General features: G+C 45.6%; 2 protein-coding genes and 1 long non-coding RNA gene across 12 annotated transcripts in view; all 3 read left to right on the forward strand.

The window, feature by feature from the left end:
- Rfx4 (regulatory factor X4) overlaps positions 1-4578 on the forward strand; it is a 150134-nt gene extending 145556 nt beyond the window's left edge. For 2 of the 4 annotated variants that reach the window (XM_028883627.2, XM_028883630.2), the window contains one exon: positions 3003-4274. In XM_028883627.2, coding sequence (XP_028739460.1) covers positions 3003-3275 — 273 coding nt within the window. In that variant the 3' untranslated portion in view covers positions 3276-4274. Of the gene's footprint in view, positions 1-3002 lie in introns of all 4 variants that reach the window. The other 2 variants (XM_037196897.1, XM_028883629.2) reach the window with 1 other exon arrangement.
- Positions 4579-14235: 9657 nt separating this feature from the next.
- Ric8b (RIC8 guanine nucleotide exchange factor B) lies at positions 14236-119991 on the forward strand. Of its 7 annotated transcripts, XR_003736079.2 has the most exons (12): positions 14237-15557; positions 23267-23314; positions 46343-46951; positions 57794-57888; positions 71509-71737; positions 72422-72517; positions 81111-81255; positions 93278-93422; positions 104798-104917; positions 112056-112194; positions 112776-112951; positions 118618-119991. XR_003736079.2 is itself a non-coding variant. In XM_028883635.2 (11 exons), exons 1-10 carry the CDS (start codon positions 15474-15476, stop codon positions 107947-107949), a joined length of 1611 nt encoding a protein of 536 aa, XP_028739468.1. In that variant the 5' UTR covers positions 14236-15473; the 3' UTR covers positions 107950-107993; positions 118618-118715. The 7 variants fall into 7 exon arrangements, 6 of the variants coding, with proteins under 6 accessions (XP_028739468.1, XP_037052793.1, XP_028739466.1 ...); XM_028883635.2 differs by lacking the exons at positions 112056-112194; positions 112776-112951 and adding an exon at positions 107910-107993 and having other exon boundaries at positions 14236-15557; positions 118618-118715; XM_028883633.2 differs by lacking the exons at positions 112056-112194; positions 112776-112951 and having other exon boundaries at positions 14239-15557.
- A 7972-nt stretch (positions 119992-127963) lies between these two features.
- LOC119089273 lies at positions 127964-130399 on the forward strand. Its single transcript, XR_005093140.1, has 3 exons — positions 127964-128023; positions 128165-128258; positions 129786-130399. It is a non-coding gene; the product is annotated as an uncharacterized LOC119089273 (long non-coding RNA).
- Positions 130400-144179: the final 13780 nt, after the last annotated feature.

A 144179-nucleotide genomic window follows, 5' to 3' on the forward strand; every position in this document is an offset into this window, starting at 1 on the left:
CAGCATTCCAAGGCCTAGCTCCGTGGAGGAGGAGAGGTCTTGATGAAGAAAGATGAGGGAGGAAAGGGGTCTGGGAGTGGTAGGTAAGCCAAGTCTAGGTCAGTCAGATTGATATGGGGAAATTGTGCCACCCCGTTCTGGGTTTTTGTCATGCTCTGTGACACCCGGCTCGGCTCCAACTTTTCCCACTTCTACAGTGTGAGTCTAGATTTCATGACCCTGAAGGTCCTCTCTGCTGGGAATGTTCCAGTGTACATTTACCAAAAATGACTGGCACCTGTTAGGTGCCAAGCACTGTACCAAATTTGGGGGACACACTATGAACAAAACAAAGCCCCACAGGGAGCCTCTGAATGTAAGCCAGTGGAGAAACCGCTGCCAGGCAGGGTAGAGGTGGTGGGGCATTTGGTTTCTTGAGATCGGATGTCCAGAAAAGTCACTCCAAGGAGTTGATGTTTGAGCTGAGAGCTAAAAAGTGGGGAAAGGGGCGGGTGTGACAGGCACTGGGGGAAGAGTAGTCTGGGAAGGGCCTGAGGGAGGACCAGCTCAGTGTACCTCTAGATGAAAAGGGAGACCTCTGTGCCAGCACCGTCCCAAAGAGGGGCCAGGATGACATGTGCCCAGCTGTTTCACTTAGGAGAGCATCACTGATATTTCTTCATATTATCTTTCGAGTGCGGCTGGGATCTTAATTCTTTTTTCTGAGAATCTCCATTCACAGGCCTGAGGGCCCACCATGACTCCACCCAGTGTCCTGGGGCCTCATTCTGCACGGCACATGGGTCTGTGCCAGTGTTGGAGATCTGATTTGGGATTATGAAAACCTTGGCATGCTGTCTGCAGTCTCCTTGGCAACAGCACTTGGTCCTTCTCCCTGGAGTTCCCAGACACCTCCTACACCCTCTCTCTTAACTGTTCTTTTCTTGTGCAGCGGCTGCCCTTTGCTGTGTAAGCACGAGGTCCTACCTGAGGGAAACTCTCAGCCCTCCACCTGAGACCCCTCTTCTCGGGCCCTGAGTAACCAGCTCTCTTCACACATGCCAAGCTCCTCTCTGTCGCCTGCTTCCCCTGGGACGCAGCTCCGAGAGGCAGAGGGGCTCCCTTGCCCATCTAGACTCGGGGGACAGCCATTGTTGTCTGCAGCTTCTGCTGTCTAGGCTTCAGCCTGTCTGTCTCCCTCAGGAGGCACCTCCCACCTAATCCCCGGGGCTCCACTCTCCAACTGTCAGGGTAGACAGATGGGGGGCAGAAGGATCCACACACCCTCTCCTCCATGGTGCCCTTGTCACTCTTGTTCACTGGCTCCTGTCCTTGTTGGCCATAAGCACAGCGAGGACATCTTTGTGCTGACGGCCTGGAAACATGAACTCCAAAGGGAGCCTCAGCTCCTCCCACCCCTCCCTCGCCATCGCCATCGCCATCGCTCGAAAGAGGCCTTGTTTCCATAGCGTTCCTTCTGACAGGGAAGAATGTAAAAGGAGGACCCTCTCACTCCTGACTCTCTCTAGAGTCTTCCCGCCACTTGTCTCCGCCAACACCTGCTCCTGGGCCTGACTCGCCCCAGAGTCCCCTTTCCTGCTGCGTCCCCGTCTCTCTACTCCGTCCTCCCCGTCTCTTGACTCTGTCCTCCCCGTCTCTCTACTCCGTCCTCCCCGTCTCTTGACTCTGTCCTCCCCATCTCTCTACTCCGTCCTCCCCGTCTCTTGACTCTGTCCTCCCCGTCTCTCTACTCCGTTCTCCCCGTCTCTTGACTCCGTCCTCCCCGTCTCTTGACTCTGTCCTCCCCGTCTCTCTACTCCGTCCTCCCCATCTCTTGACTCTGTCCTCCCTGTCTCTTGACTCTGTCCTCCCTGTCTCTTGACTCTGTCCTCCCTGTCTCTTGACTCCGTCCTCCCTGTCTCTTGACTCTGTCCTCCCCGTCTCTTGACTCTGTCCTCTGCATTCACACAGAGCCCAGTCATTTACCATTTCCTCCTTGCATATCTTCCAGGACTCCAGGAATGTGAACCTAACAGAGAGATGTTCTTTAAATGACAGGCACTAATAATAACCTTTGAAGCTGTTGGCTTTGCTTTCTCTTCCAAAGCCTGCTCAGGGATGTGGTTCATGACTGAATTCGGCTGTAAAATGCTATTTTTAATGTCTTGTGTTTTACCTGGTAGTGCTGTTCTCTTGGATTGATGGAATAGGACTTACCACATCTCCATGGGTAACGATAAAACTCACATCCATCCAGCAATCACACTTAACTGGACATACTTGCTAGTGTGTATACACAAAGGCACACCCAGCACCAGCATCCACCACCACCACCAGCACAATCTCCACCCCCACCAACCCAACCACCACCACTAGCACCCCCAGCACCACCACCCTACCACTCCCACCACCACCAGCAACATCTCCACCATCCACTACCACCTCCACCACCACCAGTACCACTACCACCACCAGCAGTACCTCCATCCACCATCCACTACCACCTCCACCACCACCAGTACCACCACCACCACCAGCAGTACCTCCATCCACCATCCACTACCACCTCCACCACCACCAGTACCACTACCACCACCAGCAGCACCTCCATCCACCATTCACCACCACCTCCATCCACCATCCACCACCACCTCCATCCACCATCCACCACCACCAGTGCCACCACCACTACCATCACCAGCATCACCAACACCTAGTATTCCCAGCTGGGAATAGTTCTCTCTTTGAATTTGACTGCTCAGAATGTTGCAGACTCTGAGCTCACAGATAGTCATTCTGTGTAAGCAGAACACCAGCCAGCCTCTAGTCATGAGAACTTCTGTGACTCTCCCACTCATTGCTTCCTTGGACCAAAGTTGGACAGAAGCTCCCTGATTCCTTTCCATCAACTCCTGTGAATAAGTATCTTGCATTTTTTTTTTTTAGCTTAAATAAGTTTGCTTTTGGGTGCAGGCAACTTCAAGCTAACCTTAATTTTGTGGACTTTCTTTCTCCTCCACAAGTACCCTTTTAATAGCCCCACTTCCAGGATGGAACCTTGTTTGATGAGCAGTACTCCCAGGCTGCATCCTACCCCAGTCACTCCCCGCTGGCCAGAGGTGCCAACAGCCAACACATGCTACACAAGCCCGTCCGTGCATTCCACGAGGTATGGAAACTCTAGTGACATGTACACACCCTTGACCACGCGCAGGAATTCTGAGTACGAGCACATGCAACACTTTCCTGGCTTTGCTTACATCAACGGAGAGGCCTCCACTGGATGGGCTAAGTGACTGCTTTCATAGGAATCCATATTTAATATTAATAATTAATAATAATAATAAACCCAATACCCACCCTCCAGAAGACTTTATCTCTATACATCGTAACTCGCGGGCTGTCCCTAAGCATCCATTTTCCTAATGAACAAGAGGATGTTCAACATGGGATGAATAGACTTTAGTTCAGAAACAGGACTTACTAAAAGTCACTGGGATTGGGTTCCTGTAGCCAAGCCAGACCTGACTGCTTCTATAGAGCACTATTGTGGGCAGGCAATCTGTGCCTTTCCCCTCTGTTCCATGACCTTGCATGGCAACCACTCCCTGAAGGGTACTTACTTTCCTGTTGACAAAGCTCTTTAGTCTTGAAGGATGGATACTGGAGCCAGACTCTGGTTTGTGCTCTTGGATGGGCACATAATTTACCAAGAGCATTTGCCTTGCCACGAGTGTCATCTCACGGTCCAGTTAGCAGCCCTCAGCCATGTTCTCCACCTCCTACTTCCTGGTGGTGTCATCACTACTTCCTGGAGCCCTAGGGCCAAATGGAAGTTCCTGAAAATGCTAAGCAACCTGTTCCACTCATACCTGCATAGCACCTGCATTGTTTTGGAATGTAAGCACTGTTCTGAGGACCGAAGAGGCCTGTTGCATTTGCCTTTAGTTGATTGATGTCTGTAGGGACCAGTTCTTCTACGTTCAAGGATTTGTCCTACATTTGCACAATGGCTAGCATCAGCAAAAGGCAGGAGAGGGGTTTCTTAAGTTCTGTGGGAAATGTGGATTTATGGCACTAAGCATCATTCTTTGCTGTGTTGCTTTGTGAAGCTGGATGGATCAAACTTTCACTTAGCAAGCGCCAAGTATGAAAACAGCTGTCGTGGTTCCTTCATAAGACTAGAATACTTTCCGACACTTTGCTAGAAAAAAAAAAAATCAAAGCTGTGCCTTTGAGTCTATACTATACTGTGTATGTGTGGAAATAAAAGTGTATTGTACTTTGGGAAAATTTTTTCGTAGGTATTTTTTTTGTCAGATTTGTAGCTATTTGTGAGGTTTGTTAGAGATTAACATAGGTTTTCTTTCTGTATTATAAGATGCACCAAGCAATTATGGTGGACCTATTACCCTATGGGTAAGAAATAAATGGAAATATGACATCGGATGTTTTAGCAAATGTTCTGTAAATAAAATGTTTGATCACACCACCCAGTGTGATAATCATGTCTACAGCTAAAATGGAAATAGTTTCACTATCTGTACAGTTGTGCAAGATATGAATGGTTTCACACTCAAATAAAAAGTATTGAAGTGACCAGCTTCCGTTTGTTTTTCATTTGCATTGATGTGCCAGGGGTGTGTCCACAATATAAATAACATTCGTAAATTCTTGGGGCATGAGTAAGCAGAGCAAAACTAAAGCTGGGCGGTGGTGGTGCACGCCTTTAATCCCAGCACTCGGGAGGCAGATGCAGGTGGATCTCTGTGAGTTCGAGGCCAGCCTGGCCTCCAAAGCGAGTTCCAGGTCTTGCTGGGTGTGGTGGGAAAGCCGAGGGTAGAGAATAGTGAGTTCAAAGCCAGCCTAGGTCTGGTCTTAAAAATAAATAAATTAATTAATTAATTAATTAATTAAAGCAACTGAACAAACAACAAAAGCCTTGTATGACTGTGTGGTTTTGTTTATTCAGTTCCCTTTCAACTTGTCATAAAATAATCATACAGTTCAGGTAGGCCCACACATCTCGTCCTGACAAATGACCGAGGGAGTGTAGTACCTATAGCCCATTGAAGGTTTGTAGATCTGCTCTACAAACTGGGATCTGTCCTACGTTTGCCTTGCAGCTCTTGCAGGGAGCATCTTCTTCAGCAGCAGCAGCATTAAGCATTCCCCTGGCACTAAATTCGTCATGCTTCGGTGATCATTGGGTGTAAAGATATTCAGGTGCCTTGCTTTAAATGAGAATAAACAGAGCAGTAACGTCCCTGAATACTTAACAAGAATGAAATTCTTCTCCAGCACGGCGTTTTGATTCTGTGACGAAGGAAGGGGCGTAGGGTACAAAAGAAGTGGTTTCATTTTGCCCGAATGTTAAGGATGCAGGAGCTGAGAGAGTCCGAGCCGTGAACTTCTGGAAGCCTGTGCAGGAGAGACTGTGTTAACCCTGAGGTATGAGGAGGTGACAACTTCATTTGCATCTTGAAAGCTTTATTTTAAAGCCAAGCCCTTGTGCTGTTACATAACATGTTTGTACCTGAAAGATGATTTTAAGATGGAAATTATTGATGTTACACATAGCCTCCCCTTATTCTAAAAAAAAGAACACAGACGCTGGATCTCATTCTCTCACGGTAAATTAGTTTGACCTTTTGTTCACAATCTATTAGCTTTATATGATGAAAGCAAGAGAGAGGATGAATGAAAATTTGAATTTAGCCACTGTTAAGAATAAACCTCAGGATGCCGGGCCCTATTGGTCTCTCAGACTTGAAAGTGAGTGCTGTATAAACAAAGGTGTGGTATGTCTGAACTTTGACTTAATGAGCACAAAAACAAAACACAACAAAACAAAAAACCCAAACAACAACAAACCACAGTCATTGTCAAATTCTCTAACCAGGTAACAGGTTAAGCAGCACCCACTTACAAACAACAGCCACTAGTTCATGAGCTGCAAGGGCTCTAGGTGAAAACTTGTCAGCTTTGACGAGAACCTGAGGTGAGAGAGAGAGAAGCAAGCAGTTCCATGACTTTCCAAGTAAGTGCATGGTCCTCACAGCATAACCAGGAATGAGTGATACTAACAAAGAAAGCAGCTTAAGATGAGTGCCATCGGGCACAGGGCATCCTCCCCAGGAGCTAAGGGCACGATCTGTGTTCCCAAACATGCTAAAGCCTTCACCTTAAGTCATGGAAAGGTTCTAACCAGGAAAGGCAACAGCGGCTGGGGGCCAGACTCAAGGTATCTTCTCTTTCTGGTGGTTCCTCTCCAGTCGGCAGAGCGGGGATGGGCCAGGCTGGCAGCTGGGAGTGGGTCCAGTCACTTGTCAAGAAAAGCAGAGAGTCCTGGCAATAGGACATTTTCTTGAAAGGGCCTCTGACAGCATGAGGCTGGCTGAAGTCATGAACATTAGCCAGGACGTCACCCACGCTGCAGGTCCATGGCGTCCTCAGCTTTTGTCCTGCTGTGTCCTTTGCCAGGGCTCGAGTTATCCCAGATCTAGACAGAAAGGGGACATGTGGCCTCTCAGAGAAGGCAATCCATGCAAATCAGGAATGTTTAACCATGGGGTTAAAGGCCCAAATCATTAGGGTAGCCAGTGGCTCCTTGTCATTTGACCTTGGATGTATTACTTCCATATTTTGGACCTGAAGCAGGCAAGTTAACTGGCACTGAGATTTCAGATCATGGTGTGTATGCTCAAAGACCAAGGCTAGCAGATTTGGGTAAGAAGAGGGACAGGCAAATTAGATTGTATGATTCAGGGAGGCATCTCCAGCTGGTGCCAACACTCAGACTGAGGTCCGTCCCTGCAAGCTCAGCTGGTACACTTGCCTATTACCTCCAAAAACCCCACCACTGTTACCAACCCTGTTACCCGCCTTCCCCCACCAGGAGTCTTTTGCAATTTTCCCTCCATTCAGAACTGGCTTTGATCCATCTGCCTTGAGATCCATCAAAATGTCTGCCCTCAAGCTGGAGATGTACAGGGAGCTTTGGGACTCTGTTTCTCTCTCTGATATATGGCAAAACTTTAAAATATTAAACCTGGGGAAAGGGCATGACATAAAGATGCTATTCTAGGCAGATGGAGAAAGGAAGAGTCGCCATGGGTCTCCAGGAGCCTAGGAGGAAGGCTCTCTGAAGTGAGAATAAAGATTTTGAAATGAGACTGGAACAAATGCCTCGAATATGTAAATCGCCAGAAGCTTAAAAACACAAGTGACGGATATTTTTATTCGTTTATTCTTATTAAAGTGAAGCAGTGGTGAATGAGGCCGAATCCTGGTCCCACCAAGGACGAGCTATAGCAGGGACATTCCTATTCTAGAAGGGATGTGACTTAGAGCCAACAGTCCATGTGGTACTGTAGCCTAGGCACCAGCATTTTAAAGCTCTCATATGTATTTAAGGTTGAGAAACATGACCTTTCCACCTTGAAGCTCCAAGATTCAGGGACCTACTACACCTGAAGTTCTGTTTTTGTTTGGTTGTTTGTCTGTTTTTCCTACAGGGTTCCAGGGTATCCAGAGAGGAGAGCCATTGACTATGAACGATTGGCCCTTCTCTGCAGCCTACACTGTTCTGTGTCCTCAGCAGCCAACCCTTCCCCTCTCCGTGCTGTGGACAGCCCTCCATCCACACCAGTCCCTGCCACTTTGCGCTACTCTCCTAACCTGAAACTTCACAGCTTTGGTTCCTTGGCCACCTCTCAGGCTCAGCCAGCCTGGACGCTGTCCTCGGGGACTCCGCTTCTTCCTGGGAAGTCAGGGCCTTCTGTGCTCTACCAGCCTCCTTCCTGGGCTCTTGTCCCACTCTCTTCCTGAACCTCAGACCCGCCCCCAACACACACACACATTTTGCTGCTGCTGCTGTAGGTGGGGCAGAAGACGTGGGCCACGGAATTAAGAGCTGTTGCTAGGAGTGTGGGTGATGAGAGGTGGTGGGCGAGAACCAGGACTCCCCATCCTCTGCCTCCCTTTCTCATTAGAAACGCTTCAAGAGCTAACACCAGTTCTTTGAGATCCTTTATGAAAAAGAATCAGGTCTGACCATGACAGCAGGGGTGAGAGAAATCAGCTTCAGAAACAGCTGCCGGGCCGATGTACGGTATTTATAACAGTATAATAGAAAAGTCGGAGGAAAGTTTGAAATAAGTTCGTTCTCAAGAAACTGCCAACCTGTGCCCCTTTGAAGGTCGGTGTCCATAAGGTCCTGGCACAAGACTAACCTCTAAAAGGGCAGGAATAGATGGTGTCTTAGGGGCTGAGATGCAGTCAAGGCAAGACAATCGTTAGGGGAGGCTTCTGCCTCACTCTTAGCTCACACTCAGTGGTCTATGAGAGCTCTGAAACCTACCTAGGCTATCACTTGGGGTCTGCCAGGTACCAGGCACATTAAAGACACCACATTTACACCTAATCAACTCCCTGCCTGGTCAGCGGTTACTCATTTCAGTTTACACCCTTGTTCAAGGGCACACAGCTTAAAGAACAGAACTGGGATTTGAACACCCACCCGCCAGGTCCATCTGAGCTTTCTATGACAGCACACGGCCTTCTTCCTTCCTCCCTTTGTCCCCATACTACCCTACCCTGTTCCTCCCTAAGCAGCTTTGCAGCTTTTAAATCAAGCTTGACCGGAGTAATACAACCTACTGGTGTCCAAGAGACGCTCAGAAGTTCTGGGAAACTGTGCTCATTAAACCAAGGCAGTTCCTAAGCAAGGCTCCAGATCTTCGCCTCCACCCAAGGTGGCATTCCACACACTGTACAAGAATGACAGCTTTTCCTCTGTCATTTTCCAAGGAATGCATGGCCAATACATGATCAAGGACCAAGATTTGGTTATTCTATGAAGAAACAGGAACAAAGGAAATCAATAGTAATGTTTTTTCTTTTCTTTTCCTTTTTTTTTTTTTTTAAATCAGGTCTCAAGGGGATTTTTATTACCAGGTTGGGGGGAAAAAAGCACCACAGGGAAGGAGGAGCGCAGAGCCAAGCATTCTCTAGAATGAAGTCATTGGGGTGTGGGGGAAGTAGGAGAGGGCTTGGCTACCTCTTGCTGTTAAGGTCACTACCCTTTGACAGAGGTGGCCTCTGACCTCCGCAACCCTACAGTTCTATTTTGACTGATCCTGAAACCCATGAAATTCAGATGTAGGCCCTGCCCAAAAGTTGAGCTAAAGCTGACTAATATGGGAAAAGCTCCCGGTATGTGCCCCCAGCTGAAAGGAGCTGCCAGCTCTTTGGCCAGGGATGCAATTTATTCCATCCTGCTCCTTTCAGAGAAATGCTAATCCTTCATAGGCAACTGGAGGGGAAGACTTAAATGTGTTGATGATGAATGACAATAATCCTTTGTCCAGTGCCGCCTCCTCCTAGGGTTGAACCTTAAGAGTTTAATCAAATGTTGGTAAGTAAATTAATGCTTTACTGCAAAAGGAGGTGCTGGGAGGAAGGGTTGTGAGAATATATTTCCTCTGACATGTGAACTTCAATACACTTAATTGCAAAGGCATTGGTTTGAGGAGGTGCTGAAAGAGTGCTTTAGATTCTTTATTTACACACACACACACACACACACACACACACACACACACACACACACACACAGAGTCACTTTAGCGCCATACAAATCATGCATCACTTTGGAGTTTCCTTTCGCTAACAAATGCAGCAGGACAGTTGGTCAGGCAGTGTGGCCTGTCCCAGCAGCAGCAGCAGCAGGCAGTTCACAACCACCTGTAACTTAGCTCGGGTGGACCTGACACTCTCCTGGGATCCTTGGGCACCTGCATTTACATGTGCACATATATAATGTGTACCTATGCATACAAACACACATAATTAAAAATAAATCTTTAAAAAGGAGTAACAACAGCAGTAGCAGAAAAAGAAAACAAAAGTAAAACAATAACCCAGGAGAAACTACCTTAATCCTGAAGATTCAGAATGTTATTTTAGGACGCCGACTCCCCCTGCCCTCATTTCAGTCCAGCTAACACTGGGCATGGCCACTCCATGCCAAATCCCATATGCTGGCCACACTGACAACCATCTGCTTTTAACCCTATGACATCTCACAAAGTAAGTTCATTGCCGCTGAGAAAATTAACATCCCAGGAGTGCAAGTGATGTGCCCTTAACACCCCAAACAGAGTGAACATCCATGAAAGGTTTTTTGTTTTTTGTTTTTTTTCTCTGTTGGTTTTGAGAAGGGTTTCAAGATATTTGACAAACCATAGGCTTTTGAAACTCACAGTGAGTTGGGACTGAAGACTAGGTGTTTCCATCCCCTAGGCGAGGATATATGTCCACAGTTCTGCACTGCCACCCAAAGGGCTGGATTCCCAAGAGGAATGTGAATGGGATTCCAAGTCAATAAGCTGCAAATAGAGCTGACAAACATTCCAGAACTTGGATAAATAAAAACTCCTGAAGGGCAGGGCCCATTTCCTGTGCTAAATATGAAAACTTATTGTATCTAGCCAATGTAGATCAATTATCTGTATGTTTGCCAATGGCTAGTGGTATAGGCTCTGAACACCGAAAAGATTATTGAGGCTGGGCATCACACATTCTAAAGTGCATGCCACCACATGCTTGTGGAGGTCAGAGGGCAGCCTGCAAGAGCTGCTGCTTCCTTCCTTCCCCAAGGGAGGGTCCAGCCATCAAACTCGGGGCACTGGACTTGGCAGCAAGTGCTTTCCCTGGCTGAGCGTCCCAGCAGCATACATGCCAAGCTTTTCTTCCAGCATTTTCTGTCTCTCCAGCAGTCCCTACAGCATACCTCCTCTGAGAAAGCTCTTCTGATTCCCGGATTTCCCCATTACTTGTTTTGATTTGTGTGATAATTATGTCCAATTTCCCTCTTATCACTAAAAAGAATTCATTTCCATCTGGTTGTTTCTTAGATCCACAAAGGATGGGATCAATTGTTTCTACTTGATTTTATTTATTTTGTATGGAGTCTAACACAATGTGATGTTTCCAAAAAAAAAAAAAAAAAAAAAAAGGAAAATATTTGTTAAAGGAACAAACTACACTACATTAATTAGTTTGCTATGAAAGGGGGACATCATTCTTCATTAAAAAATGAAATAAAGATAATTCATTTTGTCATTTTATTCAATTTCTCAAAAACCTTTATATTGGAGGTCACCCAAAAACTAGTTCACTGAGTGATCTTCTTTCAAAAATATTCACTTGCTGGTTTTTAAATCCCAACTCTGGCTTAAATCCACTGGAAAGCTTCTGAAATGACCAATACCCAGGCCTCAGGACAGACAGACTGAGTCAGAATTCCTCATCTCCGCACATTGGTAAGCACAGAATCGACAGGTCATTTTCACAGCCCGTCTCGTGAATGTGCTTTTCTGCCGGATGCATGCAAATACGGTTTTGTTGTATGCAGATGTAGTTTTGCTGGTTTAGAAGCATGGTCCTTTCGAACTAAGCACTAGAATAAGACAAGTCAGTCCTGGTGCCCACACTGAAACCACTGGGTGAAGAGAGGCTGAGTGGCTGTCTCCAACAGGAGTGGTTGCCGAGTGACAGGTCCTGTCTTTGAACAACTGGAGTTTTCTGAACTCCTGTTCTGGAACTACAGTTACCAGGCTGAGCTGTCTAATTTCTAAATTTCTGCCTCTAAGGGAAATGGCCGAAGAAGTATGGCACCTGGAGTGGAGGGTTGGTTGTAAGGGTTGTCGTGCCAGGAGCCCCTTAAAGGCTTTCAGTGGCACATTCCAAATACCCTGTTGTTGTGGCAAGAGGAAATTCTACAGCAGACTATATAAAGTCCCGAGTAAAAATAAATAAATAAATAAATGACTAGTATCTGTTTTTAGGCCTTTTCATTGGTCCCAACTCAAAAGGCCACGAATCTTGATATCAGAATACAGAGCACATCCATCCCTTAGCTTAACCAGCAGATTTGTTCATCTATGAGCAAGATAATCAACACCCAAACTTCTCTTTTCTTTATAACAAAAGATGGTGCCTGTCCTATTGACCTTACATTTTCCTGCTATTGTAAAGGTTAAGTCAGATGATTTATGTGGAAATATTTTGAGAATAGCAAAGCTCTATATATGTATTTGCACGGAAGCATTGTGTTAGTATCTCTCAAAAGTAATGGCTTTTAAGTGTTTGTCGCTTTGATACCAAAGTTCTACATCCTAATAATTCCTTGGTATCATACCACCTATACAATCAGACAAACTAGATTACGTGCTAGACTAGAGTTTCCAGTCACTGAAAGTATCACATGACCAGTATTTAGGGAGGTGAAGTGATGTAGTAGTCTAGTCTAGGCTCTGTCCCAGAGTCTGCTTTAACTATTGACTTTGGACAAGTCACATCATTTTTTCTGGGACTAGAGTCTCATCAGTGGTTAAAGAACAACTTGAGTTAGAGTCAAAGATAATTTGATTCATAAAATTAGAATATAAATGCTTAATTAAAGTTACTAAAATATAATTTCTCAAGCTACTAATTCATGTAAGTCCACATTTTTCTATTTACTCTAAGAAACACAGAATTGGAGCCTAAAAAAATAGCCTATTTCTGCCAAACCAACATTTCAAAGATGTGTAGGAGCCCCATTTTTTTTCTAGACAGGGTTTCTCTGTGTAGTTTTGGTGCCTGTCCTAAGTCTTACTCTGTAGACCAGGCTGGCCTCGAACTCACAGAGATCCACCTGGCTCTGCCTCCCGAGTGCTGGGACTAAAGGTGTGTGCCACCACAGCCCGGCAAAACCCCCTCCCCCCCCTTTTTTTTTGAAAGAAAAAAATCTTTAGTAGGATACTTTCTACTTGTTAATATTCTCTTCTGGAGACCTTTGGCTCCTCTACTGGCTAGTTTTATGTCAACTTGACACAAGTTAGAGTCATCAGAGAAGCAGCAGCCTCAACTGAGAAAATGCCGCCATAAGATCCAGCTGTAAGGCATTTCTGAATTAGTGATTCTTGGGGGAGTGCCCGGCCCATGGTGGGTAGTGCCATCCATGGGCAGGTGTTCCCGGGTTCTATAAGAAAGCAGGCTGAGCAAGCCACGGAAAGCAAGCCAATAAGCAACATCCTCCATGGCCTCTACATCGGTTCCTGCCTCCAGATTCCTGCCCTGACTTCCTTTGGTGATGAACAGTGATGTGGAAGTTTAAGCCAAATTAAATTTTTTTCTCCCCAAATAGCTTTTTGGTCATGGTATTTCATTGCATCAATAGAAACCCTAACTAAGCCATTCCCAAATAAATAATTACCCAAATAGGACTTCATGAAGTACTGGACAGCTTTCATTTGGATTTCCAGTTTGTTACTTAATTTACCTGGACCTGTTCTCTATTAAATAGGAACAATCCTTTGTTAATGATCCAGTAAGTGCCGTTTCAATGACCCATTTAAATCATGGGTAGTAAATGTCTGTAGACGTAAAAAATGGCTACCTATTTTAATCTTAGAGCTGTAGTTTACAAGACCTTTCTTATAAGTATTCTCCTTTGAGAGTCAGATTAAAATTTTTCTGACCTAATTTATTACAGATACATACTTTGGATCTGAACTATCTGGGCCTATTTGTTAAAGGCTTGGCCCCCAATCCATGGCACTGTTGGGAGGTGGTGAGACATTAAAATCTAAACAAAAGGAGTCAGGTCTACAGCAGCTGTTGGGGGAATATTGAACCCTAGCTCCCTTCTGGATCTTTGCTTTACAGCTGCTATGAGGTGAGCAGCTTCCTCTGCCATGCCCTGCCAGGGAGCCATGATGCACCACCTGGCCACAGGCAACGGCACAAAGGAACCACAGACACAAACTACATCTATGTCCTTCCCTTCACTGATTGGCTTCAACATTTGTCTCAATAACAAAAGGTCAGCAATTTCCTGCTCTTTAATGATTGGTTCAACTGTATGCTCAATAAAATGCTGGCTCCATTTGAAGTATAAACTGCAGGAAATCTTGGGCTCCGTGGGCCCAGCTTCCGTGTTGTTTAAGTCTAAATTCCCAATGTCTACCACAGTATAACAGAAACCCAAGAAAACGAATCACCATTGCTGAAGAGGCAAACAGGGAAGACACCCAAGATGATTACTTGGCGGTAAAACGCTTGAAATTTTCTTGCAGAATTCATCTATTTTCTATGAAAAAGACTGGGATCACAGAACAGGCTCCAACTCCAAACTTAATTTTAAAACTATGCATTTTAATTTTTCAAGACTGATCATTTTAAAATAAGAACAGCAGGGCCGTTGATGGCGATGTTCAGGAGAACGGACCTCTCGGTGAGGTTGAAACTTGTTTTGAGGGTCGCTGTATTGGATAATGCCCAGAAATGCACAGGTTCTCAAATATTGGTTGAATTTTTGAGGAATTAAGCAAATACAGGTGAAGTGTGAGTGCCTGGCAAAGAACTAACACTCGGCAAACATGCCCCTCGGTCGTTACCACTGCCCTCATTCCTACTCTGTATGACATTGACGGGTGGGTGGAGAGTGGCCACCTTTGGGAAAGACCTGGATTTAAATCTCTACTTTCTCATTTACTAACGCCTGGGACTTAGGCCAAATTGCTTTATCAGTTTGGGTTCCACAAAGAACTATGTGCAATTTCCCACGTTGCTGCAGCCTAGTGTAAAACACAGCCGCAGCCAGACGAGAATTCCATTCACTGAAACCGCTAACTGAGCATAGAGGGAACTCAACCGGGGTTGACAGCTCCCACCAGGGGCCGGCAGTTTCGCCAGCGCTAGTCGGTCCAACCAGCCACGTCTGGTGCAGGTCAGCAAAGGAAAAAAAAAACAAAAAAACAGCCAGAACACGGCTTTGACCCTCCCACTAACGGTCCCTCCTCCTCTGGCCCCAGGCGGTCGCAGGACTCTGGTTTCCGGCCTTCAGAGGACTACAATTTCCAGTATGCCCTTGGTGGGAAGTCTTTCTCGATGGATGACTACCGATCCCGGCATGACATTCGGCTCACTAATAACTCCGAGGACAGTGTGGGATGACCCCGTTGTACGCCGGGAATTGTAGTTTAGTAGCCGTGGGCTCGCAGATGGGCGGGGAACAGCCCGCCAGTTCTTGTCCGCTAAGGGGAATGATTCATAGAGTGTCAGGAGGGACAGTTCTGCTTGTGAAAGGCCAACACGAAGCTGAACTCTTCTCCAAGGCTGGTAGACCGATGAGAGTTGGCAGGGGCTGGGCCTGACCCGGTCCCTGGCGGCTCGTCAGGCCTCCGCCGAGCCCTGGGCCTTGCAGGGGGAGGCCTCGAGGCGCCGGTTGCTGGGGGAGCGGTGACGTCTCGGGGTGAAAGTTGAGGGGCGGTGACGTACGGCCTGCCCGGGCGGAGGCTGGCGGGTTGGAGACTGGAGGGAGGGAGGGAAGGAGGGAAGGAAGGAAGCTGGGAAGGAGCGAGGTAGCGGGGGCGCGAGGCGTTTACCTGGGAGGCAGCGGCTGGGGCGCGCACAGCGGCCGCGGCTCCCCCGCACCTGCGGCCATGGATGAAGAGCGCGCCCTCTACATCGTCCGGGCCGGCGAGGCGGGGGCTATCGAGCGGGTCCTGAGGGATTACAGCGACAAGGTAAAGAGCTCTGGCCCCGGGCGTTCGCTGTCTCGCCCCGGGCCGCCCTCAGGGCTTGCACTTCGCATCCTCCCCACCCCCCCACCCCCTCATTCCGGGGATGCGCATTGCTCTCCCCCGAAAACGTTTCCGGCTTGGGCATGCGTGTTTGTGCCCCCAGCCTTTCCCACCCGTGCATCCTGCATCTCTGCCCCCTCCCGCACCCTCCCACCCACCCAACTGTAGTGCCCACTCCTCCGATTCCTGGCCCAGCAGCCTGTGCTGTGGTCTTCTTCCTAAGCGTGCAAGTCACACCCCCAGGATCCGTAGATGCGCATCTGCCCTGTGCCCCACTCCTGGACGCATAAAATGCATGCGAGGCTTTCTCACCTGTATACTGTAAAAGTACATGCTTCTCTGCATAAATATGGCCCTTGACGTGCATAAAACATACCAGCAACGATGGCAGTTCTTTATGTACCAATACTATTGTATGGTTTTCCAGGCGTTGATGTCTTATATGTGATCTCCTTTGATCCTCAGATTATTTATAGGGTAGATGGTATCATCCTTCCCATTTTATAGATGAGGAAATCGAGGTGCAAAGAACTGAAATCACGCCCAAGGTCATGGACATATGTTGTAAGTGGGTGGAAAATCCTACTCCTAATAATACCTATTACTTGTATCGCATTAACAGCTTTCTATTCATTATCTCATTTAATCTTGACAGCAGTCCTGTGAGGTATTACCTGTGTTTTGCAATGGAGACTCTAGATGGGCTACATGACTAGCCCAAGGTCATTCTCGGGAGCCAGTCTTCCCACCTAGGTCTTCAAACTGTCCATTCATTGTTCTTTGACTTTACAGTGAAATGGTGTCTTGTTGTAAATGCCACTTCCTTCTCTGGAGAATCTTTCTCCAGAACCGTTAGCTCCCCCTTTCTTTTCCAGCGGCTTACCATGCTCACCTGAGTAAGTGGCCTGCCTGGCACCTCTAGCCTTTAGGAGACTAGGCTTGTCTGAGGATGATTGATGATGATTTGTGAAAACACACCCTAGATATGACAGATACCTTAGTCCTCACAGTTCCCTTCCTGTTGATCAGCCCCCTCTCCTCCTGGTCAGTGTCCACTACTACACTTTCATACAACTGCCAGGATGCCATTTCTGCCCTTAGTAGAAAACACCCCCAAAGGAGACATACTTCTAAAAGAACCTTCATTCTCTCTTAATCTGCCCAACAACCTCGTGAGCAAAGTGAGGACATTCCTCGTTTCACAAATAGTGAAATTTAGGATGATAATGGAGTCCCAAACTCACCCAGCCAATGAAGATGGAACTGGGATTTGAGTCTGGCTGTCTAGTGCCTCTTTTGCTGTGCTGCTTTCTTTGGGAGCACACATGGGCTGTATTCCAGTCATGTCTTAGCCCCTTCACCTGACATGCTTCAGGGCTGAGCATGCCTGCCTGACTTAGGAGAAACTCATTTCATGTGTAGGTGTACATATTTCATAGATTGTATTATTTTAACTTGATTTATTATTGCTTTCCAGAGAAGATATGGGGGAGCCACAGACTGGTTTTCAAAAGGAAGTATAATAATTTGGCTATTGTGTTGAATTAACTAATGTTTATTTAGCACTTACTATATGTCAGATACCCAGCAATAATGGGAACTTTCTTCTACAGGGAAGGGAGGAAGAAAAACCTACACTGAGATCTTAGTCCACTAGTCACTGTTTTGTGGCAAAACCGATTAGGTCCTCTATTTATTGGCTTCCTCCATTTTATCCCTTCCTCTCCTTGATCTCCCTTCAGGGGGATCTCCTTGATGTTCCTGTCACTCATGGCCACGTCTTGTCTGAGCTTAGCTTCCCCTTTCATACTGTGAATATTTTCACTGTTGTCAGGGTCATCATCTGTTGTTTAAGGTGCTGTCCTGAGGTGCTTCAGAGGATTCCCAGACGCACTCTGTGGTCAAGCCTGAGAATGTTCTTATCTGGCGTCAAGGGGACCAGTTAGCTCTTTTAGGAGAAAGCACTCAGTTTACTATCAGTTATAGTAGAAACAGTAGAGTAGGGCTGACTGGAGCATGAAGGAAACAGGCGAGCTTCACGTTGCATCCAGCACTGCCCCTCAAAGGGAGGAACTGTGTGACATGAATAGGAAGGTGATCTGTGCTGTGAGTAGTCGGGCAAGAATAGGAATAAACCCATTTATGTGTATGAGTCGGAAACCCCGAGAAAATAGATGGACGGCATGCCCTTCAGTTTTCTTGTCTGGAGAAATGGATTTGAAAAATGTTCTGATGTAAGAAGTGATTGTGGAGCATTGAGTCCACAGGAGAGGAATGGATGATGCTGAGAGAAACTAGTTCATTGTCTGGAAGAAGAGGAGGAGGGCTCTTTATGTTATCTTTTCTCATAAGCTGGTTGTTGCAAGTAGACAGAAAGAAGACAGGGTCTGGCATCAGATAAACCTTGGTTCTGGTCTCAGTTCTGCTGTTAATAGCTTCATGACTGTGGATAAGTTATTTCAAGCCTCTAAGTCCCAGTTGCCTTGTCTGAAAAGGAGGGATTAAAACATTCTTTTTATTTATTGTATGGATTAGATTCATTGAAATGCAATGCCAAGCACTGAGCATAGTGTCTATGAGGTCTTCCCTGTTAAGTTATGAGGAGTTAATAGTCTGGGTCTTTGATGAGGTGGTGTGGCCAGAGGACAGGCTCTAGAGCCAGACTCCCTGGATGCTGATCTTCAGTTTACAATCTATGTGGCCAAGTCCGTGTTGCTTAACTTTGCTGCGCTCTCTCTTCCTCTGTCAAATGAGAAGAGTAGCCTCACATCCTAGGGCTTTGGTCAGGATTGAATGGGTTCTGTGTCTAAAGCACTTAGAACAGGGCTGCTGCGGAAGGAACCCAGGGCTGTTGGCCTTCAGCAAGGCATGTGGCACTGAATTGATGTAACACAGTTAAGACATTTGGGGACCTTTCCCACTCCTCATCTTAACCTTTGCACCTCCAGTGGCATCATCACCATGGTGTATCTCCTGCCGCTTTCAGAGCAGCCAATAGCTTTGTGACTCCAGAATACACCCAATTTCGGGTTGGGGATTTAGCTCAGTGGCAGAGTGCTTGCCTAGCAAGCGCAAGGCCCTGGGTTCGATCCTTAGCTCAAAAAAAAAAAAAAAAAAAAGAAGCAGCAGAATACACCCAATTTCTACTGTAGTGCAGAAATTCATTTCCAAGCATTTTTGCTTCATTCACTGGCCCTTATTATCCTAGAGAGAGAAATCTCTATCCCAGAAAGAAAAAAACTTGTCTGTTTGTTAAGGGTAAGTTGCTTCAGAAAAGGAAAATAATTCTTTAAATTAAGAGTAGCTGTTTCTTGTGTGGTGATATTGCATGCCTTTAATCCCAGCACTTGGGTGGCAGAGGCAGGTGGATCTCCACTTTGGAGGCCAGCCTGGTCTACAGAGCAAGGTCCAGGATAACACCAGGGCTACACAGAGAAACCCTGTCTCAAAAAAGAAAAGAAAAGAACAACAAAATCACAATGTTACAATGAACCAGAGCCCATGCCAGTGAAGCTAATGATGGTAAAGAGCCTCTCTACTAACCCTGGTGTCAGAAAAGACGTGAAGGAAGACCGAGAGCTTTGGTAGTCTAAGCTATAGCAACACATCTCAAAATAAACAGTTCACTCTGTAACTAAAGGAAGAGGACTTGGGGCTCAGCAGTTGCAAAGGAAGTAGTCCAGTGCTCCTAAAAATAAAACCAAACCTGTCACTTAACAGCTGAAGAAGCTGACTTGATCAACTGTGACTGATAAATCCAGAGATGACATGCAAGCCACAGAGGCCACCTGGCCATGTCACTGTCCCACCATCTCCAACAGGATTCCATTTGGGAAGTATGGCACACTGATGGTCAGATGAATGATGAAAAAGTTACTTAAGAGCCGGGCGGTGGTGGCGCACGCCTTTAATCCCAGCACTCGGGAGGCAGAGCCAGGCGGATCTCTGTGAGTTCGAGGCCAGCCTGGGCTACCAAGTGAGTTCCAGGAAAGGCGCAAAGCTACACAGAGAAACCCTGTCTCGAAAAACCAAAAAAAAAAAAAAAAAAAAAAAAAAAAAAAAAAAGTTACTTAAGATACTGTCACTTAAGTAGGTCTCCAAGAGTTAGTTACGGGACAGGAAGACTGTTGGTAGTCTTGAGCTCATCATTATATGCTTGAAGAATGTGACTAGGGGAAAACTAACAAGGATACAGTTCTGGAAATGCAGCCTCTGCATTTGAATGGGGATTTAAATATCCTGGACCATGTAGAAGGATGTTTTGCTTTCCATTTTTGAGGCTGAGCCTTTACTTTGAGCTTGCCCTAGGTTTTTGCATAGAGATATCCTTGTTACACATTGTACTTATTTCCAAATTGTTTTACAGTCTGTTTTGACTCCTAAGAAGTAGTCTTTGAGTGTACTTGTAGACATCACCGAATTCTCTAGTAGGTCATCATTTAGCCAGATACTAGAGCAGAGACCATGCAGTAACAACAGTAGTGGCCATTTAATGCCTACCTACCATGTGCAAGGTGCCAGCTGTACCATGTAAAAGAGTAAGGAAAACCTTATGGATTGTCAAGTGCAGTCTGACCAGGATTGCCCTTAATGAGCAGTATCTGATGGCTGAGTTTTGGGGGGGGGGGGAGGGGCTCTCATAGGTAATAAAACCTGCAGACATGAGTCTGGTGTGTCACCGAGAGGTTCTTGTTTGCCTGCCTGGTCTTTAAGTTGAACAGTGATTTTACTCTTTGATTTATATTCAACTTGCTCCTGTTCTGGAAATGAATGTTAGTTGGCTAACAGCTCTAGAGAGGCACGTGTTCCCATCATTTGAGCTTTAGAAAGGGGAGTAAGGCGACAAGATTGAAAAGCTCAAGGCCAGCCTGGGACATTCAGAAAGCCCTGTCTCAAAACATTACAAGTATTTAAGAAGCATTGGAAGGAGAGGTAGGAGAGTATGTTAGGTCTGATCTAGCTTGGGTAAGTGAAGCCACCTTCACTTCAGCATCTGCTGGGTACAGTGGTCTCTGGGGTTGAGTTTCTAAATAGCTTGATCCATTGAGAGTTTAATGGATCATTAATTGGAAAATATACTAGTATATTTTCCAGTTAAATTAAGCTTTCATGCTGGCTATATGGGGCCTTTGAAAACTTCTGTTATTTTTTAAAATACTGTTTTTATTATTACTTTAAATTTATTATTTGAAATTATTATTTTTCGATCAAACTTGCTATGAAAAAGCAACAGAAAAGTGAAAAATTAGCCTTTGGTACTATTCTAAATTCTCACCTAAAAAAATAATTCTATGTAGGAAACACTTAGAAGATATTTTTGTAACTTACTGAGTATCTTTCCAAATAAGAATTACTTTTTTTTCCTGTCCTCTGCTTATAAATGCCAAAAAAACATTTAGGAGAAGTATTAAGTTTGAACAACTAGACACATTTATTCCAAATAATTTACAGAACTAATATTTTATGTAGAGTGGCAAAAGCTGAGCCTTTTTGGTTTCTAAGTATAAATATTTTCCTTTATAGGGAGCCTCTACTGAGCAGCCCTGAGAACATTAGCCTGCTGCCTCCTCATCTTTAATGTAGGCTTCCGTGACCCCGGCTCTGTAAATTCCTAAGTCTGGCCTCAGATTCATGACCTCTTCTACTCCCCCCTCTTCCCTCCCCCGTTCACTTACTCTATCCTTTATTCTTAAGATTTTTATTATAAAATAACCCCAGTGCGTCACCTTTCTTTTAGTTGGTACACAGTATTTTATCGGATGGATAGGATATATTCAGTAGGATATTTTGACATACACGTTTTTCAGTGTTGTATGTTCAGCTCGCCTCTTACTCTATTAGAAAACACTGTCGTGAATGTGCTTACATAGGTGATTTTTCTCTCACTCTACATGGCTTCATTAAAATAAACTCACAGGAGTAGGAGTTCTGGGTCAGATGGGGTCAGTATGTTTGTGGCTTCTCATGTGTGCTGCCAGTCTCTTCCCTTCAGAGGTTTGTGTCCAGTGGCATTGCACTGCACCAGCTTGTGATGCTGCTCCCCACACGGCCCTCTGCCTCGTCTTGCTCCGCTTGGGCTGGCCTGTGAGCTGCCCAAAATACTCTTCCAGAAGGTTGTTCCTGTTCTGTCCTGGACTTCCCCCGGTCATCTGTAGCCTATGCCATTTCCGATGTAAAGTTTTACATCTCGTCCTCGTCTCTCACATACCTGTTTCAGTTGGTCTCATCCATTTGTGAGTCGCCTCTTTGAGATTTCCTTAGATGACCCTTATCTCTTAGCCTCCTGTCTTCCCTTTGGCCATTTCTCACATTCAGACTACCTCCCTCCAACACTTTTGTAGCTCATTCTGTTTCAAAAACTGTTTCTGCAAAGCTACAAAACAGAACTACCCAAACAATGTCTTTCACACATACTGTTCTTAACTGTGGTGGGTTGCCAGTTGTGTTGGGCGGATGGACAGTGAGAAAAACAGGAAAAGCGGTAGAGAGCTCGGAGGAGTGGCTTGTTGGTTTGCCTTGGGAAGAAGAATTCAGGTGGGCTTCAGGAGAGCGTTCCTGGTTAAATTGTGAGAGTCCGAATTCTGTGCTCTTGTCTTGTGACCACCACTCCATATGCAAACAAGCGGCTTATTCTGTCCATTCTCCTTTGCTTCTGCTACAAAGTGGAGAGTACACTATGGCCAGTCATTTCAGGGGAACCATGACACTCTCTTCCCTTCCAGTTAATTTTTTGTTAATATCATTAGCAGCAGCAGCAGCAGCAGCAGCAACAGCAGCAACAACAGTACCCTAATATACACTGCTTACTACTTGCCAGGCAGTGAGACGGTGTCTTAATGTACCATAGCTATCACAGCCCTCACAATTACCCTCTTAGCTAAGCACTATTTTCACGAGAGAGCCCAGGTACAGTTTACTTGAAGTCACAACTAGTTAGAGTGAGGGAGCCTCTTTTCCAAAGTGTTGTCTTCTCTGCAGTTCTCTGATGATTTCCTCCTCCTCCTGTCTCTCTCTCTCTCTGTCTCTCTCTTTTTTTTTCCCCACTGAGACAGGGTTTCCCTGTGTAGCCCTGGCTGTCCTGGAACTCGCTCTGTAGACCAGGCTGACTTCGAACTCAGAGATCACCTGCCTCCCGAGTGCTGGGATTAGAGGTGTGCAGCACCACCGCTGCCCTCTGATGATTTCTCATGGAACACAGCATAGAAAAAGCTAGTGCACTGACGGGTGTTTCCAGTTCCTGTCCATCTGTGTTTGCATTCCCGTCTCCCTCTGTGTGCCATCCCCTAATGGGTCCCATTTCTCTCTCGGAGCTGCTAGTTTCCTGAATGTGTGGTTCACATCTCTACAGCTGACACCTATTTATCCCCCCAAGTCCGGCTCAGTTATCCAGGGCTGTGTGCTGCGTCCACCTCCTCTTGGGTGGCCGCTGCCTTCATTCCCTCTTCTCACCTGTATTTCCGCCATGGTCTTTTCATGCAGCTCTACACTTATTTTTTTATATTATTGCGTCAGTCTTACTTGAATAAGAATATTGAGATGAGTATTGAGATGAGAAAGCACTATTTCATAAGAAAATTAGTATATATATATTTGTTTGAAAATCTTTAAAATGTATTATTAAAATGACAATGTCTCCTTTCTCTCCCCCTCAGCATAGGGCTACTTTCAAATTTGAATCAACAGATGAAGATAAAAGAAAGGTAAGGTTTGGTGTGTGTGTGTGTGTGTGTGTGTGTGTGTGTGAGAGAGAGAGAGAGAGAGAGAGAGAGAGAGAGAGAGAGAGAGAGAGAGAGAGAGAGAGAGAGAGACTGACTCCTGGGTGTTTTAAGTGGTGGACTTGTTTTCATCTGATGGTTGTTGATTAGTTTTTGGTTTCACTTCAATTTCTCAGGAATCCTGAGAAGACAGAGGTAGCAGGTTTAGGATGGGTTACACATAACCCCTCCTGTTTGTCCCCACAGAATCCCTGGGCTTAAGTGGGGAAAGGTTCAGGTGGGACTGGCAGTAGATTTTCTGACTGCTGAAAGGCTGCCTTCTCTTGGTGGCAGAGTTCCAGGTTGGACAAAACGGCAGGCTCATGTAAAGCTTGACTCTGATGGCTGAGTTTGGGGAGCACCTTTTCCTGCTGCTGTCCCCCAACCATGTCTCAGCACTGTACCTACTTAGAGTGTTACAGTTGTCTAGGTTACCAGCACATTGTCACTGAGGAGAATGGAGTCAAGAGACTCACACATAAAGGACTTACTACAAGAGAGGGTGCAGCAGACGTGACTATTCAGTGTGTGGTTGCCTTACTTGGTGGGTGAAGGCATGGTGCTAATTGAGGATAAACCTGCCCTGCCCTCTTGTTTTTCTGGGCACCATACCTCTCTCCCAGCCTCACAGATTCCAGTGTCAGACAAGACTATGGCTGAGTCCGTATGCATCTCTTGCTGATGGAAGGAGTGGATTAGATGCTGGAGTGGATTGATTACCTTACATGTATCCATTTTGTTCTCTACATTCCATATCTCATATCAATGCCTGCCTCTCCACCTCCTAAGATTGATTCTCCTAATTCAAACTTTCATCTGGATCACCACATTAGTTTTGGTTTGTTTTTTTTTTTTTTTTTTTTTTTGTTATTGTTTGTTTTTGTTTTTGGTGTTGTTTTTGGGACAGGTTTCCCTGTGTAGCCCTGACTGTCCTGGAACTCACTCTGTAGACCAGACTGGCCTAGAACTCAGAGATTCACCTGCCTCTGCCTCGAGTGCTGCAGTAAAAGGTGTGCCTGCCTAGCACTCCATTAGTTCTTGCTCTGTCCTTTCGCTCTCTGGTGACCTGTGGGTCTAGCTGCTTGTCCATAAATCTCAGACAGCAATCTGGCCATGTCATTTTCAGCCTTAAGATCTTGCAGTGACTGCCTATGCTGACAGAATGACATAATAGTATCAGTGATCTGATCTTTGCCTACTTTTGCAACCTGATTTTTCTGTTTCCCTTGTATTTGTATTCTAGTATTAAATGTTCATAGCTACACACACAGACACATTATTTCTTCCCTTCTACATTGCTAGTTTTCCTCTTCTTCTTATCTGTTAACTCCTCCATGATAGACTCTGAGGACCCATCACAGCTGCAGTTGTGAATGCACTCGGAACACTCAGGAAGTCGTCTAAATGAGCGCCTTGGGTGCAAAGAGGACTGCTTGTGGATTTGGACAGAGTTAATAAGACAAACGATATCTTTTGCAGTAGAGATTTATGGAATGAATATGCTTTTTGGATAGCTTTAGAATTGGCCTTCTTAGGAACAGTCAGAAGCTGGGAAGTGGGCAGCAAGCGTGTGTGTATCTGTAGACAATCTTCAGGAAATAAGTCTTCCTACAGAGTGGCACAGTGTCTGTGGAGGAGAAACTGGTAGGTGGTTATTTAATTAAGATGCTTTTTGCCCTTTGACCAAAAAATACATCACTTTTGGAGACCTGTCTTATGTTCAGATTGAACCCAAGTGAGCAAAATTTTTTCATTAAAACATACATAAACAGAAAAGATTGGAACCAGCCAGTTAAAGGATACTGGGAAGAAACAATGGCCATTGACAGAATGCTATGAAGTAGTAACAAGAAAAACTGAAAAAGAACAAAGTAAGATATTTAAACAGAGCATATTGGATGTTAGACTCAAGATAGAATTTCAAGTTAGGAAGGCAGCTACTGTTTTTTGATTGGGAGAACCCATCTTGCATTTGCTTTTACTCATCATAATAAGTACATTAAGAGCAGAGAGATCACCTCGTCAATAAAGTGTTTGCCTCACAATCAGGACTCAAGTTCAGTCCATAGACCCGATGGACGAGTGCCAGGAGCAGTGATACATGCTGTAATCTCCACGCTGGAAAGAGAGAGATGAAAGGATCCCTGTAATACACACACACACACACACACACACACACACACACACACACACACACACCCCTAGAAACCATACGTAGATGGAAGGATCCCTGGAATACACACACACACCTGCACATACATACATGCGTATACACATATGCTTAAAAGTCTAAATACAGTTGCTTTACCCCATAGAAATATTAGTTGAGAAGGGAATTTTCCTAAATTAATTATACATGTTGTTTGTTTTCTGTAGAATAGTAGAAAACCTGACATTTTCTAACTGTTCTTTCCATTTGCTGTCTACATGAGTTTGATTCCAGATACTCAAGTTCCTCACCTTTCTAGTATTTGCATATAAGTATACATCATACCATATACTTAAATCATCGCTAGATGCGTGTTAGGATGTGAATGCTTTGTAAAGTTGTAGTGTGTTGTGAGTAATGATGAAAGTCCCTATATGTTCCGTGCAGAGACAGTTTTTTTCCTAAGAGTTTTGGTCCAGAGGTTGTTTGAATCTACTGGTATGGAGATTGCGCTCTGCTACTTTTAGATCTCTGGAGAGTGACTTGTGCACTGGTGTTGACTGCAGTTTGTGTGGAGGTTTCTGCTTCCTGGGAGGTCTGTTATAAACAAGTGTCATTAGGGACCTAGCTAGGTGATCTTCATTAATGGAAAACATTGGCAAACAAATCCATCTCAGTCTCCAATGGTTCGAACCATTAGTGACTCTGATGCCTACGGTGCCTTGTAGACACTGGCAGGCAAACTGTGGGACAGCTCTAGTGCCAGCAGCATTAGAAGGTCTCTGTGGAAACGGTAGTAGGACTTCACTACACTGAGCCCAATGTGAAAACACAAGGAATCGAATTACTGTGGAGTCTCTGTCCTTGTACTGTCCTAAGTGTGCGTCTAGAGCAGTGGTTCTCAACCTGGGGGTCTTGACCCCTTGGGGATCGCATATCAGATATTTACATTATGATTCATAACAGCAGCAAAATTTCAGTAATGAAGTAGCAATGAAATAGTTTGATGTTTGGGAGTCACCATAGCATGAGGAACTGTGTTAAAGGGTTGCGGCATTAGGAAGGGTGGGAAGCCCCGCTCTAGAGCCTTCCGTCAGTACCTCCTTGGTCACAAAATTCAAGACCTCCCCTCCTTTCATAAAGTACAGTGCTGTGCCAAAAACATCAGCTGAAAATGCATCCACAGTGATACCTTCCTTATACTAAACAGGAAATTTGGTGACAACCTAGAATAGTGTAAGGGGCAGTATCCTTCAAACAAAACAAAGCACCTTCATTGTACTGACTCTGCGTGTGATGACAAATGAGTGCACTCTAGATCTGGTTCCCGACACACTGTCATGGTGTTCAGTTTTACAGAGATTTGCTTCCCCAACCAGTGTGTGAAGTATGGAGATGGTTGCAGTGAGAGCCTGAGGTTTATGCTCACACTGCTGGAGTGTGGTGAAGCCTCATGTAGAAGGGCTTCTCCAGCATGTGGAGTTCTCAGTGCCCACTGCTCTGTGGCTCTGTCCCATTCTTTACCTTTGGAAGTCTAGTTGGGAGGACTTGTAATTATGATCTGATACCTTGTCTTGTCTCCTGTCTCATCACTGTTGAGCATCAGGCTGCAGTGGGGAGCCACACAGGACACCAGCAGATGGAAATGAGTGTGTTTGTCTTAAGGAATAGTCAGATGTGGTTCTCCTGCCTGTGCATCCGATGCACACTGTGACAGGTGCGTGTGAATCGTTGTGGGTTTGGATAGAAGCACCTGCACTTGCTTTACATCCTCACCTGAAATGACAGCTGTGGTTACCTGTCACACATAAACAAATGTGTCACGCAAATATGTGAGATGGGGAAGGGAAATGAGGAATAATCTAGAAACCCACGCCAGGACAGTGAAAACTCTTCCCTTGGTTTTAACACAAAACGTCCCTCACACACCAGTAAAGAGTATTGCAATAACAGTTGAAAAAGGTATGTCACAAGATGAATAGGGCTGGGTGACAGCTCGGGCACACAGTTCAGTCCTCAGTACCGGGGGTGAGAGGGGAGTAAAGCGTTTGCAGCTCCTTAACTAAGAACATAGGTTATCAACTGTGGGGCAGCTTCGGTTGTCTGAGGTAACTGTGTAGAAGGAGTGTTGCCACCTAAACCTCAAGCGTATTCACCTTTTCTCCTAAGCCGTCGGCGAGTTGTAAATTAAAATTGTGAGCTCTAGGACACAAGAGCCTGAGTTACTTTGTTCTCAGCTCCCACCACCGTAGGTGGGAGCTGCAGTGATGGGTGTGGTGGTGCACGCCTTTGATCCCAGCAGTGAGTTCGAGGCCAGCCTGGTCTACAGAGCAAGTTCCAGGACAGCCAGGGCTCCACAGAAAAACTCTGTCTCAAAAAACAAACAAACAAAAACGACAACAAAAAGATGAGGGGAAGGAGCTTGGAGGCTGAGTGGAGGCCAGAGCTGCTGTGATTAGGGCATGCGGTGTGGTTTTGTTCTCTCCGTTCTCTTAGTTACACGTCGGAGTTGCAAACACGGCTCCCGATGTTGTTCACTGAGGGAGCAAGATAATATGTCTGAAGAGTGGTCAGAGCTGTAACTGTGATAAAAACTACACAGAAAAATGCAACAAGGAAGTTCGCTAACATTGCTGCTTCAACATTACTGCTGTGAAATAGCTTCTTTTGTAAACTTTTGGATTATAATAGATTGCATTTATTTAAGAACATAATTATATAATGACACAGTATAATACAAAATAGTATTTCAGAATAATACGATTGGATCATGAACATAAAGCAATGCTTTCTTTTTTCTTTTTTTTTAATATTTTCTTTTTTTTTTTTTTTCTTTTTTGGTTTTTGTGTCCTGGAACACTCTTTGTAGACCAGGCTGGCCTTGAACTCATAGAGACCCACCTGCCTCTGCCTCCTGAGTGCTGGGATTAAAGACATATGCCACCACCACCTGGCTTACTTTTTTCTTAATTGTATATTTTTTCTAAAATTGAACTTTCTTAATTACCTTATTAAATTAGAGTAGTATTATTTACAAAGCCAGTTTATATATGAAATAAATGTATATGAATATAAAAGTCCATTTTGTTATTTCAGATCTTTTTGTTTGTATGTTTTTACTAGACTAGGATCCCCCCACACACACACCAACATATTAGAGCTCCGGTAACCACACACATCTCAGTAACCCTGTGCACTGGGCCTGTGTAGGCTTAGGTTCCTGAGGTGGCCTGTGGGTTTGCCTTGCCTCATCCGCAGTTGTGTAGATGCTGGCGTCACCATGAGCTATAGGAAACAAATGGCAAATGTTTGTGTTACCTTCCTCCAAGGAAAATGTGCCAAGACAGTTAATCCTCAACTTGGAATCCACTCTTAGGAATAGCCCCAGGCATGGGTGCTTGTTCTGAAAGTCTTTGTCAAACTTAAAGAGCTTAATGTGGCTTATAAATCTGAATCAAATTTACTTGATGACTTTAGGTACATAGTACAGATATAGTGCTCACTCGGAAACTAGTCTCTTGACAGAAATTTTCAGGCTGGGGACAGAGTTCAGCTGTAGAATGCTTTTCAGCATCGTCAAGGCTCTCAGAGTCTTCCTTCCTCTCCCTCTCTCCCTCCCTCCTTCCTCTCCCCCCCTCTCTCTCTCCCTCCTTTCTTGTCTCCCTATCTCTCTGTCTGTCTCATAGTTGAGCTGTAAAATGCTTTCTAGCATATCCAAGGTTTTGGGTGCGCCCCTAGATGGTAACTTTAAATATTTTTTATCCCATTAAAACGTGCACACAATACCAAATTCACACCTCAAGTTTTTGTTTTTAAAGCTCCTGCCTAGCAGCAATCTATTACAGGTCTTGACTGTTAGGCAGAATGAACACCTAGTAGCAGTTCAAACCAAACAATTTGAGTTTTATTCCAAACTATATCTTTCACTGTAGACATTTTGCCAGAGAATCGAAGGGATAAATCTAGGGGAGATGGACAGAAAAGTACTTCTGATTTAGGGTCTTTATGTGATCTTTAAAAAAAAGCATTGTGTATGTGCAGGCTCATCCCCGTGTGCCTGTGTGTGCACATGGGGATGGGCATGACACTGTACATGTGGAGAGCAGTCTCTTCCCGGAGTGGCGGCTGTACTCCCCACCGCGTTAAGAAACAAGGTCTCTCTGGTTTCTGTTGTGGGCTGCCAGCTTTTGCGGTTCCTCCTGTGTCTACCTCTCCTCTCTCCAGAGCAGCTCGGACTCACGATGAATGCATTCTAGCACGTCCAGCTTTTCCAGGTTCCAGCCTGGAGCTCAGATTGTCAGGCTTGCCAGCCGTCTCCCTGGCCCACCCTGTGTGATCTTTATGTTTCTTTTTGAGACTTCTGGGTGAGGTGATAAGAATAGTGTCTTTAATCTACATTGTAGAGTTCGGGATATATTTTCTCATCTAAACATGCCAGTGAGTTCGTCTTTCAGCCATAGTAGTGTATGGAGCTCTATAAACCCTCACCCCAGTGAAACCTATGAAAATTATTGTTAAAATAAACACAAGGTTCACAAGGTTTTTGTTGTTGTTTTTTTAAAAAACTAATCCAAGAGTATATAATGAGGAAAACATACTGAAAAACTTCTGGAACTCAATAAGAAAAGTGAATTGGTGGTCTGTGTACTGAGCCCTCCAATAAACAGGTGCAGTAAAGAACACTCCAGCTGCTAGTTGGAAGGCTGTCTTCTCAGGAGGGATACAAATTATAGTTCTTCCGTCAAGATTTTCTCCTTAGCTTTAGCTTTCAGTGGTTGGCTTTCTCCTTCCACATGGGCTCTGGGGATCTGATTCAAGCTGACAGGCTTGTTTTCCACGTGCTTTGACCAGCTGGACCATCATGTGGTCCCCAAAAGCATCTGTAAAACAGTATGTCTGTAATGTGATGGTGTGCAGAGAGCATATATAAATACAGTGTTTTTGTCCAGCTACCACAAAGGTGAATGGTAGCCAAGCTGTATTGTACTAAAGTGATTCCAGATGGTAACTGGAATCCACAAGAACAAATTGGAAGAAGCAGAAGTGATAATAAACAAGGGCAATAAAACAAATATTGTGCCAGGAGGTGGTGGTACATTGTTGCACAAATCCTAATTGATAATAAAAACTCTGAGCCAGATATTGGGGCAAATACTGAAAGATCAGGGACAAAGAAACAAGACAGTAGAGAAACTTCTCACCACTACCGAATCCTCAGGCCGAAAGGGAGGCAAGATCCTGTCTCCATGAGTCCTCAGACTGAAGGCCTCTGAGTCCTCAGCCAAAAGGGCACCGAACTCCTGTCTCCTTCTACCTTATATTCCTTTCTCTGCCCAGACATATCACTTCCTGTCTCAAGCTTCCTAGTGATGGGATTAAAGGCACATGACTCCCAAGCACTGGGATTAAAGATGTGTGCCACCACTGCCGGGCTCTGTTTCTCTTTTAGACTGGATTAATCTCATGTAGTCCAGGGTGGCTTTGAACTCAGAGATCCAGATCATCTTTGCCTTCCAAGTGCTAGGACTAAAGGTGTGTGCCACCACTGCCTGGCCTCTATGTTTAATCGAGTGGCTGACTCTGTCCTTTGATCTTCAGGCAAATTTTATTTGTTAGAGTACAAACAAAATGTCACCACAGTGCATGCCTTTAATTCCAGCACTTGGGAAGCACTGAAACATTGTCTTGAAACCCCCCCCCCAATTATTCATTTTAATTATTGTTGTATTTGTGACATTTGCAGATATAATGTATATAAAAGTATTTCAAAAGAAAAAAAGGAAGATTACTATATAGGAATGATATTTTTATAACTTCCAAAAATGAATATTAATCTGGAGCAGATCCATAAGGTGCATATAGTAAGCCTTATAGCAGTGGTTCTCAACCTTCCTGATGCCGTTACCCCTAAATACAGTTCTTCATGGTGTGGACCTTCAATTATAAAATTATTTTTGTTGCTACTTCATAACTGTAATTTTGCTACTGTTATAAAATATAATGTAAATATCAGTGTTTTCTGATGGTCTTAAGTGACCCCTGTGAAAGGGTCATTCAACCTCCAAAGGGGTTGTGACCCCCAGGATGAGAAACACTGCCTTAAAGTGACAACTTAAGTACATATCTCAGAATTAGATATTAAAGACTATGAGACTTCATTGAGAGTAGTTGAAGATCTAAATAAATGAAAAAACCCCATGTTTATGAATTAGAAGACATATCAGTATTCTTCCCACTGATCCACCAATTTAGCGTAATCACGTCTAGAATTCTGGGTAGCTTCTTGTTAGAAGTTGACAGGCCAGTTCTGAAATTAAATCAGGCACAGAACAGCCAAAGGAATCATGGAGAAAAATGTGGTGATATATTGTGTACCCTAATAAACTTGCCTGAGGATCAGAGGACAGAGTCAGCCACTAGGTTAAACACAGAGGCCAGGCAGTGGTGGCACACACCTTAAATCCTAGCACTGGGAGGCAGAGATCCATCTGGATCTCTGTGAGTTCAAGGCCACACTGGAAACACACCTTTAATCACAGGAAGCGATATCTGGGCAGAGAAAGGTATGTAAGGTGTGAGGAAACAGGAACTCACTCTCTTTAGACTGAGGATTTCATAGAGGTGAGAACTAGTGGCTGGCTGTTCTGCGTCACTGATCTTTCAGCTTTCACCCTGATGTCTGGCTCTGTTTTTGTTGTTGTTGTTGTTGTTTGTTTGTTTGTTTTTTTAATTAAAAGATTTGAACAACAGAAAAATAAAAATGGTGGTGTGTATGGTAGGGTGTGCTTGTAATCCTGAGGATAAGGTATCCAAGGCTAGCCTTGACTACTTTGAAAGTTTGAGTGCATCCTGAACTACATGTCTCAAAGAGGGGTGGGGGCAGACTCAACAGTTTCAAAATGGACAGAGTGAGCCATGGTGGCCAAGACTGACAACTGGCAGGAAAGTCAGTGTGGCTGTTAACCAAAGATAACTGTGTGTAAATGATGTGGTTGGTCCTTACCTTACCCCACATCTCATTCAGCATGACTATGGGGGCTGCAGAGATAGCCCAGCTCTTAAGAGCACTAGCTGTTCTTCCTGAGGATTCAGGTTCAATTCCCAACACTCACATGACAGCTCACAGCTGTCTGTAACTCCAATTCCAGGGGATAGACACCTGCACACAGACATACCTGTAGGCACAACACCAATGCACATAAAATAAAAATGAATAAAATGTTTTTTTTTTTTTTTAATGAAAATTTAATCAAAGATCTGAACCCAGGAGGTAAAGACTTAAAACTCACTGCGGACCAGAAATCTCCATGTTTTCAGATGATATCAAAAACATAAACAAAAAAACAGACAAACTGAACATTGTCAAAGTTAAAAACATTTGTGCTTTAAAAGATACTATGAGGAAGAAAAAAAAGATAATCTGCAGAATTAGTGAAAATATTTGAAAATCATGTATCTGCTAAAAATTTTACCTAAATATATAAGGAACTCTTTAAATTTTTTTTGAAGTTTTATTTATTCTTTTTATGTGTGTGAGTGTTTTGCCTGCATGTGTGTTTGTTTACCAGGTGCATGCCTGGTGCTGATAGAGATCAGAAGAGGGCACTGGATCCTCTGAAACTAGTTACAGATAGGTATAAGCATGTAGATGCTGGGAACCGAACCTTGGTCTCTCTGCAAGAGCAACAAATACTTTTAGCTGCTGAGCCATCTCTCCAGCCCTAGGAACCCTTAATCAGAAAACAACTGAATAAAATGAACAGAGAACTGAAGAGCTAGGTTTACAAAATAAAAAGTTGGCATCATTAGTTATCAGGTAAAGGTAAATCAAAACCACCATAAAACCCAGCTCACCCCTACTGGGCTAGAACAAGAGGTAATAACAAACACTGACAAGAATGCCCAGATCGCCAAGCCTTCACACACTGCTTGTAGGATGTGGTACAGCCAGTCTGGAAAATAACCTGGCAGTTAAACCTGTTACCATCTAACATGCCACTTGCAGCCCTAGGTATCTAGAGTGGCTGTCTTGAGTGTGTTACAAAAAAAAATGTGGGTATAGTCCACATAAAACTGTACACACACAGGTTTGCTGCATAATAATCGAAAAATAGAAACTACGCAGATGTCCAACAGCATGTAAATGATGAGGAAAATATTCCTACAACAGAATATTATTCAGTTAAAAAAGAAATAAGTAACTGGTGTGTGCTACCAATGAATGGACCTTGAAAGTGTGCTAAGTGAAGGAAGCCAGACAGATGTGTGATTTCTGTTAGTGTGAAACATCTTAGATAACAGATCCTTAGTGACAGAAAATAGTGTTGCCAGGGACCTAGGACTAGGGAAAGAGAGGAGCCAAGATTTACTGCTAATGGGGATTGAGTTTGTTTTGGGAATGATGAAAATATTCTAAAATTAGGTAGAGATGATAGCTGCACAAGCGTGAATACATACTCTCAAAACAAACAGGCTGTGTACTTTAACAGTTGGGCTTTTTGTGAATCTATCTCAACAAAGTGGTATAAAAAGAAGTGTTAGGAGATAAAGTATACTATACACCTTTCCTCTTACGAGCCCTGTATGTCTGTGTGCACCTTTAACCGTCACGCAAAAGCTTCACAGGCTGTACTGTGGTTCTTCTTGATTTACAGGAGAGGGAGCAGCTAGAGAGACGGTAGGTCAGGATTCAGACCTCGGCAGCCTAGTCCCATGGCCCTGGGTTACACCACATCAGGCTGCACTGGCCCGCTATGTGCCGTACAGCTCTGCTGTTTGACTTAGGTGTCTAGGACTCGAGGGTTGTGGAGAGCGCAGACTTGGGCACTGAACTGATTACCAGCATTGAAGGGTATCAGAGCATGCTTTCCACCAGGGGCTGGATGGGTAGCTAGAGCTCTTGGCCTCTAGAGTTTTGTTGTGTGGCAGATTTTTTCAGAGACATCAGAATTTTGTTGTTGTTGCTAAAAGTGTAAGGTTCCCTTATTCAGTACTTTATTCATTTCTTAGAAATTTTGCTTATATGTCAAGGAAAGTGGAATATTTATATGTCTGTGATTGATAGAACTCATAGGGACTAGACATTGCCAGTGATCCTAATTATTCCACTTATCGATGAAAAATTGAGATAATTTTTTCCCAAGGTCACAGCTTGTGGGAGAGCTGGGGCCAGAACAAGTCTCCAGTTCTTCTTCTTATCTTTAATGGTCATCACTGTGTAGCCCATCCTCAGAGAACCTACGTTGTAGTAAGGGGCCCCGAATATCTTCCTGTACAGGGACACTCTGAGGTATCCTGCACCAGAGACGTCACATTCTGAATACTTCTTCTGAGGCCAGTTTCCCAGCAGCCACTCTGCATGTTGATGACAGTGTCAAGAAAGCCTTTACCAGTCTGCTCTGGTCGATTCTCTTAGTTTCTCCACGGTCCTCTCTATTTCTGTTAATGTTTCACCATTCTTTTGTTACCCACATCCAGCTCCTCGGCAGCCTTCTTCTCCTGCCCTCATACCACACTCACCAAGAGGCTTCTCAGACTCAAGTCTCTGGGTTATTTATTCAGTATTTTAACACCTAGCTAAGTTGTTGTATATTGAAAGACACTTAGCACTTACTAATTTTACATATGTTAAATCTCTCTAATACTTTAATTTAATTTGAGTCATGTTCTGTTATTGCTTACTAACCCTAAAGAGATGTTTCTTAATATTTCTCTTAAAACTTTTTTCTTATTTGGGGAATCCTGGCATGCAAGAAATGAAGCTATTTCTGTAACTGCCAGTATTAACTTAAAAACCTCAATTTTCTTAAAAGACTAAAGTTTTTCATCTACATTAGAGAACAGGACTTTTTAGAAAATAAAGACACTTAAACAGTAAGAGAAACATAGTGGACTGGTTTTAATGTTTGAAGAGAAAGCATTTTTACATGCGCTTTTCTGCCCTCCATCAAGAAAGGAGGGGCAGCTGAGAGGTTTCTAAGTTTTCATTGACACCCAAGCTGTCTTTCCTATCTGTTAATAAATGTTCAGCATCTCATTCTCAGGATTGCTGATTAGCAAAGAAACTTGAGCCAAACCAGTTTAACTTAAGATTGTTACTCACAACACTTTTCAGTCTTTCCAGTAGATAGAGAATCTCACCAGTGGGTTTGTGCTACTGAAAATGCACACATCCAAGAAGGGAAGGTGGAGATGGAATTTTTTTTTTTTTTTTTTTTTGGTTTTTCAAGACAGGGTTTCTCCGTGTAGTTTTGGTGCCTGTCCTGGGTTTTGCTGTAGACCAGGCTGGCCTCGAACTCACAGAGATCCGCCTGGTTCTGCCTCCGAGTGCTGGGATTAAAGGCGTGAGCCACTGTTAGGAAAAGCCCCCAAATGTATAGATGCAATATTGATGTAAATAAACGTGGACTAAGATGAGTGAGTATTCATTTAGAAAATCCGTTTAGCTTGGTCTTTTTATATAAAAAAAATATTCAAATTTGATCCCCAGAATTTTTTTCTATGACCTTTATTAAAAGCGTGTTTTACTATTCTAGTAGTAATTCATGAACTGTTTAGTATTTTTTAAATACAATTTTTGAATAGTTCTCTTACAAAATGGACAACCAATTTACTAAGTTATTTCCCACTACAGATGCGGTAACTTTCCTTGTCTCCCCTCTCTCCCTCCCTCCTCCCTCCTCCCCATTTCCTTCCATTACTCTGTCCCTCCTCCTTTCTTGCTTTTGCTCACTTGCTATATACAGAGGGCAAAAGTTTAGAACTATCAGATTCAGGTGGCTGACCTTCGGTTCCGGTTAAGAACTAAAATTAGATCCCTGTGGAATATATATCCACTGACATCTGGTGGAGAGCATAACCTTGAGTGGCCAGAAAAACATCATCCAAGGGACTTTGCTTTGACTATAAAAATTCCTTGGACATCTCTCTTCTTAAAAAATTTAAAAATTCCTATGACTTTTGTATTGTAATTTGTAACACACGTTTTACATACACATCCCACATCCCAGTATTTTAGTATCATTGTGGTCCAGAAGATGCACTAGGACCCTGATGTGGGGCCACATCCCCAAATGAATGTATAGAGTCTATTTAAGATTAGAATCCTATCCTGTCACTCTAGAGGGACTGGTTGATTCCAGTGAGTCCAGATAAAGTAGCACTGTAGTCAGGATGGGGAAATAGCAAGGGGAAGTCCATGGTCATTGATGAGAAAGTAGCAGACGAAGTAGAGCAGTACCACTGCAATAGAAGAGAAAAATGTTTAAAAAAAAAAAAAAAAGGAAGAGCGGAAGCTTGCAAGACAATGTTCAAGGACTCAGGTCTGTTTAAGGAGGAAAATCATAGTCACCATCTCCCTTCACTGGCCTAATTTAATACATAGTAATGGTTAATGTTAAGAACACCCATTTTGACTTCATTTCTTGTATATGGCAAGTATCATATTTAATTCTCCTTTAATTCTCCCAACAACCCACAAAATAGGTACTCTTGGCAGATGAGGATGTTAAAGGAGTGTGCCATTTTATCTGAAGTCATGAAGCTGGGAATGAGACCCCGAGCTTTAGCAGAACCTGTTAAATACTGGGAACGTACTATTCTGTAGCTCGCACTGTGTGAGTAGTAGCGTGCTTGGTACGTGTATTTGCTGACATTCAGTGTGTTGGACATACCGAGGGAAGAGCAGAAATACATCGCAGGGCCTGCCTTGCTCCAAGCTGATAAGAGAGATGAGTCGCCACAGATACAGTTCAAGGTCACAGCGTTCAGTTCTGCAGCAGTGGAGATTAAGTTCTCCGGACTTAAAGCTGTAAGAGATTACTTCCTGCTTTGGGATGGAGAAAAAGATGGCATTATTTGAAGATAGGAGTAATTTAGCAAGCTGGGCAGTTGAGAAGACACGAAATATGGGAAATAAAATGAGAAGGCAGAGAGGTTCATACAGCTCTTGACAAGTTACTGTGGCTGCACTAAGGGTATTGCAACACTGGTAGTTGAATATAAGTTTATACAGGTCACTTGTAGGGACTCTGAGCTCTGCTAGCTATTGAGCTTGCTCATGTTTTGTTTGATGTGACCACTGTGGGACTATGACAGCAAAGTCTGCTAATAGCACTGATACCTTCTTGCTGGCAACTTTAGGAAAAAGTCACCTCATTGGGTAGTACTAGCCAGGTTAGCCAGCTGGACACCAGGGGAGTTCTTGGGCTTCATTTTCTTTTTCATCCTTTTCAAATCATCCAGTTCAACTTTCTGGGGAAAGTACAGTGAATACTTTCCCCAGGTCACCTCCACTGTCTTAATTCAGACCTCTGTCCTTTCTCACTGGGCTCCTGTACAGCCTTAGCTGCGTGCTGTGCCTCTGGTCCTGCCTCCTTTTCTTTCTTTTTCTTACCCATTTTCCACATTAAGTCAGAGTGCTGTTCCTTCCCAAGGTCCACGTCTCACATTCTCCAGCTTAGCACCCTCCCGTAAGTTCTCATTTCCCTTTGGAGGGATCCGACTCCATCCCTCCCATCACACAGTCTAGTCTGTCTCATCTTTACAGAAAAAAAGGAAGACAGCGTCTCTCCAGCAGATGGTCCCTTTGCATCCCTCCAGTGTCTCTTGCGTGTCTTGAGAGTTCTACTATCTACTTCCCCGCTTCCAGGTGTACTTTAGAAAGGTCTTTATCAAGGGCCTTGTGGTCCGGCACTGCCAGAGCCTTAAGCTGTTTGATCTTTTGTCTGCATTTGAAGCCACTGAGCATTCCATCCATAAAACGCCCTCTTCAGTCTCCCAGAACACCCACACTTCTAAGTTTCCTCTTCAAGAGCAGTCGTGGTCGTGGTCTTGGCGTTTTCTAGGACTCCTGTACCGTTCCTTTCTGTTTTTCTCTATGCACTCCAATCCAGTCATAAGTGAAATGTTCCTACTCATACAGAAAGCATAGTTTTGACAGCTGCTTACAGCTCCAGCACATACATTCAACTTCCTCTTTGTCATTTTTATGAGCATTTTAAGTGTATTGGGACCTTCCAGAGTTCCCTAAGCCTGTCCTCTCCCCCTCATCCCTCTCTTGTAAGTGTGTTGATGGAGCCAGAAGTTTTCTCACACACAGTGAGCCCATCAGTCCCCTGCTCCCACTACACCTGAAGCCGCGGCTGCTCTTCCCCAGTCTCTTCTCTGTAGGTAGCCAGGTTGGTTTGGTTTGGTTTTTAAATTTTAGCTGGGCTTAGCTCTTCTTTGCATAAACTCTTTAGTGACTCTTCATAGCAGTTGAGCTTAGTCTGTGAGACGCCACATGGCCGATCCTGCTTACCTTCAGTTTCGTCTCACGGCAGCCTGCCTCAGACTCAGTGCGTGGGCTTTCGACACCGCAGACATACCTGGCTCTGCCTGTACTGCTGTCCTCTGCTCTCTGCGGTTAGCAGTTTCTCACGCTCAGAACTTGCCGAAGCATCACCCAACTCACGTTTCTCCAGCTGCTTAGCAAAGCATCTTGCCTCCTTCTGTTATAATGCTTCATAGTATTTTAGCTGTTTATACTTATTTTCTGCTTTCTCCATTAGTCTGTGATCTGCTTAGCATCACAATTATGCCTTTGTCCACCCCCCATCCCCTCCGGCCACACACACACACACACACACACACACACACACACACACACACACACACACACACAGTACCATGAAAATCCTACATACTCAAGGTATGTGCTAGGTGGCTGGCTGATCAGTGAGTGTTTCTCAATGAGGGGAGAGGATTGTGTCTCTTGGGAGACTTTTGATACCGTCCATAGACGTTTTCTGTTGTGATGACTTGGTGGCAGTGCTGGTATGTTATTAACACCCTCTAGAAACTGAAAATTCCCATAAATGTCATAAAACACAAAACAACCTTCCAAACAACGAATTTTCTAATCTAACTTGTCAATAATACAAGAAACTTCTGGCGAAGATCTGTGAGAAGCTTCGATTTCCTTGTACCTCTTCACTTGAATCTAAATCCTTAGACCTTTGCCATTGTCTCTTCTCCTCACCTGGACTTATAAAATAGACACTTAGGGGATTCTTGACTGTGGCGAAAGAGAGGAACAAATGAATGTACAAACCAGCCATGGTAAAACCAGCTTGTCTTTTGGTTAATATCAAAATTTCTATTTTTGGTTAATAACAAAATTTCTTTTTAATAATAGAAAAAGTCGCTGTTAGACTCTGCAGTAGACCATACTAACTTCTGTTACATACAAATTGCTGGCATAGAAAATTGTGGAAAGATCATGCAGGAGACCCATGCTTCAACCAGTGCATTCTGTTCAGATGATAACTAAACTGTAACAAAAGCATCAACACATTTAAAAAGACAAAGAGCAAGATAGAAGTGGTTTTAGGAATTAAGGTGTTACCTTTGACTCTTTTTGCACTTAACAGTTTTGAGGTAACCATATGCAGATTGCTCTGCTCTGTGAATTGCTTGGGGGTGGGGCTCATTTCCTTCCAAGTTGTCAAGTCAAACTTCACTGTCTAAGCAAAGTCCTAGCCTGGACTGGGCTGCCATTTCTAAGTTGTGCTGTGGACAGGAAGAGAAAATGAAAAAGCCGAAGCCACGGTCTTAGAATGTAACAGCCCTGAATTGGCAGGACCTCAGTGGCATTGTCTCTGACTAGCTGGAAAAGTGGCGTAGCCAGGCAGCCATGGCTGCTGCTGCTCTCTTCCTCCCTAAGAAAGGGAAGATGGAGTCACTCGTGAGCAGCTTTCCATTTCTACCTCAGTGCCTAATGATGAAACTCTGGTCAGCACACTTAGGAAGCTTTATCTGTTTTCTTCTCTGAATCCCAGTTAGTTTTAGTTCTTGTTATATTAATCAAAGACAACTTACAAAAGATAAGATGCTTATCTGTAACAGTGCCTCACAGATGTTTTGTGATAAGGACTGAGGGCTTTATTGTGTTCATTTTCTCCTAAATGCTGGAGCATAGTACTTTTGTGAAATGCAATCGAAATTAACCACTAAAAGAAATAACCATATTCTTAGTTGTCCCAGCAACATTAACTTACTGTAGAGATTGCTAAGTGAACACTCTCAACTTTTATACCTGTCTCAGTCTCTGTCCTCATCTCTCTATGGTCTAGTAACTGGCTGTGAGTGGGCAGTTACCCACTTGACATGGTTTCAGAAGGGTTTTCTGGAAGTCTCTTTCGGGTTTGCATGGAGATTGTGATGTCAGGTTTTAAACAAAGGTGTTCTCTTTATGTTTAAAAGTTGAAATTTGCTTTTAGAATAGTTTTAGGAGTCTCCTAGGAGTGAACAGATGATAATAGATCATTGGGATGTTCACATTTGCCTCCTAGCTAATCTTGCTTGTTTCACAGCTGAAGCCAGAGCTGACTGAATTCTACAGATGCATAGAGAAACCCTACCTTTCCGAGCTGCGAATCCACTAGTTTGCTGGCCTGGCTGCATTTCACGCTAAAGCTGCAGTGACAGCATGGATTGCATTCGGTGTATCCATTTCAAGTTCTGTTTGGGAAGCCCTGGAGAAGTGGCTCAGCAGTCCTGGTGCCCACATGGGCAGTTATCACTGTCGCAACTCATTGCCAGGGCATCTCATGCTTGTTTCTGGCTCCTGAGGGTACCAAGCATGTATGTGCCGCACATACATACGTGCAGGCAAGATACTCATAAACATGAAGTAAAAATAAATCTTTTTAAAAATTACCTTTATATAAGGACCCTGTAGTAATTGGGAAAATGAGTTTTTTAAAATGTCAGGAAATAAAATCAGGTATACATGGTTATAATTGTTTGTTAAAATAATATGCATGTTATTAAAACTCAAGTAGCTTGGCTCAGGGTAAAGACCTTTGTCTGATACATAGAACATAGTATGGTTGTGAGTATTGTTTTTGTTATTATAGTTTTGAGAAGTTTACACATTCATGCAGTGTATTTGATCACACTCATTTCTTTCCCTGATTCCTTCTGATCCACACCCCTGCTCAACTTCTTAAGTTTGTATTTTAGACAACATATGTATTTAGCTAATCAAGCCCTTCTGGAGAAGTAGCCTATGTGGAGGCTTTTTTTCACAACAGAAGTCACTGCTGCTTTTTTCCTTCCTCAAAAGAAGCATTAAAACAATGTTAATAAGATGATAATGTTGGCAGCTTGGGAACTTCCATTAGTTCTGTGGCTGTTTCCTGTGCTCCATCTGCTCCAGTAACAGTTACAGAAAAGTGAAGTAATGAAGGACTGTTGTTATGTCTGTCCATGCATCGCTCATGAGATGCTTGTGTTGTTATTCCCATTTTACAAGTGGGAACTGAAGCTTAGAACATAACTGTTCTAAGTTAAATAACATGCCTTAATTATACAGCTATACCCCACCCCCACCCCCCCACCCACCCCCACTCCCCCGCAAGCTCATAATGGCAAAGTCAGATATTAAGGCAGGCCTTCCTGGTTCAGACAGCAGTACGGTACGGTTTCTCTTTCTGCAAAAGCAAGTCCTTGTGCTGCCGGACAGCTTTAGTTGTGAGGCCAACCGTAGGAAGACAGGACAGATGCACTAAACACAGGATGACCACAATTGTGGCTAGGACATTCCCTGGGAGGAAGAATGTTGGGGTTAAGGTGGTTAGGACAAACTGACAGTAAAATGTAAACTGAACTCAGAAAATGGCTGAACTATAGACAGAGAAGGGTTGGCGTACATATAGGGGAGGGGGTCAGAACACAGACGAGCTAAATGTGAGGTAATTTGTCAAGAACTACAGACTCAGAGGAGATCTAGTTAGCATGAGAGAAAACTCAAAAGACAGGTTAGGCCAGCCAGATTACTGTGTAGGTAAAGGTGTTTGTTCCCCAGAACTCACATGTTCACTTGTTGGAAGGAAAAAGCAAAACTCCCAGAGTTGTCCTATGACCTCTGCTCGCAGACACACACACACACACACACACACACACACACACACACACACACACACACAAATGTTTAAAAAAAAAAACTTAAAAACAGTTCAGAGGGTCTTAAATGCCATACTGAAGACTAGGATATTTTATCTTGTGAGTGTGCATAATAGAAACCTGTGCTAAACGTTTACCCCATGCCAGGCATTGTTCCGAGTGCTGTATCTGTGTGATGTTAAAGATAAGTGCAATGTCCAAAGAAGAAAGAGCTCACCAGGTTCACACCAGGAGTAAATACAAGAGACAAGCATGGGATACAAACAAGTTAAATGCCAACTCCCGTTCCTGATTACACCATCCTATTCTGGTTGTAGGGTCCTTGGTAAGACGAGCATGTTTCACATGCAGAGTCAGCCTTAAAAAGTAATGTGCCTCACACATGGATGGTTTCTAACATTAAAAAAAGACTTGTGATCCAACAACAATACTCATTCCTATCCCTGCCCTGCTTATATATCGACAGCCAAGGACACACTAAAGAGTTAATGTATCTGTGCCCTCGGCCTTCAACTCTGCCTACTGTTCTGTGTCCATGTGTCTACATTTCTGCATATATCTGAGAGTGAACCTAAGATGTGTCAGTCTGTGTTAACTGTATTCAGTAGTTCTCAGAGTGTGGTTTCTGGACCACCAGAGGAGCAACATCATCAGAAAACTTGGTAAAGGTACCAGTTCTGCAGCCTCTCCCCACGTCTATTGAGTCAGAAACTGGAGGTGAGGTACAACAGCTTTTAGTGGGCCCTTGAGTAGTTATGATGCATGCTGATGTTTGAGAACCATCATTACAACTAGACTTTCAGTTCAGGAACAAATTGCTTAATTTGTTTCTGATACTCCATGGTATGGGCATTGGAGAGCTGTTGGGCTCTTACTCTTTGGTTTTTGTTACTGGGACTTATCCTTTGACTTTGTAAGCATACAGTATGTTTTAAGAGTAAAATCAATTAGAAGAGTACTCATCTTTGGCTCAGTGATAGAGCACTTATATGCCATTCACAAAGCCCTAGGTCCAGTCCCCAACACCACTACAAGCTTGATAAACACTGGCAGGGCAGAATGAGAGAAAAGCACAAGAGGGTCGTTGAAATGCGGAAGTAGTCCATGCAGTCAGAGTCACAGAGAAGGCTGCCTCTTCAGCCCTCTGCTTGGTTTAAACATAAACATCCAATTTTTCTGACTGATTCAAAAGTGGTACATAATTGTTTTCTTTTAAAATTCTTTGAATAGAAATTACTGTGTCCAGTAAAATAGTAAGTATATCTATTCAGTACTACTTGCTTCTTACTTTTATATGTTCTTTTCCATGTGTTTGTGGTATGCATGCTTGTGTGTATGTGTAGGCACATGTATGGATATACATTTGTGTGCAAGTCATTGTGTGTGTGTGTGTGTGTGTGTGTGTGAGAGAGAGAGAGAGAGAGAGAGAGAGAGAGAGAGAGAGAGAGAGAGAGAGAGAATTCAAGATTGATGTAAGGTGTCTTCTTGGTCACCCATCATTGTATTTATTGAGGCAGGGTCTCTCATTTGAATCCAGAGCTCACCAGTACCAGTAGTTGAGCTAATCAGGTTGGCCCAGCGATCCTGTTTCTGCCTCCTGCCCCTGGAGTTCCAGGCAGGCTACACGCTCACCCAGCACACGTGAAGTCTAGGGCTCCAGGCTCTGATCCTCATGCTCGCATCATAAGCCACCTTTCCAGTCCTGCACGTTCTCAAGTACTTACGTTTTCAGAAGTCAGTTGAGATCTAAAAGCTGGTATTGCTTTTTAAAAGACAGAAAAGCTATTTAACAGTCATTCCATGAAGTGTGTTTGTCGGTCATAAGAAATGGCATGCTCAGCAGAAACCAACATTGACAACTGCTGGAGAACAGAGACTTGTCTTTAGTTGCCAGGTGATCTTGGCTAAACCTTTAGGTTTAAAGGATAAACTCCTCAGCATCTCCGACTTGGTACGTTTTCTTCATAGGTCTCAGTTTCTCGGTCCTTTTGGTAGGTCTGTATAGCCTTGGCTGTTCTAATTCACCTTCATACTGTCTTCCTTCTTGTGTCTGAAGAAGAAAGGGACTGTGTAGATTTCTGTTGTTGTTTTTGTTTTGGGTTTAGAAGGTAAAGATATCTATACCATATTCACATGTTACATTTTACATTTATTTAATGCCATAGTTATTTTCTTATTCTTTTTTATTATGTGTATGGGTGTTTCGTTGTTATGTATACCTGAACCATGTGCATGCAATGCCCATGGATGCCAGAAGAGGCATTGTATCCTTGGAAATGAGTTACTGATGGTTTTGAGCCTCTGTGTGGTTGCCAGGAATCAAAGCCAGGGCCTCTGGAAGAGAAGCCAGTGCTCTTAATGGCTAAGCCATCTCTCTAGTCCTGTATTCTGGGTTTCTTATACAGAAAGATAGATCATTTCTCTCTTGAAAAAAATTGTGTGGTGGTAAAGATTGTTTGATTTTACTCCAGGATTGTACCACATGAGACATAGTATGCACACTGTGTGTGATTGTTTTAAATTTGACATATCTTAAATGGAAGAATTTCCCTGCCCAATGTAATTTTAATAACTGCCATACTTTCTCTAGCCCTAGACAACACCCATTTAAAATACTGCCTTAACAGTGATGTTAAGACATTAAAAGAAAGCCTTGTTACCAAATGAGACAGGGTAGAGTTGCCATGGTTATGGAATTTGGTCTTTAGCTTGTCAAGTAAAGCTCCTTCTTACCTTTATTTAGAAAACATTTACATTAGAATTAGTATTTTTGTTAGTTGTATGAATAGTCTGTATCAGGAAGTTGCACATGACCTCAGAGTCTTGGCAGAATCATGTTTGACCCCAGGTAGCTTCTTTTTGAAGAGTTAAAGTCTAATGATAGACTAACAGAAATTTTATTTAAAAAAAAATCTTATTGGTGCTGGAGAAATGACTTAGTGGTTAAGAGCACTAACTGCTCTTCCAGAGGACCTGGGTTCAATTCCCAGCACCCACATGCAACTCAGGGGGACATAAAACCCATGGCAAAACACCAATAATGCACAAAATAAAATTTTAAAAAATCTTACTTCCTTTGTCTGTTGTTTTTAAAAAATAATGAAATACAGAAATGTCTTAATAGAATGGTAACACTTTCTTGGTCTATATAGGAGATTAAGTTTGAGAGATGCAGACCTGCACTTTAAGAAGAAAGTTAACATTGATTTTGAGGCAATGTTACTAAATTTGGTAATATAAATACTTTTGAAACACAAGATAAGGGCTGGAGAGAGAGCTCAGCTGTTAAGAGCCCTTGCTGCCCTTTCAGAGGACCCAAGTTTGGTCCCAGCACCCACATCCGGTGGCTCACAACTGCCTATAACTCCAGCTCCAAGGGAGCCAGTGTCCTCTTGCCTCTCTGGGCACTCACATACAGCTATGGGCCAGTTCTCTAGCTAAAGCCTTACCTCTCAGGAGGGAACAGCTGTGTTTTGCCTTGATTCCCCTCTATCCCAATACTACTCTTTTTAAAGTCCTGCTAAGATTAAAGCTATAGAAAATACTTTATTCTAGTGATCTAAGATAAAATACGTGGTTTTTAAGAGAAAAAACAGTGGACCAAGAAGGCAGTGACTGCATCTCCTAGCTCTACCTGTGCCACCAATCCACTGCCCAGTGCAAGTTCCTCACCCTCCCTGGCCCTCAGTTTCCATAGCTGTAGAAGTTAAAGATGTGTACCAAACAGAAGCTGTCTTCTAGTTCGGATGTTTTTGTGATTGGTCTAAAAAATAAAGTCCTCTTCGAGCCAGATCTTTAGCCTACACTGGTAGAAAACATTCTGTTTAAAATAATATCAGCCAAGTAATGATTTTTGCATACTTGTTCTTGTTTTTCAGAAACTCTGTGAAGGTATATTTAAAGTCCTTGTAAAGGATGTCCCAACAACATGTCAAGTGTCCTGCCTGGAAGTACTCCGCATTCTCTCCAGAGACAAAAAGATTTTAGTTCCTGTAACAACTAAGGAAAATATGCAAATACTGCTGAGACTAGCCAAGCTGCATGAGTCGGATGATTCTTTGGAGAAGGTGTCAGAGTTCCCGGTTATTGTAGAATCGTTAAAGTGTCTGTGTAACATCGTGTTCAACAGTCAGATGGCCCAGCAGCTCAGCCTGGAACTGAATCTTGCTGCAAAGCTCTGTAACCTCCTGAGAAAGTGCAAGGACCGAAAATGTATCAATGACATAAAGTGCTTTGACTTGCGCTTGCTCTTCCTCTTGTCACTTTTGCACACTGACATCAGGTCACAATTGCGCTATGAGCTCCAGGGACTCCCGCTGCTAACCCAGATCTTGGAAAGTGCCTTTAGCATCAAGTGGACCGATGAGTATGAATCGGCCATAGACCATAATGGACCTCCTCTCTCACCTCAGGAGACAGACTGTGCCATTGAGGCCCTCAAAGCTCTCTTCAATGTGACGGTAGACAGTTGGAAGGTGCATAAAGAGGTAAGGTTGGGAAGAGTACACATGGCTACCTGGAATTACTTCTCTGGGTTGCTGCACACAGAGAAGAATGCTAAGTTGGGAAATGAAACAAGTTCCCAGTTCCTTCATTAGTCAGTTCTCTAAACTGCAGGGTATTTCTTAAGTCGTATTTTTTCAAGGGTTGGAGAGTTGGCTCAGCAGTTAAGATCACTAGCTGCTTTTCCAGAGGACCTGGACTCTATTTCCAGCACCCACGTGGTGACTCAACAACCATCTGTAACTCTAGTTCCAGGGGATTTGATGCCTCTTCTGGCCTTTGTAGGTAATAGGCATGCATGAGTTGCAGATACACATGCAAACATAACACGAATGTGCATATATAAAAAAAAAAGAAGAAGAAGAACAGGGTAAAGAAGGACTACCATTTTGTAGGATGGCAGATGGTCTTCTGAGTTGTGTAATCATTTATCTTTTTTTGAGTGCCCTTCAAGAACGAGGTTCCAGTGACAGACTGGAAAGAGGAGGCTAATGACAGGACTTGCATCTTAAAAGTTAGGATAAACCCAGTCAGTTGAACTTGACTAACCAAAGCTGATACCTGCTGAGAAAAGTAAAAACCATTGAATGCACCTGTCATTAGTCTCCAAGATGTTACTTTGTAGTGCCATGAAGCCCTCAGAGGCCTAAAACCACAGCCAGATATTTATGTTTCCATACAGCCCTAGGAAACAGGCTGCTTATACCAGAAAGGGGGAAATGCTGTAAACCACTCAACTTATTTCTAGATGAAGATCTTTCTCTGTGGCCTGGACCTTCCAACAACTCCAAGTGAGGTGGATTTGATAGTTTATATTTGAGTTCCCACAGGAACAGTGTGCTCAACATCAAGTTTAGTTTGAGAAAGCCCACAGTTTTAAGTGAAGGGGACATTATCGTTCATCAAGAATCCTAGCATTTCACGTTTTCTTTTTCATGAACTTGGGGAAAGCCAGTGCAGTTCAGAATCTGCCTCTGCGGTCACCGTTTGTCCTGTCTATTTGAAGTCATTGTCACCCGTGTTTTTGCTGGCAGCCTGCTGGAGAAGGGTTGTCTCAGCGCAGCTATGGTGGGGCACGCAGGCATCTGATTGCACAGTGCGGATAGGTCTGTGCTGGGAAACCAGATATTTGAAGCTGAGTGCTGACAGCTGTTTCAGATGACTGCAGTGTAGTCAGCTTAGGAGACTTGGCAGGAAAGGATGTGGGAAGCCCACATGCTCCATTTATGCTTTGAAACCAAATATTTGCAAGTATTTAAACTGTTACATCTCTGCTTAGATGGTACCTTCTGTGGTTATTTTCCTTACGCTGTTTGTTTTGGTGTTTTTAAGATCTCTCTTTAGTTGTGAAAGCGCCTCTGAGACTGTTGGTTTGCCATTGTTACACTACACTGTTTGGATGCCTGACAAGATGGCTTCTGCCTCAGTGGCTGCTCCACAGTGTATGTGTGGGAAGCACGTGGTAAGAATCGGTGCGTTAAGATGAGCTTTTGGTAGTGTTTCAGCTAAGTGACAGTGGACTGGAGTGCTCTAGAAATGGTGAAGTAGCAAAGCCTCGTTCGGTGTTCCAGAGACACGGGCTGTCCCCACAAAGGGTCAGTGGTCCTAGAATAGGTTTATCTGTGTGAGCCAGGGGGCAGTTAATACAGCTTTTATGAAGTATGTGTCATGAATGTGACACTGGGCCAATACTGAAGTTTCCAGAGATATAAACAGTACTGAAAATAGGCTCTTTGACAACCTATTTATAAAAGAATGTCTTCATGTGGCTCTGCATTCAACAGTCGCTCAGCAGATGTTTATAAACAATCACTAGACATTGTCCCAGGCATTGGAGAATGCACTGGCAATACTGAGCATTGTCTTTGCCTTCGTGAAACTTTAGTTTTATAGGTAGAAAGTCAGCAAATAGTCGTGTTTAGTGCTAGGAGAGGAGAGTGCCAGCATGGAGACACTTCTGGATTAGCCACCTGCAGAATGCAGGACAGAAGTTTCCTAGAATTAAACACCAAGACACAGAAACCAAAGCACAGAGTGCTTTTTCTGGGGTACTCACTACTCAGCTCCAGTACAGAGAGGCTGGGTGGGAGAGTCCACTTCCCTGGAACCCACTGTCTTCTGTTACTTTTCAGTTCAGTGAGCCAGTGGAATGGCTGATGCTTTACATACCAACCAAAAAAAGCGATCTGAAAAAGCTACTGAAGAATCCACTTTTAAAATAAATACAATTTTTCTTCTTAGGGAAATAATGTAAACTCACAGACTATATAAGAAAAAGCCACATAAGGGACCAAAAGAGGCAGACTGCCTGTAAGCTTGCCGCGCAGAAGACAAGCGCTGCTTGCTCTTTCCGGTCCTTCTTCACTGCGTAATGTGACCAGAAGGAAACATCTTTACAAAATGCAGTCACTTTGTAAGCCCCATCTCTTCCACGCTGTTCTGAAGAACAGTGGTCTTCGGGCCGCATGTGGGACTCAGGTTCACCTCTAGCATGTGTGAGCTCCAGATTTGAGTCTCCAACTTACCAAAATCATTTCTAAGAATAAAAGTTTCAAAATGTGTTCCTTCTGGCAGAAAGGTCCCTAGGAGCGGCCTCTGGGGTTGAGTCTCCTCGGTTCCTCATCTCTACACTGAGAAGAGAAATTTTAAAAAGGAAAAAGGAACCTTTGAGGGCTGGAGAGATGGCTCAGAGGTTAAGAGCACCGACTGCTCTTCCAGAGGTCCTGAGTTCAATTCCCAACACCCACATGGTGGTTCACAACCATCTGTAATGAGATCTAGTGCCCTCTTCTGTATACATAATAAATAAATAAATAAATAAATAAATAAATCTTTTTTTAAAAAAAAGGAACCTTTGAAGAATTATAAACCTTTGGGAAACCATAGCTATTGCTATTGTTGTCTCTTTAAACTTGTATTGTAACTAAGACTTTGGAGAATAAAAGGTTCTGCGGCCAGGACAAACTTGAGGACTGCTCTCTCACTCAGAGACACTAGGATGATGACGCTTATGAAAGAATCCTTGTAAGTTTAAAACACTTGTGAGTATAAATATAAAATAGAAGTCTTTATACTTATCAACCTCTGACAAACCTACTTTCTCATTTAAGCATGAATATAGTGAATTTTCTTGTGAAGTCTATATTCCTGAAATTGATGGGCCAAAGATTTCAAAAGTTTTCAGTTTTCAAAAATATATATTGCCAAGTGTGTCCATCCACACTCTTTTAAACCCTAGGCACCCCACTGAAAATCTTTATACCTGTGTTAGACTAACAGCTAAAGAAAATGGAGGTGTTCGGCTTTGGGTTGAACTCTTGAGCAGGTGTTTCATGACTTCCCTCATTTACGTCTCACCAAAAGCAGAAAGTTAACGACTGAGTTTTTCCTGAGGCTTCACAGATCAGTGCCCCTTCTTCCTGCAGATGCATCATGGTGGGTCCTGAAGAGTCCTCCTTAAAGCTGCTGTGCTTGCCACATGGGATTGAGCTTTCCTCTCTCCTCCTCCCTCCGGTCCCCTTCCTCTCCCTCTGTCTCCCCCTCTCTGCAGTCCCCCCCCTCTGCAGTCTCTCCCCCTCTCTGCAGTCTCCCCCTCTCTGCAGTCTCTCCCCCTCTCTGCAGTCTCTCCCCCTCTCTGCAGTCTCTCCCCCTCTCTGCAGTCTCCCCCCTCTCTGCAGTCTCTCTCTCTGCAGTCTCCCTCTCTGCAGTCTCTCCCCCCTCTCTGCAGTCTCTCCCCCCCTCTGCAGTCTCTCCCCCTCTCTGCAGTCTCTCCCCCTCTCTGCAGTCTCTCCCCTCTCTGCAGTCTCTCCCCCTCTCTGCAGTCTCTCCCCCTCTCTGCAGTCTCCCTCTCTCTGCAGTCTCTCCCCTCTCTGCAGTCTCTCCCCCTCTCTGCAGTCTCTCCCCCTCTCTGCAGTCTCTCCCCTCTCTGCAGTCTCTCCCCCTCTCTGCAGTCTCTCCCCCCTCTGCAGTCTCTCCCCCTCTCTGCAGTCTCCCCCTCTCTGCAGTCTCTCATCTCTGCAGTCCCCCTCTCTGCAGTCTCTCCCCCCTCTCTGCAGTCTCTCCCCCCTCTCTGCAGTCTCCCCCTCTCTGCAGTCTCTCCCCTCTCTGCAGTCTCTCATCTCTGCAGTCTCTCCCCCTCTCTGCAGTCTCTCCCCCCTCTCTGCAGTCTCTCCCCCTCTCTGCAGTCTCTCCCCCTCTCTGCAGTCTCCCCCTCTCTGCAGTCTCTCATCTCTGCAGTCCCCCCCCTCTGCAGTCTCCCCCCTCTCTGCAGTCTCTCCCCCTCTCTGCAGTCTCTCCCCCCTCTCTGCAGTCCCCCCCCTCTGCAGTCTCCCTCTCTGCAGTCTCTCCCCCTCTCTGCAGTCTCTCCCCCCTCTCTGCAGTCTCTCCCCCTCTCTGCAGTCTCTCCCCCCTCTCTGCAGTCTCTCCCTCTCCTCCCTCTCCCTTTCTTAAGGACTTGAGAGACTAAGGTGGCATCTCTAGCAGGATTACTTCCAGAAGGGTAGTTTTAAAATGGTCGTTTTTCCTATTTTATTTTCCCCAGGATCTCTGTTGATGGAGCAATTCGTGTTCTCCAGAGATCCCTGACTGCGTTCCCATTCCCTTCCCTTGTGCCCAAGTGTCATGCAGTAAGAAGAAAGCCCGGGGCTCAGCAGACAGCTGGGAGACAGACAGCTGGGTGTAAGGGAGAGGTCAGAAGATGAAGCGCACGAACAGGAAGCTCTAGAAGCAGTAGCTGAGCATGCCACATAGGAACACAAGGCTTGTCCTAGAGAATTCAAGGAAACGTGGAAAAGGATAGGAGCTCAGCTGTACAGTGTTTGATTGTTGAATCATTTCAGCAATTACCTATTTCGTGCTAGTTTGAGCCAGGTTTTAAACAAGGCACAAATCCAAGGCGAAGAAGCGTAACCTGCTCTCAAGGCACTAACAACCTAATAGAGAAAAGCATACAGACACAGGTAAATGCACAGTTGCGTCTTACTGCATGTCTGTAATAGAGCTTTATTTTATGTCTCTAGAGGCTGGGAGTCCCAAACGAAGAGGTCATATCTGGAGAGGTCCCCCATAGTGTGTCATGAGGTGGTAGAGACGTCACATGGGGGAAAGCCTGCATCAAAGAGCATGTGGATGTGTGAGGGCCTAGAGTTCCTCGGGATATATTCCAGTGCACACCTCTGCTGACAGCAGAACCCCAGGATCCCTGACTTAAAGCCTGTTGTTTTCTGTCTTGGTTTTTCAAGACAGGGTTTCACTGCATAGTCGTGGATCTCAAACTCACAGAGATCTACATGCCTCTGCCTCCCAAGCGCTGGGATTAAAGGTGTGCGCTGGCTGACCTTAAACGCTTCTTAAGAACCCTATCACCCGTGTCCATTGCCACAGAAGTTTCTTACAGTGCTCACTATGTCTTCAATATTCTGTATACTTGAAAAGAAAGAACCTCCTTAACCATGCATAGCAGAACCAGATGCCACATATGCCAGGTCTGGGCTTCTCTCAGGCATGGGTCAGCTAGGCCAGCCTTTGGATGACTGTTTCTGCTCCTAAAGTGGGTCTGGCCCAGTTTGCGTGAGAGAGGGAGGGTAGTAAATGCTTAGACTCTGACCCAGGAGGGACAATGCGGAGGAGGCCTCAGTGTCCTGTCTTCAGTTCCCTTGGACCTGTCGCACTCCTGCCTGCCTGCCTCGCTCTCCTCCTGTCTTTGTTCTCTCTCTGGGGTGTAGTGTCATTTCAGAGGAGAGATGAAACTACTGCCGTCCTAAAGACAGCAAGTCTGATCAGAGAGCCAGTAAATAAGACGTGTGTGTGTGCGCGCGCGCGCTGTGTTTATCTGTTGTCTTCCATTTACTCCTGGTGTCTGTGAGATAGGAGTGTTAGCTCTCCTGGACACATGAGGACACAGAAGATCAGAGAGCTGAAGTTACCTGGGGAGATCCACACAGTGGTACCCAACAGTAGGAAATAGTGTCCATTCTAGCCTTTTTCCTAAAGGGTTTTTTAAAATGTTATGCATCTTTGTGTGTGCTTATGTGAATTTATACACACCACATACACGCAGGTACTCATAGAGGCCAGAGAGCATCTGATCTCCAGGTCGTTGTAAATGACCCAGCGTGAGTGCTAGTCACTGAACTTGGTTCCTTTACTAGAGCAATAAGTGCTCTGAACCACCAGCCATCTCTTAAACCCCTAACTTATTTTTTTATTTTATGTCTTTGAGACAGGGTCTCACTGTGTAGCCCTAGTTGGCCTCGAACTCACTGTATAAACAGGCTGGCCTCCAACACACAGAGATCCGCCGCCTCTGCCTCCCGAGTGCTGGGATTAAAGGTGTGTGCTACGACACCCAGCAGTAAATTTTATTTTTGAAGTTTATCAGTGTGTGTGTGTGTGTGTGTGTGTGTGTGTGTGTGTGTGTGTGTGTGTGTGTATCGGGGGAGGGGTGTTGTACACATTCAATCAGACACATAACAGAGATCAAAGAACAACTTTGTAGAATTGGTTCTCCACCCACCTTATTCAGTGATGGAACCTAGGTCATCAGGCTTCTAAGACAAGCATTTTTACCTGCTGAGCCGTCTCTCTGGCCCCCTGCTCTTTGTTGAATAAAAGTTGTTAATGATACTAGTTCAAGTGGATGGGAAAACAGATTTTAAAAAATTAACCTGAGTTAGAAGAGAGATCTAAATATAAAAAATGAAATATTAAAGCTTTATCTCAAACAATTCAAACATTTCTGAACTAAGCAAAGACTTCTAAAGAATATAAAATAAGGACCAAACCATAAAGGAAAATTGAGCAATTGACCTTGATTAAAATAAATTCAGGCCAAGCAGTGGTGGCACACACCTTTAATCCCAGCACTCGAGAGGCAGAGGCAGATGGATCTCTGTGAGTTCAAGGCCAGCCTGATCTACAGAGAGAGTTCCTGGACAGCCAGAGCTACACAAAGAAACCCTGTCTCAAAAAAACAAACAAATCCATCCATCAGTCAATCAGTTCAAAAGATGGCAGTGTTGCCAAGGATAGGACTAGGCCCTGGAACCCCAGCATGCAAGAGGCGGAAGGCAGCCTAGCAAGGCATCCGGTGAAGGACAGAGATCTGCAGCACAGCGTCTTGAGCACACTGAGAGTGTCTGCGGATCCGCGCGCACGGTCAGCCCAGCGGTGAAGTAGGCAAAGGGCTTCAGTGGGAGCTGTCCAAAGAGCTGCGCAGTGACCGGGAACATAACGACGTGGTTCTGCTCTGTCATCTCAGCATGCTACTCCAAGAAGCTAGCACGTGTGCAGACGGGACCCTGCAGCTGGGAAGAGTGCAGTTGGCTGCGGAGGGTGGGGTGCCCACTTTGTGAGGAGTCTCCTAGCTGTATGCTTGGAAATACTGCTTGGCAGTGCTCTCTAAAAACTTGAGGATGTCAAGTGTTCGTGTGTACAGTCCCCATGATGCAGCATTCCCTCTCCTGGGCGTGGCAGTGGAGCCAGTACATTCCAGATGACATGTAACAAGTGCATTGATGGCGGCAGTCTTCAGAATGCCCCAGACAGGAAACAAAGTGTCCATTGAAGAGGGTGGATAGGTACACTGTGATGTAATGTCTTCAGTGCACTCACGGTAGCAGTGCTATTGTGAAGAAAAAAGGCAGTGTGCATATGAATGGAAGTCTTCCATGTCCTGTGTCAGGCATGACGTCGACTGCTCAGAGCGTCGTCTTCGGGCTCCCATGCTGTTGCTGTGACAGATGAGGGTGGGTCAGCTCAGCACTTCAGTAGCACAGCTGTCAAGCACCAGAAAGAACCACTCCACTACAGCCAACACAGATCAGTCTCAGCCAGAGAACCGCAGAGTCTGTTCTAGTCCAACCAAACCAAGTTCAGGGGCAACCAAACTCACTAGTGTGGTGTTGGAAGTTAGGGTTTCGGAGGATGTAGTCTGCAGGCTAGGAGAGTTCGGGGGTTCTTAATACTGGCATTGCGTGAGTCTCATGGTGCTTATGATCACTACTCGTTTTGTGAAAAGTCGTTCGACTGTACACTTAGAGTTTGGGCAGCTTTCCCTATAGTAAACTGGACACTTGGAGTAGAATTGACTGTTCACCTATTTAAACACAGGCCTTCTGTCTTCATGAAGAGAATCAGTGGAGGAAGTATATGAAAATTTAGTTAAATATGTGCAACACCAGATTATTCCACAAAAGAAACTTTAACAAGACACGATGATACAGATCAGGTAACCCAAGAAGGAGCTTCCTGGAGGTCGGAAAGGAATTAACAGCAGAAAGTAGAGGTGGCCCGGCCCATGTTTAGAAGTTGCTCCGAACAGGGACACAGAGACTTAAGTAGATGCGAGGTCAAGGGGATATTGCAGACAGAAGTACAGCTTGGGAACAAGAGGTATGAAAGGAAGGGGATGTGCTGGAAAGTGCTGTTTGCAGTTGCAGATTGGGGAAAGACCACGTGGATAGTTTTGTTAAGAGGCTTGTCATGAGCACAATGAGCAGAGTTTGTTACCTCCAGAATAGAGGGCTGTCTGCTTTAAAAGGAAACAGTCTGGGTGTTGGGCTGCACACCTGTAATTTCTAGCAGTGAGCAGGAGCAATGCAGGGCGTGAGTTCAAGGACAGCCTGGTTTCCATAGTGAGACCCTGTCACAATGAAGCAAGATCTGGAGATGGGGCTCACGGGCTCAGGCACAGCCCAGGGTGCTCCCCAGTTTTCACAGCTGAGCAAGAGATCTCTTTTCAAGACAGTTTTCTCTGTGGAACAGCTCTGGCTGTCCTGGAACTCACTTTGAAGACCAGACTGGCTTTGAACTCAGAAGAGATCCACCTGCCTCTGCTTCCAGAGTGCTGAGATTAAAGGTGTGCGCTACCAACACCTGGTATAAATACCTATTAATATCTGTTAAACATACATATATTTAATTAATGTGTTTATATATTTATTAATATCTTAATAAATACATATTTATTAATATATGTATATTTTATATATAACCTCTTATAAGAGATAATCTTATCAATGGTTAAGTAGTAGTTTAGTTTGACGTAGGCTTCATGTGCTTTAGGGCAAGTAAGAGAACACTTATGAGAGAATTTTCACTCAAGAACTGAGGCCGGGTGGTGAATGCGACAGCCTTTGTTCCGGCCCTCCAGTTCATCGCCCTTGGTTCCCACTCGCCTCCGCTCCCACAGTTGCTTCTTCAGCACTGATTCAGTACTAGCACCCCATTTTCCTCCTCCCCTCCCCCCTCAGTCCTATTATGCACACCATTTTCTATCCTCCTCGCAGAACCTGATGTTTGTGAGGTACGTGACTGATGTGAGGTCATAGCCTAGACTCCTGCCTGACTCCAGGTGTAACCCTGTCCCATTCTGTGACTGAGGCCTTCATCTGTCTCAAATCTATAAGTGATGTGTTTGTTTAAAGTATTTTCCAGCCTTGTTATGAGTAATGAGTGTGTCCTATTATCTGTTAGAGTCTGAGAGAGGATCTTGAAAGACTGAATTACGTGTGTGTGTGTTTAATAAATGCACACGTATTTCACTTTATGTGAACTTATTTATATACTTAGAACCTTTTAAAATTATTACTTCTCAAGTAGCTAAGAGACTTACTGTAACATATCCAGGCTATCGTAGTTACCTCTTCTTTGCTGTGTCCTCTTTATTATGTATAGAGGACCTTGATGCAGGTGGTTAAATTATTGTAGTTGTGCTAGGGACATGGTTTACTGCGTAAAGTGCTTGCTGTGCAGGCGTGAGGACCAGATTTCTGCTCTTCAGCACCATCATAAGAGCCAAGTGGGTGTGGCAGCTCGCCTGTAGTCTTCATGCCCCAGTAGTGGAGACAAGCTCTCTGGATCAAGCTGGCTCACTAGACTAGCCCTAAGTGAGTTAGAGATTCAATGAGAGACTGCCTCAGTAAATAAGGTATAGAGCAATAAAGGAAGACATCCAAAATCGACCACTGGCCTCTGCATACAAGTGTGCACACATGTAGACACACAGCACATATACATGTACATTACACACAGACACAGACACACACACACACACACACACACACACACACACACCAGAAAAGAAAAAGAAACTGTAATGGCCCACCACCTCATTATAGATACAGAGGTAGCAGAGGTAAGAGAAGTAATTATTCAGAACTTGGTTTATTTCTCATTGTCAGTCTCCTCTCTAGCTCTGTGTCTTTCATTCACTGACAAGAATAAGTATTGGGAAATCAAGGGGATATAGTTTTGATTGTTTGTGGTACTATGTGGGGCCTGAGAGGTTAAAAAGGTGGAGAAAAATGAAATGGGTGGCCATCCATGGTGGTATATACATATTGCTAGCACAGTACTCAGAGGTTCACAGGTCTATATAGCAAGACCCTATCTCAGAGTTGTTGTTGTACTCATGACTTTTGAAAGCTAAGAGATGAAACAGTCGTTAAAAGTCGACAACCAGTTATAAAAAAACTGTCTCAATAGAGCTCATGTCTGTCTGAACTTTTGTAAGGCTGGTAAACTGGCATGGTCTACTCCAATGAACAAAAGACTAGACTAATGGAAATCCTTAAGTGGAATTGGGTTTTCAGAAACATAAAACAGGGTAGCTAGATCAACACCAACTGGCACCAGCCATTTCTGCAGGTGGTTGTGGCTATTAATTCATGTGGAATGGCAATGATTTGCTTTGGAAATTTTGGAATATCTTGCTGTCTCCCTGTGTGGCAGAGGAATGTTTGGGGAACGGTAATGTGTTATTGCACCAGACTCCTTCGTTAAGGCTTTCCACCCCAACTCTCCTCTCCTCTCTTTCTCTACTGCAGGGCGATTCTCATCAGTTCCGTGTCATGGCAGCTGTCCTTCGCCATTGTTTACTAATCGTAGGTCCAACTGAAGACAAAACAGAAGAGCTGCACAGGTGGGTGACCTCTGCTGACACCTCGGTGAAGCACACCGTCCGTTCTTGTTATCTCTGTGTGTGTGCTCACACCTCGGTGAAGCACGCCGTCCGTTCTTGTTATCTCTGTGTGTGTAGTTCTGGTGGTTAATACGAGCACAAGAAAGTGAACGGATTCTATTGAATCAGGGAGGCCAGAACCGTGCCTCTGCGTGAAGTTTATGTGCTGTTTCTGTGACTGTTGTGTTGAACTCCAGCGAAGGACTTTGGCACTTGTACCCGACACTGAAGCCCAGAACAGCAGCATCACAGTGACTGAACAGTTTCCGGGCTCTGTTGTGCTGAGTGCTTTGTGGAGGTTAAGTCAGCAGTGGTAGAGTGCTTGCCCGCCGTGTGTGAGGAGGTTAAGTCAGCAGTGGTCGAGTGCTTGCCCGCCGTGTGTGAGGAGGCCCTCGGCAGTAACTTATTTTAATCATCACACCCACCTTTTCAGGTAGCTTTTTAAAAAATAAAAAACAACTGAGGTTTCCTTTTCATTAGTACAACTTAACTAATATTTTCATTATTTCATTTAAGGATATTTAACAAAAGTATATTTTATACAGTAATTTAAATAAAAAAACAGCAAAATAAGAATATATTCATAGTGTCTTTTTTTATATTAGGTAAGGCTGGGGAGGATTGGCTGGGTTGGTAAAAGTGCTGGCCATGTAAGCGTGAGGGTCTGCGCTTACATCCCCAGACCTTATACAAAAGCTGGGTACAGAACAAGCGTTTGTAATCCCAGTGTAATCTCTTACGGGGACTTGATAGGTGGAGACAGAGCTCATGGGCTAGCTAGCCTGGTGCATGCAGAGACCCAGTATCAGAACAAGGTGCAAGGCAGGGACTAAGTTGACCGGGGTTGATTTCTGACCTCCTCATGTGAGCAGCCACATTCACACACGACAGTGTGCACATACACCACACTTACAGAGTGAAATTTTATATGTATGTATGTATATATGTATATATAAAATAAAAATAATTCCAATTATGTAACGTATCTGTTAGAGACATTAGGGAGTATTGTTAGAGTTCATCATCCTCTGGGGAGGACAGCTCAGTGGAGTGATCGTCTGCTGTGCACAGGTCCCTGGGTTTAGTCTCCTGCTCCTGCACCGAAGAATGAAAATTACTGTTCTCTGAGAACAGCTGAATGAGAGGTAACACAGTTTCCAGTTCTCTGACTTGCTGTAGCTTAGGTTTGTAGTAACAAGACTGCTAGTGCTGTGTTCTGAAAGAATACTAAGGACGGCCAGCTGTAGAGGCACACGCCTTAATCCCTTCATTTGGGAGGCAGAGGCAGGATCTGTGAGTTCGAGGCCAGCCTGGTCTTCAGAGTGAGTTCCTGGATAGCCAGGGCTACACAGAGAAACCCTGTCTTCACAACAACAACAACAACAACGCCATGTTAAATAATTGAGCTACAAAGAAAACTCTGCCATCAACTCAGCTTTATAAAGAACTTAGTATGAGCTTCTTCTGTTAAGTTACCTTGTGGGCACTTAAAATTTTCCAGATAGAATTTAAATAAAAACTTTATGAAAACACAACCATAGAATAAATTATACACACGATAACCCTCAGCCATTATTTTTCAATCAAATCTATATTATTTTAATTATGTGGAGTAGTATATTTTACATCATGCTGAGTTTATAGAAAGGTTATTTTTATAAACTCTGTATCCTGTAGCCCGTCAAATGTTTTCTTCTTGATTGAGAAGTGTAACTTCGGAGGTGGATGAGGTGGTGCACATCTGTAAAAGCAGCATTCCAGAGGTGAGGGCAGTCAGCCTGGGCTCTGTGCTGTGAGACCCTGACTCCAAAAACTGTGCAAATACTTCCATACCACAGATCAAACATTCCTTTAATTTTCTGAAGACAGTGCCTGCATATCTGCCATAAGTCATATTCTAAATGACTGCATTAAGTGTTTTTGCTATTTATGTTTTTCCCCCCACAATCAAGAGACACTAAAAGTTCAACATTAAAATTAAAAGCGTTTTTGGCTAAAAAGCTCAGAAGTGAATTGATTTTTTTTTTAAAGAATCAGATACCCCAGGCTGAGGAGCACACAGGCTATAAAGAGAGAATTGTGGTGGGCACAGATAGTTCTGCCAGGAGTCTCTGAAGAAAGGATTTCAGATCTTAGCACAGTATGTTGTCAAGAGAGTGAAACTGCAGAGATTGTTCAGATTTTAAAAGGAATCAGATTCCTTTTCCTTCCTTTGGAGACTCACCCTTGTAAAAATCTTTTTCTTTATCTAAAAAGTTACTGCACTGTGAACATAAAGGTGCATCCCAGAGCCACAGTCAGGATTATGACATGTGAACATAAAGGTGCATCCCAGAGCTAGTCAGGATTATGACATGTGAACATAAAGGTGCATCCCAGAGCTAGTCAGGATTATGACATGTGAATATAAAGGTGCATCCCAGAGCCACAGTCAGGATTATGACATGTGAACATAAAGGTGCATCCCAGAGCCACAGTCAGGATTATAACATGTGAACATAAAGGTGCATCCCAGAGCCACAGTCAGGATTATGACATGTGAACATAAAGGTGCATCCCAGAGCCACAGTCAGGATTATGGGTGTTTCTCAGAGGCTTTCCTGGGAGATTGAGGTTGCTGCTGACTTAGCAGTGCCCTAGAGTGGCCTTGCCTGCCCTTTTAATCAGAAGAAAGTGATTAGTATCAGTTTGGACAGTGATGACTCCAGGATAATCCACTTAGATGCTGAGAGCTGCACCAGGGTCAGGAGTGCTTTTGAGAGGTGTTCAATCTGCCCTGCAGTGTTCTGAACACAGCACCATGTAAAACTACAGGTGCCCACCGGTGCAGGCTAGGTATTTAAGGTGATATTTAAGTCATTTTTTATTCTTTTTAAATAATATTTTTATTTGTTGAGAATTTCATACAGTATATTTTGATCATATTTACTCTGTCCCCATTATATTTCATTCTTTAAAAGTTATTTCCATTTTTTACTCCTTTTTCCAATGCTTTGGTGTTTTTAAGGAACACTGTAGTACAGGTAACCCTAGATAGGGTAATATGTAGGTGTGTGATGATTACATAAGAATCCGCGAGGCCTCCTGCCTTGGCGCTCAGGGAGCTGCTAACAGCGGCTCCTTCTGCCGCTCTTCTCTGCTGTGACAAGCGTATTGACTTAGTGTAATACTCAGCCCAAAAGTTTGTATATTGCTTCCTGAGTTTTCAATACCTTGTTGAGAAACTTGTTTTTGTTTATCCTTTGATCATATAAAAAATACTTGTTTTCCGATGCTCTAAATTTTTTCCCGAAGCCAGAAATTCCATTCATATGAGATGGTAAAGTGCTTTAGAAAAGAGAAAAAGAAAGAGCCTGGCAAATCTCTGGTCCATTTCTCTGTAAGTCATCATCATTGCTTTCTCAGAGACGTGCAGACGACGGCATGCTCTGAGATGGCCACGTCAGCTCGAAGGGCAGCGCAGCCTGACCTCCATCTCCACTGCTCGGGTCTAAGTGTGCTCCTGTTTCTTGACTTTTGTCTGTTCCCAGCAGCTAGAATGTTAACAGTATTGACTACCTTTGTATTAATCAATGCCCTACTTCTATTCTGTCCCTACTGTTGGCTGGCAAGTATTTTCAGCACTCCTTCCCACAGTTAATAAGCTTATTCATTAATACATAGGCCCCCAAACTTGAATATTTATGATTTATTTTGGAAAGGTAATAGATAAGGACAGCCTCCATGCTTCTAGGGAGGGTGGGACTCAGACACGGGTTAGCTGGTTTGAGGCGCTCAGTTCCAGTTTCTTGTACACACTAAGCACATGCTCATCCATGTCTGGTCCATGTTGAATGAATGGTGTGTGGTGTATAAAATCCTCTTCTTTCGTTTGCATGTTAGATGTCCAGCTTCAGCTACCATTTATGAAAAAGGCCTTCCTTTCCCTGTTGATCTAGGCACGTGTGTGTGTGTGTGTGTGTGTGTGTGTGTGTGTGTGTGTGTGTGTAGCGGGGGGAGGAGGGCAGGGAGAGAATATTTTATTTCTGGGTTCCTTATTCTTTCCCATTGGTCTGAGTATCTTTAGGCCATTTGTATACCTTTCTGCTTGAAGTAGTGTATTGTTTTCAAACCAGGAAGCGTCATCTTCCAGGATTATTCAAGCTGTTCAGTCTCTTGACATTCCATGTGAGTTTAAAGATGACTTTTTATATTTCTATAAAAACATCATTGAGATATTGGTAGGAATTATCTTGAATTTGGAATATTCAAATCCTAACAATATTGTTTCCTAATTATTGTATGTATCATACTTTAAATATTTGAAAATGAGCTGATTTTATTTCCATTTATATTTATTTGTTAGTGAGCACTTCGCTGTGTGTTAGGTACTAATTTGAAGCTTTAGCATTCAAAAAACGATCAAAGCATATAGTCCATTCTCTGAGGCTCACCAATTAGTAGAAAAGTGAGTAAATGAGCCATCCGCTCCCCCTCCCCATGAGTACTGTTTCAGGTGTCGCCAAGCTCCTATGAGAGTACAGAGCACGGCGCTTCTTTGGAGAAGTCAGAGAAGGAGGTGCTTGCTGCTCTTGTTCACTCTGGCCCCTTTAAACCTCCTCTCTGTGAGTCATTCTCCCCGGCCAGCTGAGGACTGCTCTAACGTGTCCAAAGGACGCCATGGTGCAGGCCCTGATGGGTCTGACACTAAATGGGGAGTCAAGACATGCATGTTATGAAAAGTTAAATGGCAATTCAAGGAGAGAATAGAAAGAGACCACAGTATACTTCTGAGTAGTGACCGAGTCCAGTAACAATTGCTGAAGGACAAGTCCACTGTGGTCTGGAGTGAGGGCGTTCCTCACAGGTCTGTCTCTGCCTGTTCTTCCCCACCTCCCACCTCTAGTGAATAATTTTTCTGTTGTCTTGTTTTGTTTGGTTGATTGGTTTTGTTAGTTTGATTTGGTTTTGGTTTGATGTGGTTTGGTTTTTTGAGACAGGGTTTCTCTGTATAGCCCTGACTGTCCTGGAACTCACTCTGTAGATCAGGCTGACTTCCAACTCAGAGATCTGCCTGCCTCTGCCTCCCAAGTGTTAGGATTAAAGATGTGCACCACTACGCTTGGCATTTTTCTCTTATCTTGAAGATTTACAGTTTACTTTCTTGCCTGCCTATCCCTAAACATCAGTTCATCATTTCAACCTCCTTCTCCCTCATGTCCTATAAGTCTCAACATGCCCAACTCCAGATCAGACAGGCAACCTCCACAGCCCTGTGGGAACTTACCTGACTGACTGACAGTTTCATCTCCACTGCACACATAGTAGGTCTGTTTCAAATTTCTCATGGCTCCTCTCAGTCATAAGGCTCAAGAACTCTTCATTTCGTTATGATGCATGCACTTAGGACCTGCAGTCCCATCTGAGGAAATGGTGTCACCTGATCAGTTCCCGCTTTCTTCCTCTGTACATGAGTCTGCCAAACCTTAACAACCTTCGTGAGGCCTCACATAGCCTGTCAGCTAATACCATGCTTTTACTTAGCGAGACGGCTTGGCAACATGGGGGAGGCGGGTAAGGTTGTGGCAGTCCTAAAAGCCTCCAAACTGTGTCTTGGCATAGCCATAGAAGCCTTGAATTGTCTCAGCCCTAACTACAAGACTTCAGGGGAAATACCGTGCTAAGTGTCCCACAGACTCTGTATAATGAATCAGGCAGTAGATTCCCTTCATGGCAGCGTGCCAGTTACATCAATTTCTTCTGAATGAGAACTGTCCCTCATTGTGTGAGATTGGATGAATCCATGGAATTAGATCTGAGGCAGTGGCCTCACTCTTCAGGGAGCATTCTGCTTTGACAATATCCTTCTTCCTATTGTTAAGGAAAACATTTTCATGGCACTGATCCACTCTTTCTGCTGCCTCTGAAAGCCTACCATTCTACAAACCAGATGGCTCTGTATTCAAAATAGTCTGCCCTTCTTCTTTCCTAGACACCGTCTGCTTAGCGGGGCCTTCGCATTTGCGCCATCTGGAAATGCTGGAATGCTTTTTACCCAGGTATTTGAGGGTTGGCTCCTTCTCACCGTTTAGAACTTAGTTCAGATGTCACTTGCTCAGTTAGGCCTTTAGCAGCCTCCTAATTTAGACTAGTGTACACACACATAAACACATCCTTTCCCTGTTTTATCATCTGCTTCGTTTTTTCATGGCAGTTTTCACCAACTAAAATAATACTGTTCCTTTATTTTCTTGCATGTTTATTATTTCTCTCCTGAAGTAATAAGCTTAAAAACAAAAACAAACAAACAAAAAACCAGATGAGGCTGGAGAAATGGCTAGGCGGTTAAGAGCGCGTTCTGCTTTACAGAGGACCTGAGTTCGGGTCTCAGCACCAATGTCAGGCAGCTCACAACTATAACTATGTCAACTCCAAGGGATCCAAGGCTCTCTTCTGGCCTCCGAGTACACATGCACACATGTGCACACCCACATATAGACACACAGACGGACACAAATGAAAGTATTTCCTTTTAAAGAGGAATAAAAGAGCTTACCTGCCTTATCCTCTACTATATCCCTGACACCTAGGCAAGTACACATATGTGCATATGAACATACATACATGTATGTACATACGTGTACATATACATATACATACACACATACATAGTAGTAGGTACAGTAAAAAGTAATTGAATGGAAGGGTAGATGGGTAGATGATGATCTTGCCAGCCATTTGGCAGTAATTGGAAACTCCAGCAGGAACTTGCTCAAGTCCTCACCCTTGGCAGCAGCAGTAACTGTTGCAGTCTGTATCTGTTCTTATTTCCTGCCCTTCTCGCCATTGAAGTGGCTCTTCCTGTCCAGGGCTATTCTACACCTTTTGCTTTTGCTTCCTAAGACCTCCTACTGGATCTTCCATCTCCTTGAGGGTAATGTGGAAGTCTTCAGAAGGTGGACGTGCTAAGAGCTGTCTCATTTGTAGGAGGAAAACAAATCCTTGTCAAAACTTTTTTCCCTGGGCTGGTAGATGACTCAGTGGCCAAGAGCGCTTCTTGCTCTCCCAAGGCATCTAGCTCACAGCCATCAGTAGCTGTGGCTCCGGGGATTCCAGTGCCCTCTTCTGGCCTCTGGGGGTACCTACAGTCACACATGCATACCCCTGTGCACTCACAAGCACACACGCACGCGCATACACACGTACACGTGTGTGCACATACATATACACTAAATAAGATTTAATAGTGTTTTAAGCTTTATCCCTCAGCTGTTATTATTGTTTCTGTCCCTTTACAGCAGTGTTTTGAGTGTTTCCTGTGCCATTGGTCTCCAGAGGTTTTGTCATCTCTAAGCCTAGTAGGAAAACCCTTTTTTTTATAAAAAAAAAAATGTTATTCTTTTCTCATACATCACATGCTGACTGCAGTTCCCCTCCATCCACTCCAGCCATTCCCTCCCCCACCTCCCCTCTCCCCCAGATCAACGCCTCCTCTGTTTCCCTTTAAAAAAAAGAGCAGGTCTCCCAGGGATAGCCACACAGCCTAACAAGATACAGTAAGACTGGACACACACCCTCATGTCATGGCTGGCAACCCAGTAGGAAGAAAAGGGTCCCAAGTGCACACAAAGAGTCAGAGGCACCCTCACTCCCAGTGTTGGGAGTCCCAGAAGAAGGAGGAAAGCCTTTTTGAACACGCCCTCAAGTATGTTTACTTACATGTAATTATGTTCATACACAGCTGTTTTATGTGTAATAAGTCATGGATTATATATAGAAATAAACAGTCAAGGGGATAATAAATTAATTTTTGAAAATAAATTTTAAAATTAACACACCACAAGCATATTGTATTCTCAGTTTATAGCCTTTTCTGTGTATTTTACACAGTTGGCATTCAGATGTGTTGCTGCTTGTGATGGTTTTATCATTACCTCACTTCTCAGGATATATTGTATGTATCAGGCAAAACTGATCAGTCACACAATGGATGTAAGCTCATGTTTTGTATAATTCCCACCTTTAAATTTTTAGCTTTCATATTTATGTTTTATTTATTAGGTAAGATCTCACAATATAACCTGGCTATCCTCCAGCTGACATCTTGCCTCAGCCTCCTCAACGCTGGGGTTACAGGAGTCTGATATCATGCCTGTTTAATTTACAACTAAAAGTAAAAAATTATGTGCGTATTAGATGGGTCTGTGTGCTAAGGTGCTCATGTGGAAGTCGTGCTTTTTATACCAGAGATCAACCTCAGGTTGTCAGAGTTATACAGCAAACACCTGTGCCCCTAAGCCAGCTCTCTGGCCCAATTTTTAAATTTTTAAACAAATTTCTGGTGGTGCCTTCTGGTAATTCCAGCACTCAGGAGACAGAGGCTAGAGTGTCAAGAGTTCAAGGTCACTGTCAGCTGCTCAATGAGCTTAAGGCCACGCTGGTGTGTGGGGGACTCACTCTCAAAGTTGACACTGTGAATTCAAGGCCATCGTAGGTCACATGAGATCCAGTCTCAAAACAGAAGCTTGATTCCATGCTGTAGCCAGTTGGGTTGCCCTGGCTTTCCTTGCGGTACAGCAGACAAAGAATTCTGCCATTTCCTTGTCAGAAAGAAAGTAAAATGTACTACTATTGTAGGTTATGTCTTCAGTTCAGGTTTCCTTCCTAGGAGTCACTTAAAGTGGTTTGCCTGTTTTGTAAGAATTGGCTCAACTTAAAACTTACGAAGCAAGGCTGAAGATTTTGTGCAGGGATAGCATGTTTAACAGATGTGAGGCCCCAGAGAGCAGCTCACAAAAGTATAAAGCAGTATGTAACCTGCCGAAGTATATGCCAACTTCATTATGACCAATTCAGATTACCAAGGAAAAGGGGGTCACGGCTGCCCTTCCTGTGGCCCAGAATTTTTACTCTTTCCACAACTTCCCTGGTGTTTGTGAGTGGGAGTACCACATATGACTCAGGTGTGGGTGCCAGTGTTAGCGCATTGGTTAAATAGTGAAGAGAGACTTCTTTTCAACTTTTCAAACGGAACTAGACCAATGTCTGTTGTCTTTTTCTGCACTCCAGTGGATCATTTTATGTACCTCTCTGCAGTTGATGTGCCCCACCTCACTTGATAGGACATGGCTTTGAACGTAATGTCTCTGTGGCTTACCCTATTCATTTTGATCACACAAATCAATTAACATGCAGTAGTCAGAATCGCGCCCTGCTACTTTGCCTAGACAACTCTAGTTTATGGTGTCAGCAAACCATGTCACCATGAAGAGAATCAGGAAGCTAGATAGTCTGGGTGCTGGCATCTTCCTCCCTCCGTGAACCACCACAGCAAGGCCCGAATAGTGAAAGTTACGGAGTCAGAACAAGCTGGAGAAATATGGCAGTGCCTAATGTCATTAGGAATTATGAAGCTTCGGTAATCAAATTACTGTAGTGTTTCCATGAAAATAGACATCTTGACCAGCGAAACAGAATAGAGAACCTGGAAGTAAACCCATATGCTACAAATGTGTAGTTAGCTGTACTAACAGGTGTGAAGAATACATGTTATTCAAGAAGTGGTGTTAGGAAAACTGGGTATGTTAAAATAATGAAGTTACATTATGACCCCACATTGTACACACACACCACAAGAACTAAAAGAGTATTAAAGCCTTAACTATGCAGTCTAAAACAGTAAAAGTTAGACTACGTAGGGTAGACAAGCTTGTAGAGCTTAGTTTGGGCGACAATTGGTGGCAAGGATAGCTAGGTGGGATTCATCAGCTGAAAACCTGCACTGCATGGGACACGGCCCAAGTGAAAGCACACCCGTGCACCAGGGAGCTGTTACAGGCTCCCTGCTGCCCCCTTGGTAAGGAGAGGCATCTGAAGTGTATATAGGGAACTTTTTGATTTGTTTTGCTGTTGGTACAGTGTCTTGCTTTGTAGCTCAGGCTAGTTTTGAACTAACTATGTAGCCTTAACTAGTCTTCGGTTGATAATCCCATGCTTCAGCCTCCTGAGTGCTACCGTACCCAGCACAGGACTCTTAAGAGCCGGGGAGGGGAAGGATAAGAGGAGAGAGAGAGTGGGGAGGGAAGGAAGGAAGGCAAGAAGAACGGACGAAGGATCTGAATAGACATTTCTCCAAAGAAGACATGCATACGAAAGCATGTTTAGCATCACTAATCTTCTGATAAATGCAAATCAAAACCTTAAGATTCCCCTCACATCTGTTATAGTGGCTGCTTAAAGAACACTACAAAGCTAGGGTGTTGGAGAGCATGTGGAAAAAGAGAATCTTCGTACCCTGGCAGCAATATAAATTGATATAGCCCTTGTGGGAAACAGAATGAAGTTTCTTCTAAAAAATTGAAAATAGGAGTGCCGTTTACTCCAGCAATCACACTGATGGACATATATCCAAAAGAAATAAAAATCTTTGTCCTAAAGAGATACCTACACACTCACATTCATCACATCACTATTCCCAATGTTAGGGACATAAAGACTACCTAAATGCCTCTGAATATCTCTCCAGCTTGTTCTGACTCCGTGACTTTCACTATTCGGGACTTGCCGTGGTGGTTCAAGGAGGGAGGAAGGGCAAGGACCAAAGGGGAGGAAGATGCCAGCACCCAGACTATCTGGGGAGGAGGGAGAGAGAGAGGGAGCAGAGAGGGGGGTTATGGAGACAGCTTAAATGCTTGTCAACAGATAAATGGATAAAGAAAGTATAGGGGAAGGGAAGGACAGAGATAGACAGAGGAGGTAGGATAGGGAGACAACCTGAGTGTCCAGCAGCAGCAGGTAAGCGGATAAAATGTGGGAAGTGTGTGCACGTAAGGTGCTGTCATTCGACCTTTGACAAGAGGGAAACCCTGCCGTTTGCAAGAACGTGTGTGGGTATAGAAGACACTGTAATACTACCTTAAATGAACCAGATACAAAAGGACAGAAACTCAGGGCCAGGAAGTATGATAGTTGTGACCGGGGACCGGGGGAGGGTGTGGGAGTGGTGTCAGTCAAAAACCAGAGGTTGTAGTGTGACTTCTAGTGTTGCTGTCCAGCAGGGTCTGTAGTTAACAGGACTGTAGCATGTATTTAACATTTGGTAGAAAGGATAGATCTTAAGGTTAAGTGCTCTTACCACAAAAGAAACAAAAATTAAACCTTTTTTTAAAAAAAATAAATAAAGAGAACAGAGGAATCTTTTGGGATTTGTTTTGGCTGGCTTTCTTTCCAAACTTGAAAATACGCATGTAAACGTCAAATATAATATAAAGAAACTATATTTGATCATAAGGTTTGTTACTGATGAGTGTAAGCTGTTAGCATGCTCCTCGCTATCATTTGGCATTCTGTTAAGTTCAACCATTGATGGAAGACTAAATTTCAGGTTGTCTTCCGCTTCTCACAGCTAGTAAGGGTCAGTCAAGGCACCAAGGAACTGTAAGTAAGCCTTGCTTTTGAATCTGCATATCAGGAGGGGGCTGGGAGCATGAGCTGGAGGATGTCATGGCACAGTGATTAATGGTCTCCAGGAACTGAAAAGGAGAGTAATATACACAGCCTTTCTACCCCCTGGAGGAGGAATGCAAACACCATTGTGTAAATGTGTGCCTCGTCACTGACTTCCTGGTAGCTGGGGATCTCATGCACTCTTCTCCCACAAATAAAACTGTCAGAGAAGTGACAGGGCTCAAAGGCTGACCCTCCTCACTTAAAAAGAATAGCTCAGACACAGTGAGCCAGAAAATTAATTTTGTAGCCGTTTGAGAACTGAGTTGTTTAATAAGAAATGAAAAAATGGGAACTTTTCTTGAAAAGCCCTAAACATCAAATATTTGCTGATTCCAGCTCTACATTTGGCTTCTTAAATATGCTGAATTCCTGGAAACTCCTCCTTTAGTGAATCTGAAGGAGAGGCATCCCTTTGTAATGGAGTGACCATCTCAAACTCTGTCGGCTGGTCTGTGATGGATTTAGAGAGTCACACTGCTGATGGATTCCAGAGCTGGCCGGCTTGTGTTGGGGTGCTAGCATTTCAGAATGGCTTGGACCGTTTTAGAAAGTGATTCTTCAGTAAAGTTCTTCTCTCTTCTCTCCAGTGACTGTGGTTTTTAATAACAGTTTCCAAATGCTTAAGTGACAAGCAAGCCATTTTAAACTATAAATAAGGAACTATGGATGTTTGAAAAGAAAATCTGAAGTTTGTGTGAAAAGCGGTATTCTCTAACTGCCTTTGAGTGTTCACAAAGGACAGAGCAGAGACTGTGACAGGAACAGCTTCAGTGAGGACAGCAGGAACTTACACTTTACCAGAAACCATTTAGTCATAAAAATTGTCCAGTTACTTTTTACCTACAATTTATATTATTTTTTATTCCCACTCATTTTCTGCATTATCTGATTTGTAATGGATTTTTTACTAATTTTTATTTTTCTGTAATATAAAAAGAATGAAATTTTGATTCGTGGAGAAATAAAGCCATACTTCAAAGTAAAAGAAAGAAAAACATCTGTATCATTCTTATTTGTTTTGTCTTATTTTTTAGTGTCACTATAAATGACAGTTTAAATTGCTGGGATCTAAATTAAGACAACACCAGCTGGATTAAGCCCTGGCTGTGGTTCGACTTGTAAACTGTATTTGCAAGAGTTTATTTTTAGTCAGGATGTGGTTATTTTTAGGCTCCCTTCTGTGTCACTGGGAAATGCAATGCCTGTCTTTCCATTGTTTATCAGGAAGTCCTGGGGTACAGGCTGTTAAGATCCAGTTCCATGCAAACACTGCCTCTCCTGGTAGACAGAAATACGAAAGAGTACAGGGAGGAAAGTGTGCACACTGAAAACACGCCTGATTCTGAATTTCTACACACATTTGAGCCTCGTGTGTACTGAGCAACAGAATAGACTTTTAGGGAATGCCAACAATACAAGGTTTGGGTTCCCCCTGCTGGTGTGCATCCCAGGTTTGGGTATAATCCTTGAAAAGCAGAACAGCCTGGGCTAGAGACTAGAAACAGGCAGTGTTGGCCTCTTCAAGAGACCCGATGATGAGAGGGGGGGAAAAAGTACCATTTCTTTTTCCCTGAAAGTGTCATATAAAAAATAAGATAACTTAAAAATTGTATTTTGTACACTAGAAGAAACAAATCCTAATCCTCTAGTGTTTATTTGGATGGTGTCCCCCTGATAAGCTGCTCCCACACATTGCTTCTCAAGTGTGTTATGTTGTAATCTAAGGGGTGGTGAACAGCATGGATCCACAGAAGGAGTCCAAGCCCCTGAAGAGAATTCAGAGCCAGCGTATCACAGAGAATTAAAGAGCTGGCATTCCAGCTGCTAATTCCCGTCTTAGCATTCCAGAGAGTGACGTGACATCCTGTGATTGTGTCTGTCCATTTAACATCGCTTCTTTTTAATCTGTCACATGTATGCTTGAGACGGGTCTTTATTTTCCCTTAGTAAATGCCAAGTAATATTAATGGCTCATTTTGAAAAAGAAAAATTTTAATTGACTCCTAAAAGTCACCTCCAAACTTTGTATTATGCTTGCATTTTAAAAGCCTATTCAATCAAACTAAAATATTGTATTTTCAAATTGCCTTTCAGCAATGCCGTCAACCTTTTAAGCAATGTTCCAGTCTCTTGTTTGGATGTTCTCATTTGTCCATTAACCCATGAAGAAACAGCTCAAGAGGCAGCGACTCTAGATGAACTGCCCAGTGATAAAACAGCCGAGAAAGACACCGCTCTGAAAAACAATACCCTAGTATACAATGGCATGAATATGGAGGCCATTTATGTTTTACTCAATTTTATGGAGAAGAGAATTGACAAGGTAAGGCTGCTGGAGTGGAGTCCTTGGAAGGTTCATCTAAAGACCAGTGTGCCCTGCACAGAGACAGGCCACACAGCACGAGTTCACAACTAGCTTGTTCTTTGTACTTGGCATGGCCGATAGTTGTACCTTTAAAGCATTTTATCATAATAATGATTACTTGGTAGAAATAAAGTGAGTTTTTTTATGTTGAAAATTGTATTTTTACACCAAATTTATAACTAGTGTCTGAAAGCAAAGGAAAAATGAATAACTGCCCTGCATAGCTACTTTGTAAATGTTAGAAGTACTAACTTACTCCAAAATGACTTCTTCAGAAGTGTTTCTTTCTCAGTTTTCTCTCCTCTGTCACTCAATTTCTCTGGTAAATGTGCTGAAAGGCACCAGTGTGGCTTAGATGGGTCCCAGAATCCTTTGCTTCATTGAAGTACATTAGCTAAACTAGTGTAAATTTTAGAAAGTGTAGGGTAAACAGACAAAACTAGATAGTGAAATGGAGACAACTTATGGAAACACTATTTAAAGTAACTTTACAAATTGTTTGTAAGCTTTGGTATCATAAGATGTATCCTCCTCCTCTCCCCCTCTTCCCCTAAAAAAAAATGTCTTCATATTCTCAGGTTATGGAGGAGAGGCGTACCTTTAGGAACTGGACTAATACAGCATGCATGGTTTTCTTTATAGGGAAGCAGCTATAGAGAGGGTCTAACTCCAGTTCTCAGCTTATTAACAGAGTGTTCTCGAGCCCATCGGAATATCCGAAAATTTCTCAAAGATCAGGTAATTGCTTACATCTTAAATTTAAAACTTTGTATATATGTTGTTAACATAGAACTAATGAATTCTAATCGGAAACCTTCCAGCCAGGAGTAAGTGATCTTGTGAACATTGTTTAGTCATTCATCATTTATCCAGCCAAGAATGAAGGATCTTGTGTACATGGTTACTCACTCATCATGTATCCAGCACATGTTCACTGAGGTCTGTTATGTGCTGCTGTTAAACAGTTCTGAGTATTCAGTATTCATGAGTTCTTTACTCTTACAGGCTTTACCTTATGGGAGATCATTTTAGAAATAACTGTAATAGAATTCATGATAAGTGTTCTAAAGAAGGGAAAGGAGAATTGAGATATCAGAATGCCTCCTGAAGAAGTGACGGCGAGCAGCAAGTCAGAGAAATAAGAAGTGTGTCTCTGAGAATGTTGAGAAGAATCTATCAGAAAGAAAATGTTTAGAGTTCTCAGATGAGAAGCTTTGGTGTGCTTCAGGCACACACAACAGCTGGTGTGCCTGGACAGAAGGCAGAAGGGAGGCGCAGTCAGCGCAGTCCAGGGTGCACAGGGTGATGGCTAGGTTGTCTAGCACTTTGGATTCTCTCTAAATAAGATGAGAAGACACTGGAGTCTTTTCCAAGGGTTTGTAGGACCTTGTTGGTGTGAAACATACTTCAAGAGCATAGTGGAGCGTGAGTGGATGCCGCCCTGCGGCATAGTTAGACCAATCCTAGAAACAGCTGGCAAAGGCTTAGAAAGTACAGTAGTGGCCAGAGTTCATCCTTTGGGCTGTGTCTTGAAAGTGCACGTGATGTACTGATGGATTGGGACATAACCTGAGAAGACATAATAAGCTTTGAACTTTTCGATTCTATCTTAAACTCAAGACAGTAATTAGGACTCCTTAAAATTTCAGTGTCAGACACCTTCTTTTAGTGCCCCTTAGTTAGTCCAGGCTTGTCTCGTCCCATGAGGAACATGCCACTCTTCACTCTTCGGTGCCCTTGCTTGTCTTGCTGCCTAGACAAGCTCACGTGCGGTTCAGAACTGTGGTCGCTGTGTCCAGACAGCTGTGACTGCACCCATCCTGGGTCTGCCCTTCTGAAAAGAACAACCAAATGGTTGAGTAAGCCTTCTGCCCACTGTGGTGAGCTACTGGACACTAGAACTGACTAGTCTCCTTAAATTTAAAACTACCAACCCCCAAGTAGCTTCCCAGGACGTTCCAATATATTTTACAACTCCTTTTCCTTCAAAAGGAGACAGAGTTCCCTGGAGCTCACACTGTCCCCTAACTCACTGTATAGCTAGGGATGACCTCGAACATCTGATCCTCATGCCTCCACCTCCAAAGTGCTAGGGTTACATCTGTGCACCACCACACCAGACTTATGCAGTACTGGAAATCCATCCCAAGACTTGGTGCATACTAGGCACACCCTCTGTCAACCGAGGCACATACATGCCTGCCCTCGGGGAGCATTTGGTGTAAGTTCCCACTTCCTTGAAACACTTACTTCATTTGGATCTTGGGACACAGTGGAGACCTTTGCTGGTCATCTTCCAAATCCCGAATGTTTGTGTGCCTCAGACAAGTGCACCCATGTCTGCCTCTCTCCTCCCCTGTTGATCACAGCCCAGTGTGCTGGTTCTGAACCCATCTCTATGCGGATGACTCCCAGGTATGTATGCTGAAACACAAACCTAGCGATCCTCAGAGCCCTAGACAGTCAGGATGCACTGCTCATTTTGACTGCTGGGCGTGTAGTGGTTTCCTTTAGTGTAGCCCACATTAAAACGGTCATGCCCCTCCTCCTCTCCTGGTGCTCCCTCTTCTCTCCCATGCCTTTACTGGCAGCACCTTTACTTCACGGCTGTTTATGAATTACTCAGGGTCATTTGGACACGTGGTGAAAATTAAGTAGCTACCTTACTGTGTGTCAAGCACAAGAACAGTGCTAAGAGAGGACATGAGAAAGCAGGGCCTCGGGTTCTAAACAGACAGAGAGCCCAATCAGCTCCACTTATTTATGAGTTTGATTACTTTAAAGCATTCTACCTTGACTAGAAGAACTCGGTGAAGAATAATAAATGAAAGTATTTGATGGGGCTGGAGAGAGGGCTCAGGCTAAGAGCACTGCTTGCTCTTCCAGAGGACCCAGGTTCGATTCTCAGCACCTACAATTCAGCTCACATTCGTTTGTAACTCCATTTCTGGGGGCTCCAGTGCCCTCTTCTGCCCCCACAGGCATTGCATGCACATCTTGTGCAGACATGCCTGCAGGTAAAATACCCATACACATAAAGATAAACATTGTTTCTTTTTCTTAAAAGAAAATACTTCATTTTTCATGTTTTTTTACTTGTTAGTATAAAAGCAAGGTCAAGGTTCCAATAAACTGGCTGTATTTACTTTTTCTAATATGGACACCTAAAGAAACCTATTTGTTAGTCACATACTGTACAGATGCACAAGAGTATAAACCCCGTCTCTCCTTGGGAAACACCGCAGCGTGGATGAAGGGTTGAGATAGCACAGGTAAAAAGGTAACTAAAGCTATAAGGTGTGTTAGCCTGTGGAGAGTACTGCAGGGGGGGGGGGGGTGCGTCTCTCATTCTGGAGGTCCAAGATTGAGAGGTGACATCCAGTGACAGCCTTCTCACTGCCGTCCCCAGGGAGATGCAGGACATCACCTGACACGGAAGTCCCGACGTGTGTGGCTCCTGGTCCACCACAGTAAGGAAGGCTCGGCAGCACAGCATCTTCTAGTTGTGACCTAAGGAACATGCAGCTCTTCGTTCCTGTCTCAGCAAACAGGGAGCAGAGAAAGGCAAAGATAGTGTTCGGCTGACTTGTTCATGTTCCGTGTTCATGTCTTCACAGTACAAAATAGTCTTCATTCGTTCTAGCATCCCGTAACAGTCATAGTGATAGCTCCAGAGTGAGACCCCGTCTCAAAACAGTAACAGGTGGCTGGGGTCGTGGCCCAGTGGGTAAGAACACTTGCCACATAACCTGGAGAACCCAAGTTCAAATCTTTATTGCCCACATAAAAACGTCGGGCATGGCCATGCATTAACCTCAAGCACTGTAGGGGGGGCCTTAGCAGGATTGATGAGGATTACTGGCTATTAGTGTAGGTCCAATTACAATGAGAGACACCGCCTCAAGGGAATAAGGCAGAGAGTAATAAAAGACACACAGTGTCCTCTGGCCTCCATGTGTATGCCTGCATGCATGTGCACACACAATAGCAGCAAAAAATACAAAGTTTTGGAAATTCAAGGCAAATTCCTCCAATCTGTAAAATCAAAATGACTTTGTACTTCCAGTATGCGGCCGTGCCACAGCCACCAGGTATATATTTCCATCCCAAAAGAGAAGTCAGATTAGGGAATCGGCTCAAAGCCCCAGGGAAGGGGAGCAGTATGGGGAGACAGTAACATTTGGCATCTTACACACTCTGTAGTTTCCTACAGTTTTGTGGCCGTGGCCCAGATGACTGACACATCCATGGCCTTCCTCAGTAAGTGCGACACATTGATGTTGCTGGTCACCCTCTGTTTCTTGGGTCCCTCCTGTAGCTCCACTTCAGCATCTCCACTGTGCATCATCCCTCCAGGCCCTCATTGCAGGAGCTCTGAGCCTGCAGCAGATTGCTGCCTGCCTTCTTTGAGGTTGTGGTTGCAGACCTGCAGAACTAGCACCGCGTAGATGGAGGGAAATCTGCTCTGATGGGAACTCTGCCTCTGCGTACTTGAGCCACTGCTGCAGGCAGAGGACTCGACCCGCTGGACACAGGGACACAACCCCTGAGATGGACCAGCTGGACACAGGGACACAACCCCTGAGATGGACCCGCTGGACACAGGGACACAAACCCTGAGATGGTCAGGGACAGTGAGCCAGGAGAAAGCACCCTGGCTCCGTCCCTGAGACGGTGCTCTCCTGAAAGGTCTCTTGGCCTGTGGCTGGGGTGGAGAGCGGCCTCAAGGCTTTTAGACAAACTCATATTTGGCTTTCTTGCCAGTCCCTAGCCGTCGCTCAGTGTACCTTCCTAAGCCGTTCCTTCAGTCAAGGTTTTTATTCCTTCCTTGGCAAGCTGCAAGTTTTATAAATCTTTCTATTCCATTTCCTCTTACTTCCAACTCTTACTATAAATCTAACAGTAGCCATAGCACTAATATCACAACCCAAATGTTTTATCGTTTTGAAATTTCTCCAGTCAAATAAACTAGTCCAGCATTCCTAATCCCAGCCTCTGCAGTGTCTTAGGACAGGGATTCATTATGGTCAGAGTCTTTGTAACAGTCTAACAGTGATGGCTTTCTTCTATTTTCATATCAGATTCTCATTCCCATCTAATATTCTTTCCTAGTTTCTTCCTTTTCTGAGCCTTTACCAGAACCTTCAACTGAACTCTGTTTACAGCATTCAAGCCTTTCTAACATGTTCTTCCAAATTCTTCTAGCCTCTTCTAGTCACCCAGTTCAAAGCTGTCTCTCCATTTTCAGATACAGTGACAATAAACAGCCCTACCAATGGTACCAATTTTCCATGTCAGTCTGCTCATAGTTACTATAATGAAATACCTGAGGCAGCCTAACTCTACAGAGAAAGTAGATTTCTTCAGCCCTGGAGATTAAAGAATAAGGCTCTAGTGAGGACCGCATGACATGTGTCAGAAGCATGTGTGCAAGGAGGAAGGGCCACATTTCAAAGCAGAAAGCCAGAGTGAGCTCACCCTGGCTTGTAGCATCTTGCTCTCCTGCAAGCTGGAGGCTCTCAGCAGAGTCACCTTGATGCCCTTGGGAACAGCTCCTCGGTGAACCTGAGAACCTCCCAGTTGCCTCAGCTCCTAAAGGTCAGCTCACCACCTCTTGCCACTGCCACACTAGGGATCGTACTTTAACCCAGGAAACCTTAGAGAACGCACAGATGCCGTCTATTCAGCACGGGAGACGGTGAATGCACTCACCTGCCCTGGACCCTCCCCGGCCCAGCTGCTTTGCTCACGCTTCACTGCTCAACCTGCCACTTTTCTGTCCTCTTGCCTGTTCCGTGGAGATTGGCCCTGACACTCCCTACCCCCTTTCTACAACTGTTTACAGACTTCCAGTGCTGGTCTAACTCAGGACATGACTTCCTCTCCCTCTTCTCCATCTTCCTCCTAGCAGCTGCCAAAACATGCAGCTTGTCTGTCCTGTTGTTTTTCTTTAGGACTCTAATAAATGGTCCTGGGCTTCAAAGAAAGGGAAGAAAGGGAGGAGGGAGAAGAAGAAAAGAGAAGGAATCAAATTTCTAAAGAGGATGCACTGTAGATAGTGCTCAAGAGAGGCAGAACTTAATGTAGCACATGGCCTCAGGGTGTGGCTCATTGGTGGAGCATGTGCTTGGCCACAAACTCAATCTCTAGCACCAAGGGAAAGTGACAGATCATTAGCTTTGGTGATATTGTAGTGGAAGTTATGTCTAACTAGTTACTACATGTGTAACAACTACCTTATTAAGTCTAACTCATGCATGCCCAAAGGAAACTGGTCTGGAGTGCTCTGTTTGAGCAATTACAAATGAAAGCCATGGAAAGGGCTGACCCAGGCTGTACTAGTCGAGGGACTTACAGAAGAGATATTGTGGTACAAAGAGAAGCTAGATACAACTTAGCAAAAAATTGTTGAGGGATAATGTGAGGAGAAGTGCATGTGCCATTTGGGAGTGACGTGCAACAACAAAGTAATCAAGAGCCGGGCAGTGGTGGCACATACCTTTAATCCCAGCACTCGGGAGGCAGAGGCAGGCGGATCTCTGTGAGTTTGAGGCCAGCCTGGACTACAGAGTGAGTTCCAGGAAAGGTGCAAAGCTACACAGAGAAACCCTGTCTTGGAAAAGAAAAAAAAAAAAAAAAGTAGTCAAATCCTTAAGAAACCCAGGAAAGGAGCTAACAAATTTTTGCATGTTAATCTTTGTCTGTAGATTTGTGCACACTGGATGTTAAGGTATCTACTGTAGACATCACCTATCATATGCCTCATTCTTCTAGAAATAGGAAATAAACCCAGTAGAATTAACTCGATCAAATAAGAATGTATTGTGCAATTACCTAATCCCTTATGTTAGCCCCACCCTTCTAGAGATGTTTATAAACTTATAAGCATTTGAGTAGTTTACTTGTCTGACATTTTTTCTCTCTGTTTTGATTTATAGCTGAATTTCCATCGCTGTACTTTCTGATACATTCACTATAGAAAAAGAGATGGGAGGGGAACAGTTAGTTAAATAGATTAAATAAATGCTATATGTATATAGTCTGAATAGGTGCACAGTAAATCATCCTCCAGCTTGTAATGTGCTTCATTTCCTAGCACAAGGACTCATTCTTCACATAGAAGGCACTTGCTATGGTTTGGGTGCAGTTTTTCCTCCATGAACACATGTTAGAACTCTGATGTCCCCAGTGGCAGTGGCGGGAGATGATTTGGAACTTTTGGATGCATTGCCTCATGGAGAGTGCACAGGTCGCTGGAGCGCTGCCTCGGCAGGGTTAAAGACTTCCTGCGGGGCCTTTGGCTCTCACCAAGCCAGCGGAGCTGGCCTGACCCTTCCTTCAGTCACCGGCTCCCACAAACGCCTGCCTCTGTGACACGACCCCAGCAGGGCCTCACCAGACGTAGAGCCAGTGGGGAGGATCACCTGATCTTGGGCATTGAATCTCCAAAACTGTAAACTAGATAAAATGGTTTTCTTTGGAAAGTTAGCATGCCTTGGGTCTTTTCTTACAGGAACAGAAAGTAGAGCAACACATCATTTAATGAAAATTACTTGGAGTTATTCATTTTCCCATCTAAATCAACAAGTATTTATTGGACACTTATAATATTCCAGACACTGAGAAGAAACTAATAAAGAAAGGGGGAAACTGTCCTTATAGAACTTACTTTTTAAAAAAGATATTAGGGGCTGGAGAGATGGCTCAGTGGTTAAGAGCACTGACTGCTCTTCCAGAGGACCTGGGTTCAATTCCCAGCATCCACATGGTGGCTCACAACCATCTGTAATGAGATCTGGCGCCCTCTTCTGTGTACATAATAAATAAATAAATCTTTAAAAATAAATAAATAAATAAATAAAAAAGATGTTAGGATGAGCATTGGGCTTACGAGAGGAATGCTGAGAAGGACGGACACACCCTAGAGCATGGGCGATGCTTCTTAAGAGTCAGAGTACAGGAAGAGGCACAGCGAGCACTGGCTGTGCAGGTGGTTAGAGCATGAGAAGGACTGGAGGAGACTGGTGGTGGGGGTGGGGAAGGAAGAGTGGAGTAGTGGGGGGAGCTCGGGGCACAGCTTCTCCAAGGAACCATGGAACAGAGACCTGCAGGAGGCGTGCGTGCGTGCGTGCGTGCGTGCGTGCACGTGTGTGTTCTAGTGCAGCTAGCATGGAGAAAATCACTGAGTGGTGAAGAAAGGGTGTCTCTTCCCCAAATGCTTGGGTCTAAAAGTGTTTCAGATTTATAGTTTTGAGTTTGGGGGCTACCTGCATAGATTACACAGTAAGATATCTTACAGTGGAACCCAGCTGTAAATATGAAATTCTTTCATGTTCTATATACACCTTATACCCGAGCTTTAAGATACTTTACACCTTTTTAGCACACCTCACTTAACCCATCACATGAAATTCATTTCCCTTGTCACATGGAATTTCTATTTATGGCATCATGTCAGTACTCAAAGGTTTCAGATTTTGGAGTTAGGAATATTCAACCTGAAATAGCCATTTTTCATATAAAATTAAACAACAAAAAAGCATAAGTATAGATTTTAAAAAATTAAATGCTAAATATGCTGCTAGACTTAAAAGAATTAAGTCAGTATGTTGGGGCTACTAAAGAAGTATGTGGAAGAGTGGGAAAGTGTAGGCATTGGCACATATGGGAGAGGTGCGGATGGAATGTTGGTTCTTAAACACCATCTACTTTCTCTCCTCCCCTTCTCTCTCCCTGTCCTGAAACTGTCCAGCTAGGCTAGACTGGCTGGCCACTAGGCCCCGGGATCCTCCCCCAGGTGCTAGCATTACAAGCCGACAGCCCACACCTGGACTTCCCATGATTTCTGAGTATTGAAGTCAGGTCCTCATGCTTATACGGAAAGCGTTCCACTGGCTTCACCCCTCCTTTTGGCTTTGGAGGAAGTCTTGCTGTGTCCCTGAAACAGACTTTGTGCTCTTGGCCTCCTCCCTCAGCCTGCCATGTGCTTGTGGGTGCTGCCATTCCCAGCCAGAAAGAGAAACCTGATAGGGACTTGTAAATTGATTTCGCTGGGCACCAGAAGCACTGCAGGTGTTGAGATACCGGGCGACACAGGAAAGACGTGGTTTGTCCACACAGAACCTTACTACACACATGAGCTTATCTGAGGTCTGCTTGTTGATGATGATGATGACGACAGTTTATTTCATTTTATTTGGAAGCTAACATTATTTTGTTACTCTTGTAAAATTAAGTGTAGTTTCTTCTAAGACTGACCAGTTACATGGTACCGTTCTCACGTACCCCAGGACCCTCAGTCGATGATGGTTGTTTTCATTTGTGCCGTCAGGTTTTACCGCCATTGAGGGACGTGACAAACCGACCTGAAGTTGGCTCAACTGTGAGGAATAAGCTGGTGCGCCTCATGACACACGTTGACCTTGGAGTCAAGCAGATTGCTGCGGAGTTCCTTTTTGTCCTTTGCAAAGAGAGAGGTAGGTTCAGCTCTCTTTGCCTTGTTTGTTTATCTTTGGAGGAAGTCGGAGAATTTCCTGTTGGTTGTGGCATTTGATTCCACTCTGCAGAGCTGAGTGCTTACCTGTTATTACAGCGGCTGTGCAGTTAACAGGCAGTAGTAATGGGACAGCATTGTTAGGTGCTCCCAAGTTCCCTAGGACGTGCACAGACGTACTTCCCAAACACAGCATCTACACCCAGACCTTTTAGTATCTCAGGCCTGGAAACCATTGTAAGAGGTCTGCTACTGTTCTAGTGGCCAGGTGCAGTTCTCGGTCGGTTCCTGGCCTTCCTCCTAAGAGCTTTCTTCCCTGAGCTCCACAGTCTGTAGTCACAGGATGGTAACTGTATAACATACTGCATAGAAGTCCAAAAGTCTAGTAAGGTGTGGCTTTACCCTTGCGATAACAGCAATATATTTCTTCTTGTTTATTAATAGCTTTGTACAAAAATCACATCCAAGTAGATTTTTATTTCACTTTTTGAAGAACCCCAGTTTTATGCGATAGTTCAGTTCTCTCAAAATATTTATTCATTTGTTCGTTTATTTATTAATATTTCAGTGCTGAGAGTTGAATTTAGGGTCTGATACATGCTAGGCAATTGCCCACCACTGAGCAGTCTTCCCAGCCTCAGAATCTTAACTCTTCTGTATTCTTAAACCTTATTTCTGACTTTTTAGTTCAATCACTTAACTTCCTATAGGGATGGTGCATTATTAGCAACATAATTGAAATGTTGTTATAATGTTGATGACAGCTTTTAGAAATGACAGGTGTCATGTGCCTGACATCCTGTGCCTAAACCCACTTAATCCCGTAAGGACACTCTTAAGGTAATACTGCTTCAATTTCATCTTCTTGAACTATTACCTTCTTCCATGATTTGAAAGAAGATTGATTTCCATTTTGTCATCAGATAGTTAACTGTAGTTCTTACATGTATTGTCAAAATAGTGGCTGATTGTGTCTATTTTTCTTAGATCAAAAATGAGCTGTATGGAGGCTGGGGAGAAGAGTTAGAAGGTAAAACGCTTGCAGAAGAATCTGAATTGAAGGCAGGCAGGCAGGCGAGCCAACCTTGGTAGCACACACTTATAATCCCAGTGGAGAAGCAGAGACGGAAGGGTCCCTCAGAGAAGGATCCCTGTAGCTTGTTGGCCAGACAGTTGAGCTTGATTTTCAGGCTTCAGGCCAGTGAGAGACCCTCCCTCAAAAGATAGTGGACAACGTTCCAAAGGAAAGACACCTGAAGGTGTCTTCTAGCTCCCACATGCTCATGCACACACATTTATACCTGTTTAAAAGTGTGTGTGTGTGTGTGTGTGTGTGTGCGCACATATGCACATGTGTATACATTTATCTAAACCAACATACATGTTATCCATTGACTTAAACATGGATGGCAGAGCTGGGGCAGTGTGCAGCCTGAGAACGGCAGCTGAGAGCCTCAGAACTCACGTGACGCCAAACACAGTAGTGCCTGTCTGTGATCCCACTGCACCCTTAGCGAGAGTGGAGGTGGAGATGAGATAGTCTTGGGAGGGTAGAGGGCCAGCCACCTGGCTTACCCAGCTGTAAATGAGAGACTTCAAACCTACCTGAGGCTGCTCTTGCACTTACACGTGTGCTGTGGCACACTTGCCTACACTCACGCGCACACACGAAGGTATTAGTACTGCTGTTACTTTTGACTAAGAAGATTGCTAGTTCTGTATAGATTTTTTTTTACAATCAACACACATTTCTTGTATACTTTTTAAAAATTCATATATGAGCTGGGCGGTGGTAGAGCACGTCTTTAATCCCAGTACTCAGGAGGCAGAGGCAGGCAGATCGTTGAGTTCAAGACCAGCCTGGTCTACAGAGTGAGTTCCAGGACAGCCATAGTTACACAGAAAAACCAAAAATAAATAAATAGATAAATAAAACAGATAGATGTTTATCTAAGGACAGTCTCCCCTTACCACTGATGATGAGTCGGTGAATAGCAAATGTGACACATACCTTTGCAAGTGAATTCTGTCAGTGATTTTCATTTGAGATAGTTGGCACTGTTCCTCCTAGGGTATCTAGTACTTGGGAAGTTTTATAATACAGCTGAACTCAGACTAGGCCAGCTTAGTACAGTAATGTTTGGTTCTTTTTTTTTTTTTTAAATTTTGAAACTTATGTGTGTGGTCATGTGATTTTTCTTTTCGATTACTAGAAATGCGTAAATGTATTGGAATGAAGCCCATTCCTTCGAGGGCTCCTGAGATGGTTCTTGAGCTTCAGCCCCTGAGTTTGATCGTGGAATCGACATGGTAGAGGCAGAGCTCCGAGTATTGAGGTTGTTGTCCTCTGACCTCCATATGTGCAGGCGCACACACAAACTAATTAAACAAGTTAAATTCATCCGTCCGGAAGGTGTTCTCAAGCTAGACACAGGAGTGCCCAAGACGGCCAGGCTTTTCACCCTCATGTGATTTACTTATGCAAATACGTACGAGCCAGGCTGGTCACAGTGAAAGTCAGACACGCAGTCTACATGTAAAATGGCAAAGGAAAATTGACTCTTTCCAATAGTTTGTTGTTTGGAGAACAGGGCTGGAGGGGCAAGGGACGTAAGGATTGGAGAGGAGGCACTGCTGGTTAGCTACAACTCGGTACTGCCATTAAGAAATTGTAGACTATCAAATAACTTCCTTTTTATTATTGAAAATAGATTCTTCTCTCATACAGTACACCCCAACCATAGTTTTCCCTCCCTCCACTTCTTCCCTCCTTCCCTTCTCCTCCCCTCTCCCCCAGATTCACTCCCTCTCCAGCTCTCATCAGAAAAAAGCAGGCCTGGAAGAGACATCCACCAAACACGACAAAACAAAACACAGGACAAGGCAGCCCAACAGAAGAGCCCCAAGAGCAGGCAAAAGAATCAGCGACAGACACACTGGCTTCCACAGTTAGGGGTACCCCAAAAACGCCAGGCTAGCAGTCATACCATATACACAGGACCTGGTGCAGACCCCTGCGGGTCCTATGCTCCTGCTTCAGTCTCTGTGAACCTTGAACCTGCTTCGTTGATTCAGTGGGCCATGTTTTCCTGGTGTCCTCCATCCTCTGACTCCTATAATCTTTCCGTCCCCCTTTCCGTGGGATTCCCTAAGTGGCAAGGGAAGGGACTTGATGGAGACCTCTGATTGAGACTCTCTCTGCATAATGTCGGGCTGTGGGTCTCTGCACCCGCTCCATCTGCTGCCAGAGGAAGCCTCTCTGGTAATGACTGGATAAGGCACTGATCTATGAGTATAGCAGAATATCATTAGGAGTCATTTTATTGATTTTTTTTTAGACCAGTCATATTTGGTTCCTCCCCAGATCTCTTGGGCCATCCAGTTTCTGGTTCCTGGCCATCCAAGCAGTGTTGACCATGGGCTCCCTCTTGTGGAGTGAGCCTCAAGTTAAGTCAGACATGGGTTGGCCTCTCCCACAAGTTCTGCAGCACACTGCCCTAGCACATCTTGCAGGCAGGACAGATTGTTGGTCAAAGGCTGGTTGGTATCTAGGTTTCTCTTTCTGTATCCTGAAGAGTACCTTCCTGCACCAGAGACTAGAACATAGGTGTGAAGGCTCCATGTGGGCACCAGCTCGACCTCTCTGCATTCAATGAACTGTGCAGATGTTGTCCTTGGCAATGGGGCCTTGCTGCCAGTTTGTGGAGAGCGACTCTCTATTAGCACATCTGGGATCTCCACGGGAATCCCTTGGCTAACAACTCAACCAAATACAACCCAGTCCTGACACTGGAAGCCTTTCCCAGTCACAAAAGATGGCCAGTTTAGACTTCAGATCCTCCATCACTAGGAGTCCTCACTAGGTCACTGACAGGTTCCAGGAAGTTTCCATACCACACCCCAGGTACCCCCTAATTCCAGATGTCTCTCCCCATAGTCTTGGACAGTTTTATTGGTTTCCTTTAACTTTTTTTCTTGGCTTTCTTTAAGGGATTTATTCATTTCCTCCAGTTGTTTGTCTTCCTGGCTTTCTTTAAGGGATTTATTAATTTCCTCTGTAAGGACCTCTGTCATCCTCATATAGTTGGCTTTAAGGTCTTTTTCTTGTTCTTGGCTATGTTGGAATGTTGAGGGCCTGCTGTGTAGGACAGCCGCTCTAGTGGGGACGTACTGTCCTGGCTGTTACTGTGTTCTTACACTGGCATCTGGGCATCTCAGCTTGGGGTGATTGCAGGTCTAGGAGCTGATTTCTGGATTTGCCTTTGTTGGGTGGGTGCTTTGTTCCTTGGTTTCTGTTTCCTGTCTGGACTTTCCGAGTGTGTTGCCTGTTTTACTGGCTTGTCCACCTAGTGCGTTCATAGAGAGTGCCTGCTGGTCTTGGAGGCTGGGGATGGCAGGGCAGGGGAGGGAGGTCAAGAGTCATGGTCTGTGGGCTCCACAGGGGGCATGGACACTGGGGGTGGCAAGCCGTAGCTGGTGTTGTTGCGGTGCTAGGGACGAGCCTGAGGGATTGGGTCTGGGAGAACAGAGAGCGGAGAAGGCCTGTAGCAGATCAGATAACTTTCAAACAGTCAAAGGAGCTAAAATGTCTCAACTTAGGAAAGCCAACTTGAACGTGAAGGTACTGTGATCTGTGTTCAGACCACAGAGTAGAACAGTAAGCAGCAGTCAGAAGCAGGACACAGAGGGTAAAGTCAGACATGGAAGGAACACCCAGCTGTCTTAAGTATCGTCTGTGCCAGGCCAGCCCCCTCTCCAGACAGCAGGAGCCAGCATGCCACCAACTTGTGTTGGACTGTGACAAAACTAAAATTGTATTATCCTCCACAGAGTCAGTGCTTTCTGGAAATAATGCTAAGCAAAAAACCCGAAATTCAGAAAAACAAACACTGCTACGTATTGCCTCTCATGTGAAGTCTAAATGAGAGAGAGAATATGAATCATAAATACAGAAGGGGACGATGAGAAGGGAGGATAACGAGGTGTCTGGGTATGGACTCTGAAGGCAGGAGGGGAGGCAGTCTATCAGGGAGAGGAAACCATCAAGAAGGGGGGCGAATGGGATGGAAGGGGGTGAATAGGAACCAACTATAGTGACATATGTGTGGAAAATACCATAAAGAAGCTTTTACTTTGCATGCTAACATATTAATAAGCGTTTTCTAAAAATAATAATTCTCAAACGACTTTCTTCCAGCTCCTTAAAATAGTCTACCTAGCTTAACCAAAAGGAAGTGATGTGTGGAATGGCGCACTGCTTGCAGTCCGGGGCAGCACAGTGCGTTCAGCCTGAAGCCCGCTGCCTGGAGCGCACACGTCCACTTCTCCTTGGGCCTCCATCCTGGTGTCGGGCCGCAGGCAGCTCTCGAGCTGGTTGCTAAACTGCCCTTTCCCGTGGACATTTCCCCTCCCTCCCTGAGGCGGTCCTCTCTGTTCCTTCTGTGTCTTTCTCCACCTGTCCATAGCCTTTCCCACCTTGGCATCTCAGAAGACTGGCTGCCTTTCCCAGGATCCCCACTGTCCAGGGAGACGTCCCCTTGCCTCTGTCAGCCATTCCCTTCCCAGTTCCGGGAGGACGTGCTTCCCACTGCCACCCTGCCCACTCTCTCAGCAAGTCCCGGGGTTCCCGGTTGTCTGAAGCAGTGGGTGTTTTTCATCTGTATCTGCTGTGCCTTTGGTAACAGTTGACACTTGACTGCTCTCAGTATGTCTGTTCTAGGGCCGTCCTGGATGTCCTTTGACAGCTGTTCTTTTCAGTCTCATTTGCTAATAATTATCCCCGTTCCACGTTTAAGTCCTGTAGTCATCCTCTGAACCCCGTTCTCTCTACCAGTGGCTTCTGCTTCAGGACAGACCCCTCATGTGTAGTCTACATACTTGATGTCTGCACCTGACTTTCAGGGTGAACCCCTTGTGTGTAGTCTGCATACTGGACGTCTGCACCTGACTTCCAGGGTGAACCCCTCGTGTGTAGTCTGCATGCTGGACGTCTGCACCTGACTTTCTCACAGCTGCCTCCGTCTCCGGCTGAAATTGGCGGCACTGTCTCCAGTGCCCAAGCTCCTCAACTTCTGTGTCCTTTGCTCACTTCCTCTGTGAAGGGACCACTCTCTAAAGTGCCCTACCTGCCTTCTCTGCATGTCACACCAACTACATCTTACAGATTTTACTTCCTAAATACCGTTTTTGTTTTTCTCTCAGTCTGTTTCCACACCACTTCTTGTTAAATGACTTTAAAATCATTTTCTTAAAATATTAAAATAGTCGGATCTCCTGTTTCTAATCAGATTTTTTTATCTTCCAGGCGGCTGTCAGAGGGCTTGTTATAAAGTGAGGACACAAACTTGTCATTGTCTCCATGTAAATGTGTAGTGATGTCTCATTCCTTACCTGGGGAAATCGAAACCTTGCTCCCACCGGCTTGCCTCTGTGATGTTTACTTCTGCTAGTGTGCCTCCCTTCCTGTTTGTACACGCTGGTCCCTTGTCCTTGAAGATCAGTGTGGACATCATCTCTGAGGAGTTCTCTGGCCATTTAAGCAAAGTTGATGGTTCTCCGTTGTCCATTTTTACTCACTTGTCTTGTTTTCAAGCTTCCCCATTTGTTGTACTTTGGCTCTGTGGAGCTTGCATTCCCAGCATCAGGTTTCTCTAGGTTGGAGATCTTCTATCTTACAGATAGCAGTTGTTCATCAATGTTAACTAAAAGAGCAAACATTTGTGTTCCCTATGAATTCAGTCTAGTGGGCATGCTATCTTGTGCACCCCCACAGTGAGGAGTGACTTCCTAAAGAGAAAGTTGTGCTTGCCACAGCGGCAGCCTAGAGGAAGGACTTTGGATAAGAGGTCAGAGGATGGGAACTAGTTACAGAGAAAGACATTTCAGGATCTGAGGTGTGCAAAGCCAAAGAGAACTTTAGAAAAGAAAACAGGCTGTGAGACGATGAGCTTTTAGACCCATGGCTGGGGCTTGAGCCTGTAGGGGAAGCAGGAGAGGCTACCTCAGGAAGGTAACACAGCCATGTTTGTATTGAATGAAGCATGTCCTGGGCAGCTGTGTAGAGATAGAAATGGAACTGGAAAAGAGTACTAGTGAGAGTTGCTGCTCGTCTGGATTTCTAGAAGCCACGGATTTGACTGGATGGAAAGAGTCCCCCTGGGAAGGGACAGTGGTCTCTAGGTGTGCTTTCCTCTCGGTAAAAGGGTGGGAGCTTGCCCCGTAGTGAGATGGTAGAGCTCACATCTGGGTAGCCAGTGCAGGCACACTAGTGCCCGCTGTGGGGCAGCGTTCCTCTAGCATCCTGACTTGAGCTTGCTGAGACTGCTGGATTTCAGCAGCATCTTCATGTTAGTAACAAAAACAGTCACTGTGACAAAGAGCAAGTGTCTGTGTGTGTGTGTGTCTGTCTGTGTGTGTGTGTGTGTGTGTGTGTGTAGTACCACCAGAAAACACTTCCTTCCGTAGTAAGCCGAGTTCAGTCCGTCTTTCTCTTCTCCTTGCACTGTGTCAAACAGGAACGATAGGGTGTATTTTAATGCTACAGTCAAGGTAACCGAAGGCTTCTCCATACGCCTCTCTGCTAGGAGTCTGTATCCATTTGTTCCCCTTCTTTGCTTCCCAGTTTTTAGTTATTTAACAACTTAACAAGATTTCTTTAACTCAATTTATTTTGGAGGCAATAATATGTCTTAAATCATCTCTGTAACCTGTTTCTCACAGAATTGGCATATCGTTCCAGTAGAAGATCACTAAACATTGTTTCTATTAAAATAGCAGGGCCATTGTTGCTAACCGGCTTCCAGAGGGTTTCTGCCCAGAAAGGAAGTACTTACTAGCTCTATGTTTACTTCTCACTAAGCTCTCCTGGTCCCCCAGCCTTTGGGACCTCAGACTGTTCTGGCCTTGGGCCATTTTGTGTCATCTTTTTATTTTATTTGTATGAGTATTTTGCCTGCATGTATGTCTGTGCACCACGGCCATGACTGGTACCTACGGAGGCCAGAAGAAGAAAATGGATCCTTTAGAACTGGAGTTACAGACAGTTAGGAACTGCCATCTGGAATTGAACTCGTGTCCTCTGAAAGAGCAACCAGTGCTCCTTACCACTGAGCCGTCTTTCTAGTCCCTTTTGTGTCGTGCTTTAGTGTATTCATTTAAACCATTTATTCATATTGTTCAATTTAGGCTTTAGATTTTTCAGTAAATGTTACTTTGCTGACACCACTAAACATCCCTATTTACTTTTTAAAAAGCCTGAGGATTGGGTATAGCTCAGTGGTCATCTGTGAGTTCCATATTCATTTTCTAGCCTATACACACCAATAAAAATAAGTGTTAGAAGTAATGCTTGTGTTAAAATCATCATTGTTCTGAGGGCTCAGATCTGTGGTCCTTGATCATCAGCGGATTTGTATCTGACCTCTGAGAATCACAGTATGGACACCTGTGCACCCTGACATTCCTTTTGTCCCCTTGAATGCTCGCTGTGCATTTGCTGACTTACTGAATCCCTGCAGCTTAAGGCACTGGCAACAAGAGACAATATATCAGATTTATTCAAGGGTCCAAATTACTCCCGCTCATTGAATAGAGTGTTTGTCAGTGCCACTGAGAAGGAGTGCAGCCACCGGTAGGTTAAGGTTAGAAATGGCTGGTTGAAGCTGAGTGTGGTAGCGCCCGCCCTGCCTGTGATTTTAGTACTCTGGAAGGAGGAAGGTGAACCCCAGGCCAGCTTGAGCTGCATAGTATAAATCTCATATAACCCATGCTTCCTTGTTTACAAGTGTAATCAGTTTTCTATATTCCTTGAAAGGAGGGATTCCTTCATATGTCCCCAGAGGAGGTACTTTTTTCTATCAAAGGAGTGCTGTCCAGTTGAAGTATTTCAAAATTTAACAAATTTATGTCGTCCATGTTCTTTATAATTTCATACTCTGACCAGAATATTCTTATCTATTTTTCTATCTTTGCCCCTTTTAAGGTCCTCAAGATAATTACTATTGATTTTTAAAATTGATCCAGGAGTACTATATTTGTATTATTTCCACCCCTTCCCCTCCCTATCCCTCCCATACTCTTAACCCCCTCTCAAATTCTTGACTTCTAATAGAATTGTATAGTTATACATGCGTGTGTGCGCGCGCGCACCTGAGTCTGTTTAGTGTTGATGCTATGTGTATGTGTTTAGGGCTGACCACTTGGGTTGGATGACCTGTTGGGGCTCATCCGTGGAGAAAACCGATTCTTCCTTTCTCAGCCACCATTGATTGCCTGTAAATCTTCGTCTGGCGGGGGAAGGCTTTTGAAATTTCCCCTCTCGATGTTGGCGTGTTGAGTAATGGTGTCATTATCCAGGTCTTATTTAGGAGAGCCTTCTGTTTAGATCTCATGGGTGCAGCATCCCTGTTGTGTCTACAAGACACTGTCTGGTAGCAGATGTCCTGGCCTCTGGCTCTCAGCAGTCTTCACAGTCTTCCCACGCCCTCTTCCACAGTGGCTCCTGAGTCCTAGGTGTAGGTGTTCACTGTGATGTTCTGATGGGAGTGCACGCTCCACTGTCACTTACCCCTGCATTCTGACCGGTTGTGGGCCTCTGTAGTGGCCTCCATCTGCTGCAGAAAGAAGCGTCTTTGATGAGGGATGAGAGCTGTATGTATCTGCGGGCACTGGGGTGAGCACTGAGGATGCAGTTAGAAATGAGATTGAATTAGGAAAATGGCAGTCGTACGTTCTGCAGTAGGACCCATGACCAGGGACAGTTAGCTGGGTTTGCAGAGCCAGGTTTGAAGTCCCTCTATTGAGTGGTCTTAGTCCAGTAGACAGCTGTGGGTTAGCCTCCGAGGGGCCACTGTTGCCCCCCCAGGGCGTGTCCTGCCGGGTCCGTCACAGGCTTCACCGCTGGGTGGGACTGTCGATGGTTCTTCTCCCTTGGCAGCTTGTGGAGCGCTCTTCGACGCTGTGAGAGTCGGTCCTGCCAAGTCAGTCAGCTCGAGTCCCGTGTCTGAAGTGTGTCGTGTCCAGTAGGGGGGTCTCACCTTAAAATCCTGGCAGGCAGCCAAAGGCAGTGGCCTATATTGTTTGGGGGGTCCCCATGCCTGGCACTTCCGCCTCCTTAGCACCTGTCTGTACATCCAGGAATTTTCCAGCATTGTTTTTTGAGGTGAATGGTATGAGTTGTGCTGTTTCAACTGTTGGTTTTAGCATAGATTTATACATCGGTAAACATGTGGTTTTGACCTTAGGATGTCATTTTATAAACATTCTACTCAAAGCCAATTTTGACAGTTTTTATTCTTTTTATAATTGTGTGCCTTGAAATTGTGCCTGAAGAAAACGAAGTACCCTATATAAAGTTGCCTGCCAGTCATTGTTCAGTCTGTTCCTTAAAAGTTTGTCACACACACATACATGCTCATGTGTCTCTGCAGCACAGGTTTTGACCTGTACCCAGTGCCTTAGACTCTGTGTATGTGTGTGTCTGTGTCTGTGACTGTGTGTGTCTGTGACTGTGTGTGTGTGTGTGACTGTGTGTGACTGTGTGTGTCTGTGTGTGTGTGTGACTATGTGTGTCTCTGACTGTGTGACTGTGACTGTGTGTGTCTGTGACTGTGTATGTCTGACTGTGTGTGTCTGTGACTGTGTCTGTGACTGTGTGTGTCTGTGACTGTGTGTGTCTGTGACTGTGCGTCTGTGACTGTGTGTCTGTGTGTGTCTGTGACTGTGTGTCTGTGACTGTGTGTCTGTGACTGTGTATGTCTGTGACTGTGTGTCTGTGACTGTGTGTGTCTGTGAGTGTGTGTCTGTGTGTGTGTGACTGTGTGTGTCTGTGACTGTGTGTCTGTGACTGTGTGTCTGTGACTGTGTGTGTGACTGTGTGACTGTGTGTGTCTGTGACTGTGTGTGTCTGTGAGTGTGTGTCTGTGTGTCTGTGACTGTGTGTGTCTGTGACTGTGTGTCTGTGACTGTGTGTGTCTGTGTGTGTGCTGCGCGTGCGTTCTCTAACATAATCGTTTTACATGGTAGTCACCAAAGGTAAGAGAAGGAGAGCTTACTTTTTGCCACATACTTTTCTGAGAAGCTCAGTGGTATTAATTTGTGAGGTAGGTAGTTCTTTCTTCATTTCTACAGATCAAAAAACTGAGATAGAACTGCCAAATAGTTTACCCAAGTTCCACCAGCTAGTAATAGTGAGCCTGTTGAAATCTAGCCAGTCTGACTCAGTGGCAGACTGTGTGTATACGTTGTTGCTGACCTTTGCATATGTGTGTATGTGTAAGTACACACGTGTACATATGAAAGTTCAAAGTTGATGTTGGATGTCTTCCTCAATTCTTAATTTATTGAAGCAGGTCTCTCAATTGAACCTGGAACTTGCTAGTACCTAGGAAATCCTCTGTCTTACAAGCACCTGCTCAGCTTTTACATAGGTTCTGGGGATCTGAACTCTGCTCCTCATGCCTGTGTCACAAGGGTTCTGGGGATCTGAACTCTGCTCCTCATGCCTGCGTCCCAAGCACTTTTTTTACTATGCCTCCCCAGCCTGCCCTGCCTCGCTAAGTGACAAGTCAGCCTTTCTAGTTTGCTGATACCCTTAGGTGTTAATATTTCTTACATATTTTCCTTCCTGTCTCTTTAAGGATTAAAAAAAAAAATTAAGGTTGTTCATACCACATGTAGAACCTCACTCTGACCTTCATTATCCTTAGTTTAAAAAAAAAAAATGAGATTAGAGATCAGGAAGTTAATGCATGACTCCTACCAATAGGGGCAGAGAGGCCCCACATTTCCCAGAGTGTGTACCGAAGACTCATTTCAGATTGCCGACTGTCCATAAACAGGATCTCAGTCTTCATGGCAAGCAGGAGTGTTTGTAGGAGTCCAGCCTGCCCGCTCTGTGTTTAAGGCTCTCAGAGGTGCCTGCCGGAGGTAGCCCCGCTCCGCGCTGGAGAGTGGGTGGCGATGGCGAGCTCCTCAGGAGGCTGTCTAACCCCTGTTGTGTTTTGCAGTGGACAGCCTGCTGAAGTACACTGGCTATGGGAACGCCGCAGGACTGCTGGCGGCCAGGGGCCTCTTGGCTGGAGGAAGAGGAGACAATTGGTACTCGGAGGACGAGGACACGGACACTGAAGAATACAAAAATGCAAAACCAAAGTACAGTACCACATTTCTGTTTACCTAGGGAGGGGTCGTTCAGTTAGCGCTTTGTCTCCACTCCCTGCGGCCTCCTTTTCCAGTGCTTTCTCTTGTGAAGTTGTGAGTTCTTGTCTCCTCCTGTTTTTAGAGACAGTTTTGTATAGTTAGTCCCTTGGAGTGACTTCAAGTGATTGAAGGACAGTATTTCATGAAATGTGCTGCAAGATTCTTTCAGCAAGTTCATTACCCTCTTTGAAGCCGTAAGAGTGCTGGAGCAGTTTTAGATGCTGATCATCATTTTCACAGAGCATTGTGACTGTTTGCCTTCCTTTATATGAGACTTTCTAATAGATGGCTAACATGCATGTGTACATAATACAGCACACAGCTAACATGCATGCAGACATAATACAGCACAACTAACACACGTGCAGACATAATACAGCACAGCTAACACACATGTGTACATAATACAGCACAGGTAACACACGTGCAAACATAATACAGCACAGCTAACACACATGTAGACATAATACAGCACACAGCTAATACACATGCAGACATAATACAGCACACAGCTAACACACATGCAGACATAATACAGCACAGCTAACACATGCAGACATAATACAGCACAGCTAACACACATGTGTACATAATACAGCACAGGTAACACACGTGCAGACATAATACAGCACAGCTAACACACATGTCTACATAATACAGCACAGGTAACACACGTGCAGACATAATACAGCACACAGCTAACACACATGCAGACATAATACAGCACAGATAACACACATGTGTACATAATACAGCACAGCTAGCACACATGTGTACATAATACAGCGCAGCTAACACACATGTGTACATAATATAGCACACGGCTAACACACATGTGTACATAATACAGTACAGCTAACACACATGCAGACATAATACAGCACAGCTAACACACATGCAGACATAATACAGCACAGCTAACACACGTGCAGACATAATACAGCACAGATAACACACATGCGTACATAATACAGCACAGCTAACACACATGTGTACATAATACAGCACAGCTAACACATGCAGACGTAATACAGCACACAACTAACACATGCAGACATAATACAGCACAGCTAACACATGCAGATATAATACAGCACAGCTAACACATGCAGATATAATACAGCACAGCTAACACATGCAAACATAATACAGCACAGCTAACACATGTGCAGACATAATACAGCACACAGCTAACACATGCAGACATAATACAGCACACAGCTAACACATGCAGGCATAATACAGCACAGCTAACACACATGTGTACATAATACAGCACAGCTTACACACATGTGTACATAGTACAGCGCACAGCTAACACACATGTGTACATAATACAGCACAGCTAACACACATGTGTACATAATACAGCACAGCTAACACACATGTGTACATAATACAGCACAGGTAACATCAGGTATTGAAGTTGGTCATTGAAGGGTTCAGTCGTTCTGAGCACCCTTGCGTAAGAAACCCGTACAGGTCAGAAAGTATTGCAACAAGGCACAGAGCTGCAGACGGAAAGACGCTGGCCCTGCCCTGAAGGACAGTCAACCACACACCTGGGAGCTGGGGTTTTAACAGTGTCTCAGAGCCCTGGAGGGACAGACCTGAGACTCTTTTGGTGACCTCTCAGTCAGTGTGTGCGATGAAAGACACTCTCATTCTCTTAAGCTCCACCTTCCTCCTCCTCTCCGCCTCCCTTCTGTTCGTCCTCTCCATTCCCATCCCCAGTTTCCACTTGCTGGCAGTCACTGGAGCTGAGTTTCACTGGGTCCCATGACTGGTTGCTACTGTCAGTGATCCTGACGTGCTGTTTTCTATTGGCCTTCTTCTGGAGACTGATAGGGGTTATGAAGTAGGGAACCAAGAATAGAAAAACACAATCTTTAAAATCAAGTATGGATTGTGTTTTGTTGACAGGATAATAATCACTATCAAGTGAAAAAATTACCAATCTCTAATCAGGCAGGAACAACATGACCTATTTCTTGACAAATCAGGTTTGAGTACGTGGTGTTATTTTTAGCATCCTAATACTCTGAGCTTCAGCAGGATCTTACAAAATGTTACCTAAGAAACAAAAGCTTTGGCTGGGGAGGAATACTAATGGCAGGTCTTAAGCGGTGAGCTTTATAGACTACTGTCACTTAGATTGTAGCTATGGGTTGAACATCTCTGTCAAGTATTTGAAAATAAAATGGGGGAATTGTACTTATTCAAGTCGATATTCTGAATTAGTTTTGCAAGCTCTTGTTTTTATCATTCCATAAACTGCATTTCCATGTCATTGTAGTGCTTTGTGTCTTTTCATGAAGGTTAAAGATATACTAGTTGACAAAGTCCCCTTTTCGTTGTGGGTGTGTATTGGGGGGGGGGGCGGGTGCTCACTGTGTTACCCAGGCTGATCTCAAAGTCATAGACTCAAGTAGATCCTTACACCTTAGCTCCCCAGTAGCTCAGACTTTAAGCACACACCACCATAACCAGCTTGTCATTGTAAATGAAGATGGAGATAACATGAGCATTTTCTCAAATTCCAGGGCATGTGGAAACAGTCAGCTAAGGTAGAAAACTCCTAAGTATTCATAGGTGGTTGGTGTCTTTGCATTTCAGTGTATGTGCTTGATTCTAATAGATGGCTTTTATCCTGGCCGTGGTAACTAGAAAGTACAGAGTGCTACCATAAGAAGGAGCTCAAAGAAGGCACAGGAACATTGTGCTGCTCCCACAGTGTAGGAAATTAAGGTTCATTAGGTTGCAGAGGTGATGTTAGACCTCAGAAGGCACCTTTGTTTGAATCAATGTTGATGTCTTAGCTCTCTGCCGTGGGACGAAACCGCTTGGGCTTTGCAACCTTACGGAAATCTTTCTCAGATCTTGGACTTGACCAGAGTCGTCACCAATGTAAAATCTTGGTCTCTGAAACATTGCTCATTATAAGCATAAATCTGAGTTTTCAAGTAATCCACACCCACTTCAAATAGATTAGTGTCTGTTTGTCTTTCAAATCTCCTTCTCGGGGAAAACCTGGTGGAGTCTTTAATGTTACTTCAATATATATTCTTCCAGGGGTTCCTGTAGAAGTGACAGTGAATAAAATACGTTGTCAACAAGGCAACCCTCTGTTACTCTGGGGAATGACCCACAGAGCTTGAAGAACTTGTGTGGAAAACTTTTTACTAGTCTGACCAAACTTAGAAAGTGGGCCTCTGGAGGGATGGCTCATTTTACTGTCCCCTTTATCATTCAGTGTCCCCAGGATCCCACTGAGCTGTTCTTATGATGTGTTTATTCACAACCGTTGATGGTATTAGCAAAAGTAATCACTTTGATCCAGGTGGCCCAAGTCCCGTTGTCAGAAATGTAAATGGATCCTGATTAATGCTCCAAGGTAACCTGTAATCCTTTATGTGACTCTAAAACCGAGATAGTCTGGAGCTTCTATCCAGCTTTAGGACACAATTCTTTTTACAGTGTTTAGTGGACTGAAAATGGCTTTCTGCAGTGAGGCACTTTTAAACAAAGTGCACTCCTAGAATCCAGTTACAAGGACATCCAGCCGGTCAGGCTTGTTAAGTTTTCAGATATAGTCCTTTGTCAAAAGGAAACCATCTAAACTCTTTTTCGTTTGTTTATGTGCTTTGTTTTGTTTTAGATGGCCTCAGACGCACAGAGGTCCATCTGTCTCAGCCTCCCAAATAATGGAATTAAAGGCCCGTACCACCACACCCAGCTAAATTTTAATTTTATACTTCTCTCTTTTGTGTCTCTGAGCATGGAGCCCCTTGATAACTGATGTGGTCTATATCATTCTAAACGTTAGTGAAAAGATGGACATTTAATGTGTTTGACTTACTTTCAACCTTCAATCCATAGCTTCCAGGCTAGATGCATAGGCATCCAGAGGTGTCTTACAGGGCTGCTTTATAGAGAGGCAGGAGGAGGGGCAGGGGCAAAAGTGGCCAGAGCCCTGCATAATTTCTGAGTCTTCACGTGAGTCTGTGGAGTGCAGAGCCTTGGAACTGCGCCCAACACTCTTGGGAGAGTTCTCCCGAGTGCACTGGTCTCAGATGCTGTGGCATTGTCCCCATGGACTGTCCCTTCAGGGGACATCATCGTGGTGTGATATATTGTGTACCCTAAACTTGCCTGAGGATCAGAGGACAGAGCCAGCCACTAGATTAGACATAGAAGTCAGGCAGTGTTGGCACACACTTAATCCCAAGGAGTGATATCTGGGTAGAGAAAAGTACGTAAGGCTTGAGGAGGCAGGAACTCACTCTCTTTAGGCTGAGGATTTCGTAGAGATAACAACTAGTAGCTGGCTGTTCTGCTCTCTGATCTTCCAGTTTTCACCCTGATATCTGGCTCTGGGCTTTCATTATAATTCTCCTCTGTCAAGGGTTTGCTGTGCTGTGGGGTCTGGTATGTAATTGTCTTGTTGTTGTGTAAATTATGTGGTTTTAGTATTTCTTAAAGTGAATGAACCGCAGATCAACTTAGAGATTTTTATCTTTGCCTAATCTGGACTGTGTTTGTACAGACTAGGATTAACTAATTTAGGAACCAAGGTTTATGACTGTAAGCACCCAGTGAAACACATCTAAGATCTGGTCATGAAAAGACCCTAGTTGGAAACAAAACCATTATGGTTTCTGCCACATTCACATCACCTCCACACACTTACCAGCCTTTGTAATACTTGCCTTTTCAAAATGTCTCAATGCCCAGGCTGAAATTTAACTCGCCTTCCTCCTGCCTCAGCTTCCCAAGTGCTGAAATTATAGGCGTGTCCCACACAGCTGGCTTCAAAGAAAGCTTCATCGTCGTCTTCTGTAAGATAGGTTTCACTGTATAGCCTAGGCTGTCCTCCTGCCCCAGCCTTGAGAGTGCTTGAGAGGACTGGGCCAGTTTATCGCCAGAACTTTTCCTCTTGCCCAGTAAAATTGCTTACTGTCCTGTGTCCTCTCCTAGCCTCTTCCTATGTGTGTATCAAGAAACCTCATACCCGTGAAATCATATATAATAGTGTCCTTTGATGACATAGTTAGTCATCCGGCTTCACCCATATCGTAGTATGTATCAAAATGTCTTCCCACATGAACACTGGATGCTTCTCCATTTCACTGTATAAACATGGTGTTTACCCACTGGCTATCAAGGGACACTTGAAATGCTTCCATCTTTTTTCTCTTGTGAATAATACTACTGAACATGAGTGGCCTGGCATCTCTTCAAGTCCCTGCTGTCCTTTTCCCTGAGTGGTGTCACCTGTGGTTACATGTTCAGTTTTCTGAGGAACTGCATATTGTTTACACCTCAGCTGCACCGTTTTATATTCCTACTGAAGCCACGGGGTTCAATATGTGCTCTATGAACATAGTATATGTTGTTCTATACTATATGCTCAGAGCATGGGTTGTTTTCCAGGAGGTGCATGTTTATGTTTTCAGTAGTAACTACTGATGGTAAGAAATGGGGACTTGTGATTAAATTGCTCCTGTACTCGACCTACCATTCATCAGAGGGGAACAGGAGCTTGTCCTTCATGCAGCTTCCCTGTTCAGAACTGTTTAATAATTCCAAAACAGAAAATAAATGTATCTGCACATGCCCTCAGATTCATGCCCACACAGGAGTGCCAAGGCGTCACTGTCCTTCAGTAAATACTCACACACATCTGTCTGTCATGGCTCGATCTTTATAATGCACTCAGAATTTAGTTGTGTCTTTTGCTCTTAACTGTCACCAAGCGGAAACTTGGACACTTTCCAAAATCCTTTCCCCTTTGGCTGACACTGGCGACAGACAGGGCTTCTTACATGGAGAGCTGGTGCTCCAGCACCACGTCACAGCCCTCCCTCCCTCTGTTATGTTTTCAATCACCTTCTGACTGACCTTGTTGATCCCACCTTTGAACTTTTCATTCCATTCTCAACACAGCAGTCATTGTGATCCCATGAAGTACGAGTCACAACTGTCTAGTGACTGAGCGCCGAAGTCCTCACCCTGGCTTGTGTGCGCGGCACCGCCTGACCTCTTCATCATTTGTCAGACACCGAGTGTCTTCTGTGTGGGGCCACACCCTCCAGATGGCTGCCATCTCTCATTCCCTCTCCTCCTCCAGGTCTTCCTTGAGTCTCTTCTCTCTGTACAACCTGTTCAGTCTCTGTGAAGCTTGGTCCCACCCCACATCTCTATTCTACTCCATACTTCTTTGCACTGCCTTGTTTGTTTGTTTGTTTGTTTGTTTGTTTGTTTGTTTGAACAGCACTTCCTACCTTCATCACACCATAAGCTTCCCTATTCATTAGGTCTGGTTTTTTCTTTTGTTTGCTGGAAGGTAAGTTCCATGAGGGAACAAAAGTTTTTTTAAAAAAAAAATCTGTCTTTATGTAAATGTTTGTTGACTGCACTAATAAATTTTTAATTATTTTTATGTTTGTGTCTTTGGCCTGAATGTATATATGTGCCCCATGTGTATGTCTGGTGCCAGTGGAGGCCAGAAGAGCATGTCCGATCTCCTGGAACTGGAGTTACAGACCTTGTGAGCCACTATATGAGAGCTGGGCATCAGACCAGTTCTTCTGTTCTTAAATACTGAGCCATCTCTCCAGCTCCTACATTAATACATTTTTTGAGCGCTAAGTGTTGGAGTGAGTCAGCACCTCCAATGGAGAAGCATTGGTAGCCAGGCTGGGGCTCGAGAGATGAAGACATGGCCTGTTGCTTTCCCTGTTGCGTGGGGAGGTGCAGCAGCAGGTACTCTGGGGAGGCATCCAGGAAAGACACTGTGAGCTTTATCCCACGGAACTTCCTTCTACCCAGCTGCTCCCTCCTCCCTGGTCTGGGCATACAAAAAATGCCTTTTCCTAAAAACTCTTTAAAGGTTGCAAATTTGTCAGCATGGAAGCAGGATTTTTGCCCACAGATGTTTGGCTTGTCCCATTAGGGTTTTTGTTTGTTTGTTTATATTTTTGTTATCATTTTGAAAAGTGTTTCTTAAAATCAATCAGATAAAAATCTGGATTTCTAGCATCCTTATAAAAACAAGTTCTAATAAGGCTTATAGTCTCACATAGCAGCCAGCTGATGGAGTGAGTAGAGTTCTATCATACCAGGCATGCACTCTTTGCTGACTGTCTCGTCTCTATGAGGATTTGACAGTTTCATCCATGGACATATGAACTATAATTTACATATATATATGTATATACATATATATATATATATATATATTAACCCTACTTTCTCTTTCTCCCTCCCGTCCCTGTCGCCAACCCTTCCCCACAAATCCCTTGCCCACATCCCTGTCTTTTGCTTTGGTTTTGTGACTGTGTTTAACCAGGGCCCTTGTAGTTTGGTGGGCTCATTGGGTGGACACCTGAAGATCCTGACTGCTCCTTCCCCAGAATCTTTAGTAGTCAGAAGTTTAGCAACAGAGGTGGCCCCCTGAGCCCCTCACCCACGCGAGCCTGATGTTGCCGGCCCGTTCTTGTCCCTGACCAGTGCTGGCCACTGTGTAAGTCCATGATTGCAGTTGTTGGGTCATGCCACGAAGATAGCGTTTCACTTCAGTCTCTCTTTCCTCTCTATTCCCTGAGCCTTAGAGATAGTGGTACAAATGTCCTGTTTAGGGCTGAGTTCAGCTGTTTCTTTTTCTTGGCACCTTGAAGCCAGGAGTTTCTCATTCACCACCATTTTCTGTAAAAGAGAGCTTCTGCCCTAAGGCATTGTTTACCTATGGACACTAACACCAACGTTCAGAGGCAGTGGAGGCCTTGTAGAGTTGACTCTGTGAGCCTGTGACCCTCCAGCCGTGGATTTTGAAACCTGGCTTCAGTACCAGACTTGAACTCTTGCCGACGGAGCCGTTGTTGGCCCTGTAGGGACTGCCGCTGGGGAGCAGTGTGGCCCTTTCCGCCAGGCTTGCCAGGGAAATTTAAGCCCTGCCTTTAAAGGTTGAAGCTTTCATACAGCGAGGTTTTCATGTCGTTCTTTTCTCGTTAAGTGATGCTGATATTGACTGGAAACAGCAACGGTTCGAAGAGTCAAAGAATTGAACTGTAGTTCAGCTTGTATCCACATGCTCACTTGCTCTGCCTTTTTGTGTGGCATTATCCTCCTGGCGCCAGGCCATCACTGGCCAGTTCATGTAATGGTCTTACTTCAGAGACAGTCCTGGTTAGTGTCCCCAAGAGTTCAGACACACACGTCACCTGATTGGAAGATATAACTAATCACAGGACTGGATGGATGAGGGGAGGAAAGACAAGCTAAATAAGTAAATATGACCACCCTCCAGAGGTCCGCCACAGTTAGTGTCCTTGGAGGAACTAAGACTCAGTCTTCAAACAAAGTAAGAGTAACCTCAGAATTTCCTAGTTAAGACTCGGAACCTTTGCTGAGTCTTGGAGTGCAGGATTAACGGTGCTGGGTGTGTGTTCCTCCCCAAATACACAGCCTTACGTCATTGTTGCCGTGGTGACTTGTTTTCTCTCCTTCTGGATGGGAAGCGCTAGGAGATGGGCTGGAGGGGAGAGCGATCCTCTGCCTTCTGCCCCTACAAATGGGCATTTTTCTCGTGGGAGAGCGGCACAATTGGCTGGCCTGGCTTGTGTTTTCTGTGGTTTTGTTTACATCCCTCTGGGTGTCATAAGGAAAACAATGTCTGTTTAGAGGGAGAAATGAACCCCGAGTCCCTGGGTTCCTGGAGCATTGTGTTTTCTCAGTGGGTTGGGGAGGGCCTCCCTCTTTGAGAGTAAGAGTGCTGCCTTCATGCTCTGACACAGAGGGCTGTGTCACGTGGGGGCCAACCTCAAACCAGGCCCTGGGTCATTTCGGCAGTCAGGAGACTCAAAATGGACATCATCCCACCAATACGCGCCTTTAGTCCCAGCACTCAGGAGGCAGAGGCAGGCAGATCTCTGAGTTCCAGGACAGCTGGGGCTACACACAGAAATCCTGTCTCGAAAAACCAAAAAATAAATGAATGAATAAATGAATGAATGAATGAATGAATGAATAATAAAAATAAAAAAAGGAAGATACCCAGAAAAGAACTGTTGTGCCAGCCTAGGCCGGGCTCACCAGCGTGTTCCTGACACTGTTCTGAGGTAGATGACTGCTTGCGCTAACTGCTTGTCTTCTGAAAGTCTACTGTGTGGTTCTTCACATCACACCTCTGTCAGTGCGGGAAGTCTGCTCTCAAGTGACTGAGTGTGACCAACACAGCTTCTGGACTGGTTTGAGAGGAGGTAGTAGGTACCTGGATTGCCTCTAAGGCCAGCTGTTAGGAGGTAGCAGGAGCCATCTGCCCGCGCAGATAGCTGCGGGACACTGCATTTCCGTCCCTCGGACGCCTTGTTCCGTTCTCTTTGCTGCAGTTTGGGAAATCCATGACTCATTTAGCAAGTTTGTGAGGGCCTCTAACTGGAGGCCCCTTCTCTTCTGTGGACACCTTTAAAACGGAGCGCACAGAGCAGTGTCTGGTCAGGCAGTGAGTGAGCCAGGGTATCAAGATCACATGGGAAACTTTACACGTTGATCTAGGGTAAGGCCAGCTCTGTCTCTAAAGTTCTCCAAGTGAGTCTAGTGTGTAGTCCAGACAAGGAAGAGGTGACCAAGCTGCATGCTTCCAGGTCACCCCGGAGTTCCTGAAGCACCAGAGAGGATACCGAGAAGCAAGCGGGTAGAGCACACGTCAGGGTCTCTAGGTCCCAGTATCTTCTGCTTGCCCTAATCCCACCTTTTTCCTGAGGAATTCTGAGACTTTCTGTCTTGTACATAGTCTACTGATAGGAACCAGGGGTTTTCCTGGTTTGTTCTTTTGTCGTTTTAGGGGAGGAGGAGGACCGTGCTAGGGCTTTAATGCATGGCTTCATACCTAGTTTTTCAGCAAGTGCTCTACCACTGAGCTACAGCCCAGCCCCCTTTAAACCTTGGTAAGTTACTCAGGCTGGCATTAGATTTACACTAAGACTCTTGGGTGTGTATCATTAAGTCCTGCAGAGCAGATTTTTATCACAGTCCTCGTCACAGGCCCTATCTGAGAAGAGCAGCACAGACGTTAAACCTAGTTTGCTAAGACTGCGAATGCAGACCCTTCTGCAAGAATCCATGGTCTGTAGCCTTTGAGGAATCTAGCCAAAGAAAAGGAAATCTAATCGTAGTAAGTGATAGTGACCCATGAGCTAACCCTTACGACAGCTGAGCGGTCTCAAATGGAAGTGGGGTGGAACTCGGTGGAACTGACCACTGGAGGAGCCAGGTGATTTCCGTGCCTTTAGTTGGCTCATACAGTATTTTTTCTTCAGTTTACCCCAGGCTCGAACACCTCACAATTTGTATTGGTTTGCTTATCTTGGCCCAGCCCTGAAAGCACTGGCCCTTTATCTCAAAGAGCTTAGAAAACCATCTGTTATCACGGTGCGGTCTGCAGGGCTGTTCTCATTTCCATCACTGAACCAATCCGTTCTGTAACTGTCGGTCATGGCTCCTCAAGAGTCAGGTTTTAAGGGGTTGATATTTAGCAGACACTGAAAGAGCTGTTTTATTTCCCCTCCTTGGTAAAAAGGAAAAGATGGGAGTGTGGCCTCTTATTTAAGAGTAGACTTTGGTGTTAGTTAGGACTTAATACAGAGTTTATATAAGAAATCCATTCCTGTGAGCACAGCGCTCGCTGTTTCCAGGAAGGAAGCACTGCACGGGTGTCTTGGTGGGCTAGATTGCATTTTTCCCTAATTCAGACCAAATGTAATTAAGATTACTCTTCTCCTTCATCTTCTGCTGTTTGAAACGCTCACTGCTCTGTGGTCTCACTGATGGACTCAGCTCCTGGGGTTATAGATCAGCATGCTTTCATTCCAGATTGCAGCCTCTCTGTCATGAGTTTTCCAGTTTTTGGTTTTTCCTCTTTTTTCTTTTTTGGACATGTTTGTTTTATGCTGTATCACAAAATGGATTTTCTCATTTCACTTCTGAAAGTATTTGTCCCCTTACAATTAATTAATGAGTAAGATGTGCATCCAAGGATATTTATCCAATGGCACCAATCAAATTTTATATTTTTAAAAGCAGCCATGCCTTAAAAAGTAGTTGGCAAGTCATTTTAATTTTTAAAAAGCTCATTTTCCAAAGCAAACTAGTTTAAAAAAATAATAAAAATATTCCTATAGCAATTCTATACAATAAAATTACTATTGAAATTATTGCCAATTTTTGGCTATTATACTCTTTCTTATATAACTTAAAATTTGGACCAGAAAAGTATAGAAAGAGCATAATTCTAAAACATACAGCATAACTTTTTTTTCTTTTTGTAGCATTAATCTTATCACTGGTCATTTAGAGGAACCAATGCCAAACCCTATAGATGACATGACAGAAGAACAAAAAGAATATGAAGCCATGAAACTTGTCAACATGCTTGATAAACTCTCCAGGTATTGTATTCCCGTCCATTTTTTGCTTGGTTTCTAAGAACGGTCGATTTCTTTGTCTCTCTCAGTGAGAGTTCCCATAGCACAGCAACTCTGGCGTCCATGTCTATTGGAACAGGAGCCTGGCGGCGGCGGCAGCGTTAGTGCCGCCATGGCTCTCTCCATGTGCCCCTCGTGGATGTGCATTCCGGAGACATGTCAACACTTAGTGCTGGGCAGTAGTAGAGGTGGCTGTGATATTAACTGACTAACCCCTGTCTTCCAAAGAGTGCTTCGAGTTAGAGTCAGTGATTTTGCTGCTGCTTGTATTTTTGTTTCAGTCTGTTTTGGTTTTTGTTGGAAACCATGGTGCGCTTTTTCTCCTTTCCTTTTTGATGTGCAAGTTTGCAGTATTGCTTTTTGAGTTGCTGCTGAAACCAAGAATTCTAAAATTCCATATACCCTTCAGGAAGCAGTGAAAAGAAATAGCTCAAACAGAGGACTTTTTTTAATCAGGGACTTTTACTGATTAGGGGTTCCAAAAACAACCAGACCCCCGCCTTGCTTCACACCCCCTTCCCTTTCACAAGAACCAGGGTTGTAGGTAATTCAGTCAAGATCTGCTGGCCATCAAGTAGCTCTTTTGGAGGAGTTCTTAGGAGGGGTTTCCTGCAGGCTTGGATGGGTCGCCTTACTCTCCAGTCATACATTGAGCCACTGTGTCCTGTAAGTCATCTTGAGTGAGTGTTTCTTTGTGTTGGTGACAGCCACCATGGAAAGGTGAATCTCTTCTGCTCATCTCATTTTTCACACAACCATAAAAGAAAAGAAGATTTGAAATCGAACAGCCAGAGACTAGCTGGGAAGGAAAGGGGCCAACAGGGAAGCATAGGTTCCGTTTGTAGCCAGAGACTTAGCTGAGCAGTGGGCGGCAGTGGGTTGGTGCAGTTAGAGCAGATAGGGTCTTGTGACATTCTGTAGTCTTGAGCTTTCTGGATGATAGCGGCAATGCGTAGAAGCTGCTTAAAAGTAGCTTCTTTATCTACAAAGTATTCTAGAACATGGTGACTGCTGGCTGCTCCTAAATTTTTGTCCTTTCCTAGCATTTGGCCTGTTTGCAAATTACATTCTGCTTAACGTTTTCTACAAGTTCTTTCCCAGAAGGAATTAAGAACAGTCACAGAGACTGTTACTAGAGCAGACCCATATTAAGCAAAATAATGAGCTCTGTGTGAATATCTAGAATAAAATCTGGTAGCTGGAGAAAGAGTTCAGTGCTGAAGCCCAGGCCCTGGGCTCAGTCCCCAGTACCCTCCCTCTACAAAAAGCGTATTTGTAAAATAAGTTGCGTGGGCCTGGCAGCTTCCAGATGGGTCTGCTGTAGCTAATGAGACACGGTGGTATTAGAATGAAATCAGTAGATCCATCTGGTGGAAGCCAGAAAGGAAATTGTTAGTGAGGACCTGAGTGGAACATGTTTGTGTTTTAGCACAGTAGATCATTCAAGTAGTATAAATTTCCTGTTATGACGATAAGAGTCGCTGGCAGTTAACACAGACGCTGCATAACTGGTCCGTTTAACCTGCATGAGGAAACACCCAAGCATAAAACAGAACATGAGGAATAAACTGCCCAAGATAATACAGTGTAATCTGGATACTTGGCTTATTCATAAATATATCATAAAGTACCCTATTAATTCACATAAAACGATTCTCTTTCATCTCAGGGGAATCTACATATTTTATACATATTTTAGAAGCTACCAATAAATAAACACATAGACATTAATTCCGAAATGTCCAACTTCCACCTGATTTAAACTATGTCTCTAAAAAGACAAACATTCACCAAGAAGCACCCAGCAGGTGCCCAGCTCAAGCCAAAGGTGGTCCTGATGCTCACACGTATAAAACAGAGCTAGGAAGTCTTGTGTTGGCTTTGATGGAACCTATTTTGCCATTAAAGTTGAAGCGAGAGTGAATTTGAGAATAGTCTTAAGTCATGTTGACTTTTTTGCATGAGGTATGGTAGGTTTTACATCGTCTGCCTGTGTGTGCGCTTTCTAACATTTGCTCTCACTAATAACAGGGACAGCTGTGTGAAGGTCAGCGTAGGCATCCCAGAGCAAGCATGCAAAGAATGAAACCATTCCTTCACGTGTTGTTCATGTTTGTTGTGCTGTATTATTCATTAGTCGTAAGCTTCATCTTTCTTTTCACTGTTTTCTTATTTTTGATAAAATAAGAAAAAATAAGATGCCATACAGCCAAGTAGACTTAGGTTCAGTACTGTACAAGGAGCGTTTACTCAACAGCTCCCATGGGCAAGGGAGATTTGGAGGTGAGTGAGACAGTTTCTGCCTTTGGAAAACTCACACTCTCGCAGGAGAAATGGCTGTATAATCGATTTCAGAATACAAAGTAGAAACTGAGAAAAACAAGCTATATGTGTTGAACTGTTTGACCTGGGGAAAGGAGCAGTCTGTTCTGTCTAAATGGTTCAGGGAGTCTTTTCCGGGGAACGGAAGTGACGTGTGGTCTGGTCATGAAGTTTAAGAAGTATTCTAGAGAGAAATGAAAGTGGCCATTCATTGTAGGGAGAGAGACTTAGTCCTTTTAAGTCTTTAGGCTTCACTTACTGCATCTTTCTTCCAAAGAGCTCAAGTGGCATGTTAACCTCACTGACCAGTGGGAAATTAAGGACCACAGAAATGCCCAAAACATTTCCAAGGGGATGGCTGCTGATAATCCATTTTCTTTACTGTTTACAAAACACTCGCCCAATGTGCTGTCTGCAGCTCTGAGACAGAGTGAGACTAGGAACTTGGTTTTCCGGAACTCGGGACCTCTGCTCTGTCCACTGTGTTACTGTGTCTGTTGTGTTTGCCAGGACACTTGAGTTGCCTCCCGGCAGTGTCTCCTGCCCCTGACAAGGAAAGGCTTGAGTAGAGCGTAGGATTGGAGGTGACGTGGCCACGGCATGGACACTAGACACTTCCTTTTCTCATCCATAGGAGAGCAGATGTGAAGGCGCTGCACCAGGATGGTGGTTAGCGACAGTGGCCCCTGCCAAAGCACTTTCCAAAGTGATGACTAAGGTTGGTCATGCCAAGTCCTCTTCCTGAGCCTGGTGCAGGGTACAGATGTTACTGCCAAAAGTGTAAAGCTATACTGTGAATCTGGAGGTCACATTTCCATCTCACCCACACACTAGACATAGCCCTAAGGAGCGTATGTCCTCAGCATCTTTATCCCAGCTAGTGAGGAGATTAGTGCTCAGAAGGCTCCTTACTGAATATGGACCGAGTAACGTTCTCAGTGACGTCAGATCATGTCTGTGTTAGATGTTTCTAGTCCTTTGTAGGATGGCAGTGCATCTGGAGGTTTTCAGAGCTCAAAGGCCATCTGAACCCTGTAAATCTGTCCTGTACAGCTAGGTCAGTGCCTTTGCCCTATGGTTTCCCCGGTGTGCAAGGATGGAGAATGGAATGGCTCACCTCCAGATTGGAAGTCTGTTGTTTTCTGTATAAAATAACCTGCAGGGTTCAAGGCTTCAGAGTGTACTTGTCAGTTCTTAGTACTTAGCCAAACTTCATCAAAGTAGAGGCTGTAAAGGAATGTCATTAAAAAAAAAAAAAATGTGGGCCCGGGTAAGGTGACCTCCTGACGCCCCACACAACCCAAGTCAGAAGCTCATTTTTTAATAAAAGGGGGACCTGTAGGTCCCTGGCCCCCGTTTTGGGTAACTTTTGCCTTGCTTGCAGATCTTGACCTTGATATCCTCCCTATGATAATTCCCTGCCAGGTTCCACCCTCCTGAATGCTTAAGGGAAGTTCCTTGTCTGTGTATCCTGAATAATGGGCATTAACAGCTTAGATGCAAGATTGTAAAACATCAGTAGTGAACTTCTGACCTCCAGGGTCCTCCCCTTGTGCTGTAAGCCTGTATTTAAGACCTCCTACCCCCTTCAAGAAATGACATTCGACATTTAAAATTAAAATATATATATATATATATATGTATATATATGTATATGTATATAAAAAAATGTGGGCCGTGGCTGGCTAATTTAAATAAGTGACTCGGATTTCTATAATCTAGAGTAAGTATACTATTTAGCAGTCAAGCCTGAGGTAGAAGATTACAGAAAACATCTTGCCTGCCTCTCCACCTCTTTTTCCTTCTCAGACTTTGAAAGCAAAACTAAGGCCCTGCCCTCCAGCAGGAGACTGGAATGGTGGTGTGTAGGTAGGAAGTCAGTCCAGTGTGCCCGGCACAGCTGCCCGAGCCCAGCGTGGCACACTCACGCACTGAGGAGCCTTCACACAGCGTTGGCAAAGGACACCTTATAATTACAGTTTTGTTTCCATTCCTCTAATCCCCTTATTGACACCAGATGAACTGATCTCAGACTCCATTCTCACTCCAGCACTGTTTATCAAGGCACTTTGCCTGTTTGCTTATCCCAATGAAAACTGTTTTCAGTTGCGTGCAAACAAATCAATCAATCAATAAATAAATAAATAAATAAGTAACCATGCTTCCCATCTCACCCCCATTTTTTGCCAACCATATTGGTATATGGGACATGGCTTTCTTAATGCTGGAATCAAATAAAAGGTTATGAGTGATTTACTCCTGAAAGTAACTTACATAACTTTTTTCCATATAAATATTGCTCTATCTTACAAAAATACCAAAATCTGTAATTGCATATGCCTTTGTGAGGAGTTAGTCTAGGGTATGCTTTTTGGGTGCATTTCAGAAACACAACCCACCCTTTTAAAGCATTGTAAGACCTGATGTAGGCACCAGAGTTCAAAGATCATAGTGGTTAGGTGAGATCATTTGGCTCTGCGCCATCCATTGTAGGAACCACTATTTCATGACTACTGAACACTTGAGGTATGGTTATTGCAAATTAGGATGTCCTCTAAAGACAAAAAAAGAATGCAAAGTGTCTCATTAATTATTTAGATTGTGTGTTTAAAATGACCGATTTTTGTATGGGGTTAAACAAAATATATCACTGGAATCAATTTTACCTCACTTTACTTTTCTGTCTAGCTAGTTGGACATTGGATATCAATATGCAGCTTCTGTAGTGGCTTGGCTCGTATTTCTGACATACAGCACTGTTCTCCATCATTAAGGTTCCATGAAAACTCCACTGGGGAGCTCGGTACTGTATATACTGACCCAGGAATGAGAGGCCTGCTTTGAGAAGCTCTAGTCTGTGCGTCTTTGGGTATAGAGGACCAACTTGGTGGCTGGACATTCGAGCAGGCTGCCGTTGCCCTTTGTGGAAGTCACTGAGTGCTTGGTTAAAGCACAAGCTGCGATGGCTCTGGACAGTTAGCAGACGTGAAATAGAAATAAGCTCCTCCTGGTGGCCGCCCTCCCGAGTTCCGTCTTCCTGGCTGGAAGAAGGCATGGGCTTCTGTTTGTGCTGCTCCCTTCGACAGTTCGCTGGCATGCAGACCTCACCTCATTTGTTCATTTAGACAACATAGCAGAATCGTTCTATAACAAAGTCACCGAGAGATAATAAAACATGCCATTATTTAAGGATAAAACTAAACTGTATGTTTCTAGCAGCAGCCCTAACCTCATCCTCTAACGTGTTCTTAGCTGTGCTAACTAACACGAGGCCGTAGCAGACTTTTAGAAGCTTTGCATGCTATCTCCTAACAGAAATGAGAATAATAAAAAACTAACTTAGTGCTTCAAAATGTAAAAGATGCTTCTCTATGTGCTCCCTGTTGATCATCAAGACAATGCTGTGATCTGATTAGGGTGGGAGGTATTTTATTAAGGAGTGAGGCATCAGAGCGTAAGTGACTGACACCCTCCAGAACACCTCACTTTCAAAATTCACGAATATTACGCTATTTTGAAAAATTACCAACCACTCTTGAGAAGTTTGTTGGTCTGATTATTTTTAAATGAGACATGAGTTTTAAACAAAGCACCAAAGACCAACAATGAGTGTGTTTACTTTGTCGGACCACAGATTATAGTGGAGATGCATCACACACCCCGATTTCCTACTCCATATCAGATATTACGTCATTGGTTAAAGAACTAGTTTTATGAGGGAAACAGTAAAAGTTCTAAGACCCTTTGTTTGAACTGGGTTTTACATTGTTTTTGAAAGAGAATGAGTATTCTAACAGATCCACACACATGTCATCACACTACTAAATCTTAACTGTAAATGGCTTCTCTGGGAATTTTTAGACAGTTCCCAATCCCATCAAAGTGGAAGGGTGTGGTGGTCTGAGCAGTACATCATCTCCATTTGTCTTGGGGTTGACATATTTACACAGCATACTTTGCTTTCCCGTCAGTGCCGAACTTAGAATGTAATGGGAAGAGCTGAAGGGGAGGAATTATCTGGAAGATGCAGTTGCAAGACCTTTTAGTTGCTGTGGAGAAGTCACCATTCCCATTATTCTTTCTCTGTCACTGTCCTGGTGAAAGAGCAGTGTAACCAGTTGCACTAGGAAGCCATTCGAGAAAAGGTAAAGCAGCAGCGGCCCCACCCAAAGGCCACCCGCTCACAGCGTCCAACTCCGGTGTGTGACTCTCTAGCAGTGCACGCCCAGTACACTGCAGAGGCCTGTGACTGCTTCCTCCTGGAGTTCTGCAGAGCTACACCCTCTGGGCTGACAGGGGATCCATCCCCATAGGCATCTTATGTTAATTAAAATACTCCATTTAAATACTAATGCCTCATCTCATCTTTCAGAGGCGAAAAGGAATTAAATATGAAATGGCTAATTTAACATGTCAGGGCTCTTTTTCCAGGCCAACCTCACATTACGAACAGGAATCCCTGGGCCAAAGTAATGGTTCCCAATTATCCAGTCTCAGGTTTTGTTAGACATTGAACAGAAGTCAACAAAACAAGTATGTAACAGAACCTGGCTAAGTAGCAGCACCCTCATTAAAACAGAGAATTAATCAGGGGTGATTAAAGGAAGCAATGCTTCATAGGCTCCCCCTTTTTCTTCTTTTCTAACCATAGAACAAAATATGGTACACAAAAGGATCGGAACTATTATGCAGTGCTCAATTAGCGGGAGGTGACTAGGTCTCTAACATGCTGTTTATCAAAAGAGCAGACGGTGTGTGCATGACTGTTGTTTCATTACAGACCCTGTCATTAATTCCATGTGTCAATACTGCCCTGTAGTACACAGAGCAGACAAGAAAGAAGAGCCCTTGAAAACAAGGGAATGATTTTTGAGTCGTTATCAAGCTAAGTGGCAAGCGGGAAGCTGAGACTCGTATAGGTAAATTCGAAGGGACTCTTGGGAGATCTGCAAGTGGGAAACAAGGATGTGTCTTACCAACTGCTTGACTATGTCCTGCTTTCAACAAGTGCACTTGAGTCGAACGCTTTGTTTCTGTTGCACAAAACATGTGCTGTGGGCAAGAGTATTCTCTTGCTTCCAGGTCAGGTAAGGTGTTACACACACACACATCTGACCTGATCTGTAATGTGCAGTGTGCAGTTGGGCATGTTAATATCTGAGCCCCAACGCTGCTGGGGGCGTCACATAGGAAGCCCTAAAACACTATGACCATCTCTGCATTTCTGAAGAGAGATCACAAAGTACCATCCCAACAGGAAGATGTTAAAATATATCTGGAAAAAAATATTTAAAGAACAGAAAATTTAAATATGTTTAAATCCCAAAAGTTCCCGCCCCTTTTTTGGTTTCCGTTGGCAGTCCCAAGGGTTAGGCTGGGGCAAATAGGGTTTCTTTTCTTGGACGTGCTTTATCTGTGTCCTCCTGCCTGGCCACACCCTTATAGACTATGGTTCCTTACCGTTTAGTAAGATCAAATTTTAAATGATGTTTCGTTCCAGTTGAACATTCTTGGAGGCTTATCTCTTCCCTGGCCAGATGCCTGATCAGATGAGAAGCCCGCCATGATACTGTCACAGTGCCTAGAATGGGCTCTTTATCCAGTAGACATCACTGTACTTTTTGGTGATAACGGGGGCAGTCTTAACTGTGTTAAGGCCTGTGTATAGCATTGAAGGTAAGTATAAAGCAGTTGTTGCTATGTGAATATCTTAATACTGATACACATTTCAACCACGATGTTTATTGCACAATCAGCCATCATTTTTTAGAGAGGACCTTTGTAAATTTAGGACCAGTAGTAACTCTTCATAAAATGACCCAGTGAGGGCTGTAATGCAATCTGGATCCTGCGTGAGGGACTTGCCATTGCTTTAGTAATCATTGAATTACCTGCTGGCAGATTGCAGAAAAGGTTTGTGGTTGGGTGTGTGTCATTGACGGGCAGGTGCTGTGTTTGACTGTTAGATGTAGAATACCTTGATTAGGAAGAAAGTCCTAGGATGGTGATTTTGAGTGTCTTAAAACGCCAGGAACTTTTTGTGTGATTTGAAATTATTTAGTAACCTGAGACTTATTCTTAAGATCAACGTAGAATGGTGGGGATCATCTTGTGCAGCCCCTCATTTTATAGCTCACAGAGGCAAATGGCTTGCTTGCTCAAGGGCTTGTAACCGATTATCAGAAGTTACGAGGCTAGAATCCTGAACTCCTAATGTCTCCGACGTAAGAAGCTGAGTCTACCAAATGGTGGTTGAGAGCAAGAATGCCCGCCTTCTGCTGGGCTGTCAGCATCATCTGATGATGTTGACTCGGCAAGGAAATGTTGCAGCTAGAAAGAGAATACTCCCTGACACATCGTCCTCTGCCATTCTCCATCTATGCCATGAACCTTGTACTCTGTCCTTTCAGGAAACATTTACCAAGCACCTACTATGTGCTCTGTCCTAGACTAGGTACATGAAAATCACAGCCCAAGAAGACATGGACTCTGCCTTCAAGTTGAGCACAGTCTACTAGACAGCAAAAAATCTTTGGAAAGCGTTCTGTAGGGTTTCCTGAGGATTAGTAATCTTTTCCTGATCCTGTAGGTGGGTTTCCTGAGGATTAGTAATCTTTTCCTGATCCCGTAGGTGGGTTTCCTGAGGATTAGTAATCTTTTCCTGATCCTGTAGGAGGGTTTCCTGAGGATTAGTAATCTTTTCCTGATCCTGTAGGAGGGTTTCCTGAGGATTAGTAATCTTTTCCTGATTTTATAGCTGGGTTTACTGTGGATTACTAATCCTTCCCTGAACCTATAAATCTTGATGAAAACAAATCTGCTCACAGATTTAGCCTGTGTCTTGTTCGTGGCTTAGTTAGGGGAACCTGTGTGGTACATGACTTGTGTGAAAGGCCAGCTGAGTGTAGTTCACAGGTGCTCAACTGAAGACGCTTTGCTCTCTAAGGTCCTGTGCCAGGACACAGGAGGACATTAACCCTGACTGGGTGAAGCACAGAAGAGTTTCCGTTCATGTCAGAGCAGCATTGTTTGCAGCTTTCAAACCTAGAGTGATGGTTCTTGTTAACGAATACTCTTTATATGGAAGGTGGCTTTTGAACTAGGAGACAAAAATAGCTAGGTGCAGTCCCGTTTCCGCCCTGGAGTCCAGGTCTCTAGCCCTCTTTCATAGCACTGTCAAGCTTTCCTCCTCCTCTTCCTCAGCTGAGCCAACCTGCTTGCCAGTCTCTGCACATGGCTAACTCTCGCTTGTGTGCCTCTGCTCGACTAGTTCTGCTTCTGGGTGCCATGTCTTCACTGCCGGAGTGTGGCCTCGGGGCTGCCTCCTGCAAGGAGCCTGTGATAGCGTGTCTCTGTTTCTTCCTGTTCCTCCTGCACGTGCCTCGCCATGTCGCAGAAAGAACACTGCTGTGGCGACCATAAAGGTTCCTATTCTCTGTCCATATCTTACTGACCTGGACACACAGACCTCAGTGAAACTGAACTAATAACCACAGCGTCCACCAAGCCGTCAGCAGTGAGTCTAGAGCAAAGATTTTGCTTGGTGCTAGCTTTAGGATAGAGAAGAAGAGCGGAAAAGTCGGACTGGAGAGTAGGAGAAGCAATCCAGGGTTCGTGGGGAAAGCAGTCACAAGCTAGTAAGTGATCCATTCCTGCTCCCAAACAGGACAAGAAACCTCCTTGAACACGTTTCACATACAGCAGGAGTCGACTGGTGAACTGTAAGGCTCAGGGAAAGCAGGGCTCTGCCTGTCAATCATCCTAAGCTTGTCAATCTGCTATTCTGAAATCCTTTTGGTATTGTTTTATGTGTGTATGTTTTATCTTCCAAACTGACTAAAGCTTCTTGAGCACAGGGACCATGTCTTTTGTTTGCTTCTGCGTATCCCCCCTCATAACACACACTGTTTTATCAGGAAGGGGTTTCCTGTAAACACATAAAGAGCAAGAATACAGCTTGTGGGTTCTGATTATATCCCAGCCATTACATTGTACACTTTCTGTGTGTAGTTTGTGATCTGTGCGTTCATGATGGCTCAGTGAGGTGAGTGTTCCTGACCCAGTTCTACAGAGGATGAAATCAAAGTTTAGAGTTTTCATAGGTCTTGCATTAATGAGTTATAGATGTAGAATTGAAGCCCAGGTCTGGCTTTAGAACCTGTATGTGCTTTTCACCCCCCACAGTAAACACTTGAGTCCTCTCCAGTTCACAGAACTCTTTGATCTAAACTGTTGCTGTTGTTGCTACCACTGCTGTGCTGGGACTGCATGTCACCACTGGGAAGTGGGCAGAGCTAGTATTTCCATGACCCCATTTCACAGATGGGGAAACTAAGACTCAGAGACTTGCCCAAGATCTCACAGCTGGTAAGTGGAAGAGTCCAGACCTTAGACTTGCTAACTTACAATCCGTTTGCTCTTTCCACACATCACATTGCTGTCTTAATTTATTTGCATGAATGCATGACTGTGGTCAAGTTGCCCCGATGCCTTTTCTACAGAAATGTCAGTACACACCAACATTGCATGGAGCCATGTGGAAAAGAAAAGAATACATGCCTTCTGAGGAGCTTCCGTTTTAATGGAGGGTGATACAGAGCACCACCTAAATGCTTGAGAATGGTTGACAAGTGAGAATTAAAAGATGGGTGCCTTTGGTTCTATAGATTGACTAGTGGAAATGGACCATAAAACTGTAAAATTCTTAATTGTTCCCAGCTGTAAAGTTGGACTAAAGGGTAGGAATAAAGATAACAGACTTGATTCGGAAATACTCTTCCTGGGTTTACGTAGAAAGTAGCCTGGTGGTTCACACCCTGGCAGCTAGCCCCAGAATGGCCTGTTCTTTTGGAAATGTCATTGTGTTAGTACTGTCCGTGGTGGTGTGTCTACCAAGCAGCTCATCACTGGCTTTGGTAGGCCCCTGCCAGTTCCACCTCCGCCTCCCCTTACCGCTCAGTCCCGACCATACCTCGCTGCCTTCGGGGACCAACACCTTTAAACCTAGGTCATTAGGTGTTTAAAGTTTGTGTGTGGTTGGTTGGCTTGGGTTTGGGTTTTTGACTTTTGAGCCAGGCTCTTGTTTTTACAGATGTGTACAACGACTCCCAACCTTTAGACCTAGAATTTTCTTACCCTTCAGTGTGCTGTTCTCAGCAACTTGTCCCCTTTTCTTCACATCACTTGTTAGGATTCAGTATCACAGAATTCCTCATCACAGTCAGAACCAGAAAAATGTGTATCTGAAATCCTGGCTGATGACTGTCCACTGGCATTTCTGTCTGTTTGCCACAAAGGCAGCTCAAGCTCTTTGGGTCCTGAAAACTAGCTGTTCCCCCGAATCTGTCCTGTGTTCTGGCTGCTGTAGGTAGTGCCGGACCTCAGTGCCTGTCCTGGGGCCATAGGCACACTTTACCACTCACCTTCACCAGCTCCCTTCCACACCTACCTGAGGCGCAGTGCCTTTCCTTCCCACAGCTCAGCCATAGTCCATCTTCCTCTCATCCTCCATACACCACTACAGTGACCTCCTAAGATTACCTGTCGGCACCTGTTCAGTGTGTCTGCCACGACCACACCGCTCCCAGAGGGATGAACCTGGGCACTGCAGGATAAAGGCTAAGCTCCTTCCTTTGGCCTTGTCACCCTCCCCTCTCCCTCACTTCTTCCTTGAACCTCTGCTCTCTAAGCGCTGGTGAGCAGCAGAGGCAAATTAACAGTCACAGGAGACAGTGGGGCCTCGCAGTCTCCTTTGCCTGCCCCGGGGTCTCCTCTGCAGTGTCTCCCCTGCCTCTCCCAGGTAGTGTGGCCATGCTTCTCAGGAGCCACAGTGTCGCATCTGCAGTCCTCAGGACATGCACCCATCTGGGGCCTGGCTCATCTCGGGTCTGTTTGTTTTGTCCACTCATCAAGGGCAGCAGCTTGTCCTCCTGGGCTGCCCAGCAAGTGGCAGTTCTTTTACATAGCCGTTGGCAGTGAACTGACTGCTTTTCCGTGCAGGCAGGACAGCCCCTGAGGTGGGCTTGACAGCAAAGAGCACTGGACTAGGATTCAGGAGACCTGTCCTATGCCCAACTCTGCCACTAAGTGGCCTTGGGTGAGTCACTCAGCCTCCTTTTAAAGAAGGGGGTTGGACTAAATGATCTGTGAGGCCCTTCCAACTTGAAGCTTTATGATTCTGATCCTGTTTCCTACATATAACATGCAGGAGCCTCAGTTTACCAGCCAGTCTGTCATCCACATTTCCCAGCCTCTGGCCTCAGCAGTCATCCTCTGGTGCTAGCCAGAGCCACTTGCTCCGGTCCTGTTACTAAACCCAAGTCCCTGAGCTGAGCTCACCACCCCAGGTTCCAGTGTGCTGTCACAGCTGTACAGCTGCGCCTTCCCAGGAGGGGGCCCCTCTTTGATTTGCCTGAAGGGACAGTAGCAAGGGGAGAGGGCGCAGGTGCTATTGTCTCCCTTCACACCACAGCCACCAGCATTACAGCTGCTGCTGCTGCTGTTCTCAGCAGTGGTGCCCATTTCCATGAGAAATAAGGTTCAGCAGCTCCAGCCTTTGCCGGCCTCTCAGACGCACCACTAGCCTGTGGGAGTGGAAGCAAGCGTTGGAGTTAGCAGCTCACAGTCTCCATGCAATAATAAATAAGGCCTAGGAAAAGATTAAAGAAATCTTTCCTGATGCTTTTTGATTGGCTTAATCGATAATCAACCATCTTAGATGAGGCTGTAACTTGTGGAGTGGATACAATTGGATTAGGTGAAGACAGTTGGGGAGCTTTGAAGAGATTAAAAATGGCTGTCAATCCCATAATTAAACTGCCACAAACAAAAGCAGTGGTGTTTTAAACAAAAAGAAGGAAAGAGAGAGAAAAGGAAAGAAAACTTGGGGAACTCCAGCTGATTCAAAATGAATCAACAAGTGCTCACGAGTCAGAGGCGATGGGAACAAAACCAAATTTGACAATTGATGCTATTAAATGAAACGCGTGTTTAATTCTGAGTTGGGCAGGTGAAACTCCAGCAGCTTCAACTTCTCTAAAACAAATGAATCCACGAGAGGGAAAAAAGTTCATTATTCAAAACAGAAGAGACCTGCTCCTTGTCCTGAGCCCATTTGGACCTTGACTTTTCATACTTTAATTGGCTTAGTAGGTTTGGCTTGTGTGAATGAAGCCTTTCATCCCCCTTTCATCTTTCCATTCCAAACACACAGAGAGCTTGAGAGAAAATACTCGGGTTTTTAAAGACTTCTCTTTTTAAAAGGATGGGGATCTGGGCGGGGGAGGGTGTGTGTGATGCTGGTGAATACTTTTTTTTTCTCCTTCTTTTATCTCTTTTTCCAGAGAGGAGTTGCTTAAGCCAATGGGACTAAAACCTGATGGGACAATAACTCCCTTGGAGGAAGCACTCAGCCAGTACTCTGTCATCGAAGAGACCAGCTCCGACACGGACTGAGCGCCGTCACCTGCCCCGCTCTCAATATGGCTTTCATCAGCATCTTTTCTCTGTAGCTCCAGGGGAATCTTTTCTCTAAAACATTTATGCCCTTGCTTTGGCTAGAAACACATTAGCTGGTTTACTCGTTGGGTACCCAGCGTATGTAAGAGGTGGTCCTGTGTTCTCTGCGACAGTGAGGCATCCACGTAGAACTGGAGTTAGGCAGAGGTGCGGGCTGGGAGCAGAAGCAGTCATTCCATTTCATCAGGACGCAGTGCGGGACTTCACTCTGCCCAGCAGCCCCGGGCCAGTCTGGCAGTCTTGTCGCCAGGATTCCTAGCCGAAGATTCAGCCATGTCCTCCACCGGCTCGGCTCGTGCAAACCACCCCTCTTAGGTTGTCTCTCCAGCAACCCAGGCACACGAGAGGCCGAGGAGCTGGTAACTAAGGGCTGAGGCAGGTGACTCCTTAGATCAGCACTGACTGAGTTGGAAGCCAGGCAGCTGCCCTGTACACCTAGTCCACCCTTCATTTCAGTTTTATATAAATGTGGAAACACACACACAGAGCCCCAGACTTACAAACCTGTTACACTCTTGAAAGTTTGTATGTCACTTAGCGAAAACTTCAGACTACAGCTCTCCCTGTGAGGAGTTAGAAATGATGGTTTAGTTCCAGGCAGCTACATGTGCCTATTTATTCCTCATGTTCCTGAACACTACACGTACCGTAGGGCTGGACCACCATCCGTACCGCTGCATCCAGAGCGTGCATTCTGAGGTCTCACTCAGGGTGCCAAGTATACACTCATCCTCCAGGCAACAGAGAGGATGGGGCTCCCCGAGTAGTGGGAGTTCTTTCGTGGCCTGTGCTGGGGGTAGGGAGCCAACAGCACCCATTTGTACATAAAGGTCATTCGTATGTCACATGTTTTAAACAAGGGTCTCTGTGTGTATTTGTGTGTGTGTTCTTTCTACCATATGTGATCAGTTTAATGGTAACTTTATTTATTTAAAAAAAAGAAACACAAATAGTTACTATTAAACTGATTAAGGCTGTTTATTTTTACTCTTAGAAATGGTCATATGAAGTAGACGTGCAATCATGTAGGCAGGCCAAGTTGATCAGTGGCTAAAGTTAAAAGGGGGTTGGTTTCCTTTCATATATGTGTGTATGTGTACCTACACATACACACATATATGCACACACATAGATTATGTGCTTAACCACTGCCTTTTAAAACTTTAAATTAAATAAAACATTGGGGATGACTCAATTTAGCCATCTGTGTGTTTCTTTATGGTACATGGGCTAACAACGCCATTGCACAGTTTGTGTTTCGAAGTGTTTTCCATCTGTTGGCCTCACTTGTCATCGTGTAACCTCTTCAAAGGACAAAGTGTGCACAATGCTGGTGAGAACGGCGTTTACCCTAAATTATTTCTGACAAAACCTCACGTCAAGTGTTGAATCGGAAAAGGCCTCAGAGCTGCCAGAGAGATGTCAGCAAGTTTCTTAAAATTTCCTCAGAGGGGAACCCTTAAAGAACAATTGTATCACTAAGATTTATGTCCATTTCTAACGTGTGATTGCTTGGACTTTAAGCCGCACCCCCCACACAGAAGCAGAAAAGGAGTTTACTAGACTTAAAGTAGACACACTGAAAGCAAAAGACGCCAGCTGGGGTGAAAGGCCGTCAGCACCCGTTCATCACAATCAGATGGGGTCAGAGTCCATGCCAGGGTGGAGAGAGAACAACACTGTCCAAAACCAAGCAAACCTGGGACTCTGTTTACCTAAGAACACCCAAGTTCACCCAGAAAATAGACATATTTTCCTAATGGTGGCCCTGAGCTGCTGTAAAAGAATAAATTCTTTGTAAGTGACTAGGAAGAGTATGTGCATTATAGGATTTTCATCCAATGATTGTTGGGAAGAGCTTGTGGTCCATGTTTTAGCCAATGGCATTTAAAATTTTCGATTTATTTAGCAATTCATGCTTTTAGCTTAAGTGGAAAAATCCAGAGAAAGAGAATTATTTTGTTATTTCATTCTACAAAGCGTTTTGAAAGTATTTTTATAATCCCTGGTCAGATAGCTTTGCCGTGAGTGTCGGCCTGATGACGCGGGCCGTGCCTGGGGGACGCTCGGTGCAGGCCCGGCACAGCGCTTGCCCGGGGCCGCAGCTGTGCCCCTCGGCGCTCAGTGCGTTCTTCCACTTCGCGTCTCTCCAGACCGTGTACTTCTCTTCTTTTTAGGATTAATTCTTAGAAAGAAGATGGAATAGTTTCACCTTGCACGCAGAAAGAACACTGAGCATCGAGTCACATGTCTTCTCTCTAACTTCGCCCATCTCAAGGCAGCACCTCTCCAGAGGACTTGCCCTGAGTTCCGGGCCCAGCAGCCCGCCACAGTCCAGCTGCAGGCTCCACTTCGGCACCTTCCCCCCCACCCCCACCACCACCCCCACCCCACCCCCTGCATGCCTGACCACACAGCCAGAGGCTCTGAGACGGAAGCAGCGTGGGCTGCCGGAGGTGGTCACCCTTGGGCCATTTTAAGCAATAACTATGTTAGCAGAAGCAGGCTCAGACTTTCCCATCATCAGGGAGATGCCAGCATGGGAGTGAGAAGCTTGGTCAGTTAGCAGAGTTTAAATGACGACGACCTGGGCACCTTTAGGTCAGAGCAGTGGTGTGGGCTGGCCCTCTCCAGTGCAGTCTCCAGCCCTCCGCCTACACTGGCCTCTGGAAGTGAAGGATGGATGGGGAAGCGTGTCCCAAAGTGAGTCATTTGAGCTGCTTGAAGGGACAGTTCCCAGATGGCTGGGACCTTTCAGGTGCCCTGTGGCCCTCAGTAGCAGATGCTAGCCTTCCTTCATATATGACAGTGTGAAGCTTTGCAAGTGACTACACGACGCCTCGGCACACAAATCTTGCTGCCTCCCAGGACTAGGTAGGTGTCAACCTGCATCCCCCTTGTCTATCAAAGTCATACGTGCTCCTTGTAGAATGTGTGGAAAGCGCAGGAAACAAGCTCATCGCTGGCCCAGAGTCCTCCCTCCCTGAGCATCACTGTTAATGTTTAGTGTTTTCCCTTTCTGTATTTTTTCTATGCATATATAATTTATTTTACTACAAGATTGGATCATGCTGTGTTTACAGATTTGTATCCTGCTTTCTTTAACATAATGTGAGCATTTTCCCGTAACAATAAATACTCTTCAAATGTTAATGGCTATGACATTCCATTACGTAAAGTATGGCAAACACTGTTGGTCACTGCAGTGAATATCATGACCTATAACCCAGCTCCCACCCATTAAAAAGACGTTGCGCGTCTTTGGGGAAGGCAGCCAGGGCCTCTACACAGTAAAGCTGCAGCAGCTCCAATAGCTGGGAGGAGCAGGCTCACGCAGCTGTGCAGCGCTGTCCAGAAGCGGTGGTAGCATGGCACAGCAGCAAGATGAAGTGGACAAAGGTGCAAAGTCAGTAGCATGGGGGCCAGAGGACTTGGAGATGCAGAGGGGGGTAGCCTTGCTTGGTGGGGAGCCTGGTACCGGCTTTTGTGGAGGTATCCACTGTGGTTGTGAGGTGGAGAACACTCAAGGGTGGAGGGAGATGTGCTCTTCAGGAAAACCACCATGACACCTGTTGGAGTGCGAGGAGCACAGTCTGGAGGAGGAAGAAATGAATTCCGTTCTAGGAAGAAGTCATGAAGGTGAAGTTGGGAACAGCCAAGCTGAGACTTGAGCAGAGGAGAAGCTCCAGGAAGATGGGAGGTGGTGCTGACATGCTGCGAGCCGGCGCTGGACCCACACAGAGAGTTCTGTGATTGACATTCCAACTCCAGCATGAACCTGACAGGGACAGGAGAGAAGCTGTTCCGGTCAGAACTAGCTCGAACTGAAGCTCAGAGACAAAGGCACACAGTGTGTCTACAGACGCAGGAGACTGTAGGCAGGACAGGACAGGTGTTCCGTGCCTTGGAACTAGATAGGGAAGAGCCACATTTCAGGCAAGGACTGGACAGGACAATGTCCACTGCTATGGAGCAGACTGGATTGGAGAAAAGGAAGGAGATGGAAAGCCGTTGCCTCAGCATCTGTAGAGTAAGAAAGGCCTGAAGTAGAGCATGATGGGAGGTATGGACAAGGGTGAACTCCAGAAATACTTAAAACTGCGATCAACACAATCTAACCTGAAGGTTTAGAAGAAAGAGCTCAGATAGTGGAGCCCGGCCCCAGCGTAGGGACTAATCAGTGGGTTGAAACAGGAAAAGGTAACTAGTAACTAAGAACTTTTTCCAAGGGACTAGAGGCATGGCTCAGTGCTTAAGAGCATTGGATGTTCTCGAGGACCCTGGTTCAAGTCCCAGTGCCTGCATGGTGGCTCTCAAACATCTATAACTTCAATTCCATAGAATCCAGCGGTGTCTTCTGGCCTCCACAGGCACCAGGCACACATGGTACAGAAATACATGCCGGCAAAAATATCCGTACATCGCAAAAGAATTATTTCCAGGACTTCAAAATTTTCAGGTCACTATGTTAGCTTCTGTAACTGAGAAGTGATCAAGGTATTCGTCTCATGGAGAGAATAGGTCGGCTCGCTCACAGCTCTGGCTGTTTCAGTTCACGGTCAGTTGACCTCATTGCTTTGGAACCTGTGTCGAGACAACGCATTATGGTGGGGAGGGAGTGCATGGCACAGGAAACTGAGCTTACAGCCAGAAAAAAAAAAAAAAAAAAAAAAAAGGAGGTTGGGGTGGGGAGAGGAAGGAGCTAGGATCCCACAATCCCTCTGGGGAATGGGCCTACTAACCAGAGGCCTTCCCAATAGACTCCACCTCTTTGCATTTCCATTCCTTCCCAGTAGGCCAGGCTGAGGAATAAGCCTTTAATATATGGTCCTTTGGGAGACTTTCCAGAAAAGACGACAGTCCCCAAGCATTTCTATACTGCATAAACAGTGCCGTGGTGTGCAAGCATTGCATAAGGCATGCTGATATAAGGAACACAAATGGAGGGTTGTTTCCAAGCTAATTGCTGTATTCATGGTATCCTTTTGCCTGTTTGTATTTTCTATCAAAACATACAATTTGTAGCAGTTGTGTGGAAAGGAAATGATGGAAAATTCAGGCTTTAAAAAGAAATCTTCTAATTGAAGACTTAAAATTCGATAACCAGTATCAAAAGAAAATCAAACTTTGCTTATTTGAAGAGCCTGGAGGTATTCAAGGGAAGCAGATGAACCACACTGAGGAAAGCATACAGATGTAATCGATCTCAGTTCTGTTATGGGAGCGGGGCTTATAAAGGGATTTATAAAAACCCTGTGATGTTGGCTATGGCAGGAGAGTTTACACCATAGGAATTGGCAAACACTGCACCCCAAGGCCTTCCCCTGCGTCTGCAGCAGTCACTGGGAGACCCTGCAGAGCCTAGAATGGCTGAGGGTGGGAGACAGCAGGGAGCTCTCAGAACGGCTCATGGTGAGGGTTGGCAAACCCCCTCCCAGCAGCCCCAACATGTGCCTCCATGAAACCATGTGATACTTGTTCTGTATGAGCCCCAGACCCCTGGAATCCAAGAGCTTCCCTAAGAAGAGGTTGGGTCAGAGTTCCCGATCTTATGCCAGCAGAGAAGACAGAGAAGAGTCCCTTCTGGGGAGACGCCTCCTACTGTGAGTCTCTCTCCAGTCAACTCTGAGAATCCTGGCAGCCAGCATTTTCTTCTGGAAGAACTGGCCCAAAGGGACTGAAGAAACAATTGGGATCCTTCTTTGAAATAGGAAGATGGCTCTTGGTTCGGTCCCCACGCACTCACGCAGCCGCTGGTTCATCAAATACACCATTAACTGCTGCAGAAGACATGAGAGCGGCCTGGCCTTCTGGAGCTGTTCTGCTTCTGCAGAAAGAGTTGATGGACACAGTATATTGGCAAATGGGAGATAGCTTCGCATCTGCTGCCGTGCCTGCACAGATACATCCAAAGAAGGCAGCGTGCTCAGATGTAGAGATTCTGTAGTCCTGAGGGATGCTTCCAACAGAGTGCTGCTTGAGCTGAGTCCTGGAACAAGCCGCAAGAACACACAAGGCCTAATCCCTCCAGTGAGAAGGTGCAGCAGGGGCAGAGCCCTGTCACAGGAACAGTCCTGCTCTGACCAGGGGACTGCAGGAGGCCAGTCAAGCCTGAGCAGAGAGGGGCTAGCAACCCTCCCCTGGCTGCCTTCCAGAATAGGTTTAGACTCAGCCATAATCCACACTGAGGCTTTAGTAGATGCGGCCTAGCCCTCTTCTGGGAAGATAACAGCTTCCTCCACACCAGGATTAGGGGTCACCCTGTCCTGAAAGACCAAAGGAAAAGTGGCCCTACTGTGCCAGAAGATGAGGCCAGAGCCACAGCACAGCAGATCATGCTGACTTTGGAGGGGATGCAGTGAGCTCTTGTGGAGTTCCCAAGTTGATGTTCCATGTATTTGAAGAGACAGCCAAAGGTCACTGGATCTTGAGGAAATTCTCTCACATGAAAAAAGAGACCAGAACAGAAACAGTGGGGAGCTTTTCCTCCACAGGTTTATTTTAACTACGGGCTTCAGCTCTGTTGCCTGGAAAGGGAAGATGGAGTGAGCGATACCCAAAAGTAAGTCTAGGGCCAAATGAGCAATCACGGAAACGGTGGCCAGAGAGCAGCGAGCACGTGGGTGACACAGACTAAACACGGGCAGCGTGAAAGTGGACTGCTCAGTAGCAGTCAGCACGCATTGCATGCAGGTGTGTATGGGGGTCATGTGTGCATGCACCTCACCTCCCTTCTTAGGAGTGACAGTGAAGTACAGTGTTTACCCTGTGGCAGGGTCTGGGATGGGCTCCTGGCATGTCTAATCCTTCGGTCTTCACAACAAGCTAGGGCACAGCTGCTGTTCTTATTCTTCATCAGCTGGTGGGAAACGGAGGCTGAGAAGGCAGTCCGACCTGGTCAGCACAGCTGAGTGGATCTCAGCCAGGCTCTCTGCCCACGGGGGGGCGGGGACAGGGCCACTGCGGGGCACTCAGCCTTGTCAAGCACTGCCAGAGTCCCATCGCAAACGTGTGCTGGGTGGTGGGCGCTCTTCACTGTCCTCATGCCACGGTGTCTCAGAGTGGTGAACAGCACTGCCCAAGTCTCAAATCCAGCTCTTTGGCCTCCATGGTCGGGGTTCTGTGGGCCACGTAGTTTCTCGGGAACTGATCATCCTGCCCTCACTCCAAACCCCAGGAGAATCTTTCTTATGGCCCCACTTCACATCTGTATCCCTTCTCCAGAGACAGCCTCAGGCAGGAGATCCAGCCTTCGGAGTGGGGGTCTGGACTGCAAGGGGGGGCGGCTGGGGGAGAGGCCCCTCTTCACAGTCTACAGGGGTATCTCATCCTGCTGCCTCCATGCTCTCACCACAACCCGAGAAGCCCTCTGTAAATACGCTAACTTTAACGGGAGGACCCGTCACCCCTCACACTCCACACCTCTGTGTACCCCTGAAATCCCAGCCCAGGAGCCTCTAGCAGGTTCTTCTTGGAGTTCTGCAATTAAGAGTTTCCTCCCCACCAGGACTGGGCAAGTGGTCCCATCCTGAAAGACCAGACCCCAAGCCCCCTACTCTTAGTACTTTCTGGGATGAAGTAAAAAGGAAAATGGCCCTAATAGTTTGCGGCCACCATTCCTGGCCTGGCTGATGCATTTTACACGCTCTTCTCTGGAAGAGAAGAAGGGAGTTGCAGGCAGTGTTTGGGTTGGTGGAGATTACCGCCCCCACCCCTGTTCCTTGGTGTCAATTAGCATAATTTAAAAGGCAAAGGCCGAGGGGGAAAAACTCTCAATATCTTTGGGGCCCCGCTTTGGGGCTTTGAACTTTTCTGTCCTTTGGGGCTGATTATGGCCAAGTGACCCATATTTAAAAAGCATTTACAATAAAATGATGCACTTCCCTTTGTGCCATCCGCTTTCTGATGAAAAGCAAAAATGTTTTAAAATTGTTCCTTTTTGTCCGCGGTAATGGCTGTGCTATATTTCAGCGCGTCCCCCTTGCGGCCATAGAAAGGGAAGGGTAATAAAGGCACAGCTGTAGACACTTTATGGCCTGCTTGGGGGGCTTCGAGGGAGGAAAGGGGAGTGGAGGGAAGAAACAGATTGACTGTGTGTCAACAAATGCAGCTGGGGAAAGAAGAAAGCTTTTAAAGACCTCTGCAACTTAAAGTCCAAGATAAATGATGCTCCTGTTTGGGAAGGAGGAAACATGGAGGTGAAATTCAATAAAGACGGGCTGAAAAGAGAAGGTTCCAAAGGCTTTTCTCTGCAGCCAGGCAGCTCTCAGGAGAATGGGCGAAAGTGGCCACAGTGAGGGGGTGCAGCTCAGCGGGACAACAAAGGCCCATCCCCGCCAGCTCGCCCGCCGCCGCCCCCCCCCGCCCCCCCCGCCCCCGCCGCCGCCCCCCCCCGCCGCCGCCCCCGCCGCCCCCCCCGCCGCCCCCGCCGCACCCCCCGCCGCCCCCGCCGCACCCCCGCCGCACCCCGCCCCCGCCCCCGCCGCACCCCGCCCCCGCCCCCGCCGCACCCCGCCCCCGCCCCCGCCGCACCCCCCCCCGCCGCACCCCCCCCGCCGCACCCCGCCCCCGCCGCACCCCGCCCCCGCCCCCCCCCGCCCGCCCGCCCCCGCCGCCGCCCCCCCCGCCGCCGCCCCCCCGCCGCCCCCCCCCGCCCGCCGCCGCCCCCCCCCGCCCGCCGCCGCCGCCCCCCCGCCCGCCGCCGCCCCCCCCCGCCCCCGCCGCCCCCCCCCCCCCGCCCGCCGCCGCCGCCGCCCCCCCCCGCCCCGCCGCCCCCCCCGCCGCCGCCGCCGCCCCCCCCCCGCCCCCGCCGCCCCCGCCGCCCCCCCGCCGCCGCCGCCGCCCCCCGCCCCCCCGCCGCCCCCCCCCCCGCCCGTCCGCCGCGCCCCCCCACCCCCCCGCCCGCCCGATGCGCTGCTGCAGCCTCAGCCCCAGCCCTGCCTGCTCGGGAAGCCTAGCCAACTGGAAGGCAGGGACAGCCCGGCGGGCGGGCGGGCGGTAGGACAGTCAGGGAGGAAGTACAGTCCTACTTCAGGGCCAGCTTGAGCTTTGCATCGGAGGAGAGGTCAGAAAAGCGTAATGTGACCCTCCCACCCCACTCCCACCCCCAGCTCCCACCCCACACCCCCACACCCCACCCCCCACTCCCCCACCCCCACCCCCGTGGAAAGATGCTGAGTCACTCCTTATGGTGAAAACTGCTCCAGCTCTGACAGGGACTAGCTGTGTGAGGTGAGCGTGTCTGTGAGCAGTGGGGGCCTGGGCATCCCTGAAGTCAGTGACAGTTCACAGAAACCTTCCCTTCCCCTCTCTCCACCTGAGAGGCCAGGTGGGATCCTTGATCCCCAACTAAGGACTTGTGCATCTGTCCAGGTGATCTCTTTGTGATTGGTGAATGGAGAGATGGGATTCCTCTGGGACAGCCAGAGGAAGAAGGAAGCAAGGACCAAGAGACTGAAACTCCAAGGTAGTTGATTCAGCAGATATGTGATGGGAGCATTGGGCTGGTGTCTCCAGGGTGAACTTCAAGCCAAGAGGGAGATGCTCTGCAGAGCACACACATCCAGACAGCAAAACCTGGACCCAAGAACAGTCACGCAAGACATCTAGAAGGTCATGCTGTCTGACTGCGTGGCTAACATAAGATGAAACGTGCCAGAAGATGCACTGGTCAGTGAAAAAAGAGAGGCAGTTAGGTCTCTGGGACATGGTTCATTGCAAGATTAATTGTTGCAGCCACTTTAATAACTACTAAAGCTAAGAAGAAAATGTGTGCTTGTAAATTTGAGCATCTTAATGTTTTAAAATATGAACTCTGAAGTCACACAATCTTACATGGGTCAGCCATTTGCAATGGTGTGTGTGTGTGTGTGTGTGTGTGTGTGTGTGTGTGTGTGTGTGTGTGTTTGCTTGCTTGCTTGGTTTTTTGTTGTTATTTTATTTTGTTTTTTTTGGAATAGTGTATCACTCTGTAGTCCAGATTGGCCTTGAACTTGCGATGTAACCCAGGCTTGCCTGAACTCACGATCTTTCTGCCTCAGCTTCCAGAGTGCAGGTATCACAGATATGCACCACCATGTCCATCATGAATGGGAATGAGTGATTTCACCTCCTTGAAGCTCGGTTTTTTATTTCCGAGGGCAATTATAACACCATTCATCAGAGGCTCGGTGAGACAGTGTACATAAAGTGCCTAGCAGCAGAATCCGGCCCATAGGAAGAAGGCTCTTGGTTGTTATCAGCATAAGTCACACGGGCTGCAGCAGGCCAGGAGGATATTGCAGGGCTCTCAGGACTTCTTAGACTTGACACACAGATCCCTGGGGGTGTGGTTATACGAAGATCTAGACTCAGAGGGGCAGGGGGCCTGAGATCATACATGTCCAGGTGAAGGGAAGAAGCTGGTCTGCTGCCCCTTTTGGTCTCCGGGAAAGTATGGCTGAGGAATGTGAGAAAATTAAATGAGGTGGGGGGGAGGGCTTCCATAGATAAGACAAATCTAGAATATAATGTTCCCAAATCACTGTGAAGACCCCATTGAAATCTGGGGTGACTGAGAAGCATAACATAAAATAACTAGTTGCCACATAATTAGAAAAATCAATGGACGCTGAGGACTAACTCCCACAAATGGTCCTCTGATATACACTATACCCTGGTCCTCATATGCCAGTACAAGACACACAGACACATTACGGTCCTCATATGCCAAAATGCACGCACACACACTCACACACTCACTCACACACACACACACACACACTCACGTCTGCAGTAAGCCTAGCACACAGGCTTCAGCAGACATGCTCAGTGGGAGGAGCCACGGAGTCCTGAAACTCGTGGCCTCTTTGGGGATTACCTAGGCCCATTTCCCTTATTTCACTGATGAGGAAACCACTGTGAAGTCCAAAGTCACGTTTTGTGGCCAAACCAGGGTGCCAACGGACATTCCCTGGCCCCGCACTACAGGGCCTCACTCCCTGTCCTCCCTCAGGCGGGAAGAACTACGCTGATCCTGCCAAGACTCACGGAGCCTCCGCCGCAGCTGACTGCTCACACAGGCTCCTGGAGCCGCTGAGGCAGGGGAGCAACCTCTGAGGCCGAGGTGGCTGAATGCCAGCCAGAAAGAAGCCAGGCTGTGGGTGAGGACGTCAGTAAGGAGAGAGTGACTGTGGCCGCCTTCACCGGGGACAACAGCTTGCCGTTTCCAGGTACCTTCTCGGCACACCGACCTGTTCGACATTTGGGATCTGACTGGGCCGTTTCACGTGATTCTCACTGGTTCGTTATCACAGCAAAGCGTCGTTTGTCATTGTACCTGCACTGTAGGCTTGCTTTGCGAAGCTCTCCGGCACAGGCATCCCCACTGCAGGGTCATGAGCTCGCTACCTCAGTGTCTTGTTGCTGGGGCCTAACTGCAAGGGCATCCAGGACCAGCTCTGCAAACCCATGTGTCCCTGGTTGTTGGTGTAGATTCCTAGAAGTGCATTGCTTGGTAGTCAGGAGTCAGCTCACGCAGGCTTTTTGCTGCATCCAGCCAAACTGCTTTCAAGGAAGCAACCTACATTTTTTCTGTTAAGGAACCATTTAGGAGATTAAATTCCTGTGACTAGCTATATTTGTCTTTAAAAGATTGTTTCACCTAAAAAAAAAAAAAAATGAGTCTTTTTATTTCATAGCAACTTTCCTGTATTTCTTGGCACAGCATTCAACCCATTCATTCATTCATTCATTCATTCATTCATGACATCACTAAAATGTCTATATAGTGTATGCATTAGCATTAGACATGTAGGGAAACACATATATCCTATACTCTGACTCTATGAAATGGTGTGATTATTGTCTTCATTGTACAGGTGAGAAACCAAATCTTAAAGAAACACATGGTCACTGAAAGTGGTGGAATTGGAACTCAAGCTTGACTCCAAGACCCACTGGCTCTCTGGCATCAAGCAGCACTGACCTCAAGTGGGCACTGGGCTGGACCTGCAGCACTAACTGCTCACAGAGAGTCCAGGGTTTTATCAACCCTTTGCCCAACATCTCTCTTACACTGACCTCATCATCCCCAGTGTGAGGCCTCCTGGCCTCTCCCCTCCACCATTACTGGGCAAACACACTTTGAGCACCTCTTGTGTCCAGCACTAAACAAGAAGGCCCAGTCTGTGTCTTGGTGGAGCTAACAGTCTACATGTTGGGCAACAAAGAGTAGGTAGCCGGGTAAACAATGACATCACTACAAACTGGCAACCTGCTTGTGGCAGTTTGCTTTCTGTTGATACAACAAAATCCCGACAATGGACCATTTATAAAGAGATTCTGTGGTAGTTACTTTTCTTGTCCTTGTAATAACATGTGTGAGAGAAGCAATGTAAGGCTTCTTTTGGGTCACAGTTTTAGATGGTAGCCATCGTGGTAGGCATGGTAGGCATAGCAGCTGGAGGGCTTGCTTCACTGTGGCAGGAGCATGCAACGCGGGACACAGATGGACTGGTCTGTGACCTTCACAGGCCTGCTCTCTGGAGCCTATGAATACGAGCTAGGCCCCATGTCCCAACAGTTCTATAATGGTCCCAAACAGGACCACCAGCTAAAGACTAAGTGTTCCGCTATGTGAGCCTGTGGAGAAGGGGCAGAGGGGAGGGCTGGAGTTGGACATTCAAACCATAACAGGTGTGTTTGGGCTTATGGTTTTGGGGGCTGGGAAGTTCAACATCAACATCCAGCAGGTCTTGTGCTGTCTCTCTTCCTGATGGAAAAGCAGGAGGGAGCAGAGGTAGACAAGAGGAGTCCTGGGGAGGATGAGGGCAGCTACGGCCTTACCCAAACCCCTACTCTTATGCATTGCAGTCCAGAGAATCAGTCCATCTCCAGAGAAGACCTTCATCCCTTCACGGACGTGGAGCCTGCAAGATCTAAGTTCCCCTGGAGGCCGCATCTCCCAACACCTTGCATTTGCAATCAAGTCTCAATGTGTGTTCTGGCAGATTTGCAAGAATCCAAGCCATAGCAAAAGAAAGAAAATTCTGGGGGCTGGAGAGATGGCTCAGAGGTTAAGAGCACTGGCTGCTCTTCCAGAGGATCCAGGCTCAATTCCCAGCACCCACACGGCATCTCACAACCATCTGTAACTCCAGTGCCCTGGGATCTGGCACCCTCACACAGACATACATGCAGGCAAAAGACCAGTGCACATAAAATGAAAGTAAATTATTTAAAAAAGAAGGAAGGAAGGAAGGAAGGAAGGAAGGAAGGAAGGAAGGAAGGAAGGAAGGAAGGAAGGAAGGAAGGAAGGAAGAAATACTATTCTGTGAGAGGGTGGGAGACATACTTAGGAAAGTTGGCGTGGAAGCCTGTGTCTAAAAGAAACATCTAAGCTGTGTGTTTCAGTTTCTTCCATCCAGGACTCATGCTTAAGTCCCTCAAGGAAGCCAAGGGACCATGGGTTGGAGATGGAGCTGAGTTGGTTGAGTGCCTGCCTAATGTGGACGAACCCTTAGTTTAGCCCCTAACAGCATATAAACCAGGCATTGGAGCTGCCCTGAGAATTTCTTCCTGAGAAGATGAGAAAAATGTCTAACCTTCCTGCCAAGGTCTTGGTGACAAACCAAAGGTTGAGTCCATCAGAATTCACCCTGGGGAACCATGAGTTTGGGTTACGAGTAGGAGTTTGAGTGGCCCTAAAGCAGCCATGCTGGAAAGTCTGTACCTGGAATGGCGTGGGGATTTGGCTGAGAATGGCCCCAGGGACTTACATATTTGAGGCTTTGGTTCCCAGCTCAGGAGGGATTAGGAGATGTGGCCTTGTTGGAGGGGATGTGTCATTGAGGACGGAATTGAGGTTTCCAAAGCCCCCGCAAGCCCTGTCTCACTCTCCGTCCGCTGCTTATAGATCAGCTGTAAGCTCTCAGCAGCTACAGAGCCATGCCTGCCCGCTGCCCTGCCCCCTGCCTCGGTAGGCATGGACTCACCCCTGAGACTGGAAGCAAGTCCCCAAGTAAGTGCTTTCTTTTACAAGCTGCCTTGGTCATGGTGTCTCTTCACATCAACAGAAAAGTAACTAAGACACATGGTGATGGCTCCTCCATGGCCAAGTAGATGGAGCCCGGTACCTAGTCCTCCTCAGCCTGTACCCCAGTTCCTCCTCAAGACCCTTCCTGAGGACACTTCGATGAGGGCAGAATTGCATACAAATGGCTGGAGAGAGCAGCTGGATACTCGGGGGACCGTCCAATGACCCTCCCTCCCCCTTCTTCCATGAGGGAATGTCCAGAGTCAATAAGCCCAACTGTGTTGATCCTTTGCAAACAGACACAGCTGGTCCTGATCTGCTCTGAGGATAGTGATGTGTAGCATTGACACATCCCTGCACTCCCAGCACTTGGGAGGTCAAGGCAGCAGGATTAGGAGTTCAAGGTCATCCTTACCAACACAGTGAGTTTGAGGCCAGTTTGGGCTGTCAGAGACCTTGTCTCAAAAAATAAATAAAACAGAAAACTAAGGACTTTGCCATAGTTTGGACCTAGGAAAAGCCCAAAAGGCTTGCTCCTCAGCTCTTGGTGCAGTTCTTGAAGATTTCAATAGGGTTCAGGATCTGGAGAGAGACTCAGCAGTTAGAGCACAAAGTGCTCTTCCAGAGGACCTGAGTTAGGTTCCCAGTGCCCATGCCACACTCACTGCCACTCTAGCTCAGGTGATCTGGTGCCATCTTCTGGTATCTGCGGGTACCTGCACACACACACACACACACACACACACACACACACACTCACAGGCATACACACAAATAAAAATAAACCTGAAAAAGCCAGTCATGGTGGCACATGCTCTTAATCCCAGCACTCAGGAGGCAGGGGTAGGCAGATCTCTGTGAGTTCAAGGCCAGCCTGGTCTACAGAGTGATTTCTAAGAGAGCCAGGGCCTCACAGAGAGATGCTGTCTGGAAAAACAACAGCAACAAAAAGGTGTGTTAGTTAGGATTCTCTACAGTCATCATTCTATAACAACTTATAGAATGATATTTAAGATGGGAGTCCCTAGTCACATGTAGCTATAAATTCAAATTTTAAAATGGATTTCCACCTTCCCCAAAAGTGCTATTGAGCAGTGCCATTCTAAACTCATGTCAAATGGAAATGTGTCAAGGGTGAGAAGGATCAGCTTCCTCCACAGCCAAGTCACCTTGCATTCTCAGGGGTGTGCACAAACTCACCTCTTGCTTTTCTTTTCTTTTTTGGAGACAGGGTCTCACTATACAGCTCTGGCTGTTCTAGAACTCACTAGTAGACCAGGCTGGCCTGGAACTCTCAGAGATCCGCCTGCCTCTGCCTCCCGAGTGCGGCAATTAGAGGCGTGCGCCACCACGCCCGGCTCCCACTCACTTCCTTAGATGTCATTGTTTTAGACATTTGGTGCTATGAAAGTAAAAGGGGAAATTAACTACAAAATAAACGTTAAAAGAGCACTGAGATGGAATTGGGAGGCCATTTAGGTGGACAGGACTTAGGTGCAACAGATACTCCATAAGGAGGGCAGGCACCCGAGCATCATGTAAAAAGGTTTCTGATGAAGTCCAGGATCTTGAAGAATCAGAAAAGAATGGAATGCGTGAATAAGTGCGTATTCTGAAGCCTTGCTCGGCCCCAACCTTTCTGCACTACTCTTTGGAAGTGCCTCCAGGGTCAGTTTTCACACAGCTGGGCTTCTGAGAAAACCCAAGGGCCCTTGCTTAGCTAGACCACCCACCACCCTCAAGACACCCATTTTGAAAGAGGCAGTGCCAGGATTCCAGCCCTGATCTGACTCAGAAACTTCAGCAAGGAAGTTTATGCCAGGCCCTAAAAGTCCCTGGAGTTTCCACCCACACTGCCCACAAGACCACCCACTAGAGAAGAGTGTCACCGCGGATCCCCAGGTCCAGTCATTTCTCGGGGTGCACTTCAGGCCCGCCCCTGCCCCAGCCAGGACAATTGTGGACACCCCTCCCCCACCTTCCACTGCCTGAGACCTGTGACCCCGGCTGCTGCCTAGGCGGAAGCCCTACGGTTTGAGAGGGAAATCCAGGTCCCGCTGGTTGTCACTGCAGGGTGCCAGCGAGGAGGAAGCTCCCGCAGCTGAGCTTTTTAAATTACTCTTGTCTCGGAGTTTCTCCACAAGCCTGTCAACCTCTGGGGCAGCCCTTTCCTTTGGATTTGCTGCAAGGCGAAGCAGAGATCTGGGGGTAGGCCTACAGACCAGATGGTGGAAGCTTGGGAGTGGGTGGGGCCTGAGCATGGAGTGGGAGGGTCATTTTGAGATGAGGGCGTGGTGTGTTGAGAGGCGTGGCCAAGGGCTATAGGGTAGGACCTGAGTGAGAGGTCTGCAGAGACTGTTCCAGGAGGTGGGCGAAGCTGGAGGTGGGCAACATCCTCCAAAGGGTCCAGCTTCCCTCTGGTCCCCACTGAACTTTCAGAAGTGTGTACTCTGGCTGTTGCGGTACCGTCGTCCCCAGAATAACCTTCAAATCTTATACGCAGGGTTAGAACAATTACTTTAGCCGGGCGGTGGTGGCGCACGCCTTTAATCCCAGCACTCGGGAGGCAGAGCCAGGCGGATCTCTGTGAGTTCGAGGCCAGCCTGGGCTACCAAGTGAGCTCCAGGAAAGGCGCAAAGCTACACAGAGAAACCCTGTCTCGAAAAACCAAAAAAAAAAAGAACAATTACTTTATAGTATGTTAAAATCTAAGCATTACCTTACTCTCCTAGTTTGCTTTCTAGTACTGAGGAAAACACCATGACCAAATGCAACTTGGGGAGGAAAAGAACTATTTCTTTTTACAGCCTCCAGTCCCTCCAGGGAAATCAGGGCAGGGACCTGGAGGCAGCGACTGAAGGTTCCTTCCAGTCCTCCTTGCTCTATACCAAGACTGCCTCTTATTTAACAGCGGGTGTGCCCTGCGGAGGGTCAAGACACCCTGCTTCATGAGAAAACTTGTTTGCTGTTCCTTCCACTGACTAGGACCACGTAGCCCTTCTGCTCGTCATCCAGAACATCAGCAGGAACAGATATGGCCACTTGCTTCTCTAGAAAGCGTGGAGTCAGTATTCCCCGTCCACTTCCGCTTGTGCGTTCCTGAGAGCGGCGGCTGGGAAGGGAGATTTCCCCTTCATCTTGACGCAGCCGGGGGACGAAGAGGCACCACACACAAAAGAGAGCCTTGAGGAATCCCACAAGAACAGGACTCGCATTGGTAAGGCAGAGTCTCCCTGATAAAATCGCTTCCCAAATGTCTCGTGTCTTCATGCCGTCACAGTGAGCACTGCATTTCACCAAATGACTTCAGGAGAGACACCAGCATTTAAATTACAGTAGGATGATTAAAGATCACGAAGCCAAATGAAGACAAAACAATTATGAGACATCTGTTGTAACGTATCAAGTGGTTAATAATAAACGAAAAGTATTTTCCTGAACTTTGTGGTGCCAAGATCTTTAACATTTTTTCTACCGAAGTGTCACTTTCGAGTCTTACTTTGACCTCATATTCTGGACGTTCCTGTGAGAAATTATCTAGATGGAGTTAGCTGAGGTGGGAAGGCCTGTCACTCCACAGCCACTCCATGGGCTGAGGTCCTGGACTGAACTAAAAGGAGAAAGCAGGCTGCAGAGATGCTCAGAGGTAGAGAGCACATAATGTTCTTGCAGAGAACTTAAGTCCAGTTCACAGCTTCTGTGCTGGGCAGCTCACAACCGCCTCTAGCCTCTGTGGCCACCTGCACTCACATGGATACACACATGCACGCACGCACGCACGCACACGGATACACACGCACAGTTTCTCTCAGCATTTTGGCCTTCCACATCCCCACCAGAATCCCCCGAGAAACTCTACCTACAACATGCAAGGCCTGCTCTGGCCTAGAGAGCATAAGCCTTCCACATTCCTCCCGCAAACCAGTTCCAAAGGCCGACAGTCACACAGTCAGGGTTCCCACAGCACGGAGCCCACCACTCAGCACTAATTTCGTTGGTTTTCTGGTCACTGTGATGCAATGCTCGAAGAAGGTTTATCTTGGCTCATGACTTGAGAGGGTCCAGGCATCATGAAGGTCTTGAACCTGTGGTGTCAGGAGAATGAGGATGTTTGCTCACAGCTCAGTGGATCAGAAAACATGAGCAAAGTTGGAACCCGAACTAAGCAAGAACCCATAAGGCCTGCCCCTCGGCGAAGCACTTTCTCCAGCTAGACTCCGTGGTGTCCTAAATCTCCCACCACATCCCAAGACAGAGCCTGTGGAGATGACATTTCACAGCCACCCAGAGCACTGTGGTTCAGGAAAATCCGACAAAACAAAGTCAGAGCTGGGGTGAATGTCCAAGACCCCCTGCGGTTGTCACAGATGGAAGTCACACAAGGGGTGCAAGGGACAGATGCTTCCCCAGTGACCTCTGGTACTGCAGTCTGAGAAGCTCAGGCTGAGAGATGAACTAGCTGAACTACGGCTGCTGGACTCCCATGTGAGGAGGGTCTCGAGTGAAATGGGGATCTCAGGAGCGTAAGTTCAGTGAGCAAAGCAGACGCCCGGTTGCCAGCTGACAAACGATGGGGAGGTGGAAATGTGGTAAGAAGCCCTCCAGCCCCCGGGGAGTGACAGCAAAGGGGAAAGAAGCTGCCAGAACCACATGCAAATGAGCTCCCGGGCCTGGGCTCCCACAGGCTTGGGAGCTGGCGGGTGAGAAAGAGGCCTGGGAAACTGCTGGGAAACCCCTCTTCAGAGGGCTAAAGAGGAAGGCAGTGTCTAAGGCCAGGCTTCTGGATTTTTCCTTTGATTTTTCTCACTCCAACATGTAGGGATAGCAAGGAGACACTTAAGGGAACTTACCCAGCCTCCTCTTGCTCTGAGAAGAGCTGACCCATCCCACACACAATGAGAGGCTTCTGGGTAAACCTGTGCTTGCCGGTTCTGACCTCAGATGGAGAAGAGGGTCACGGGGACTGTGTTCAAGACACGTCTACACTTCCATTTCATGACAGCGGAGTTCATGGCTCAGCAGCTATGTCCCAGCCTTGGCCATGATTCTAAGCACATTTTTCTGCGCCGTGGATCAAAGAAGGAGCAGACACAGGAACCACTTCTCAGGAGGCAGCACACCCAGTCTGGCAGCCAGCATGGGATGGGAGGGTGCAGACACCTTAAGTTTCTGTGCGCCCCGGGTGATAACCCTGCCCAAGAGACAGGCTTTGTGTAAAGCCTGCTGGGAAAGGAGTCCACAGACCACAGCAGGTCTGCTGGGAGCTGGAGAAGAAGCCCAGATTCAGTTTTGTCCTGGTCCTGTGACAGTCACGACTGTGACAAAAAGGAGGGACAGTATCTACCGAGGGGTGAGACACCAGGGACACCTTACTGGACTGCCATCACTCTGCCTGGCCCATGTTCCTACACATCCATCCATAATTCATCAAAACTAAACATAAAAGCAGATTCTTCACACGAGGTCTTTGCGAGTCTTTATTTATTTTATTTATGACCATCTCGTGCCTTTTCCCTTCACCAGGCTCTGAACTAGCAACAGCCAGGAGGTCCATTTTCCTCTCTGCCTGGCCATAAGTTCCTCTCACTGTCTGTCACACATATTAATTTCTTTTTGCACTTCAGAAACATGACTGCCTGTCCAGTTTCTAGGTGTAGGCACCATGGACATCATTGAAATGGTCAATAGCAAGCCCATCAGAAATAAATCTGAAAGGTCATGTTATGGTTTGTGTTATTTCCTGATTTTGCTAATTAAAGCAATACACAAAACCACCTCTCCCCCTCCCCGGCCTGTGTAGATCTACCTACAAAAATTCTAGGGTGGCTGTTGTACTTCAGTTTCCTGAAAGTCCAGCCGATGTCCCCAAAGCTTGGAGCAGGAGATGATAGATGTTCCTGCAAAGATCTGAGGATACCCTGGCTAAGCACAGACACCCCAAAAATACATTGTCACAGGTGACGACAGCCTGTGTTCCTGACATGTCACACAAGATGCGGTTCTGGGGGTTCTCCAGCAGGTGACACAGTCACTTCCATCAGGATGTGACAGAGGAGGAAGCCAAGCACACTGGTAATGAAGGGCCAGGCACTGAGCTGGACTTCTGGCGTGGGCTTTATCACCGCCATCCTCCGGCCTAACTAGGAAGACGGCTCCAGGACTAAGCTGGTCCCGGAAGACTTAGCTGCAGAGTCAGTCTACACAGTTTGTTGCCTGAGTCAGAAGCCGTGGATCATTCACTCTGTGGCTGTTTAAAAAGTCATATTCTTCACTGCTAGAGCAGGGAATAATCCATCTTCTCCAAGAGAGAAACTGAACGGGCTCCTTAGTGAGTGGTGAATCTGAGTCTCTCCTCACAGAACGGGGCAGCGGGGAGGAAGGAAGATCTAGTTCCTGTCATTTCTAAAGCTTGACTTCACTTTCTTTTCTTTCTTCCTTCCTTCCTTCCTTCCTTCCTTCCTTCCTTCCTTCCTTTCTTTCTTTCTTTCTTTCCTTCTTTCTCCTTTTTGGTTTTTTGAGACAGGGTTTCACCATGAACAGTCTTGGCTGTTCTGGAACTCACTATGTACACCAGGCTGGCCTCGAACTCATAGAGATCCATCTGCCTCTTCTCCCGAGTACTGGGATTAAAAGTGTGCACCATCATGCCCAGCTACTTTTTTGCCCTTGGAGTCCATGAACCACAGAGATGCCACTGTATCTTTCCTGTACAACGATCTACTGCCTACCCCTTCCTTTCTCCCCAGTGTCACTTGTAACCCAGATGGGCCTCAGACCTGGCACATTGCCAAGGATGACCTTGAACTTTTGATCCTCCTGTCTTTACTTCCCAGGAGCTGGGATTATGGACACGTGTCACTGTGCCCCGTTGTACGTAGTGCATGGGATCAAGCCCAGGGCCTTGAACATGTTAGGCATTTCTGCCTCCCCAGACCTTTTTTTAAAAGCATGGAGAACAGCTGCTTCATGCACACCACAAACTCTGATTCAGACAGGAACAATCCACCCATTCACCTCTCGCTTTTCCAAACTTTCCTGGAGTTCCAGCAATATTTATAGACTCAGACACTAATGTGTCTGCACGATGATCAAGCTGAGGACACCCTGTTTTGTCACCTCAGCTTTCTTTAAAAACAAGCTCTGGGGAGCTGGAGAGATGGCTTAGCAGTTAAGAGCACTGGCTGTTCTTCCAGAGGTCCTGAGTTCAATTCCCAGCAACCGCGTGGTGGCTCACAACCATCTGTAATGAGATCTGATGCCCTCTTCGGGAGTGCAGACAGACATGCAGACAGAACACTCATACATAAAACACATTTTTAAAAATGTCTGGAGCTGCAGAAATGGCTCCGTTGATAAAGAACCTGCTGTGTAAGCTTGGGGATCTGAGTTCAGATCCTTAGCACCCATGTGAAAAGCTGTATGTTGTGCTGTGAGCCTGTAACTCCAGGAGGGTAGGGGGAGACAGGTGGGTCTCTGGAGCTCACTGGTCAGCCAGCCCAGCCTAGCAGGAGAGACCTTATAACACAGTGGAGAGGGAAGGGCAGGGGCGACGGTGAGTGGATAAAGTGCTTGTTTTGCAGGCTTACAACTCCAAGCACAGCAGCATGTGTCTGTAATTCCAGGGCTCCCATAACGAGGTGGGAGGTGGAAACAGGAAAACCCCGGAAGCTCACAGGCCAGCTCACCTGGCATATATGCATCAGTGAACGACAAGGCTCAAATGGCCTCCACCCATGCACTGGAGTACGTATGCACCTGCGTGAACACACAGATAAAGTGGAGGGCGACGGAAGAAGACATTCGCGGTGGGCGTCTGTCAGCACACAAGCATGCGTGTACACAGGTAAACACACACCCCACAGACAAGCTCCGCCTCGTACACATCATTCCCCCCCAGCTGCCTCTATGGGAAGCGCAATCTCACAGAAAGAAGTTAGGCTTTATTTAATACTGGAGCAGAGTTTAAAGCCCAGTGACACAAAGCTTGAGCAAGCAACTGTATTTCCCCTAACCTCTCAGTCTCTCCTTAACTATAAGCTGGAGCTGGGCACAATGCCATGCACCCACAGGGAGATGCAGCTCAGAAGCGCCAGGGTGGTCTGGCCAACACAGTGACACCTCATTTCAAATGATGATGATGATGGTGGTGGTGATGATGATAGTGGGAATAATGCTCTCACATGATTAATAACATTGCTAATGAAGTCTATAAAGCGATCAATACAGGGAAAGAATAAATAGATGCAAAACATGCTTTGATTTTTAACCTCATATTTCTAGACTGTCTCCATCTCCCTAGTCTCCCCTGAGGCTTACTGGAGCCATGGAATTGTCCTGAGCATGCTAATACTTGGGTATCTAAAACACACCCTGGCTGTGAGATTCATACTCCAGTCTGCTCTGGGCCCCAAGGGGTATGGGTGTGGTGGGTCATCCCTGATAGAGGAACCTCCTCACTTCCAGGCGGAAGGATTCTGCTCTGTGGCGACAACTTCCCTAGCAGGCAGCCTGTCCTTGCTGCCCCACAGAGTCACCATTCAGGCTCCAGGCCCAGCTCTGCCAAGCTCCCAGAGAGCACTGGATCCCCTTCACCAGCCTTCAATGCCAACCGTGTGAAAAGAGGCCACTTTACATCTGGTACAAAGCGTCGGCCCGTCTCATTCTCCTGCCCGGAACATACCAGGCACTCCAGCACGAAGTCCCTTCCTGCCACTTGCTGCCCGTTTCTCACACCCGGAGACAACACACAGAGGTCTGTGTTTCCCACCCGGTGTCATTCTGGGAGAACGGCCTGAGAAAAGCCCTATTCTCTTCTCGCCTCCTCACCTGCCAAAAAACTCTGGCCTGCAGGTGTCTGGCAGAGGCCTGGAGAGGCCGGGCAGCATCTGCCATTCAGAGCGGTTGAGAGGTGGCCTCCTAAGAGCCAAGTCCCAAGCTCGGCTGCTCCGTTGCGGGGTCTTGTTCTCTTTGGCAGTCATGTCTGCCTGCCCAGGCCTCCAGTCTCATCTGCCACCCCAATGTTTCACATGAATGCAGGTGACCTTGTAACCAGAACCTCTCTTGGAGTCCATGGGTCTTCTCACAAAGTCCTGTGAGAAACAGTCTTAGTTAAGAATGACGTCTCCACCCAGTGTGCCCCCCCATATGTATGGAGAGGCCATGGTGGGGCTGGGGTGGGATGTCTCAGGGAGGAACATCTGGTCCCATGAGCCTCAATTCTGGCTATATTTAAATGGCCTAAGGAGATTTTCAAAGTGAGATTCTATTTGTGGGTGGGGGATTGGAGTAGAAAGAAACCTCACTGGACCTCAGGCTGAGAATCTCACATCTGGTTCAACCCGGTTGTCTGCACAGAGAAAGAACTGGGGCGGAGAGATTGTTAATCTTGCCTGACCCATCTGACTCACAGATGGAGAAACTGAGGCAGGCACTGAGAGTTTAAGGAAGCTAGCCCGAGACTCCATAGCTATACAAGGTATCTTTTGGTATTGTGGGTTGTCTCAAAATATTCTGTGTCTACCACTTACTTCCATTGCCTCAAAGACTTGCTGGAGCCCATCATTTTCCATGCTGCTCAAGAACCCATCCACATTCTTTAACATGTTATCCTTAGCCCAGGCACAGCCAACTCTGCTTGCGTTTCTTAGAAGTCCCGCCCAGGTCCGGTAGATCCCTTTGCTTTAGAGGGCTCCATCCTGGCCACCTTCTGTGTCCCGGGGCAGGAATGCTCGGGAGCCCAGGACACCCAAAGTATTGCATGTTCCCCTAGAGGGGCTGTGCAGGGCCCCTCTCTAGACCCAACTTGTCATTAGGATGCTTGTCCAGGGCCTGAAGGGTGGCCCATGGAGCTGGTCACCAAAGGTGGCTATCAGCTTGGATTCACAATGCTGACTGGTTCTCATGGTGGGAAGAAGGAAGGATATGCTGCAGGCTGCGAGCTGGCTTCTCTGCGCTCTGGGGATTAAAAAACAAATCTGAATCCTAACCCTGCTTTATAGGTTGTCCCAATGCTATGGTAGTCAAAACAAAGAGAACATGTCAACTGTTCGGGTTACAAGAGTTAACTATGCAGTCGGAGTGTGTGGACTTCTCTCTCTAGCCTTCGCCCGCATACTGTGTGGGGATGGTCATTGGAAGCGTCTGTCATCCCTGACCTATGAGGAGATTCCTCAGGTCTCCCTGAGGGCAACAGGAAAACAAAAAACAAAAACTGACCTAATGTTGATCCCTGTGAGGAGCAGTCAGCCTCGCTACTGAAAGGTAAGTGGTCCTGGCTGTGTGAGTGGCACCAGTGACCCTGGAGGGTCACAAACTGTACCTAGGGTGGAAAGAAGGCACACTCTGAGGTGTGACGAGGAGTCAGGGTGAGGAGGATCCGAGCCTCAGCCATCACCCTGCCCTCTCTTCTCCCCCAATACACTTAGATTCATGTCCTGTTCCTATTCCACTTTGTTTGCTTTTGTGGTGGTTTGAATCCAAGATGTCCGCCCATAAGTCCCAGGCATTTGAATGCTTGCTCCCACTGTTGGCTGTTTGGAGGATTGGTAGGCGTGGCTAAAAAGGATTCCTCTTGCTATGATCAAACACCATAACCAAAAGGCACGTTGGGGAGACAGAGTTTATTAGGCTCACACTTCCACACGCTGTTCATCATCTAAGGAAGTCAGGACAGGAACTCACACAGAGCAGGAACCTGGAGGCAGGAGCTGATGCAAAAGACATGGAGGGAGCTGCTTACTGGCTTGTTCACATGGCTTGTTCAGCCTGCTTTCCTATAGAACCCAGGACCACCAGTCCAGAGATGGCTCCACTCACAACAGTCTGGGCCCTCCCTACCAATCACTCATTGAGAATATGCCTTACAGCTGGAGGCATTTCCTCAACTGAGGCTCCCTCCTTTCCGATGACTCTGGCGTGTGTCAAGTTGACATAAAACCAGCCAGCACAGCCTAGTTGGGGGAAGTATGTGACTAGGGGTAGGCTTTGAAACTTCTAAAGACTCCTGCCATTCCGAGTTAGCCACCCTTCTCTAGGGTTCTCTCAAGGGCAGCTGGACGGGCTGGGAAGAGGCGTGCTAACATCCAGATTCACTGTGACCCTGAGCAGTAGAGAGAGCCCTCGATGCTGCAGTCTGCAGTCGATGCTGTCTTGGGAATTTCATTTCCTACCTTCTTGCCCCTTCCCCAGCTTCCTGTTTTCCAGAATGTTCAATGCATCCTCACCTTAAGGGCTTGCTCTCCTCTCCCTTCAGTTTCTCTAATCTCTGTCTCTAGGACAGCAGTTTGATGAGTTTCTTCTCTTCAGGTTTCTTCTGAGCACTTCCCATCACCCAGCATCCCCCACTCACCCACCGACTATTGTAATGTTTAATGG

The sequence above is a fragment of the Peromyscus leucopus genome, chromosome 18, assembly GCF_004664715.2.
Source record: "Peromyscus leucopus breed LL Stock chromosome 18, UCI_PerLeu_2.1, whole genome shotgun sequence".
In the NCBI taxonomy this organism is placed as follows: Eukaryota; Metazoa; Chordata; class Mammalia; order Rodentia; family Cricetidae; genus Peromyscus; species Peromyscus leucopus.

Excerpts from the sequence above, each read along its gene's own strand:
- Ric8b (XM_028883633.2), top strand. The coding sequence starts at position 15,474 with ATGGATGAAGAGCGCGCCCTCTACATCGTCCGGGCCGGCGAGGCGGGG. Across the intron at positions 57,889-71,508 it reads AAAACAGAAGAGCTGCACAG|CAATGCCGTCAACCTTTTAA; the intron begins GTGGGTGACCTC and ends ATTGCCTTTCAG. Across the intron at positions 72,518-81,110 it reads GAAAATTTCTCAAAGATCAG|GTTTTACCGCCATTGAGGGA; the intron begins GTAATTGCTTAC and ends TTGTGCCGTCAG.